General features: G+C 45.2%; 3 protein-coding genes and 1 long non-coding RNA gene across 7 annotated transcripts in view; 3 read left to right on the forward strand and 1 right to left on the reverse strand.

The window, feature by feature from the left end:
- aqp12 (aquaporin 12) overlaps window positions 1-209 on the forward strand; it is a 31111-nt gene extending 30902 nt beyond the window's left edge. For all 3 annotated transcript variants that reach the window (XM_073038164.1, XM_073038169.1, XM_073038174.1), the window contains one exon: window positions 1-209. This exon is cut by the window's left edge and continues 18 nt beyond it. The gene's annotated coding sequence lies outside the window, so the exon portion shown is untranslated.
- A 48696-nt stretch (window positions 210-48905) lies between these two features.
- Window positions 48906-66259, reverse strand: LOC140725318 (uncharacterized). 2 transcript variants are annotated; one of them, XR_012098316.1, is made up of 3 exons: window positions 66104-66259; window positions 60478-60668; window positions 48906-50107 (listed from the first exon to the last, which is right to left on the reverse strand). It is a non-coding gene; the product is annotated as an uncharacterized lncRNA (long non-coding RNA). The 2 variants fall into 2 exon arrangements; XR_012098315.1 differs by lacking the exon at window positions 66104-66259 and having other exon boundaries at window positions 60478-60999.
- LOC140725317 (single-pass membrane and coiled-coil domain-containing protein 1-like) lies at window positions 50331-110339 on the forward strand. The gene is made up of 3 exons (XM_073040632.1): window positions 50331-50757; window positions 100529-100678; window positions 109200-110339. Exons 1-3 carry the CDS (start codon window positions 50624-50626, stop codon window positions 109603-109605), a joined length of 690 nt encoding a protein of 229 aa, XP_072896733.1. The 5' UTR covers window positions 50331-50623; the 3' UTR covers window positions 109606-110339.
- A 10414-nt stretch (window positions 110340-120753) lies between these two features.
- The window catches only part of rnf168 (ring finger protein 168), a 24793-nt gene continuing 24470 nt past the window's right edge, over window positions 120754-121076 (forward strand). Inside the window, exon 1 of the mRNA XM_073040634.1 lies at window positions 120754-121076. Coding sequence (XP_072896735.1) covers window positions 121015-121076 — 62 coding nt within the window. The 5' untranslated portion in view covers window positions 120754-121014.

Below are 121076 nucleotides of genomic sequence, written 5' to 3' on the forward strand. Positions count from 1 at the left end.
GGTGCTGTGCTGAGGGGATGTCGATGACAGTATACAATGGTGAAACTTCAGCTTCCTCCAAGTCTCTGGGAGCTGACAGAGGATTGACAAAAGATCACAACGGGCGCCACCTCTATAAACAGCGATGGAAAAATAGGCATTAAAAATAAAACAATTACAAGTTGTATCATTGCTTAATGAGCTGTTAAATTAAATATACTTGTGCATAAGACTGAGTGCTTGCTATTTCTGAAAGACTAAGTGCCTGCAGTGATCAGGGGTGGACTGGGTAATCCTACAGGCTTCATAAGCAAGGGACCCAAGGGACCCTGAAGAGCAGATCATCTCCAGCCCAGGGTTTATTAGTGGCTTCCTATTGACCCCCGTCATGGTACTACATTGGAATTCGGCCAGCTGGGGTGTACACTAGCCCTGAATTTAACATGCCATTGCAGTGATGGAGACATCATTAATACTAAATGGAACTCTGCACAAAATTAAGGCAACACACAGGATTATGGATTGAAATCTGCATTGGCAGATACGAAAAACATCAACGCTAAGTTATAACAAAATGGTTGCCAAAATTATTCTTCCACACAAAATTTCAAGTTCCACACTGGCCAAAGGAACAAATGCTTATTGACAAGGTGCTGATTGTTTGGGAAGAGCGGGTTGGTGAAGGTTGCTGCTCCCTGTAGCTTCACCTGCCTGATAATGGGCTGGAACCCATACTAAGGTTGGGCCTTGATTTGTCTTGTTCGATTTAACAATGGAGAGATTTCTTTCCTCCCTCCCTTCTCCAGACCATCTCACCCCTACCCCACTCTGGGGCAGATGGTGATATTTAAAGATGTGTTTACGTCCATGAGTGGAATTTGACTTTACATAAAAGACTTGGGAAAAAATGTTTTTGCCTTTAAGACAATGCCAGTTAGTCCTATAACTTGCATGCCAGTGGAACATTGGGGCAAATGTTGCACATTGGTACTTATGAACATACGATATAGGAACAGACGTAGGCCATTCGGCCCATTGACTCTGCTTCGCCATATAGTCATGGGCTGATCCAATTCTTCCAGTCATCTCCACTCCCCTGCTTTCATCCATACCCTTGATGCCCTGGCTAATCAAGAACCTATCTATCTCTGCCTTAAACACACCCAATGACTTGGCTTCTACAGCCACTCGTGGCAACAAATTCCACAGATTTACCACCCTCTGACTAAAGTAATTTCTCCGCATCTCAGTTCTAAATGGACGTCCTTCAATCCTGAAGTCGTATCCTCTTGTCCTAGAATCCCCTACCATGGGAAATAACATATCTAACCTCTTCAGGGCTTTTAACATTCTGAATGTTTCTGTGAGATCCCCCGTCATTCTCCTGAACTCCAGGGAATACAGCCCAAGAGCTGCCAGACGTTCCTCATACGGTAACCCTTTCATTCCTGGAGTCATTTTTGTGAATCTTCTCTGAACCCTCTCCAATGTCAATATATCCTTTCTAAAATAAGGAGCACAAAACTGCACACAAACTCCAAGAGTGAGCTCACAAGTGCCTTATAGAGCCTCAACATCACATCCCTACTCTAATATTCTATACCTCTAGAAATGAGTACCAACATTACATTCTCCTTTTCCACAACCGACTCAACCTGCCGGTTAACCTTTAGGGTATCTTGCACAAGGACTCCCAAGTCTCTTTGCATCTCTGCATTTTGAATTCACTCTCCATCTAAATAATAGTCTGCCCGTTTATTTCTTCCACCAAAGTGCATGACCATACACTTTCCGACATTGTATTTCATTTGCCACTTCTTTGCACGTTCCTCTAAACTATCCAAGTCTCTCTGCAGGCTCTCTGTTTCCTCAACACTACCCACTCCTCCACCTATCTTTGTATCATCGGGAAATTTAGCCACAAATCCATTAATCTCATAGTCCAAATCATTGACATACATCATAAAAAGCAGTGGTCCCAACACCGACCCCTGTGGAACTCCACTGGGAACCAGCAGCCAGCCAGAATAAGATCCCTTTATTCCCACTCTCTGTTTTCTGCCGATCAGCCAATACTCTACCCATGCTAGTAACTTCTCTGTAATTCCATATAACCATATAACAATTACAGCACGGAAACGGGCCATCTTGGCCTTTCTAGTCCGTGCCGAATGCTTACTCTCACCTAATCCCACTGACCCGCACTCAGCCCATAACCCTCCATTCCTTTCCTGTCCATATACCTATCCAATTTTGCTTTAAATGACAATATCTTACCTGCCTCTACCACTTCTACTGGAAGCAAGTTCCACACAGCTACCGCTCTTTGAGTAAAGAAATTCCCCCTCATGTTACCCTTAAACTTTTGCCCCCAAACTCTCAACTCATGTCCTCTTGTTTGAATCTCCCCTACTCTCAATGGAAAAAGCCTATCCACGTCAACTCTATCTATCCCACTCATAATTTTAAATACCTCTATCAAGTCTCCCCTCAACCTTCTATGCTCCAAAGAATAAAGACCTAACTTGTTCAATCTTTCCCTGTAACTTAAGTGCTGAAACCCAGGTAACAATATTTTGTTGACATCTTTCCTATAATTCGGTGACCAGAACTGTACACAATACTCCAAATTCAGCCTTACCAATGCCTTGTACAATTTTAACATTACATCCCAATTCCTATACTCAATGCTCTGATTTATAAAGGCCAGCATACCAAAAGCTTTCTTCACCACTCTATCCACATGGGATTCCACCTTCAGGGAACTATGCACCATTATTCCTAGATCACTCTGTTCTACTGCATTCTTCAATGCCCTACCATTTACCATGTGTGTCCTATTTGGATTATTCCTACAAAATGTAGCGCCTCACACTTATCAGCATTAAATTCCATCCGCCATAGCTCAGCCCACTCTTCAAACTGGCCTAAATCTCTCTGCAAACTTTGAAAACCTAATTCATTATCCACAACACCACCTACCTTAGTATCATCTGCATACTTACTAATCCAATTTACCATCCCATCATCCAGATCATTAATGTATATGACAAACAACATTGGACCCAGTACAGATCCCTGAGGTACACCACTAGTCACCGGCCTCCATCCTGACAAACAGTTATCCACCACTACTCTCTGGCATCTCCCATCCAGCCACTGTTGAATCCATTTTACGACTTCAATAATAATACCTAACGATTGAACCTTCCTAACTAACCTTCCATGTGGAACCTTGTCAAAGCCCTTACTGAAATCCATATAGACAACATCCACTGCCTTACCCTTGTCAAATTTCCTCGTAACCTCTTCAAAAAATTCAATAAGATTTGTCAAACATGACCTTCCACGCACAAATCCATGTTGACTGTTCCTAATCAGTCCCTGTCTATGCAGATAATTATATATACCATCTCTAAGAATACTTTCCATTAATTTACCCACCACTGACATCAAACTGACAGGCCTATAATTGCTAGGTTTACTCTTAGAAGCCTTTTTAAACAATGGAACCATATGAGCAATACACCAATCCTCCGGCACCATCCTCGTTTCTAATGACATTTGAAATATTTCTGTCAGAGCCCCTGCTATTTCTACACTAGCCTCCCTCAAGGTCCTAGGGAATATCCTGTCAGGACCCTGAGATTTATCTACTTTTATATTCCTTAAAAGCGCCAGTACTTCCTCCTCTTTAATCGTCATAGTTTCCATAACTTCCCTACTTGTTTCCCTTGCCTTACACAATTCAATATCCTTCTCCTTAGTGAATACTGAAGAAAATAAATTGCTCAAAATCTCCCCCATCTCTTTCGGCTCCACACATAGCTGTCCACTCTGATTCTCTAAGGGACCAATTTTATCCCTTACTATCCTTTTGCTATTAATATAACTGTAGAAACCCTTTGGATTTATTTTCACCTTACTTGCCGAAGCAACCTCGTATCTTCTTTTAGCTTTTCTAATTTCTTTCTTAAGATTCTTCTTACATTCTTTATATTCCTCGAGCACCTCATTTACTCCATGTTGCCTATATTTATTGTAGATATCTCTCTTTTTCCGAACCAAGTTTCGTATAAGATCCATGGGCTCTTATCTTGTTAAGCAGCCTCGTGTGCGGCACCTTCTCAAAGACCTTCTGACAATTGAAGTACACCACATCTACTGCATCTCCTTTGTCTACCCTGCTTGTAATTTCCTCAAAGAATTGCAGTAGGTTTGTCAGGCAGGATTTTCCTTTCAGGAAACCATGCTGGCTTTGGCCTATCTTGTCATGTGACTCAAGGTACTCGGTAATCTCATCCCTAACAGTTGATTCCAACGATTTCCCAACCACTGATGACAGGCTCCTTTCTGCTGCCTCCCACCCTTCTTAAATAGCGGAGTAACATTTGTAAATTTCCAGTCATCTGGTACAATGCCAGAATCTATTGATTCCTGAAATGTCATTGTTATTGCCTCTGCAATCTCTCCAGCTACTTCCTTCAGAACCCGAGGGTGCATTCCATCAGGTACAGGAGATTTATCCACCCTCAGACCATTAAGCTTCCTGAGCACCTACTCAGTCGTAATTTTCACTGCACAAACCTCACTTCCCTGACACTCTTGAATGTCTGGTATACTGCAGACATCTTCCACTGTGATGCAAAATACGCATTCAGTTCCTCTGCCATCCCTGCATCTCTCATTACAATATCTCCAGCGTCATTTTGTGTTGGTCCCATATCTATCCTCTACTCTATTTTACCCTTTATATACTTAAAAAAGCTTTAAGTATCTTCTTTGATATTAGTCACCTGCTTCTTCTCATAATTCATCTTTTCCTTCCAAATGACCTTCTTAGTTTCCTTCTGCAAGCTTTTAAAAACTCCCCAATCCTTTATCTTCCCACTAGCTTTGGTCTCCTTGTCTCTCTTTTACTTTTACTTTGGCTCTGACTTCACTTGTCAGCCATGGTAGTGTCATTTTGAAAATTTCTTCTTATTTGGAATATATCTGTCTGTACTTCCCTTACTTTTCACAGAAACTCCAGCCATTGCTGGTCAGCTGTCTTTTCTGCAAATGTCCCTTTCCAGTCAACTACAGCCAGTTCCCCTCTCATGCCATTGTAATTTCCTTTATTCCATTGAAATACCAACACATTGGATTTTATTTTTTCCCTCTCAAATTTCAATGTGAACTTGATCATATTGTGATCACTGTTCCCTAAGGGTTCTTTACCCTTAACCTCTCTTATCATCTCTGCATCATTGAACAACACCCAGTCCAGCACAGCCGATCCCCTAGTGGTCTCAACAACAGGCTGTTCTAAAAAGCCATCCCTTAGACATTCTACAAATTCTCTCTCGAGGTCCAGTACAGTCCTGGTTTTCCCAATCCCCAGCGATTACCATGACATTGCCTTTCTGACAGGCCTTTTCTATCTCCTGCGGTAATTTGTAATCCACATCCCGGCTGCTGTTTGGAGGCCTGTATACAACTGTCATTAAGGTCCTTTTACCCTTGTCATTTCTTAACTCAACCCATAGAATACTTGAGGTGTGTTTTTAGGACCATTGCTGAAAGGGTCTTTATAGCATTGCACAGAGAGACGAGATATGAGAACACTGCTATGTGGCATCCTGGTGAAGTACACAGCCCTCTGCTGGTACTCTTGCAGCAAGTGATCCCACTGCAGCTGAGGCAATCTGTCTGTGAGGCCTGGCATCAGGTGAGTGCCGCTCAGGGCTATATCCTGGCTGGTATGCCGAGAGGGGGCACTGCTACCCGCTCCGTCCAGACCCTACAGTCTTCCTCATCACCTCCTGACTGATCGGTGTGACCTGCTGCCTGCCTCATTCTTCACTTGGTACTAGTATGGCTGACAGGCAGGAGGCAAAGAGTTGGAATAAAGGGGGCATTTCTATAGATGTGTGGTGGAGACTGGTTACCTCATAGCCTGGTATGGAAACATCAGTTCCCTTGCACAGAAAAGCAGTGGAGATGGTACAATCCATACTGAGTAAAGCCCTCCTCACCACTCAGCACACTCACATGGAGTGCAGGCAGGAAAGCAGCATCCACCATCCAGGCCATGCTCTCTTCTCACTGCTGCCGTCAGGAAGAAGGTGCAGGTGTCTCAGGACCTGAACCACAAGGTAAAGGAACAGTTATTACCCTCAGCTATTGGGTTTTTGAACCAGAGGGTGTATAGATTCACTGAATTTCACTCACCCCATCACTGAACTGGACTAATTTTCAAGGACTCTTCATCTCATGTTCTCAACATTTATTATTTACTTATTCCCTCTTCTTATTATTACTTCCCCCCCCCCCCATTTCTTTTTGTATTTGCACAGGTTGGTTTTTTTTTTGCACGTTAACTGTTGTCCACCCTGTTGGTGAATGGTCTTTCATTGATTCCATTGTGTTTCCTGCATTTACCGCGATTGCCCACGAGAAAAGGAATGTCAAGGTTGTATACGGTGACGTGTACTTCGATGATCATTTTAATTTGAACTTTGGGAAGCCCAGATTTTCAGAAGGCAAGCATGCAAACTCCATATAGATAGCACCCAGGATTCTCTAGTGCTGAAAGGTAGCAGCTTTCCAACTGCACCATGGCAAAAATATTTTAGACAGACAGACTACTCGCCTATCACGGAAAGCAGACCGACACACGCATAGTTCTCACATGGTCAGAATGTATCACACAGGTTATGATCTGTAGCCATAAATTGGGGGGGGGGAGGTGGAAAGAATGAAGGAAGAGGAATCTTGAACTGCAAATGTTGACTTAGATTTGAAATGAAGGCTGTGAACTGGTCTGAGAATGAATGAATTCGCCAGTGGAGCCAACTGTTCAGGTTAGCATATCTTTATAGAAGTAATGGGTACGAAAAAGTTGGCAAGGGGCATGATCAGATATAACTGAGGTAAAAGCATCTACTCAATTCATCCTAGCCAATATGGTAGTGTGAGTTAGTGGGGGAGATTTGTAGGTGAATTGGAGCGTTTAGAGCTTGTGATCTGGAGGCGAAGTGAAGCTGGTGAGGAATGCTGTGAATTGATCGGTGTTGGCTGGAACAGATTTGCAGAACACAAATTCGCACACTGCCAACTCAGTATCATATACTCTTAGTTCTGTAAACTATCACTTTAATTCTATCGACTGTGCGGTGTGCACGTAAAAAGCTATGCTGTGAGTTAAACACCTTCTCAAATATCATCTGAGACGGAAGCTTCTTTCAGAATTTTTAATGAGCCCTTAATTGTGAAACTGCAGAAAGTCAAATAAAATGCATATTAAATTCAATGCAGAACTGTCACATGCCAATTATCCTCGCTTCTCCAGATCTCCTTGCTACCCTCCCCAGATTCTCCACCACCCACAGGATGACTGTCTCGTCCACATTCAGACTGACTCTGCCTGTCTCAGCAGCTCAAACTATTGTCCAATGGTGATTCATCACCATGGTCCAGTGCGGCGAGTGGGGAACGGTCTAGTGCGGCGAGTGAGGAACGGACTAGTGCGGCGAGTGAGGAACGGTCCAGTGCGGCGAGTGGGGAACGGTCTAGTGCGGCGAGTGAGGAACGGTCTAGTGGGGCGTGTGAGGAACGGTCTAGTGGGGCGAGTGAGGAACAGTCTAGTGCGGCGAGTGAGGAACGGTCTAGTGGGGCGTGTGAGGAACGGTCTAGTGCGGCGAGTGAGGAACGGACTAGTGCGGCGAGTGAGGAACGGTCCAGTGCGGCGAGTGGGGAACGGTCTAGTGCGGCGAGTGAGGAACGGACTAGTGCGGCGTGAGGAACGGTCTAGTGGGGCGAGTCAGGAACGGTCTAGTGCGGCGAGTGGGGAACGGTCTAGTGCGGCGAGTGAGGAACGGACTAGTGCGGCGAGTGATGAACGGTCTAGTGGGGCGAGTGAGGAACGGTCTAGTGCGGCGAGTGAGGAACGGACTAGTGGGGCGAGTGAGGAACGGACTAGTGCGGCGAGTGGGGAACGGTCTAGTGCGGCGAGTGAGGAACGGACTAGTGCGGCGAGTGAGGAACGGTCTAGTGGGGCGAGTGAGGAACGGACTAGTGCGGCGAGTGAGGAACGGACTAGTGCGGCGAGTGAGGAACGGACTAGTGGGGCGAGTGAGGAACGGACTAGTGCGGCGAGTGGGGAACGGTCTAGTGCGGCGAGTGAGGAACGGACTAGTGCGGCGAGTGAGGAACGGTCTAGTGGGGCGAGTGAGGAACGGACTAGTGCGGCGAGTGAGGAACGGACTAGTGCGGCGTGTGAGGAACGGACTAGTGGGGCGAGTGAGGAACGGACTAGTGTGGCGTGTGAGGAACGGACTAGTGCGGCGTGTGAGGAACGGTCTAGTGGGGCGAGTGAGGAACAGGCGAGTGAGGAACGGTCTAGTGGGGCGAGTGAGGAACGGTCTAGTGGGGCGAGTGAGGAACGGACTAGTGGGGCGAGTGAGGAACGGACTAGTGCGGCGAGTGAGGAACGGACTAGTGCGGCGAGTCAGGAACGGACTAGTGCGGCGAGTCAGGAACGGACTAGTGCGGCGAGTGAGGAACGGTCTAGTGGGGCGAGTGAGGAACGGACTAGTGGGGCGAGTGAGGAACGGTCTAGTGGGGCGAGTGAGGAACGGACTAGTGGGGCGAGTGAGGAACGGTCTAGTGGGGCGAGTGAGGAACGGACTAGTGGGGCGAGTGAGGAACGGTCTAGTGCTGCGAGTGAGGAACGGACTAGTGCGGCGAGTGAGGAACGGTCTAGTGCGGCGAGTGAGGAACGGTCTAGTGCGGCGTGTGAGGAACGGACTAGTGCGGCGAGTGAGGAACGGACTAGTGCGGCGTGTGAGGAACGGACTAGTGCGGCGTGTGAGGAACGGACGAGTGGGGCGAGTGGGGAACGGACTAGTGCGGCGAGTGAGAAACGGTCTAGTGCGGCGTGTGAGGAACGGACTAGTGCGGCGAGTGAGGAACGGTCTAGTGCGGCGTGTGAGGAACGGTCTAGTGGGGCGAGTGAGGAACGGACTAGTGCGGCGAGTGAGAAACGGTCTAGTGCGGCGTGTGAGGAACGGACTAGTGCGGCGAGTGAGGAACGGTCTAGTGCGGCGTGTGAGGAACGGACTAGTGCGGCGAGTGAGGAACGGACTAGTGCGGCGTGTGAGGAACGGTCTAGTGCGGCGTGTGAGGAACGGACTAGTGCGGCGTGTGAGGAACGGACTAGTGCGGCGTGTGAGGAACGGTCTAGTGCGGCGTGTGAGGAACGGTCTAGTGCGGCGTGTGAGGAACGGACTAGTGCGGCGAGTGAGGAACGGACTAGTGCGGCGAGTGAGAAACGGTCTAGTGCGGCGTGTGAGGAACGGACTAGTGCGGCGAGTGAGGAACGGTCTAGTGCGGCGTGTGAGGAACGGTCTAGTGGGGCGAGTGAGGAACGGTCTAGTGCGGCGTGTGAGGAACGGACTAGTGCGGCGAGTGAGGAACGGACTAGTGGGGCGAGTGAGGAACGGACTAGTGCGGCGAGTGAGGAACGGACTAGTGGGGCGAGTGAGGAACGGACTAGTGCGGCGAGTGAGGAACGGACTAGTGCGGCGAGTCAGGAACGGACTAGTGCGGCGAGTGAGGAACGGTCTAGTGGGGCGAGTGAGGAACGGTCTAGTGGGGCGAGTGAGGAACGGACTAGTGCGGCGAGTGAGGAACGGACTAGTGCGGCGAGTGAGGAACGGACTAGTGCTGCGAGTGAGGAATGGACTAGTGCGGCGAGTGAGGAACGGTCTAGTGGGGCGAGTGAGGAACGGGCGAGTGAGGAACGGTCTAGTGGGGCGAGTGAGGAACGGTCTAGTGGGGCGAGTGAGGAACGGACTAGTGGGGCGAGTGAGGAACGGACTAGTGCGGCGAGTGAGGAACGGACTAGTGCGGCGAGTCAGGAACGGACTAGTGCGGCGAGTCAGGAACGGACTAGTGCGGCGAGTGAGGAACGGTCTAGTGGGGCGAGTGAGGAACGGTCTAGTGCGGCGAGTGAGGAACGGTCTAGTTCGGCGTGTGAGGAACGGACTAGTGCGGCGAGTGAGGAACGGACTAGTGCGGCGAGTCAGGAACGGACTAGTGCGGCGAGTGAGGAACGGTCTAGTGGGGCGAGTGAGGAACGGTCTAGTGGGGCGAGTGAGGAACGGACTAGTGCGGCGAGTGAGGAACGGACTAGTGCGGCGAGTGAGGAACGGACTAGTGCTGCGAGTGAGGAATGGACTAGTGCGGCGAGTGAGGAACGGTCTAGTGGGGCGAGTGAGGAACGGGCGAGTGAGGAACGGTCTAGTGGGGCGAGTGAGGAACGGTCTAGTGGGGCGAGTGAGGAACGGACTAGTGGGGCGAGTGAGGAACGGTCTAGTGGGGCGAGTGAGGAACGGTCTAGTGCGGCGAGTGAGGAACGGTCTAGTTCGGCGTGTGAGGAACGGACTAGTGCGGCGAGTGAGGAACGGACTAGTGCGGCGTGTGAGGAACGGACTAGTGCGGCGTGTGAGGAACGGACTAGTGCGGCGAGTGAGGAACGGACTAGTGCGGCGAGTGAGGAACGGTCTAGTGGGGCGAGTGAGGAACGGACTAGTGCGGCGAGTGAGGAACGGACTAGTGCGGCGAGTGAGGAACGGTCTAGTGCGGCGAGTGAGGAACGGACTAGTGCGGCGAGTGAGGAACGGACTAGTGCGGCGAGTGAGGAACGGACTAGTGCGGCGAGTGAGGAACGGTCTAGTGGGGCGAGTGAGGAACGGTCTAGTGGGGCGAGTGAGGAACGGACTAGTGGGGCGAGTGAGGAACGGACTAGTGCGGCGAGTGAGGAACGGACTAGTGGTGCGAGTGAGGAACGGACTAGTGGGGCGAGTGGGGAACGGACTAGTGCGGCGAGTGAGAAACGGTCTAGTGCGGCGTGTGAGGAACCAACTAGTGCGGCGAGTGAGGAACGGACTAGTGGGGCGAGTGAGGTACGGACTAGTGCGGCGAGTGAGGAACGGACTAGTGGGGCGAGTGAGGAACGGACTAGTGCGGCGAGTGAGGAACGGACTAGTGCGGCGAGTCAGGAACGGACTAGTGCGGCGAGTGAGGAACGGTCTAGTGGGGCGAGTGAGGAACGGTCTAGTGGGGCGAGTGAGGAACGGACTAGTGCGGCGAGTGAGGAACGGACTAGTGGGGCGAGTGAGGAACGGACTAGTGCTGCGAGTGAGGAATGGACTAGTGCGGCGAGTGAGGAACGGTCTAGTGGGGCGAGTGAGGAACGGGCGAGTGAGGAACGGTCTAGTGGGGCGAGTGAGGAACGGTCTAGTGGGGCGAGTGAGGAACGGACTAGTGGGGCGAGTGAGGAACGGACTAGTGCGGCGAGTGAGGAACGGACTAGTGCGGCGAGTCAGGAACGGACTAGTGCGGCGTGTGAGGAACGGACTAGTGCGGCGAGTGAGGAACGGTCTAGTGCGGCGAGTGAGGAACGGACTAGTGCGGCGAGTGAGGAACGGACTAGTGGGGCGAGTGAGGAACGGACTAGTGCGGCGAGTGAGGAACGGACTAGTGGGGCGAGTGAGGAACGGACTAGTGGGGCGAGTGAGGAACGGACTAGTGGGGCGAGTGAGGAACGGTCTAGTGGGGCGAGTGAGGAACGGACTAGTGCGGCGAGTCAGGAACGGACTAGTGCGGCGAGTGAGGAACGGTCTAGTGGGGCGAGTGAGGAACGGTCTAGTGGGGCGAGTGAGGAACGGACTAGTGCGGCGAGTGAGGAACGGACTAGTGCGGCGAGTGAGGAACGGACTAGTGCTGCGAGTGAGGAATGGACTAGTGCGGCGAGTGAGGAACGGTCTAGTGGGGCGAGTGAGGAACGGGCGAGTGAGGAACGGTCTAGTGGGGCGAGTGAGGAACGGACTAGTGGGGCGAGTGAGGAACGGACTAGTGCGGCGAGTGAGGAACGGACTAGTGCGGTGAGTCAGGAACGGACTAGTGCGGCGAGTGAGGAACGGTCTAGTGGGGCGAGTGAGGAACGGTCTAGTGGGGCGAGTGAGGAACGGACTAGTGCGGCGAGTGAGGAACGGTCTAGTGGGGCGAGTGAGGAACGGACTAGTGGGGCGAGTGAGGAACGGTCTAGTGCTGCGAGTGAGGAACGGACTAGTGCGGCGAGTGAGGAACGGTCTAGTGCGGCGAGTGAGGAACGGACTAGTGCGGCGTGTGAGGAACGGACTAGTGCGGCGTGTGAGGAATGGTCTAGTGCGGCGTGTGAGGAACGGACTAGTGCGGCGAGTGAGGAACGGACTAGTGCGGCGAGTGAGGAACGGTCTAGTGCGGCGAGTGAGGAACGGACTAGTGCGGCGTGTGAGGAACGGACTAGTGCGGCGAGTGAGGAACGGTCTAGTGCGGCGTGTGAGGAACGGACTAGTGCGGCGAGTGAGGAACGGACTAGTGCGGCGTGTGAGGAACGGACTAGTGCGGCGAGTGAGGAACGGTCTAGTGCGGCGAGTGAGGAACGGACTAGTGCGGCGAGTGAGGAACGGACTAGTGCTGCGAGTGAGGAACGGACTAGTGCGGCGAGTGAGGAACGGTCTAGTGGGGCGAGTGAGGAACGGTCTAGTGCGGCGAGTGAGGAACGGACTAGTGGGGCGAGTGAGGAACGGACTAGTGCGGCGAGTGAGGAACGGACTAGTGGGGCGAGTGAGGAACGGACTAGTGGGGCGAGTGGGGAACGGACTAGTGCGGCGAGTGAGGAACGGTCTAGTGCGGCGTGTGAGGAACGGACTAGTGCGGCGAGTGAGGAACGGACTAGTGCGGCGAGTGAGGAACGGTCTAGTGCGGCGTGTGAGGAACGGTCTAGTGCGGCGAGTGATGAAAGGTCTAGTGCGGCGAGTGAGGAACGGACTAGTGCGGCGAGTGAGGAACGGTCTAGTGCGGCGTGTGAGGAACGGTCTAGTGCGGCGAGTGATGAACGGTCTAGTGGGGCGAGTGAGGAACGGACTAGTGCGGCGAGTGAGGAACGGTCTAGTGCGGGCGTGTGAGGAACGGACTAGTGCGGCGAGTGAGGAACGGACTAGTGCTGCGAGTGAGGAACGGACTAGTGCGGCGAGTGAGGAACGGTCTAGTGGGGCGAGTGAGGAACGGTCTAGTGCGGCGAGTGAGGAACGGACTAGTGGGGCGAGTGAGGAACGGACTAGTGCGGCGAGTGAGGAACGGACTAGTGGGGCGAGTGAGGAACGGACTAGTGGGGCGAGTGGGGAACGGACTAGTGCGGCGAGTGAGGAACGGTCTAGTGCGGCGTGTGAGGAACGGACTAGTGCGGCGAGTGAGGAACGGACTAGTGCGGCGAGTGAGGAACGGTCTAGTGCGGCGTGTGAGGAACGGTCTAGTGCGGCGAGTGATGAACGGTCTAGTGCGGCGAGTGAGGAACGGACTAGTGCGGCGAGTGAGGAACGGTCTAGTGCGGCGTGTGAGGAACGGTCTAGTGCGGCGAGTGATGAACGGTCTAGTGGGGCGAGTGAGGAACGGACTAGTGCGGCGAGTGAGGAACGGTCTAGTGCGGGCGTGTGAGGAACGGACTAGTGCGGCGAGTGAGGAACGGACTAGTGGGGCGAGTGAGGAACGGACAAGTGCGGCGAGTGAGGAACGGACTAGTGCGGCGTGTGAGGAACGGACTAGTGCGGCGAGTGAGGAACGGACTAGTGCGGCGAGTGAGGAACGGACTAGTGGGGCGAGTGAGGAACGGACTAGTGCGGCGAGTGAGGAACGGACTAGTGGGGCAAGTGAGGAACGGACTAGTGGGGCGAGTGGGGAACGGACTAGTGGGGCGAGTGGGGAACGGTCTAGTGCGGCGTGTGAGGAACGGACTAGTGCGGCGAGTGAGGAACGATCTAGTGCGGCGTGTGAGGAACGGACTAGTGCGGCGAGTGATGAACGGTCTAGTGGGGCGAGTGAGGAACGGACTAGTGCGGCGAGTGAGGAACGGTCTAGTGCGGCGTGTGAGGAACGGACTAGTGCGGCGAGTGAGGAACGGACTAGTGGGGCGAGTGAGGAACAGACTAGTGCGGCGAGTGAGGAACGGACTAGTGCGGCGTGTGAGGAACGGACTAGTGCGGCGTGTGAGGAACGGACTAGTGCGGCGAGTGAGGAACGGTCTAGTGGGGCGAGTGAGGAACGGACTAGTGCGGCGAGTGAGGAACGGACTAGTGCGGCGAGTGAGGAACGGACTAGTGCGGCGAGTGAGGAACGGTCTAGTGCGGCGAGTGAGGAACGGACTAGTGGGGCGAGTGAGGAACGGACTAGTGCGGCGAGTGAGGAACGGACTAGTGGGGCGAGTGAGGAACGGACTAGTGCGGCGAGTGAGGAACGGACTAGTGGGGCGAGTGAGGAACGGACTAGTGCGGCGAGTGAGGAACGGTCTAGTGGGGCGAGTGAGGAACGGACTAGTGGGGCGAGTGAGGAACGGACTAGTGCTGCGAGTGAGGAACGGACAAGTGCGGCGAGTGAGGAACGGACTAGTGCGGCGTGTGAGGAACGGACTAGTGCGGCGTATGAGGAACGGACTAGTGCGGCGAGTGAGGAACGGACTAGTGCGGCGAGTGAGGAACGGACTAGTGGGGCGAGTGAGGAACGGACTAGTGCGGCGAGTGAGGAACGGACTAGTGGGGCAAGTGAGGAACGGACTAGTGGGGCGAGTGGGGAACGGACTAGTGGGGCGAGTGGGGAACGGTCTAGTGCGGCGTGTGAGGAACGGACTAGTGCGGCGAGTGAGGAACGATCTAGTGCGGCGTGTGAGGAACGGTCTAGTGCGGCGAGTGATGAACGGTCTAGTGGGGCGAGTGAGGAACGGACTAGTGCGGCGAGTGAGGAACGGTCTAGTGCGGCGTGTGAGGAACGGACTAGTGCGGCGAGTGAGGAACGGACTAGTGGGGCGAGTGAGGAACAGACTAGTGCGGCGAGTGAGGAACGGACTAGTGCGGCGTGTGAGGAACGGACTAGTGCGGCGAGTGAGGAACGGTCTAGTGGGGCGAGTGAGGAACGGACTAGTGCGGCGAGTGAGGAACGGACTAGTGCGGCGAGTGAGGAACGGACTAGTGCGGCGAGTGAGGAACGGTCTAGTGCGGCGAGTGAGGAACGGACTAGTGGGGCGAGTGAGGAACGGACTAGTGCGGCGAGTGAGGAACGGACTAGTGGGGCGAGTGAGGAACGGACTAGTGCGGCGAGTGAGGAACGGACTAGTGGGGCGAGTGAGGAACGGACTAGTGCGGCGAGTGAGGAACGGTCTAGTGGGGCGAGTGAGGAACGGACTAGTGGGGCGAGTGAGGAACGGTCTAGTGCTGCGAGTGAGGAACGGACTAGTGCGGCGAGTGAGGAACGGTCTAGTGCGGCGAGTGAGGAACGGTCTAGTGCTGCGAGTGAGGAACGGACTAGTGCTGCGAGTGAGGAACGGTCTAGTGCGGCGACTGTGGAACGGACTAGTGCTGCGAGTGATGAACGGTCTAGTGCGGCGACTGAGGAACGGGCGAGTGAGGAACGGACTAGTGCTGCGAGTGAGGAACAGACTAGTGGGGCGAGTGATGAACGGTCTAGTGCGGCGAGTGAGGAACGGTCTAGTGCGGCGAGTGAGGAACGGACTAGTGCGGCGAGTGAGGAACGGTCTAGTGGGGCGAGTGAGGAACAGACTAGTGCGGCGAGTGAGGAACGGACTAGTGCGGCGAGTGAGGAACGGTCTAGTGGGGCGAGTGAGGAACGGTCTAGTGCGGCGAGTGAGGAACGGACTAGTGCGGCGAGTGAGGAACGGACTAGTGCGGCGAGTGAGGAACGGACTAGTGGGGCGAGTGAGGAACGGACTAGTGCGGCGAGAGAGGAACGGACTAGTGCGGCGTGTGAGGAACGGACTAGTGCGGCGTGTGAGTAACGGACTAGTGCGGCGAATGAGGAACGGTCTAGTGCGGCGAGTGAGGAACGGACTAGTGCGGCGAGTGAGGAACGGACTAGTGCGGCGAGTGAGGAACGGACTAGTGCTGCGAGTGAGGAACGGTCTAGTGCGGCGACTGAGGAACGGACTAGTGCTGCGAGTGATGAACGGTCTAGTGCGGCGACTGAGGAACGGGCGAGTGAGGAACGGACTAGTGCTGCGAGTGAGGAACAGACTAGTGGGGCGAGTGATGAACGGTCTAGTGCGGCGAGTGAGGAACGGTCTAGTGCGGCGAGTGAGGAACGGACTAGTGCGGCGAGTGAGGAACGGTCTAGTGGGGCGAGTGAGGAACGGACTAGTGCGGCGAGTGAGGAACGGACTAGTGCGGCGAGTGAGGAACGGTCTAGTGGGGCGAGTGAGGAACGGTCTAGTGCGGCGAGTGAGGAACGGACTAGTGGGGCGAGTGAGGAACGGACTAGTGCGGCGAGAGAGGAACGGACTAGTGCGGCGTGTGAGGAACGGACTAGTGCGGCGTGTGAGTAACGGACTAGTGCGGCGAATGAGGAACGGTCTAGTGCGGCGAGTGAGGAACGGACTAGTGCGGCGAGTGAGGAACGGACTAGTGCGGCGAGTGAGGAACGGACTAGTGCTGCGAGTGAGGAACGGACTAGTGCGGCGAGTGAGGAACGGTCTAGTGGGGCGAGTGAGGAACGGTCTAGTGGGGCGAGTGAGGAACGGACTAGTGCGGCGAGTGAGGAACGGACTAGTGGGGCGAGTGAGGAACGGACTAGTGCGGCGAGTGAGGAACGGTCTAGTGGGGCGAGTGAGGAACGGACTAGTGCTGCGAGTGATGAACGGTCTAGTGCGGCGACTGAGGAACGGGCGAGTGAGGAACGGACTAGTGCTGCGAGTGAGGAACAGACTAGTGGGGCGAGTGATGAACGGTCTAGTGCGGCGAGTGAGGAACGGTCTAGTGCGGCGAGTGAGGAACGGACTAGTGCGGCGAGTGAGGAACGGTCTAGTGGGGCGAGTGAGGAACGGACTAGTGCGGCGAGTGAGGAACGGACTAGTGCGGCGAGTGAGGAACGGACTAGTGGGGCGAGTGAGGAACGGTCTAGTGCGGCGAGTGAGGAACGGACTAGTGGGGCGAGTGAGGAACGGACTAGTGCGGCGAGTGAGGAACGGACTAGTGCGGCGAGTGATGAACGGTCTAGTGCTGCGAGTGAGGAACGGACTAGTGGGGCGAGTGAGGAACGGACTAGTGCGGCGAGAGAGGAACGGACTAGTGCGGCGTGTGAGGAACGGACTAGTACGGCGTGTGAGTAACGGACTAGTGCGGCGAATGAGGAACGGTCTAGTGCGGCGAGTGAGGAACGGACTAGTGCGGCGAGTGAGGAACGGACTAGCGCGGCGAGTGAGGAACAGACTAGTGCTGCGAGTGAGGAACGGTCTAGTGCGGCGACTGAGGAACGGACTAGTGCTGCGAGTGATGAACGGTCTAGTGCGGCGACTGAGGAACGGGCGAGTGAGGAACGGACTAGTGCTGCGAGTGAGGAACAGACTAGTGGGGCGAGTGATGAACGGTCTAGTGCGGCGAGTGAGGAACGGTCTAGTGCGGCGAGTGAGGAACGGACTAGTGCGGCGAGTGAGGAACGGTCTAGTGGGGCGAGTGAGGAACGGACTAGTGCGGCGAGTGAGGAACGGACTAGTGCGGCGAGTGAGGAACGGTCTAGTGGGGCGAGTGAGGAACGGTCTAGTGCGGCGAGTGAGGAACGGACTAGTGGGGCGAGTGAGGAACGGACTAGTGCGGCGAGAGAGGAACGGACTAGTGTGGCGTGTGAGGAACGGACTAGTGCGGCGTGTGAGTAACGGACTAGTGCGGCGAATGAGAAACGGTCTAGTGCGGCGAGTGAGGAACGGACTAGTGCGGCGAGTGAGGAACGGACTAGTGCTGCGAGTGAGGAACGGACTAGTGCAGCGAGTGAGGAACGGTCTAGTGGGGCGAGTGAGGAACGGTCTAGTGGGGCGAGTGAGGAACGGACTAGTGCGGCGAGTGAGGAACGGACTAGTGGGGCGAGTGAGGAACGGACTAGTGCGGCGAGTGAGGAACGGTCTAGTGGGGCGAGTGAGGAACGGACTAGTGGGGCGAGTGAGGAACGGTCTAGTGCTGCGAGTGAGGAACGGACTAGTGCTGCGAGTGAGGAACGGTCTAGTGCGGCGAGTGAGGAACGGTCTAGTGCTGCGAGTGAGGAACGGACTAGTGCGGCGAGTGAGGAACGGACTAGTGGGGCGAGTGAGGAACGGACTAGTGCTGCGAGTGAGGAACGGTCTAGTGCGGCGACTGAGGAACGGACTAGTGCTGCGAGTGATGAACGGTCTAGTGCGGCGACTGAGGAACGGGCGAGTGAGGAACGGACTAGTGCTGCGAGTGAGGAACAGACTAGTGGGGCGAGTGATGAACGGTCTAGTGCGGCGAGTGAGGAACGGTCTAGTGGGGCGAGTGAGGAACGGACTAGTGCGGCGAGTGAGGAACGGTCTAGTGCGGCGAGTGAGGAACAGTCTAGTGGGGCGAGTGAGGAACGGACTAGTGCGGCGAGTGAGGAACGGTCTAGTGCGGCGAGTGAGGAACGGTCTAGTGCGGCGAGTGAGGAACGGACTAGTGGGGCGAGTGAGGAACGGACTAGTGCGGCGAGTGAGGAACGGTCTAGTGCTGCGAGTGAGGAACGGTCTAGTGGGGCGAGTGAGGAACGGTCTAGTGCTGCGAGTGAGGAACGGACTAGTGCTGCGAGTGAGGAACGGACTAGTGCGGCGACTGAGGAACGGGCGAGTGAGGAACGGACTAGTGCTGCGAGTGAGGAACGGACTAGTGGGGCGAGTGATGAACGGTCTAGTGCCGCGAGTGAGGAACGGTCTAGTGCTGCGAGTGAGGAACGGACTAGTGCTGCGAGTGATGAACGGTCTAGTGCGGCGACTGAGGAACGGACTAGTGCGGCGTGTGAGGAACGGACTAGTGCGGCGAGTGAGGAACGGACTAGTGGGGCGAGTGAGTAACGGACTAGTGGGGCGAGTGAGGAACGGTCTAGTGGGGCGAGTGAGGAACGGACTAGTGCGGCGAGTGAGGAACGGTCTAGTGGGGCGAGTGAGGAACGGACTAGTGCGGCGTGTGAGGAACGGACTAGTGCTGCAAGTGATGAACGGTCTAGTGCGGCGACTGAGGAACGGGCGAGTTAGGAACGGACTAGTGCTGCGAGTGAGGAACGGACTAGTGGGGCGAGTGATGAACGGTCTAGTGCGGCGAGTGAGGAACGGTCTAGTGCGGCGAGTGATGAACGGACTAGTGGGGCGACTGAGGAACGGACTAGTGCGGCGAGTGATGAACGGTCTAGTGGGGCGAGTGAGGAACGGTCTAGTGCGGCGAGTGATGAACGGACTAGTGGGGCGAGTGAGGAACGGACTAGTGCGGCGAGTGAGGAACGGTCTAGTGCGGCGAGTGAGGAACGGTCTAGTGCTGCGAGTGAGGAACGGACTAGTGCGGCGTGTGAGGAACGGTCTAGTGCGGCGAGTGAGTAACGGACTAGTGCGGCGTGTGAGGAACGGTCTAGTGCGGCGTGTGAGGAACGGACTAGTGCTGCGAGTGAGGAACCGTCTAGTGCGGCGAGTGAGGAACGGACTAGTGCGGCGAGTGAGGAACGGACTAGTGCGGCGAGTGAGGAACGGACTAGTGCGGCGAGTGAGAAACGGTCTTGTGCGGCGAGTGAGGAACGGACTAGTGCGGCGAGTGAGGAACGGACTAGTGCGGCGAGTGAGGAACGGTCTAGTGCGGCGAGTGAGGAACGGACTAGTGCGGCGAGTGAGGAACGGTCTAGTGCGGCGAGTGAGGAACGGACTAGTGCGGCGAGTGAGGAACGGACTAGTGCGGCGAGTGAGGAACGGACTAGTGCGGCGAGTGAGGAACGGACTAGTGCGGCGAGTGAGGAACGGTCTAGTGCGGCGAGTGAGGAACGGACTAGTGCGGCGAGTGAGGAACGGTCTAGTGCTGCGAGTGAGGAACGGACTAGTGCGGCGAGTGAGGAACGGACTAGTGCGGCGAGTGAGGAACGGACTAGTGCGGCGAGTGAGGAACGGTCTAGTGCGGCGAGTGAGGAACGGACTAGTGCGGCGAGTGGGGAACGGTCTAGTGCGGCGAGTGGGGAACGGTCTAGTGCGGCGAGTGAGGAACGGTCTAGTGCGGCGAGTGAGGAACGGACTAGTGCGGCGAGTGAGGAACGGTCTAGTGCGGCGAGTTAGGAACCGTCTAGTGCGGCGAGTGAGGAACGGTCTAGTGCGGCGAGTGAGGAACGGACTAGTGCGGCGAGTGAGGAACGGTCTAGTGCGGCGAGTTAGGAACCGTCTAGTGCGGCGAGTGAGGAACGGTCTAGTGCGGCGAGTGAGGAACGGACTAGTGCGGCGAGTGAGGAACGGTCTAGTGCGGCGAGTGAGGAACGGTCTAGTGCTGCGAGTGAGGACTATGCAGTTGGTTCTGTAGTAGCTTCGGTTGAAAGGTGAGACACTGATGCACTTGGTGCACGATTCAGCCCTTGTGCATCCTTGTTAAGTGCTGAGTGGCCATATCCTTCCCAGTTGGGTGACCTCGGGCATTTCTCGCTTTCTACCTTAAATGAGAGCTCATCTTTCTTTGGGTTTGAACCTGAGGCACAGGATGCAAGTTCAGGAGCAGGACGGGGGATAAGTTTGGTGTGATGTATGACAGGAAGCTGTTTCCTATCTTTGTCTTCTGCTTTTGACTTGACCCTCTGTTGAGCAACCATGTCATATTATCGAAGACGCACCAATGGCCGGGGCCTCACACATCTTTCCAGAGAGATGACCACTAAGTCAGCTTTGCGTTTGGTAAACACTGCTGCCGTTCGTGCTGCTTCTGCTCTGCAGCGGGCTCACGTAGCAGCTAAGCTGATGATTGGCGTGCCAAATTCTGACCCGACTCCCAGGGTTTGGCGATCGACACTGCTTGGGTCAGAAACTGACGTTGTCGCGTACGGCGTTCAGACACATCTCCAGTCCGTGGGCATCGCCTTTGAAGGCGAATTAGCTTCTCACTGTACTGCCCTCAGAGTGTTGATATACAAAGCTGTGCAGTGAGTTAAACACCCCCTCAGGAAAATCACCCAAGACAGAAGCTTCCTTCAGGGCTTTTAAATAACTTGCACGTGAAACTGCAGAAAGTTAAGTACAGAATCAGCTGGATATACTGATACTGACAATTACTTTCATAAGTGGCATTAACCAGGGTAATACACACACTCAACACTCCCTCCGTAACTCTGCAGTGTAAACTAGAGTAAACTTGCAGCACAGCAATATCTTAATAATAAACACTTCCTTCAAAATATATCTACTAAATGTTTACTGATATTAACAAAACACAAAACTGTTTACTCTTTTCCATCGATGCTGCCTGACCTGCTGAGTTCCTCCAGCATTTTGTGTGTGTTGCTCTGGATCCCCAGCATCTGCAGATTTTATAACTGAAGATAGAAATTTACAGCATATTACAGGCCCTTCAGCCCACAATGTTGTGCTGACCATGTAACCTACTCTAGAAACTGCCTAGAATTTCCCTACCGCATAGCCCTCTATTCTTCTAAGCTCCATGTACCTAAGAGGCTCATAAAAGACCCTATTGTATCCACCTCTACCACCGTCGCCAGCAGTGCATTCCACACACCCACCAATCTCTGCGTGAAAAACTTAGCTCTGACATCCCCTTGTACCTATTTCCAAGCACCTTAAAACTATGCCCCCTCGTGTTAGCATTTTCAGAGTCTTACCATTAATATTATATTATGTCTTCAAATTTGACCTACCAAAATGAACCATTTCACACTTACATGGGTTGAACTCCATCTGCAAATTCTCAGCCCAGTTCTGCATCCCATCAATGTCTCACGTCACCTCTGACAACTGTCCAGTCAATCTACAACACACCCAACTTTTTGTGTCATCAGCAAACTTACTAACCCACCCTTCTACTTCCTCAGAACTCCATGCAAATGTTCCCTGAACAGTTCCACATTTCTGCCGTGCATTTCCCTGAGAAAATCTGCTCCCAAGTTTCTGCCTAATAGCATCATACTTTCCCCTACCCCAGTTAAATTTCCCCAAACTGTCAGCTTCGGTGCTATGGGAAATGAGATAGAGTTGTGATCACTTCCTCCAAAATGCTCTCCCACTGAGAGATCTGACACGTGACCAGGTTCATTTCCCAACACCAGATCACGAACAGCCTCTCCTCTAGTTGGCTTATTGTGTCAGGAAACCTTCCTGAACACATCTAACAAATTCTGCCCCATCTCTAAGGAGATGCCAGTCAATATTAGCGAAGTTGAAATCACCCATCATAACAACCATGTTATTATTGTACCACTCCAGAATCTGCCTCCGTATCTGCTCCTTGACGCCTGTTACAATTAGGGGGTTTATCAAAATTACTCAGTAGAGTTATTGCCCCTTCCTGTTTCTGACTTCCATCCACACTTTCAGTAGTCATTCCTTCCATTACTTCCTCCTTTTCTGCAGCTGTGTTACTATCCCTGATGAGCAGTGCCTCGCCCCCACCTATTTTGCCTCCCTCCCCTGTCCTTTTTGAAACATCTAAAGCCCAGCACACTCAGCAGCCATTCCTGCCCCTGAGACGTCCAAGTGTCTGTAAAGGCCACAACATCATAGTTCCACGTATTGATCCACGCTCCGAGTTCATCTGCCTTGCTTATGATAGTCCTTCCGTTAGAATAGACACATCTCAAACCATCTGGATGAATGCTTCTTTGCTCTATCATCTGCCTGTCCTCCCTCAAACTCTCTACAAACTGTGTCTCCTTGTACGCCAACCGCCCCATCCTCTGCCTCTCCACTTTGGTTCCCACACCCTGCAAATCTAGTTTAAACCCTCCCCAACAGCATTAGCAAACCTCCCTCCCAGGATATTGGTTCCCCTCCAGTTCAGGTGCAAACCGTCCCACTTGTACAGGTCAGCCCTTCCCCAGAAATGGTTTCAATGATCCAAGAACTTGAAACCCTGCTCCTTGCACCATCTCCTCAGCCACTCATTCATTGTGCTACCTTCCTGTTCCGACCTTCACTAGCTCGTGGCACTGGGGTAATCTGGAGATTACCACCTTGGAGGTCCTGCTCTTCGGCCTCCTTCCTAACTCCCTAAACTTACTGCGCAGGACCTCTACCCCTCTCCTGCTTTTGTCATCGGTGCCAACGTGTACCACAGCCTCTGGCTGCTCACTCTCCCCTTCAAAAATATTCTGCAACTGCTCAGAGATATCCTGGACCCCAGCACCCGTGAGGCAACACACTATCCTGATGTCTCTTTTGCTGCTGCAGATCCTCCTATCTGCCCCCCAGCTACTGAGTCCCCTAAGACCATTGTTCCACCTGACTTCTCCCTACCTACCCTGCTGAGGCTCAGGGCCGATCACAGGCTGCTGCTGCCTTTGCCCAGATGGGTCACCCCCCTCAGCAGTATTCAAAGGGTTCTACCTGTTGTTGAGGGGAATGACCACAGGGGGGCCCTGCACTGACTTCTTTCTCCCTTTACCTCTCTCGGTGTTCACCCATCCACTCCCTGAATTCCGCACTCTGGGTGTAACCACCTACTCAAAAGTCGTATCTTTCAATTGTTCTGCCTCCCAGCTGATCCTTAGTTCATCCAACTCCAGCTGCTCAATGCAGTCTTTCAGGAGTTGGAGTTGGCTGAACTTCCTGTAGGTGTTGTCATCAGGCTTCACGAGTTCCCACATCCTACAGGAACAGCGTTCCACTGCCATATCTGCCATCCTGTCTGCACTGTACAATGGGCAACCAAGACCAAATCAGCAAAGGAAAAAACCTAACCTTCTTACCCGTTTCTTTGGCCCCGGCCTCTTCTCACTGAAGCCTTGAGTCAAAGCCTCTAAGCTCTCTCTCTGACTCTAGCCCCCTGACGATGGCCACTCCGCTAGACCCTCTCTCTTTTATGGTTTAAAAAAAATAAGAAAAGCCCCCACGTTAGGAGAAAGAACTCATGCTCCGCTGCCACCAATACCTCTGACACTTCCCGTGTGTGACTCAGATAGAAACAGAGAAAACCTACAGCACAATACAGACCCTTCGGCCCACAAAGCTGTGCTGAACATGTCCCTACCTTAGAAGTTACCCATAGCCCTCTATTTTTCTAAGCTCCACGTACCTGTCCAGGAGTCTCTTAAAAGACCATTGTCGCTGGCAGCCCATTTCACACACTGACCACTCTCTGCGTAAAAAAACTTACCCCTGACAATTCTGTACCTACTTCCACGCACCTTAACACTGCCTTCTCATGCTAACCACTTCAGCCCTGGGAAAAAGCCTCTGACTCTGATCAATGCCTCTCATCATCTTATACACCTCTATCAGGTCACCTCTCATCCTCCATCACTCCAAGGAGAAAAGGCTGAATTCACTCAACATATTTTCATAAGGCATGTTCCCCAGTCCAGGCACTAACCTTGTAAATCTTGTCTGCACTCTTAAACTCAGTCCCACGATTGATGAAGGCCAATACACCATATGCCTTCTTAACCCCCAATATTAGAGTTTCAAGGGCGAATAAAGAGGGGATGGAGTTAGATTTCCTTCAACTCCGTGTACTTCATGACAAAATCTGAATAAATACACGTAGAAATAACAGAAGTAGCTTATGTACAGGAAGTGATGTTCATATAAAACAAACTGCACCCCCAAGGGCCAGAACATTAATACGTGTTACATGTTACATGTAAAAATAAAGCTGTTCTTAATCAATAACTTTGAATCACTGCAAGCTAATTGACTCCTTGGCTCCATGTTCCTGGTTAAGGGAAGAGGTGTTTATACTTTAAAGACCAGAATTACTTCCCCCAGTTATTATTTATTTTTTGTAATTTTTTTTATTGAAGTTCATCATCAAACAAACATTTCCATAAGATGTATTTCAGACATTGTACATATATGTCATATAATCACATATATCACAAATCTCCACAAAGTATTTATCTGAGGTATACACTTATAGAAAAGAGCGGAAAGAAAAAACAAGCAAAAGGAAAGAACTATGTACAAGTAGGGAGTGATTTTTTTTTTACAACCTTTTCATTGATTTGTGAGAATAAAATCTGGCCTATGAGGCATTATGTAGTTAAACCATTTTTCCCAGTATGAATCAAATTGTTCCAGCTAATGATTAACAGATGCTGTTATCTTCTCCATTTTGTAAATGTCCATTGTAATTTCCATTAATGTATTTAAAGTTGGGCTCTCCTGTGATAACCATTTCCTAGTAAGAGTCTTTTTACCAGCCACCAACAGTATATTCATTAAATATTTATCTCTTTTCAACCATTCTTGAGGTATATATCCAAAATATATGGTCTTACTCTCTAAGGGTATTTCACATTAAAGATGTCTTGTAGGGCATTGTGTATCCCCCTCCAATAGTTTTTGATAACAGGGCAGTCCCAAAAAATATGATAATGATTTGCATTTTGGTTTCCACAATTTCTCCAGCAAACAGGGAGATTACTATCATAATGGGATTTCTGAGAGGGTGTAATAAAATATCTTATCAAGTTTTTCCATCCAAACTCCCTCTATTTCTGTGAACTGGTACACTTCCATTGATACCTCCATATTGTTGTCCATTCTTCCTCAGATATAATTATCCCTCCCTCCTTCTCCCATTTTGTTTTAATGAATAAAGTTGAATGTGCTTTAAGATTTGACAACCCCTTATCCATGCTTGAAATTATTCTACTACCATTATCTGAATTATATGCTTTTCTAAATAGCTCTATCAAGCATGTATTTGCCTTGGTTACATTTTTAAGCGTCTTATTAACATATTGTCACATCTGTAAATACCGATAAAAATCTTGTTTCTCTAATAAGTGTTTCTCTTTAAGCATTTCTTTCATTATGTTGCAAAGAACTGTTATTCCTTTAGCTGTCCAGTCCTTAAATCTAGCATCCAATTTATTTGGTGTAAAATCCGAGTCATATGCACACCATTTAAGAATTGCAATATCTCCCTCTAGATTATATTTTTTTATAGTAGTTTTCCATATTTTGAGTCAATTTCACCCATAGGTTATCAGTAGTATTTACGTACCTTTGCAGGTTGTTATCAGCCAAAATTGCTTGTATGGGGATGGGAAGTACCCACTCCTCAATGTTTTTCCATTGAGCTTCATATGATGGGTTACACCAACATATCACAGCTCTCAACTGTGCTGCAAAATAATAATCCCAGTTATTATTTCACCAATGAAGTCTACTGATGTGATTATCTGTGTATAAATAGAAGGGTGGAGGGTCTCAGTCTTTTCCTCAGAATAGGAGAGTTCAAAGCTACAGGGCATACATACTCTGCCATAGTTGGATGCATCAGCAAGGGAGATGAGGCTGAGTACAGGGTGACGGTGGGAAACTTCGTCACATGGTGCGAGCAGAATCATCTACAGCTTAATGTGAAAAAGACAAAGGAGCTGGTGGTGGACCTGAGGAGGGTTAAGGCACCGGTGACCCCTGTTTCCATCCAAGCGGTCAGTGTGGACATGGTGGAGGATTACAAATACCTGGGGATACGAATGGACAATAAACTAGACTGGTCAAAGAACACTGAGGCTGTCTACAAGAAGGGTCAGAGCCGTCTCTACTTCCTGAGGAGACTGAGGTCCTTTAACATCTGCCGGACGATGCTGAGGATGTTCTACGAGTCTGTGGTGGCCAGTGCTATCATGTTTGCTGTTGTGTGCTGGGGCAGCAGGCTGAGGGTAGCAGACACCAACAGAATCAACAAACTCATTCGTAAGGCCAGTGATGTTGTGGGGGTGGAACTGGACTCTCTGACGGTGGTGTCTGAAAAGAGGATGCTGTCCAAGTCGCATGCCATCTTGGACAATGACTCCCATCCACTCCATAATGTACTGGTTAGGCACAGGAGTACATTCAACCAGAGACTCATTCCACCGAGATGTAACACTGAGCGTCATAGGAAGTCATTCCTACCTGTGGCCATCAAACTTTACAACTCCTCCCTCGGAGTGTCAGACACCCTGAGCCAATAGGCTGGTCCTGGACTTATTTCCACTTGACATGATTAACTTGTTATTATTTAATTATTTATGGTTTTATATGGCTATATTTCTACACTATTCTTGGTTGGTGCGGTTGTAACGAAACCCAATTTCTCTTGGGATCAATAAAGTATGTCTGTCTGTCTGTCTGTCTGTCTGTCTGTCTGTCTGTCTGTCTGTCTGCCTGTCTGTCTGTCTGTTACAAGAGATTTAAAAGGGGATCTGAGGGGCATGTTTTCCACAAAGGATGGTGGATATATGGAGCAAGCTATCAGAGGAGGTGTTAGAGGTGGGTGCATGCAGATTAAGAGACAGATACATGGATAGGTGAACTCCAGAGCACCTGCAGCCTGTGGACCCCTCCGTTAATGGTAGGGGTCCATTGCATAAAAAGGCTGAGAGCCCTTGCTTCAGAGGGATATAGGTAAAATACAGCATAGAAACAGGCCCTTCAACCCATTTAGTCCATGATGATCCATTTAAACTGCCTACTCCCATCGACCTGCACCAGGACCATTGCCCTACATACCCCTACCTATCCAAACTTCTCCTAAACTTTGAAATCTATTTTGCATGCACCACTTGTGCATTTCGCTCTCTCACGGTCCACTGAGTCCCCCCAGGCTCCCCTTCAGATTTTCAGCTTTCATGCATACCCTTTGGTTGTGGTCCCACCCAACCTCAGTGGAAAGAGCCTGCTTGCATTTACCCTATCTATACTCCTCATAATTTTGTATACCTCTATCAAATCTCCTCACTATCTTCTACGTTCCAAGGAATAAAGTCCTAACCTATTCAATCTTTCCACATAACTCTGGCCCACCAGGTGCGGCAATATCCTTGTTTGTAAATTTTCTCTGTACTCGTTCAACCTTGTTTACATCTTTCCTGTAGATGGGTGACCAAAACTGCACAGAGTGCTCCAGTTTGGGCCTCACCAATGTCTTACACAGCTTCAGCAAAATACCCCATCTCCTGTACTCAATGCATTTATTTATGAAGGCCAATGTGCTAAAACTTATATATCCAAACACTTAAATATCTGGTCCTTTAGAATACCTGCCAATAACTTTCCCACAACTGATGTCAGAGTCACTGGCCTATAACATCCTGGTTTCCATTTAGAGCCTTTTTAAAACAGTGGAATGACCTAGGCTATCCTCCAGTCCCCTGGTACCTCTCCTGTCTCCTGACCAGTCACTATCTGTTAGGGCCCCTGCAGTTTCTGCACTTACCTCCCATAGGGTCCGAGGAAACACATTCAAAATGTTGGAGGAACTCAGTGGCCAGGCAGCATCTATGGAAAAGTGTATAGTTGATGTTCCAGGATGAGACATTTCATCTGAGATCCTTCGTGAGTCCAGATGAAGGGTCTCGGCCTGAAACATCGACTGTACTCTTTTCCATAGATAATGCCTGACCTGCTGAGTTCCTCCAGCATTTTGTGTGCGTTACTCAGATTTCCAGCATCTGCGGATTTTTATTTGCAAGGGAACAGCTTGTCAGGATCTGGGGATCTATCCACCCTGATTTGCCTCAGGGTGGCTAACACCTCCCCCTCTAATTTGTACAGGATCCATGAAGTTGATGCTGATTTGCCTCAGGGTGGCAAACACCTCCCCCTCTAATTTGTACAGGATCCATGAAGTTGATGCTGATTTGCCTCAGGGTGGCTAACACCTCCCCCTCTAATCTGTACAGGATCCATGAAGTTGATGCTGATTTGCCTCAGGGTGGCAAACACCTCCCCCTCTAATCTGTACAGGATCCATGGTTGATGCTGATTTGCCTCAGGGTGGCAAACACCTCCCCCTCTAATCTGTACAGGATCCACGAAGTTGATGCTGATTTGACTCAGGGTGGCAAACACCTCCCCCTCTAATCTGTACAGGATCCACCAAGTTGATGCTGATTTGCCTCAGGGTGGCTAACACCTCCCCCTCTAATCTGTACAGGATCCATGAAGTTGATGCTGATTTGCCTCAGGGTGGCAAACACCTCCCCCTCTAATCTGTACAGGATCCATGGTTGATGCTGATTTGCCTCAGGGTGGCAAACACCTCCCCCTCTAATCTGTACAGGATCCACGAAGTTGATGCTGATTTGCCTCAGGGTGGCAAACACCTCCCCCTCTAATCTGTACAGGATCCACGAAGTTGATGCTGATTTGACTCAGGGTGGCAAACACCTCCCCCTCTAATTTGTACAGGATCCACGAAGTTGATGCTGATTTGCCTCAGGGTGGCAAACACCTCCCCCTCTAATCTGTACAGGATCCATGAAGTTGATGCTGATTTGCCTCAGGGTGGCAAACACCTCTCCCTCTAATTTGTACAGGATCCATGAAGTTGATGCTGATTTGCCTCAGGGTGGCAAACACCTCCCCCTCTAATCTGTACAGGATCCATGAAGCTGATGCTGATTTGCCTCAGGGTGGCAAACACCTCCCCCTCTAATTTGTACAGGATCCATGAAGTTGATGCTGATTTGCCTCAGGGTGGCAAACACCTCCCCCTCTAATCTGTACAGGATCCATGAAGTTGATGCTGATTTGCCTCAGGGTGGCAAACACCTCTCCCTCTAATTTGTACAGGATCCATGAAGTTGATGCTGATTTGCCTCAGGGTGGCAAACACCTCCCCCTCTAATCTGTACAGGATCCATGAAGCTGATGCTGATTTGCCTCAGGGTGGCAAACACCTCCCCCTCTAATTTGTACAGGATCCATGAAGTTGATGCTGATTTGCCTCAGGGTGGCAAACACCTCCCCCTCTAATCTGTACAGGATCCATGAAGTTGATGCTGATTTGCCTCACTACTAGAGAGTCTGAATCCATCTCGAGTAAATAGAGATGCAAAGGATTAATTTAAGATCACCCCCATCTGTTTTGGCTCTGCACATCGAACTGAATTGACTTTATTTCTCACATCCTTCACATACATGAGGAGTCAAAATCTTTATGTTACATCTCTGTCTAACTGTGCAATCATAGTAATTTATAATAAATAGAGCAGTCAATGTAACATAGAAATGCACTCAAATCAGCGTGAGTTAATCAGTCGATGGCCTGGTGGAAGAAGCTGTCCCGAATCCTGTTGGTCCTGGCTTTTATGCTGCGGTACCGTTCCCGGATGGTGGCAGCTGGAACAGTTTGTGGTTGGGGTGACGTGGGTCCCCAGTGATCCTTCAGGCCCATTTTCTCACACCAGTCTTTGTAAACGTCCGGAATCATAGGAAGTTCACATTTACAGATGTGCTGGGCTGTCCATACCACTCCCTGCAGAATCCTGCGATTACGGGAGGTACAGTTCCCATACCAGGCAGTGATACAGCCAGTCAGGATGCTCTCAATTGTGCCCCTGTAGTAAGTTCCTGGGATTTGGGCACCCCTACCAAACTTCCTCAACTTTCTGAGGTGAAATAGGCACTGTTGTGCCTTTTACACCACACAGCTGGTGTGTACAGACCACGAGAGGTCCTCAGTGATGTGGATGCCGAGGAACTTAAACCTGTTCACCCTCTCAACCCCAGATCCATTGATGTCAATCAGTGTTAGCCTGTCCCATTCCTCCTGTAATCCACGAACAGTTCCTTTGGTTTTGCAACTATAAGGGAGAGGTTGTTTTCTTGACACCACTGTGTCAGAGAGATGACTTCTTCCCTGTAGGCCACCTCGTTATTGGTTGAGATAAATGCAGTGTCAACAGCAAATTTATTAGCAGATTGGAGCTGTGGGTGGTGACAGAGTCATGGGTATACAGAGAGTAAAGGAGCGGGTTCAGGACACAGCCCTGAGGGGCTCCTGTGTTGAGAGTCAGAGGGTTGGAGGTGAGGGAGCACACTCTTACCACCTGCCGGTGATCTGACAGGAGGTCCAGGATCCAGCTGCATAAGGCAGGGTCGACCATGGATTACCATTCTGGTCTTCCCGAGGATCAATTTTATCCCTCACAATCCTTCTGCTTTTACCATACTCTGTAGAATCCCCTAGGAATCTCCTTCACCTTGTCTGCTAGAGCAAATTCATGCCTTTTACCCCTCCTGATTTCTTGTGTTCTCTTGCATTTCTTATACTCCATAAGCACCTCATTTATTTCTACCTGCCTGTACCTGCTATGCACCTCCTTTTTTACCTCTTAACCAGGGCATCAATATCTCTTGAAAACCAATGTTTTCTACACGTTATCTTTCTGACAGGCACCTAAACTCTTTCTATTGTCAAAAATTTTGTTTTTGAAAGCATCCCCCTTTCCAGGTAGGGCTTTGCCAGAAAAAAAGCCTGTCCCAAACCACATTGCCAGATCATTTCTGAACCCATCAAAGTTGGCCTTGCTCCAGGTTAGAATCTCAACCCACGGACCAGACCTAACTTTTTCCATATTACCTTTGAAACAAATGACGTTGTGGCACTGGATGCAAAATGTTCCCCTACAGAAACTTCTGTCACCTGCCCTCTCTCATTCCCTAATGGCAGATCCAGCATCACACACTGTCTCAATGGGACTTCTACGTACTGATTACGTTTGACAAACATTTCTGAACACGTTTGACAAACTCCATCCCATCTAGTCCGTTTACAGTATGGGAGTCCCAGTCAATACGTGGAAAGTTAAAATCACCTGCTATAATAACCTTATGTTTCTTGCAACAGTGTGCAATTTCTTAACAAATTTGCTCCCCAAAATCCATAAGGTGGTCTGTAATATTGCCCCATTAATGTGGTCATACCTTTCTTATTTCTCAGTTCCACCCATAATGCCTCACTCCAGTTCTCCAGTCTGTGACTTTCTCTGACTAGTAACGTCACCCTTCCTCATTTAATCCCTCCCACTGTCACATCTAAAACCAATGGAACCCTGGAATACTGAGCTGCCAGTCCTGCCCCTCCTGCAACCAAGTCTCACTAATGGCTACAGCATCATAATGCCAGGTCATGTGTTCATCTGCCTTTCCAACGATACTTCTCGCATTGAAATATACACAGCTCAGGACACTAGTCACAGCATGTCCACCAGCAGGATTCCTGACTTTATCCAAGGTCACACCAACATCTGCCTCCACAACATCTCCACTATCTGTTCTGGCACTCCGGTTCCCATCCCCCTGCAACTCCAGTTTAAATCACTCCTTGCAGCATTAACAAACCTTCCTGCTAGGATATTAGTCTCTCTCCAGTTCAGGTACAAACTATCCGATCTGTACTATTCCCAACTTCCCTTGACGACAGCCCAATGATTTTAAAAATAAATCTTACACTCTCCATCCTGACACCAACTCCTTAACCATGTGTTAAACTGTATAATCTTCCTTGTTCTGGCCTCACTAGTTCATGGCATGGTTAGCAATCCTGAAAACACAACCCTAGAGGTCCTTCCCTTTAACACAGCTCCTAACTCCCTATGCAGAACCTCACCACTCGACCTACGTGGACCAATACCTTTGGCTGTTCACCCTTCACCCTCCCACTTAAAAATGCTGAGGACTCAATCAGAGATGTCCCAGACCCTGGCACCTGGGAGGCAACACGCCATCTGAGAATCTCATTCTCAGCCACAGATTCTCTTTTCTGTTCCTCTAACGAGCAAATCCCCTTTCACCTCTTCTTCCCACCCCGCACCCTTTCTGAAACAAAGGCAGACCCGATGCCCAACCGCTGTGACTTTCCTCTGTCAGGTGGAGCAGAAACCATTGTGAATTAGGTGTGACAAACTACATTGCAGTAGCTCCTTATGAATTTGTGTTGAGTCACTGTTCTTATTAATTTAATGCTCCATTTTATTTTTCTTACATGGAATTTGAACAGTTGGAAGTGTGCGCTCGGGAACCCCGGAGGTGGGGACGATGTGAAGGGCATGCGTAGGAACCCACGGTGGGGGTGGGGGTGGGGGGGGGGGGCTTGGAGGGCGTGCACAGAACCAGAGTCCCAATAAGTTAATAATTACTGCTCAGCGACAAGGTCCCACGTGAATCCTTTCTAACTGCACAATGCTGGTTCTCTTGTAGCCCAGCCATTTTTGGCTTCTCTATGCATTCATGCTTCACATTACTATTGTTAGTTTGGTTTAACAAGATTGTATAATAACAATCCCTGCAATCATAACTTCTCATTTCTTTGCATCACCATTGTTGTTTTTAAGTGTCGTAAGTCCTGCCAACCTTTTCTGCCATTATACTTTTTTCCAGTTCCACCAATACCTGTATGTCCTTGATCTTCACATGAAGATTCTGTCTATGCCTTTAATTTTCAGACCATCCCTGCCCTTTCCATCAGATCTTCAGAACCCAGCTTATGAGCGCCATCTTATACAACATAAAATTTGTTACTTTGCGGCACATCAGAGCAAAGGCATAAGATGACTCTGAATTACAACGTGAAGTGCAAAAAAGGGAATAATGAGGTAATGCTCATGAGTTCACAGACCATTCAGAAATCTGATGATGTGTGAGAAAACACTGTTCGGGAATAAATGAATGTGCTCCTTCAGGCTTCTATAGCTCCTCTCTGATGGTGGTAATGAGAAGAGACCGTGTCCCAGAATGATGGATGCTGCATTTTGAAGATGTTTTTGATGGTGGGGAAGATTGTGCCCGTGATGGGGCTGGTTGACCCTACAACCCTTTGCTGCCTCTTATGGTCCATTGTATTTGTACTAGATGGTGAAACAGCCAATCAGAATGCTCTATAGAAGTCTGCTGGAGTCTTTGGTGACATACCAAAAGTTCGCAAACTCCTAAGAACTGCTGATATGCCTTCTTTGTGCATGCATCACTGTTTCCCCAGGACAGATGTTGACACTCAGGGATTTAAATCTGCTCATCCTTTCGACTGCAGATCCCTCAATGAGGACTGGTTTTTGCTCTCCCAACTTCCCCTTCCTGAAGCCCACAATCAATTCCTTGGTTTTGCTGACATTGAATGAGAGGTTGTTGGAACATCACTCAACCAGCTGATCTATCTCACTCCTGTACACCTCCTCTTCATCATCCCGCATTTTACTAACAAATGTGAATTAATGCCTCTCACTCTGAATCTTGGCTCCAGAGTGGAGATGACCTTGTAATGATCTTGCAATTTCTCATTTATCTGCACTGCACTTTATTGATTTTACACTTTTTTCTACATTGTTACTGTCTTGCTTTATTCTAGCTCAATGTACTGTGTAATTATTTGGTCTGTATAAACAGTATGCAAGACAAACTTTGTGGTTCTTGTGACAAAAATGAACCAATACCAAAGTTTGTCCTGCTAAAGAGTCTCAGCCTGAAACACCAACTGTACTCTTTTCCATAAATGCTGCCTGGCCTGCTGATTTCCTCCAGCACTGTGTGTGTTGCCCAAAGTTTTCCCATTTCTGATGTGGATCGACTCTCCGATGGCATACCTGTGGAAGGCAACACTTGCAGTGAAGAAGACTGAAGAGGATGTGTGCAATAACGAGGCACTGTTGGGTGGACCCATTGGTTAGGATTGTGGCTTGCAGATCATTATTTACCGATACAGCAGAGAGTAGGCCCTTTGAGCAATGTTGACCCTGCAACCCCATCACACCAATTAATCCTAATCTAATCATGGGACAATTTACAATAACCAATTAACCTTGAGGGGAAACCCGTGCATGCCAGGGAGAGAAAGTATAGAGACCTTTTACAAAATGGCACCAGAATTGAACTCCAAACCGCCCCAAACTGTTTTAGCATCGTTCTAACCGTTACGCTATCATGGCCGATGTGGAATGGCACTGACCTGTTCAGGATAGCCAAGTCTGTGTGCGCGTGCATGCTAGCAGATCTTAGTCAACAAGCATACAATGTCTTTGTACCCAGAGTCTGTGTGATGGGCGTCCAGCAGCTGACTCAACCTCAGAATCCCTGCTCTCAGTCCAAACTCAGTAGGGAGCTGAAGTGACTGTTACAAGACAAATATTTTGACCGGTTCAACAGAACTGATGGCAGGTGGAGCTTGGAAATATCTACACTGAGTAGATATCAACACTGTCTGAGTGTCTGGCACAAGAGGATATCACTGAAACCTAGAACAGGATCACAATCAGTTAGGGAATACTTCTACTTGCAAGTAGTGATAGAAATTTGGAACTCCCCTCTGCAAATGGGAACTGATGCCCGGCATTGTGTTAAACTGTGCTACTTCTGATACATTCCTGTCAGTCAAGAGTAGTAGCAGTGGTAGTGTGATCACTCAAGTTGAGTATGACGTTCTCCCTAATGCAGAATGCTTGTGCATGGCTTTGTTTCAAGTGGGGAGCCTGGTGCATGGGTTGCCTCCACATGGTCCTTGACAGAACAGGGCCAGCGTCCAGGGGCATGGTATGCAAGGTGGCTGGTGCCCCTTCACTGTCAGTTCCACCACAGGTCTTGGTTGGATTGCTCTTAGACTGAATCTTCCCCCTTGACCTTACCATTATGGGTGACCCTATCAGGAGCTAAGCTCCAGGCAACATCACTCTTGGGTCCTTAGGAACTCGAGCCTCTCCACAACAAGGTGGCAATCCCCAGAGGCATGAGCAGGAAAGGGCTTGCAACAAAAACCAATACATGGGGAGATAGCTCCCAAATCAATCACAGTGTCCTGAATGCTGCAACAGCTCGGAGGGCAAATGGGCTCTCCAGTCCACTACTCTCCACCACCCCTCTCCATTTGGAAACCAGCTCTGGGATCATGAATCCAGACAGAGGGAACACAAGGACAACTGTACAGGAAGAAAGAGGCATACAGGAGAGAGTGTCATACAAATATATTTACAGGTCAGTCAGAGGGAAGTAGAATTAGGTGATTGATATGACATAAAGGTTGGTGGAGATGTGAGTAGTGTAAAAGATAGTCGTGGTACAGACAGAGTGCAGAGCTGGGCTGAGAAATGGCAGATGGAGCTCAATCCAGAAAAATATGAACTGATTCAGTTTGGAAGGTTGAACTTGAAAGTAGGGTACAAGGTTAGTGGTGGGATTCTTAGCAGTGTGGAAGAACAGAGGAACCTTATAATGTAAGACCATAGATCCCTCAAAGTTGTTGTGCAAATTGGGAAGATGATTAAGTAGGCATGTCTACAAATCAGTGAATTCAAATGAATCAATGACAGTGGAAGCAGACAGACCAATTGCTTTTGTTCTTGCCATGAGGTCGAAGAAATGGAGGCTGCCATTTTGTGAAGCTGCTCTGCATCCTCCATTTTGTGAACTAGATTTGCTTGGCTGAATTAGTGTTTTAAAGTAGACACTGATGTTCCAGGTAATCTGCTAGACTAGAGATAATTTCCAAATAAGTTATTAGGGAGGTGTTATTTGACACAATATAAAATGCAGTTTTGTGAATGGCGTGGTCTGTGTCTGCCCCGAGTCATTTGAGCTGGTTACTGATTGAAACAAAGAGCCTCAAGTTACCAGTTATCACTTGCAGAGAAAGGACAATTAATGGGCACTGGTCAATAAATGACCAGAGCCAATAGATCAGATGATCATAGCCAATAACACCGAAATGCAGCATTTGACCTGGTAAGGGATGAATATAAAAATAGATGCTTGGATTGCAAAAGTCGCAATACTTCTCTTTAGAGACTACCAGCACCGATATAGAATTCCCCATGGATATACGGAGATCAGAGCAGGAACACACGGCCAGCATAGACTTCTTTGACCGTTATTACCGTTACTATTCTTTAATTATTCATGGAGGGTCAGGGAAACTTAGGTGTGCTTACAGGTTGTGTAATTTCAAGTGCTCTTCTGTTGAGACAATAAAGGTACTTGTCAGTAATTAGAGACTCTGCGCCTCTCTGGTCATTATTACTAACGAGTGATCCTTATAACAAGAACATGTTTTATGTGGAAAGGATGAATGAGCTAGGGATTTTCTCTTTGGAGTGAAGGCAGATGAGAGGCAACTTGATGAAGGTTTATGGTGCCTATACAAAGTATCACCTCCTCCCCCAAGAAATCTTTAATGTTTTATTGTTTTACAACACTGAATCAGTGGATTTAATTTGGCTTTTTTGACACTGATCAACAGAAAAAGACTTTCATGTCAAAGTGAAAACAGATCTCTACAAAGTGGTCTAAATTAATTACAAATAAATAACAATAATTGATTACACAAGTATTCACTCCCTTTAATTTGCCACACCAAATCATCACTGGTGTAGCCAATTGGTTTCTAGAAGTCACATAATTAGTTACATGGAGTGAAGGTGTTTCAGTTGATTTTAGTAAAAGTACACCTGTATCCAGAAGATCCAACTGCTGGTGAGTCAGTATCCTGGCAAAAACTACACCATAAAGACAAAAGAACACTCCAAGCAACTCCACACAAGGTTATTGAAAAGCACAAGTCAGGAGATAGATACAAGAAAATTTGCAAGTCACTGAATATCCCTTGAAGTCCGTCATCAAGAAATGGAAAGAATATGGCTCAGCTTTAAATCTGCCGAGAGCAGGTTATCCTCAAAAACTGAATGACTGTGCAAGAAGGGGACTAGCGAGGAAGGCCAAGAGACCCATGACAATTCTGGAGGAGTTACAAGCTTCAGTGGCTGAGACTGCACACACAACAACTGTTGCCCGGGTGCTTCACCAGTGTGGTGAACTACATATACCTGTCTGGACTGCTCCTGTGGCTCCTCCCACAGACCCCTGTATAAAGGCGATTGAGGCCTGAGCCCGGCCTCATTCTCCAGGATGTAGTGTTGTTCATTCTTCCAGTCAATAAAAGCTGATATCTCGCTTCTTACGTCTCAGAGTGAGTTATTGATGGTGCATCAATTTTATTGACTGGAAGTTAAAACATGGAAACCATTTTACGTCCGTCATAAAAGCCCTGCGTCAGCTCTTCACTCTGTTCGGATATCCCTGCTATATCCACAGTGATAGAGGGTCCTCCTTTATGAGTGACGAGTTGCGCCAGTTCCTGCTAGCTAGGGGCATTGCTACTAGTCGAACCACGAGTTACAATCCCCGGGGGAATGGACAGGTGGAGAGGGAGAATGCCACGGTGTGGAAGGCCACACTTTTAGCCCTTAAGTCAAAAGGGTTGCCGGTCTCTCGATGGCAGGAGGTCCTCCCTGAAGCACTCCACTCTATCCGCTCCCTGTTGTGTACATCCACCAATGCCACCCCTCACGAACGCCTATTTTCTTTTCCCAGGAAGTCTGTCACTGGGACCACCCTACCAGTTTGGCTGACATCCCCGGGGCCAGTGCTGCTACGAAAACATGTGAGGAGTAATAAATACTCCCCGCTGGTCGAGAGGGTTCACCTACTACATGCTAACCCCCAGTATGCCTACGTGGTCTTGCCTGATGGGTGGGAGGACACGGTCTCTGTCCGCGACCTGGCGCCCACAGGAGCAGCAGACCACTACCCCGTACACTCCACGGTAACTATGAACCCTGTACCCGAGGTGACACCGCGCACACCGTGCCCCACCCAGACTCCTCACGACACTCATGTACCAGGCATCTCGTACGCGTATATTCCGGGCGCCTCGCACACACGTGAGGGATCCCTGACACCTCCAGTTAGGCCAGAACCAGCACAAACTCCGTCTCCTGTGCAATCACCATCTCCGGCACCTGTGCAATCACAGCCGGAGCTACGTAGATCGCAGCGACAGATTCGACCACCTGATAGACTTAACCTGTAAATATACTTGTAAGAAACTTCGCCACCTGGGGACTCTTTTTAAAACAAAGGGGGGGTGAATGTGGTGAACTACATATACCTGTCTGGACTGCTCCTGTGGCTCCTCCCACAGACCCCTGCTGACTGCTCCTGTGGCTCCTCCCACAGACCCCTGCTGACTGCTCCTGTGGCTCCTCCCACAGACCCCTGTATAAAGGCGATTGAGGCCTGAGCCCGGCCTCATTCTCCAGGATGTAGTGTTGTTCTTTCTTCCAGTCAATAAAAGCCGATACCTTGCTTCTTACGTCTCAGCGTGAGTTATTGATGGTGCATCAACCAGTTGCAGCTTAATGGAAGTGTGGCAAAGAGAAAGCCACTGTTAAAAAAACTCACATGAAATCTTGTCTGGAGTTTGCCAGAAGCCAGGTGGAATTCCCTGAAGTCAATTGGAAGAAGTTCTATGATCTGATGAAACTAAAACTGAGCTTTTTGGCCATCAAACTAAATGCCATGTTTGGCATAAGCTGAACACCGCACATCATCAAAAGCCCATCGTGCCTACCGTGAAGCGTGGTGGTGGCTGCATCGCGCTGTGGGGATGCTTCACTGCAGCAGGCCCTGGAAGGCTTGTGAAGGTACAGGGTAAAATGAATGCAGCAAAATACAGGGAAATCCTGGAGAAAAACCTGATGCATTCTGTAAGACAACTTCAACTTGGGAGAGGATTTGTTTTCCAGCATGACAGTGATCCCAAGTATAAAGCCAAAACTACACAGGACTGGCTTAAGAACAAAGTTAGTGTTCTGGAGTGGCCAAGTCAGAGTCCAGACCTCAATCCAATTGAGAATTAGTGGCTGGACTTGAAAAGGCCTGTTCAGTCACAATCCCCATGCAATCTGACAGAGCTTGGGTAAGTTTGGGGAAAAATTGCAGTGTCCAGATGCACAAAGCTGATAGAGACCTGTCCACACAGACTCAAGGCTGTAATTGCTGCCAAAGGTGCATCAACTAAATACTGACTTGAAGGAGCTGAATACATGCAATCAATTATTTCATGTTTTATATTTGTAATTAATTTAGATAACTTTGTAAAGATTTTGTTTTCACTTTGACACAAAAGAGTTTCTGTTGAGTAGTGTCACAAAAAGCAAATTAAATCCACTGATTAAATGTTGTAAAACAATAAAACATGAAAACTTCCAATGGGAGTGAACACTTTTTATAGACACTGTATAAGACAAGAAACACTGGACAACCAGTGCCTTTTTCCAAGGTGGCAATGGATAATACCAGAGGACGACTTGTAGTTTTGAAAAAGTAAGTGGGGGAATATTTTGGAAAGATGTAAGAGGAAAGATTTATTTTTTAGAAAGTGCTAAGTGCCTGGAATGCTGGTTGAGGCTGGTACATCAGGGCATCTAATAGACTCTTGGATAGGTACATAGGTGAAGATACAATGGAGGCTTTTGGGCTGTGTTTGATGGATCACTGAGTAGCTTTACATAGGTTGGCACAACATTGTGGGCTGAAGGACCTGTACTGTGCTACATTCTATGTTGACTCACAAGCCTCAGGGAAAATAAATCATTTAATCTCTTTATTATAGTTTAAAGCAGCATCTTCCAGTTCTGCATTCTTTCCTAAGTTGAAATGTCTAATACTTGAGGGCATGCATTTAAAGTGAGGTGGGAAATTTTAAAAGACACATGCAATGCAAGGTTTTGTTTCATAGAGTGGTAGCTGCCTGAAATGCACTGCCAAAGGTGTGATGCAGGCAGATAGGAGTCATTTAAGAAGCTCTTCTGCACATGAGTATGTAGACAATGAAGGGATATGTGCCAGCAGAAGGATTAAAATGTCATTAGCATAATTAATTCAGCACAACAGCAAAGCTGTACTATTCCATGTTTTATGGTCTATCTTCTAGCTTAGAGTTGGAACAGAGTTAAGAGCTGGAAGTGCTTTCTTTCATTCTGTGAGTATTCTGTAATGGAAAAGAGCAAATGCCAAGATAAGGAAGAGGAAGAACAAACAAGGGAAATATATCAAATGACAATTAAGAAATCTAAAATAATTATCTTGAGACAAGCTCCAGAGAAGATAAAATTTCAGTCAGGGATTGAGAGAGGCACCAACAAACTCTACTATGTGAAAAGATTCTGCACAAAGCCTACTTGAAAAAAACTGCAAGATCTCCACCATGCCCTGGGAATCTTCCCATGACCACTCAAAATGGAGAACTTCAAGACCACGTATCAGGAGTGCACAGAAATCCTGTGTAATTGTTAGAAGGAGCACCCCACCTCAAACTATCCTTGTTCTTGTGGGAATGTTTTCCTCCACCTGCAAGTGTGGATTTAAGAACTGTCTCCTATTTTGATCTCACTAGTAACTTTAAAACCCACAATACGGGAGTGGTGATGAATCATCCTGAGTCGCTGAACTGGCAGGGAAAATGTTCAAAACCATTTCAATCTCATTGCTACAGCTGGATGTTCCCACTTGCTTCAATCATACCAGCCAAGAGCAGGGTGAACTGCCATAACGATGACCGTCCAGTAGCTCTCACACCTACGGTGATGAAATGCTTTGAGAGGTTGCTTATGGCTAGAATTAAATACCATCTCAGCAAGGACCTGAACCTACTTCAATTTGCCCATCGCCACAATGGGTCTACAGTGGATACGATCTCATGGGCTCTTTACACGACCTTGGACCACCTGGACAATACCAATACCCATGTCAGGATCCCGTTTATTGATTACAGCTCAGCATTTAACAACATCATTCCTACAGTCCTGATCAAAAAGCTCTGGAACCTGGGCCTCTGTACTTCCCTCTGCAACAGGATCCTCGACTTCCTAACAGGAAGCCCCCAGTCTGCACGGACTGGAAATAACATCTCCATCTCGCTGACAATTAACACAGGCACACCTCAGGACTGTGTGCTTAGCCCACTGCTCTACTCTCTCTACACCCATGACTGTGTGGCTAGGCACAGCTCAAATGCCATTTACAAATTTGCTGATGATACAACTAATGTTGGCAGGATTTCAGATGGTGTTGAGAGGGTGTACAGGAGCAAGGTTTATCAGCTAGTTGAGTGGTATACAACAACAACCTTGCACTTGTAAGTAAGACCAAAGAACTGATTGTGGACTTCAGAAAGGGTAAGACGAGGGAACACACCAGTCCTCAGAGCGATCAGAGGTGGAAAGAGTGAACATTTTTAAGTTTCAGTGTGTCAATATCTGAGGATCTATCTTGGGCCAACATACCAATGCAGCTACAAAGGCACGATAATGGCTGTATTTCATTAGGAGTCTGAGAAGGTTTGGATACGTTACCAAAGACACTCAAATTTCTACAGATGTACTGTGGAGAGCATTTTAACTGGCTTCATCACTGCCTGGTATAGGGGAGCTACTGCACAGGATCGAAATGAGCTGCATAGCATTGTAAACTGAGTCAGCTCCTCAGTGATATCCAGGACATCCTCATGGAGTGATGCTTCAAAAAGACGGTGTCCATCAACAAGGACCCCACCATTCAGAACATGCCTCTGCATACAATACCATGAAGCAACACTTAACGATTCCCCTCTGCCATCCGATTTCTGAACAGACATTGAACCCATAAACACTACCTCACTACTTTTTATTTCTATTTTTACACTACTTATTTAATTTAACTATTTCATATATTAATGTAATTCATGTTTTTTCTATTATGTATTGCATTGTGCTGCTGCCACTAAGACAACAAATTTCACAACAGATGCCGTTGATATTAAACCTGATTCTGATTCCAAAGGACTGCCTCAGAAGGAGCAACAAGATTAAATTCCCTTCTGTAAAATAATCAGAAATAATTAGCCAGGGGAGCTTAATTTACCCCTGTAATGCAAGGCTGCTCCCTGCTCTAATCATTGCAATCAATCCCCGGGTGCTCAGTGGGATTCTGAAGGAGAGAAGTGCATATCCATGAAGAGGATTCCACTGACAAAGTCAATTACCACACTAAGCCTTTAAAATCATGACACCCACCACCCCCCCCCCACATTTGGCTGTTCTAAGGAATCCAAGATAGTTCAATAATACAACAGACATCAGTCAATCCTCAAGGTTGTCATTGCTTTGGTGGGGGGGGGGGGGGTGGAAAGAGTAGTGGGGATGAGCTCCCTACCTGTTAAATGCTCCCAAAGGCATGCGTCTCAAACAACCAAGTCCAGCTCCTAGCCTTCACCTGTGCCCTAGCTACTAAGCCCAATGGAACCATCTCTACACAAAGAAGCGGGCAAAGGCAGGTTACTAGCACCTCAAAACCAGTTGCTCTGGACAGATGGTGCTTGAGCTCATCTTGGAGAAGAAAAACTAATCTCAAACCTCTGCTACCTTGTGGCTCTCATGGGGAAAGCTTTGGGAGTTAACCCTGAGGAAAATTCCAGTCACTATGGCAGTCCTATGTTGAGTTCAACACTGACTGACCACTCCTGAAACATCACTGGTGGCTAACTGTTCCTTTGGCCTCATCGGTTATGTGGGAGGGGGAGCCTGCTGTGTGGGCAATGGTTTGCTCTCTGTATCGTGCTGCCATGACTTGCATATACAGCTAGGATGCCACATCTATTGTCAACCTCACTGGAGTGCCTCCATCTGTCAAAGTTTTCCATTTGTAACTGTGCTGAATGTTCATTTAATCAAATGAACTTTAAATTTTAAAAAGTGAACTTATATTAGCAATGCAGCTTGGTAAATAAGCAGCTATTTCTTGGATGAGATTTTTGGAAAGAACTACTCCCTTATTGCCAAATTATAGCAAAAAAAAACAAACATACTTAAAATGAACAGATATCATACAGCCATAGCAGTGGTGTGGCGATTCTGCATATTTCCCTTTACTACTGGAACTTCAAAGCTTGAAAAACAACATCACTGAAGAAAAGATTGGATTGAGAGGCAGAACGATGGAGCACAGAAACCAAGTCTGTGTCAAACATCCACCACCCATCTGCACTAATCCTACACCATTCTCATCAACTCTCCCCAGATCTTCCACTCCCCTAACCCTTCATCCTCCTCCTTGATGAAAAGTATTAATTTAGGATCCACTCATATCCCCTGGCTTTCAAGAAAGCATGTTCCTTCATAAAAGCTCCCAGATGTTCCTACATGTGAAAAGTCTAGAACTAGGTGTCACAGTTTAAAAACACACAAAAAAAACCCCAGACTTCAGAGATGTAAACCTAGATCCATCTGCACAAAGCATTTTTAACCTTGATGTTACTTCTACTTTTAATCCAAACTCGTGATTCAAACAAAATACTTTATTATACACAAGAATAAGACAAAAACTCCAACATTAACATATGATATCCCAGTTTCTAGGCTTCCACTACATCACTTTGATCATTATACTTAACCCTTCAGTTAACAGATACAAAAAAAATCAGAGATCCTTCCTTGATGACTCACTAACACTTGTGCATAATCAGATTGCATAAAACACATGTATAAAATCTCTTGTAAGAGCAGATTTGAATACCCAGAAGTAAATCAAAGTTCTCCAGGGACACCAGACATTTAAAAGTAACTTTTGGAATGGTACTTCAAATGAATGTGTGTTGTGCATATATTTAAACACAAGATGCATTGTGTTCATTATTATGGGGAGAATGGTTTGCTTGGAATCCATTAATGCCGATTAATACATGTTTGTGAACATTTATATTAACAATGAAATAATTATCAGATTTTTTAAGATTACATGTGGGCATTTAATGCATTTTAACAGCCAATCTATTCTAATTTGCATTCACAGAGTACATGTTGACCGTCAACACATTTACAGCAATTCCATTTTATTCACCTCCCATTCGATCAGTTTCCACCACACACTGGAGGCAGTGTAAAGCAGACAATTACCTACCAACTTTGGGATGTGGGAGGTATCTGGATCACCCAAAGAGCATTGATGTTGGCCGTGGACAGTGTTCTCAGCAGTTCTTTCCGATTTCTGCTTCTTCTATACAGGTAAAAATTCATATTTGAAAGCAGAGCAGCAGGTTGGCCTTTCAACTGGATGCAGAAGAACCTGTGGCAACAATGCACAGCAGAGAATTCCTGCCCTACACCTTCAGTTCTACCCTGCAATGAATCTCAGCATGGGACTGAGAACCAACTTTGATGTGTGATCACCAATCTCTGCAGAACATGAAGACGTATTCTAATGTGATTGTTTTTGGAGGGGATTTTAAACAGATACCACTCTCCATATGTTTAATAGTGCAATCAAATTATAGCAAAATGTTAATACATTGGACACATTCAGAGGCTTACCAGACTAATACCTGGGGTGGGCCAATAATCTTTTGAGGAATATCAGATTGACTAGGCTTATAACTGTTGGACTTTAGAAGAGGGGATTTGATTTAAACATACAAAAATCACAAGGGGTCTGGACAGGACTGATACAGAGGACATGACCTCTTATGGGGGAGCCTAAAAGAAGGGTTCACAGTTTAAAAAGGGGTCACCAACAGACAAGATGAAAAATATTTTCTCTCACGGGGTTGTGAATCATTCAAGGGCAGTGAAACATCCTTTGAAAGGCTTTAAAGACAAAAGTAGACAGATTGCTAATGAGGATATGAAATGTTGCCACCAGTAGACAGGAACACTAAAATGAGGTCAGTCAGACTTTATTAAAGGGGAGAGCAGACTCCAGGGGCTGAAAGCACTCATTTCCATGTGTATGCTCACATGTGAAAATTGGCTCATAATTTGCTATTGATACCAGATACAGTGTGCCAATGAACATTTAGAATTGAAACCCCCTTCTGTATTCCTTACTGGACCAGGAGAACCATGTCCTACTGAAGTACATCAGAGTGAAGATGTCAGTTAGCTGATCTCAGAGAAAGGATAATCCCAGAAATTACATCAATTCAGTTCCATTTTCCTTTTCTCCCCCCAGCATATTGATACTGATAAAGAGTGTTCTGCAACACAGGAACAGGCCCTTCAGCCCAACTGATCCATGCTAACAAAAGTGCCAACCTGAACCAGTCTCATTTACTGCCTGCATTTGGCCAATATCCATCTAAACCTTTCTTATATTATCAAGGGAAGTGATAAAACTACACACAAATATCTCAAACAAGAGAAAATCTGCAGATGCTGGAAATCACACACAAAATGCTGGAGGAACTCAGCAGGCCAGGCAGCATCTATGGAAAAGAGTACAGTCAATGTTTCAGGCCAAAACATCAACTGTACTCTTTTTCCTAGACGCTGCCTGTCCTGCTGAGTTCCTCCAGCACTTTGTGCATGTCACACAAAAGAGCTCATGGCGTTACAGCTGACTAGGTAACCTCCTCAGTTTTAACTTCCTGCACTCAGAATAGCAGAGAAAAGCTACTCAGAATCAGAGGAAAGAATCCCACAGGGCTGTACCAGACTGGATTCCTTAGCAGGCAATGTACAGGCACAGGGTCCAGAAAAAAACCCAAGCAAAGTCAAACTCCAAAAAAAATTAACTAGAAATTCCTACAAAGGCAAAACCTCACTTACAAAAGATGATTCCAAGACTGAACAAAGAAACAAACAGCAAGGAAATTTTATAGGGCTCCAAACGAGGCACAGTTGATAACAGTGAACTAATAATTAGTCTAATAGGCAGGTGAGCAGGAAGGGCTTGGCCTTGTCATCTCTGCCTCCCTCTGGTGGCCAGATCAAGGTGTGACACACACACTCGTGCATTCTCACATGTGCATATATGCACCGCATACTCACCACACACAAGTGCGCAGACTCTACTCATAGACTCACAACACATACCACAAAATAAAAACAGAAAATGCTGGAAATTCTCAGAAGGTCACCCTATTTCTTGCTCCACTGATATTTCCCGACCTGCTTATTATTTCTTGAATTTTCTTTTTTTTTAAAGAATCATTACATCTGCAAATTTTCTTTTTCACAAACTCAACAGTATGTTGTTGCTGTTTAGTAATTGGTTTATTATTGTGAGAAGTTTAGTTTTGCATGCCATCCAAACAGGTCATTTCATACGTAAAGTACAAAGGAAAAGCAGATATGGTGTAACAGTTACCGAGAAAGTGCAGCACTGGGAGACAAATAAAGTGCAAAGATCATCACAAGGTAGACTGAGAGAGCAAGAGTTCAACTTTACTGAACAAGAATCGTATACCAGCAAGATAGAAACCGTTCTTAAGCCTGGTTGCATATACTCTTAAGCTTCTGTATCTTCTGCCTAATGGAAGGGTGAGGGAAGAGGGGAAGTGCAGATGCCTGAAGTTAATTAGTCTGGCTGCTTTCCAGAGGCAGCAGGAAATGTTGACAGAGTCAGTGGAGGGGAGGTTGATTTCCATGGGCTGTGTTCACATCTTGCAGTCTTGGTCAGAGCAGTTACCCTACCAAGCAGTGATGCATTTGGATAATGCTTTCTATGGTGTACTATATATAAAAGAAATAGGCGATGCCAAATTTCCATAGCCTCCAGAGAAAGCAGTGGCACTGGTGTGATTTCTTGCCCACAGCACCCATGTGTTGCACCAGGACAGGCTTTTGGTGATATTTACACCTACAAACTTGAAGTTCTTAACCACTCCCACATCAGCACCATTGATATGAAGACTCGGCCTGCTTCCTGAAGTCAGTGACCAGCTCCTAATATGGAGGAAATGGTGATTGTTTTGACACCATGCCACCAGGCTCTCAATCTTTTTCCTGTACTCTGGAAAGCAGCCCACAGTGGAGGTGTCATCTGAAACTTGTAGATGGAGTTAAAAGTAGAATCTGACCACGAGTTGTGAGTGTAGAAGTACGACAGGAAGGAGTTTGAGGATGCAGTCTCATGGGGCAGTGTGTTGAGAGTGATCACGGTGGAAGTGGTGCTGGCTGTCCTTACTGTTTACGGCCCACTGGTCAGGAAGTCAAGGGAGCTGTTGACTTCCCAGTCCAGGTGTTTGGAAATGGGCTTGTTTGGAATTATAGTATTGAAGGCGGGCCTACAGTCAATAAATAGGAATCTGATGTAGGTGTCTTTGTTATCCAGATTTTCCAGAAATGAGAGCAGGGCCAGGGAGATGGCATCTGCCAAAGACCTATTTCAGTGCTAGGCTAACGGCACTGAGTCAACGTTGTCTGGCAGGCTGGAGCTGATGCGTGCCATGAAGCACCTCATGATAATAGATGTGACAGAATCATACAAAGATACAGAAACAGGCCCTTAAGCCCATCTAGTCCATGCTAAAACCATTTAAACTGCCTACTCTCATCGACCTGCACTGGGACCGTAGCCCTCCATACCCCTACCACCTATGTACCTCTCCAAACTTCTCTTAAATATCAAAATCAAGCTCACACACCCCACTTGTGTGAGCTCAGTGTCAGAGACACCAGGTGGTAGTCATTAAGGGATAATATCTCAGTTTTCAGAAGCACTGCTATACTAGCAACCCACATCCAGTAAGAAAACAAGATGGCATCTTGTTCATCCAGGTCTATCTATAAGACCAAGGGCCACAGAAAACAGATGCATGGACAGGTTCCCAACCTGGTGTCCATAGCATAGACAAAGGTTGGGAACCCCTTGTTTAGAGAGATATGGGCCAAATGTAGGCAATAGCTCCAGCTTGGAAAGGCACCTTTGTCAGCTTGGATGAGTTGGGCTGACGGACCTGCTTCATGCTGCATAACTCTATAAATAGCAGCGCAAGATCTCCCCTGAATGAATTATGAGGGTAAAGTACTAGTCTGCATTGTGCCCCTCGGTTTCCCATGTCAGAGGCAAATGCGTCATCTCTTCTCCCAAACAAAAGTTCCAATGAAGCCCCTGCCAACTGTTACTCCCCAGGTAGCTCTTTGAGTTGTTTTTAGCCATGATTGAAGTACAGTGCAGGCATTGCCCATTCAGTACACTCTGCTTGTATCATGGTCTTTTCATAAGAAAGGAGTTACCTACAGGCTGTTTACAAACTGGACTTAAGAACCTCTAAAGTAGGCCATTTAACAACTAAAGTGGAACCAGGGCCAAAGTCTGTTATAAACTCCCCAATTCTCTTTAGTGTGAACCAGACTGAACTTTTAACTGATGCATTTTGTAAATAAAATACTGTATTTTGGAAACTGAGTCTCAGCTATTTGTTCAGATTCACGAATCTACCAAGGTTTATCACATTCCCTGCAGTTTCAGTATACACATTCTGCTTTGAACCTATGATCACACTGTCAAAAGCAAAATACTACAGATACTGAAAATCTGAAGTCTGATTTTCTAGTTTTATTTCACAATCACACTATTCCCAGTGTTATAAACAGGCCATACATTACAAATAATCTTGCATGTATCCTTAAGCAGTTTATAAACAGGACACATTTTATAATCAATCACACTGTTACCAGTCACTTGAACAGCATTAAATTCTGCCTCCCTGCCCCTCTTCCTTTCAGTTGGAACAACATTCTGAACAAATTGTACATTGCTGATAAAAACACTGCCCTGAGCTTTTGCAATTACCCTGTCAGTTGCCTTAGTGTTACTTAGGATTGCCTGACAGCCTGATATCTCAGATCTATTACAAACATAAAATATGTTCTTGAAAATCGTAACGACTCTAGTGATATAATCACGAGCTTCAATCATCACAGCAATGTTGTACACAGAATGAGGATTTGTCTCAGTCACTGCTTGATATTTCAAACAAAGGGAGGTGTATAGCTGATCTCTCTGTCTCCTGGTCACTGTATACAGTGTGCTGGTGTATAGATAAGCACACACTCTCCTGGTCACTGTATTCACGGATGATGTGTTGCTGTACAATCGATCTCACCTCCTGGTCACAGTATTAACAGCTGGTATATAGTTAATCTTGCCTTCTTAATGGATGGTGTGTTGGCTTACCGATTATCTCACTGTCTCCTGGTCTCTGTATTCACAGACAATACGTTGTTGTTCCGATTATCTCACTGTGTCCCGGTCTCTGTATTCACAGACAATATGTTAGTGTACAGATGATCTCACTGTCTCCCGGTCTCTGTATTCACAGACAATATGTTAGTGTACAGATGATCTCACTGTCTCCTGGTCTCTGTATTCACAGACAATATGTTAGTGTACAGATGATCTCACTGTCTCCTGGTCTCTGTATTCACAGACAATATGTTAGTGTACAGATGATCTCACTGTCTCCTGGTCTCTGTATTCACAGACAATATGTTAGTGTACAGATGATCTCACTGTCTCCTGGTCTCTGTATTCACAGACAATATGTTAGTGTACAGATGATCTCACTGTCTCCTGGTCTCTGTATTCACAGACAATATGTTAGTGTACAGATGATCTCACTGTCTCCTGGTCTCTGTGTTAACAGTTGTACAGTTGATCCAACCACCTTCTGATTGCTGTGTGAGCTGATAAACAGATTCTAGGATTGTATGGAGTCGATCTTCCTGCTTCCAGTCACTGTAATAAACAGACAGTACGTGATCACACTCCTCTCTTTGTAAGACTGCATAAGTTTAAAAACAGACTGCATTTGTATAAAAAAGCCAATACTGCTGCCAATGACTGCGACACATGCTGCAGCTCAGAAACAGGTGTAATCACTTTTATTTTTAGAATCATTTAAACTTCATAAACAACAGGCTCAGATTTCAAAGATGGCCATCTTAACTACAACTTTAAAGTAGTCTTCATTAATTAGTTATTTGATGTACACATGAAATTGTGTTCTCGAAAGGACTTTATCAACCCCCTCCAGCTCAAGGCTTTAATACAGAAGATGGTGCATTGCAAGTCACTGAACTGATCATCATGCCCACTCTAACCTTTCTATTTTTTGCAGAGTTTAAAATAGGTGCCACTGAGATGTTGTTGGGACATGGCCAGCTCGTCCCCTGCACAGCTGTTTCACCTAGTCTGCTCACTCAACTGCCCGTGTGCCGGAGGGCCACAGCTTGCTAGCAGATCTGTTGGAGGATGAAGAGGTGGGCCACAAAGACAGAGAGGAAGGGAATGAAGGTGGAGAAGCAGGATGGCCCAACCAAGAGCCAAGAGTCGAAGGCTTCTTCCGAGAGGGTGTCCATGGACCTTCTCCGCCACAGGATTGGCAGGTATGGTATAAATTGTAACCGTTGCTTTGCTAGGCAGCAACAGCTCTGTGAGGCAGATGGGGGGAGTGTCTTCTGGACACGGTTCACTTCTTCGGATCTCCTAGACCTTCTGTGCAATGACGAGCCTTGTGAATCAAAGCCCTCTGATCCAACCAGCAAGTCAATGCTACCTTAACTAGGGGGCTGATGTTGGGGGAGGGGGAACTGCACCAAATTAAAAGAATCAGAACTTCAGAGTCAGCAGTGTGAGATCTTTGAGAAGTCAGGACTCATGGATACTTAACTCTGGTATATCTGTATGGCTCTGTACCAGAGGGAGGTGATTGACAGCTGACTGCAGCGTTTGATTACTCATAGTACTTAAACCCAAAATCAGAAGAGAATGAATTTTAACATAAATGGAAACAGGAGTAAGGCATCCCGGCCAAGCTGCTGCAGAAAACAAGCACTGAGCAGCCTGCTCGTCACTCCTGGTTCCGTCATCTGCAGTTACCTGCGTCTGCAGCCCACACTGCTTCACCTGTCACACAGAGACACCAGGCTGAGAATTAATCTTAGCTGGGTGGCAAGAACATCCTTTTTGGTAGGAACAGGCACAGACCCTTCCAAACTACCACCCGTCCAATCCAGATGGGAATATCTGTATTGGTGATGGGATGAATACAACAGGTGAAGGCGTTTCCTTTGAAAGGATACCTATCCCCTTCTAACTTCTTCAGGAGATTAGTACGGAATTTGTTGCTTTCGAGAAAGGTCTAGAGCAAAGGAGGTAGTGTTGGGATGGTTCAATGTTTGCTTCACCACTAAAAACAGAGGATTTGAACATTTAAAACAAAAAACAGAAAATATTAGAAAAACTCAGCACGACAGGCCACAGCTGTGGGAAGAGGAACAGAAATAATGTTTCAGATCGAAGACTCTTCATCAGAACTAGGAAGGAGACAAAGGCAGGGTGAATAGGAGAGTGGGGAATGTCTCCGATAAGATAAAACCAGGTTGTGTGATCTGTCTTCTGCTGCAGAAGGTTTATAAGGCATGCAGTGGGAAGACGCACGTGAGAACGTTTTGCAGGTACAGTACGTATTCTCTATTACAGACAAAATCAAGTTGTGTTTATGCACAAGTACGTATATGCACAGGTGCAATTGCAATGCAGCATCACAGGCGCATATAATCATACAGGGAACATTCACAAAAAACAGTAAATCAAACACAACTTCCACAGAAATTAACACTAAAGATCATTTTAGTACAAAATGGTCAAATCATCATAGTGTTACTAGATTCTAAGGATTAGGGGTTTGCCGGTTGGTTCAAGAACTAAATGATTGAAGGGATGTGGCTGCTCCTGAACCTTATTAACACATTGCTAGCATTGATATGTCCATTCCTATCTGTCCATTGCTAGCATTGATATGTCCATTGCTAGCATTGATATGTCCATTCCTATCTGTCCATTGCTAGCATTGATATGTCCATTCCTATCTGTCCATTGCTAGCATTGATATGTCCATTGCTAGCATTGATATGTCCATTCCTATCTGTCCATTGCTAGCATTGATATGTCCATTCCTATCTGTCCATTGCTAGCATTGATATGTCCATTCCTATCTGTCCATTGCTAGCATTGATATGTCCATTGCTAGCATTTATTTGTCCATTCCTATCTGTCCATTGCTAGCATTGATATGTCCATTCCTATCTGTCCATTGCTAGCATTGATATGTCCATTCCTATCTGTCCATTGCTAGCATTGATATGTCCATTCCTATCTGTCCATTGCTAGCATTGATATGTCCATTGCTAGCATTTATTTGTCCATTCCTATCTGTCCATTGCTAGCATTGATATGTCCATTCCTATCTGTCCATTGCTAGCATTGATTTGTCCATTCCTATCTGTCACTGAACAGAAGTAGTTATGAGTCAACCAAATTGGGAGATTAAACATAATAGGTTACCCAGCAACACACACAAAATGCTGGAGGAACTCAGCAGGCTAGGCAGCATCCATGGAAAAAACAGTTAAGGCTTCAGGCCAAGACCCTTTATCAGGACTGGAGAGAAAAAGATGAGCAGATTTAAAAGGTGGGGGGAGGAGAGAGAGAAATGCAAAGTGAAAAGTGAAACCAGGACAGGAGGGATGAAGTAAAGAGCTGGGAAGTTGATTGGTGAAAGAGATACAGGGCTGGGAAAGGGGGAATCTGATAGGAGAGGACAGAAGGCCATGGAAGAAAGATAAGGGGGAGGAGCACCAGAGGGAGGTGATGGGTAGGCAAGGAGATAATGTAAAGGAAGGAAAGGGGGATGGGGAATGGTGAAGGAGAGGGTGGGGGCATTACCGGAAGTTTGAGAAATCGATGTTCATGAGGCCATGGATTGAAATATTGGAATGGGAATGGGAAGTGAAATTAAAATGGGTGACCACTGGGAGATCCCATTTCTTCTGTGAGCGTAGGTGCTCAGCAAAGTCTCCCAATCTATGTCAGGTCTCACTGCTGTACAGGAGGCCACACTGGGAGCACTGAACACAGGATATGAGCCCAACACACTAAAAGATGAAGTGTTGCCTCACCTGGAAGGACTGTTTGGGACCCTGACTGGTAGCGAGGGAGGTGGGGTAGGGGCAGGTGTAGCACTTGTTTGCCTGAGTCCCTCTGTCTCTCAGAGAATTAAGAGCTGGATGCAGAGGCTGGTGGTGTGGTAGGGGAGGACAAGAGGATCCCTATCTCCAGTAGGGTGGTGGGAGGATGGGGTGAGGACAGACGTGCTAAAAATGGAAGAGATGCAGTTGAGGGCAGTGTTGATGGTGGAGGAAGGGAAGCTCATTTCTTTCAAAAAGGAGGACATCGCCTTCACTCTGGAATGAAAAACCTCATCCTGAGAGCAGAGACAGAGGAACTGAGAGAAGGGGATGGTGTTTTTACAAGTAACAGAGTGGGAAGAGGTATAGTCCAGGTAGCTGTGTGAGTCCGTGGGTTTAAAATAGACATCAGTAGATAAGCTGTCTCCAGAGATAGAGGCAGTGAGATCGAGAAAGGGGAGGGAGGTGTCAGAAATGGAGCAGGTAAGTTTGAGGGCAGAGAGGGAGTTAGAGGCAAAGTTGATGAAGTCAACAAGCTTGGCTTGGGTGCAGGAAGCACCAATGCAGTTGTCGATGTAATGAGGGAAAAGTGGGGGACGGATACTAGTATAGGCTTAGAACATCACCTCTCTCTGGTGTTCCTCCCCCCTTATCTTTTTCCCATGGTCTTCTGTTCTCTCCTATCAGACTCCCCCTTCTCCAGCCCTGAACCAATCAACTTTCCAGATCTTTACTTCATCCAACCCCCTCCAGGTTTCACCTACCACCTGCGTTTCTCTCTCCTCTCCCCACTTTTTAAATCTACTCCTCACCTTTTTTTCTCCAGTCCTGCCAAAGGGTCTCAGCGCGAAACGTTGACTGTATGTTTTTTTCCATAGATGCTGTCTGGCCTGCTGAATTCCTCCAGCATTTTGCTTGTGTTGCTTGCATTTCCAGTATCTGCAGATTTTTTCTTGTTTATGATAGATTACTTCCTTGAAGGTCGATGAAAACCAGTTGGGATTTACAACAAACCAGTAGTGACTGTTATTGAGGTCTGCATTTTTATTTTCTTTTAATTCCAAGCCTTTATTTATTTGAAGTTTAATTCCCCAGCTGCCAATATGGGGTCCAAGCTCATGGCTTTGGGTCAATGGTCTGGACCTTGATATTACTTGAGCATGGTATTTTAGATAAGACCTAATCAAAACAAAACAGAGATACCTTTATGGAGCAATCTGTAGACACCAAGAGACTGCAGATACTGGAATCGTAAGCAACAAACTTGCTTCCTGATACAAGGTTTCAAACTGAAACATATATAGTTCCTTTCACCATCCCCATCCCCAAAGATGTCGCCTGACCCGCTGAGTTCCCCCAGCAGATTGTTTGTTGCTATTTAAGGAAGGAAGTAAACAGGGAACAGTTATTTACAAATGGTTCAAGTTCACAGTAAATTTATTATCAAAGTACATATATGTTACCATATACAACCCTGAGGTTCATTTGTTGACAGGCATACACAGTAAATCCAAGTAACAATAGAATCAATGAAAGACATTACCCAACAGGAGGGACAAACAACCAATGTGCAAAGGACAACAAACAGTGCAAATATAAAAGCAAAATAATAAGCAATAAATAACAAGAACATGCAATGAAGAGTCCTTGAAAGTGATCCTGATGTGGTGGGAACAGCTCAAGAGCCTAATGGTTGAGGCGGATATCCGTTGAACCTAGTTGTGTGAGTGCTGAGGCTCCTGTACCTTCTTCCTGATGATAGCAACAAGAAGAGAGCATGTCCTGGGTGGTGGGGGTCCCCGATGATGGATGCTGCTTTCCTGCATCAGTGCTCTGAGTAGATGTGCTTTATGCTGGGAAGGGCTTTACCTGCGATGGACTGGGCTGCGATGGACTGGGCTGCGATGGACTGGGCTGCGATGGACTGGGCTGCGATGGACTGGGCTGTGATGGACTGGGCTGCGATGGACTGGGCTGTGATGGACTGGGCTGCGATGGACTGGGCTGTGATGGACTGGGCTGCAACCACTACATTCTGTAGGATTTTTCATTCAAGGGCTTTGTTGTTTCCATACCAGGCCATGATACAACCAGTCAATATACTCTCCACCACAAAGCTATAGGACTTTGTCAAAGCATTAGATGTCGTGCCCAATCTTCGCAAATTCCTAAGGAAGTAGAGGTACTGCCGTGCTTTCTTTGTAATGGCTCTTACAAAGGACAGATACTCTGCAATGAAAACACTGAGGAATTTAAAGTTGCTGACCCTCTCCACCCCTGAAGCCCCAAAGAGGACTGGCTCATGGACCCCAGTTTCTCCTCCTGAGGTCAATAATTTGCTCCTCAGTCTTGCTGACGGTGAGTGAGAGGTTGATGTTGTGTCACCACTCAGCCAGATTTTCAATCTCGCTCCTATATGCCAATTCGTCACCACCTTTGATTCGGCCAATGACAGTTGGTCAGCAAACTTAAGTATGGCATTGGAGATGTGCTTAGTCTCACAGTCATAAGTATAATGTGAGTAGAGCAGGGGGCTAAGCACACAGCCTTGTGGGGCACCAGTACTCATGGTGAACATGGAGGTGATGTTGCCAATCCGAACTGACTGGGGTTTACAAGTGAGGAAATTGAGGATCCAATTGCACAGGGAGGAATTGAGGCTTAGGTCTTGAAGTTTGTTTTTTTTTTTTTTTTAAATTTTATTTAATTAATTTTTAAATGATTACAAGTGAAGAAAAAAGGATATGTGACCCTTCCCCCCTCCCCTTAATCCCTCCCCCCTAACTACCCTATATAAAAAAAAAATTAAGAAAGAAAGAAAAAAAAGAAAGAAAGAGTGCCTGGTTGTTGGAAGGTCTCCACATGCTCCATGGAGTTCTTAATAACTTTAGTATATATATTTATTTCTTTCCCCAAGTAGCCATTAATTTTCTCTTCAGAGCACCTATATATTTAATCCTGTCTTTTGTAAATAAGGGCCCCAGATTTTCAAAAATGTTTCATATTTATCTCTTAAGTTATAAGTAATTTTTTCTAATGGAATACAGCCATAGATTTCTTTTTTCCAACAATCTATACTTAAATATGTATCTGATTTCCAAGTAATTGCAATAGCCTTTTTGGCTACAGCCAGCGCAATTTTTATAAATTCTTTCTGATATTTATTAAGTTTGAGTTTTGGTTTTGTCCCTTCAATATCACCTAGTAAAAGTAATATTGGATTATGAGGAAGTTTTATTCCCGTAATTTGTTCCAATAAAAGTCTTAAATTTGTCCAAAAAGGTTGAATTTTAGAGCAAGACCATGTAGAATGTAAAAATGTACCAGTTTCTTGGTTACATCGGAAACACTGATCAGATAAACTTGGATTTAATTTATTTATTTTTTGTGGTGTAATATATAATTGATGTAAAAAATTATATTGCACTAATCTTAACCGAACATTTATTGTATTTGTCATACTGTCAAGACACAGTCTTGACCAATTTGTTTCTTCAATTTTAATATTCAAATCACTTTCCCATTTTTGTCTTGACTTATGGACTCCTTGTTTAGTTGCCTGGTTTTGAATCAAATTATACATACAAGATATAAATTTTTTAATATTTCCTTTTTGAATTAAAATTTCTATTTCTTTAGATTTCGGCAATAACATTGTTTGACCTAGTTTTTCTCTTATATAAGCCCTTAATTGAAAGTAACAAAATAAAGTGTTATTTGATATTTTATATTTATTCTTTAGTTGATCAAATGACATTAATATACCTCCTTCAAAACAATCTCCTATATATTTAATCCCTTGTTGAAACCAATTACATAAAAGTTGATTGTCCATTGTAAAAGGAATAAGTCTATTTTGAATTAAAGATCTCTTTGCTAATAAAGATTTTTTTGTCTCCTCATCAACATTTATCTTATTCCATAAATCAATCAAATGTTTTAATATAGGAGACTCTTTCTTTTCCCGTATCCATTTAGATTCCCATTTATATATAAAATCTTCTGGTACGTTGGTCTTGAAGTTTGTTGATTGGCTTTGAAGGAATGATAGAATTGAATGCCAAGCTGTAGCCAATAATGAGCATTCTGATGCATGCCCCTTCAATGTCCAGATGGTCTGGGGTTGAGTGAAGAGCCAATGTAATTGCATCTGCTGTGGACCTGTTGTGACGATAGGCAAATTGGAATGGAAGCAAGTCGCTTCTCAGGCAGGAGCTGATATGTTTCATCACCAGCCTCTCAAAGCTTTTCATCACAGTGGATGTCAGTGCTATTGGATGATAGTCATTGAGGCAGGTCACCACATTCTTCTTAGGCATTGGTATAACTGAAGCTTGCCTGAAGCTGATGGGTAACTCAGACTGCCAAAGAAAGAGGTTAAAGATATCAGTAATAGGGGTCTTGGAGAATAACAAGTCACAGAGAGTCGTACAACATGGTAACAAGTTACTTGGGGCATTTAATCTACACTGACCATCAACCACCTACGACATCTCCATCCCTCCATTGTATTTTCCCCACATTGCCAGCAACACTGCCCAGATTGTCCTTCCACTCATCCACACCAGATGGGTAGCCTACTGTGTCCAAATAATCCACCAACCCATATGTGCTTTGTATGTGGGAGAAAACAGGAGTACCTGGGACTGGAATAATGGAATGGTCAGATTAGTGAGTGTGATGTATTTGGATTTTCAAAAGGATTTCAGAAAGGTAAAGACTATTAAATGGAATTAGAGGACAGGGTATTTGTGGGGAAGATATTGCTGTGGATTGCAATTTGCTGAAGGACAGAAAACATCGTTGAAATAAATGAATAAATGTGATAGACTGTGACCCGTCATGTGCCACAGAGATGAGTGCTGGGGCCCAGTTGATCTGGATGCAGGGATCAAGTGTAATGTATCCAAACTCGCTGGTGGTATGAAATTAGGCAAGAGTGTGGACTGTGAGGAGGATCGATGCTTTGGGGGCAATGGACAGGGTAACTGAGTGAGGGAGGCCAGGGGAAATGGAATATAATGTGGAAACTTGTGAGGTTTATCCACTTTGGTAGAAAGAACATGGATAAATGATGAGAAATTGAAGGGTTTTAATCTTCAGAGGGACCAAGGAATTCTTGTAATCTTATCACTAATATAAGGTTCAGCAATCATTTGGAAAGTAGTTTAATAGGTGGGCCTTGTTGTAAGAGGATCTGAGTACAGGAGTAGAGATGTCATACGCAAGTTAAATGAAGCTCTGGTGAGACTGCTGGTAAGGCAGCTCACAAATGGAGCTCAGATCTAGTGTAGAATCAGGTTGCCTGTCAACCAAAGAATACAGACTCTCACCTCAGTATTCCAACTTGCCAAGGACCCCTCTCCTCCTTTTGCGACAATTACTTGTGCATGTCGCTGTTACTATATTGGCCATAACGGACAGATGAGGAGAAATTTCCTGACCATGAGAAACGGACAGATGAGGAGAAATTTCCTTACCATGAGAAACGGACAGATGAGGAGAAATTTCCTGACCATGAGAAACGGACAGATGAGGAGAAACTTCCTGACCATGAGAAACGGACAGATGAGGAGAAACTTCCTGACCATGAGAAACGGACAGATGAGGAGAAATTTCCTGACCATGAGAAACGGACAGATGAGGAGAAACTTCCTGACCATGAGAAACGGACAGATGAGGAGAAATTTCCTGACCATGAGAAACGGACAGATGAGGAGAAATTTCCTGACCATGAGAAACGGACAGATGAGGAGAAATTTCCTGACCATGAGAAACGGACAGATGAGGAGAAATTTCCTGACCATGAGAAACGGACAGATGAGGAGAAATTTCCTGACCATGAGAAACGGACAGATGAGGAGAAATTTCCTGACCATGAGAAACGGACAGATGAGGAGAAATTTCCTGACCATGAGAAACGGACAGATGAGGAGAAATTTCCTTGTGGCAACCACAAGGATTGTTGTCGTGGAAAAACAGGTTCACAGTTTAGGTGAGTGGGGTCAGAAGACACTCACTACTAGTAAGTAGGTTAACTATTTATTTACCAGACAAAGCAGACACTAAACATTCAGTGTTCAGTAACATTCAAGCTAAACTCGGTTACAGATACTTGTCTAAACTGAGTGCCCAAAGAGCAGGACAAATGGACATCAAACATACACACAGTGACACGTAATTATCAAAAGTGTGCACCCAGGCACTCCTTACCGCAGCACCCTCACCTACCTGGACCACAGTGACACCAGAGCTAGATTTAAACCCTACCAATGCCTTGACACCATCAGCTAAATGGCAGCTAGTGGGAGGGGCCGCAATGCTCCCTCCATAGTGGGGGGGGGGGGGGGTTCGATGAGCAGGTAAGTTAAAGACACTTACTGCAACATTCCACCTCTGGAAAGTCACAACACAGTGACACTCAACCTTCAGGCAAGGAGAACCCCTAAGGACATCCCACTATACCACACACAATAATACCCAGAATTATCAGCACACCGGCGTATTGCAGTAATCCACCAGCCTCCCAAAATCAACTTCCCGAGGGAAGATGTAGTTATGGAGCTGCCCCCTACCTCTCTGATCTTATCTGACTGCTGAACAGGATCAGCCAGCTGAGTAAATGTTTCCAGCTGTAGGTGCTGCACTCCTGTCCGGTCACCGCACAGATTTCTCCATCGGCACATCGTCCGATTTTGCAAGGCCGTCACCTCAGCTGACACCCTGCTCAGTACAGCAATGGTGGCCGTTTCGGTGGCATCACAGAGGCCATGCGCATCAGTTACCAGGAATAGCCTGGCCACACCAAACAGGGGAAAGGGCATCACACAGAATCTTTCTGCCTCTTACTGCACCGAACCTCACGGCCAGGGCGCTCGTCCGGGCTATTGAGTTACGATAAAGGCGCCACAGGTAGACGCATATCCATTACGTACTGTTTAAACACCCGGGGAGCGCCCATCCTGCCGCCATTCGGTGCTGATACAGTCATCCCGGGGCTGTGCCCCACCGACTGGTCGGACCCGTGCTCATCCACACTCCTTCCACTTCCCTGCTGGCAGAAGGATTACTCTCAGCCTCGGGAGGGACCTTGGGATTAGACAAACCGCAAGGAGTATAAACCCTGAAAGTACTTACTCCGCCGGGGGGTTACTGAGATTCAACTTTGATGATGAAGTGTGGTTCGGAAGGGGCAGACGCGAGCCGGAGTTGCATCAACCTCGTCCACAGCCGTTCCATCACGGGTGGCCTGAGTTGGCACCGCCTGCGAGAGTCCTTGAAGCGCACAAGCCTCCACACGACGTCAACGATGAAATTACACACCAGACCTGTGTTTTGTAACAACAGTTAACTTGAACCCCTACCAGCTGCTCGAGAAGTCTGGTGATTTTCCTCACTGTCAGCACAGACCCGGTTGGATCCCAAACACCCACTCTTCTCTTACCCCGAACCCCAGATGGATCTTCAGAAAAGCAAACTCGAAAAAAAAATCACCTGGCAAGTCTACAATACGTGCAGAATACCACCTCTCCACCGATTTCATAGACTTCGCGAAAGAGGCAATGCCGAGGGGTCCTCGACAAGAATGCATTCCTTGTTGGTCTAAAGAAAGCAAGGAACTATTTCAAGAGTTTAAAACAACAGGTGAGACAAGTACAGCTAATGGTCTCACGTCGCTCCACCAGCACAACCGAAGCAGCCGAAAACGTGGCCTTCTCTCACCGCAGCAAACCTGCATGGCCCATCCTCAGAAACTTCACAACACGCAAGCAACAAAGCAATTGTCCAGTCAGTGCAGACACCGTAGCGAAACACACCAGGCAAAGAGGAATGTACATCCCAACCGTCAATTCGAAACAAGTCAAACACGAATACCAAAACGTTACAACAGCGCTAGAAGATGGTGCATCTGCAATAACAGCCGCCGAAGTAAAATCGGCCTTGCAAAGCACTAAATCGGCAAAAGCCGCCGGCGTCGACGGCATCTCTCCAGAAGCGCCGAAACATCTCGGAGAGGGGAGTATCAAGTGGCTAGCTGTTGTCAGAACAAAAGGGAAATACCCCGAAACGTGCCGAAGTCATTGCGATGCCGAAACCCGGAAAGCTTGCAGACGACCCAGCAAGTTACCGGCCAATTTCTCTCTTCTGCTGCATTACAAACTTGTTGAGCGTATTATTTTATCTAGAATATTACCGCGGTAGATCCTTACATTCCGATCGAACAAGCTGTCTTCAGACAACACCAGTGAGCAAGGTGTCACACTCACATCGAATCAGGCTTTGAACTCCAAAAGAAAACCGCAGCAACTTTCAATCGATTTATCCGCTGCATGCGACATCGTTTGAAACCAAGGCTTAATGTTAAAACTAGCCCGAATGATCCCATATAAAAAGATCCTACGTTCCGCCACAGAATGACAGGCACCCGTCCTTTCTTCACCTGCCGAGGGAGTGACACCCGTCGCATTATAAAATTCCGCAAGGGTCAGTTTTGGCTCCAACCATATAACAATTACAGCACGGAAACAGGCCATCTCGGCCCTTCTAGTCCGTGCTGAACGCTTACTCTCACCTAGTCCAACTGACCCGCACTCAGCCCATAACCCTCCATTCCTTTCCTGTCCATATACCTATCCAATTTTTTTTAAATGACAAAATCGAACCTGCCTCTACCACTTCTACTGGAAGCTCCACACAGCTACCACTCTCTGAGTAAAGAAATTACCCCTCGTGTTACCCCTAAACTTTTCCCCCTAACTCTCAATTCATGTCCTCTTGTTTGAATCTCCCCTACTCTCAATGGAAAAAGCCTATCCACGTCAACTCGATCTATCCCCCTCATAATTTTAAATACCTCTATCAAGTCCTCCCTCAACCTTCTACGCTCCAAAGAATAAAAACCTAACTTGTTCAATCTTTCCCTGTAACTTAGGTGCTGAAACCCAGGTAACATTTTAGTAAATCTTCTCTGTACTCTCTCTATTTTGTTGACATCTTTCCTATAATTCAGTGACCAGAATTGTACACAATACTCCAAATTCGGCCTTATCAATGCCTTGTACAATTTTAACATTACATCCCAACTCTATACTCAATGCTCTGATTTATAAAGGCCAGCATAGCAAAAGCTTTCTTCACCACCCTACCCACATGAGATTCCACCTTCAGGGAACTATGCACCATTATTCCTAGATCACCCTGTTCTACTGCATTCCTCAATGCCCTATCATTTACCATGTATGTCCTATTTTGATTAGTCCTACCAAAATGTAGCACCTCACACTTATCAGCATTAAACTCCATCTGCCATCTTTCAGCCCACTCTTCTAACTGACCTAAATCTCTCTGCAAGCTTTGAAAACCTACTTCATTATCCACAACGCCGCCTACCTTAGTATCATCTGCATACTTACTAATCTAATTTACCACCCCATTGTGCACCTTGTTCAATCTGTCCCTCAGTCACCTCCCTGAAACCAAATCTGTTAAATTCGGATTGGCCCATAGCCTTCCAAACGAACGATGTCAAATCAATTGAAAAAAGCCTTCCCCAGGATATCAACTCCCTATCCAACTACTTCACAAAGTGGTACCCAAAAATGAATGCCAACAAAACAGTAACTTCCATATTTCATCTGGCCAACTGACCAACCAAACTAAAACAACATCAAGCCAAATGACAAACAGCTACCCAATAATCCATACCCAAAGTACTTAGGAGTCACACTGGATCGAACTCTCTCACCCACCTTCGAAATTTGGCAACGAAACTAAAATTCAAGCCGGCCAGGACCAGGAAGATAGTAAGAACCAAATGGGGTGCTAACGGGTCAGACCTACGAACATCCAGCCTAGCACTATGTTTCTCAGTCGTTGCATATTGCGCGCACACCTTGCTCACACAAACACCATCAACACACAGCTCCATATTTCCATCAGAATAATCTCAGGAGCCCTAAGACCCGCACCTGTCCGTGGCTATTAACAACAAGCGGAATAGCACCCCGGTGATCCGGAGATATACAGCTTCAGCAAAATTCTACAAGCATATCCAAAATATGCCAACAACTGTCCAGTTCGTAAACTTATCGAAAATGCTGCTCCAACTTCCCGAGTCAAGTCCCCAACACCTTTTACAACTTGAAAAACCTCGACTCCTATGACGAACACACTGAAGGTGCCAGTACTGCCACACCAACACCCCCCCCCCCACCCCACCCTCCCCGCGGAGGTCTGATCGAAGACCCACCTCGCTCCACCGGTCTTTACTACAGCTACCAGAAAAACCTGGACAGCCACAAACACTCAGAAGTCGACATGCCAAAACAGCTCAAATGGGGCGCCCGAGGAACCCCAGTTTGCCCCTGTGGTGTCCCAACCCAGGACGTTCTCCACCTGGTCCAAACACACCTTTTTACTGTTATAAATGTACCACAGCTCTGAGGGGCCGAAGGGTGCGGGACCAGCCCCCTCCTTCCGGAGAATCGCAAGATCGCTACTAATTCAGGTCTTGGACCCAGGAAATAAGAGACAATGCAACAGATCTGACCATTGTTCTTAGAGACACCTGCGTGAATTGCAACTCTATAGTACGTGCCAGCTATCAGGGACATGGACACCCTCGGGCAATGTGGGGTGGGGATTGTATCACCCTACCTTGATTGACATTTACAAATCTGACAGTCATGATAAAAAGGAGACTGCAGGAGGCAGTTCGCCAGCGACGCACCAGAAGGAGAGACCATTGCTCATCGCTCCCGTGAGGACGGGAAGCTGTTCGGGAGCCACGTGTGATTCGGTTCCCCTAGCTTGGGGAACGAGTGGCTGATAACCCCGAAAAAGACTTCGAAATGACAACGGGGAACCCACGTTCCCGATTCAACGAGTTGAGTCCAAAAGGTTGGCAAGTTTATTTTCTCTTTCCAACACGTGAGACCCCAGCGGTCCCTGAAAGGCTAAAAGCCTGCATGAACTCGAGAGACTTTGATATTTCCATCGGACAATAGTTTTACCCCTAGACAAACGACAGAGCTACTTCTTATTGTTGATTATTACTATACCCGCGCTTTAGATTGAGTATTGACGACGTATATTATCTGAATGTTTGTATTAACCTTACTTTTGTGCCCCTTTATAAATAAAAACATTTAAAAATAGTACCATCAGATTTCAGCAGACCTCTCTCTCTTTGCTGGTAAGTGTTACGGGGTTCGTAACATTACTAAGATCCGAGACGGCTTTGCCATGGTCCAATGATGCGGCCACAAGCTGGAGGAGTGGCTTGTGAAGAGAAAAACGCCTGACGTACGAAACAACACCCGAGATTCAAGTTGTTTAAGACCATACCTATACCATGGAATTGACTCCCTTACAGTTTCCTAGTCAGAATGCCAGTCGGAGAAGCTAGACTGATAGCTCTAACAGTTGTGCTCTTCATTAATGCGTATCAGTATCAGCGGCGCCCTCGCGCAGATCCAACAGTCTGAAGTGTTCATATGGTTCGCCAACAATGACAACAAAAAAAGCACAACAGCATCTCTTCCACCTCGGGCAACTGAAGAAGTTCAGCATGGGCCCCCAAATCCTCAAAACCTTCTACAGGGGCACTATTCAGAGCATCCTGACTGGCTGCATCACCGCCTGGTATGGGAGCTGCGCCAGCCTTGATCGCTGGGCACTGCAGAGAGTGGTACGGACAGCCCAACGCATGATCTTCCCTCCATTGAGGACATTTATAGCAGCAGGTACAAAAAGGCAGCCTGCAAGATCATCGGGGACGCCAGTCACCCCAACCACAAACTGTTTCTGTCTGGCAAGTGGCACCGCAGCACAAAAGCCAGGACCACCGGGATACAGGACAGCTTCTTTCTACAATGTTACGTACCCCGTAACTGGGTCACTTACCAGCAAAGATAGAGAGGTCCGTTGAAGTCTGATGGTACTATTTTTAACAGTATTTATTGATAAAAATACACAAAAATAATATCAATGCAACCATATAGATAATATACGTCGTCAATACTAAATCTAAAAGCGCGGGTATAATAATAATCAATAAGAAATAGCTCTATCGTTGTCTAGGGGATAATGTATTGTCCGATGGAAATATAAAAGTCACTCAGTTCATTCAAGCTGCAGCTTTGGGTTGGAGAGAAAGACGGATTTAAAACTTGCCCATTCCTTTTATGATGTCAATCCTTCGAGAGTCGTTGGGGCTGATTTCTCCTTTGTTGTTAGCTAAAGCCGTTCTTCTGTGGCAAGGCCCACCAATTCCGAGGCAAATGGAAAAGGACGCACGTGGCTTTCCACCGGCTTTCGCTATTACGCTGTTACAGGATTTCTAGCGTTTCTTCTGGTGCGTCTGAGGGGCTGTTCCCACAGACCCTCTTTTATCCTGACTCACAGGGTCTCAGATGTCAATCAGGGTGGAGGGATGCCTCCCCTCAACCAGCCCACTTTTGGTCATTCCCTGAGGGCTTCAAATAAATAGCTCCGTACTCAATACACAATTCCGTCTCCAAGAGACAATGGCCGTTTCCCGTAGCTTTGTATCGCCGAGGGGCCAAGACATTGCAAACGTCTCTCTCTCATTTCCTGGGTCTCCTGACCTGAATTAATAGCGATCTTGCGATTCTCACAAAGGAGGGGAATCTTCGACCCCTCAGAGTTGGGGTGCAGGCGTAACAACAAGTCATAAGACTTTTAAATTCACATGTCTGTACATTGCGACAGAGTCATAACGCGAATATTTTTACTCCCTCACATCGTGGGACGGAAGAAAAGTTTAAATAAATTCGGTTGAAATTCAAACATCACAACTGCCGTCAGCAACCACCGCTTCACCATTCTGTAACGTACGGTGATACACACTCACTCCCTCCAGCTCAGTCGCTGGGTGTTTATTCCCTTTCCCACCGGTAACGCCACCCATCGCGCATTCCCTATGCCCTGGTGGCCCGTGTGGTTGCTGCACCCAAACCTTCTCCGATTCCCCCTCCAATTCCACTTTTGGAGGATCTCACATTACCAGGTTCCGGGACACCGAGGAGCAACGCAGGCCCTCTTCCCAGGAGCTTAGGTGATCCACCGCCTGCAGCAGCACACTCAACCCCCTCTGAAAGTGTGCGTGGGGAGTCAATAACTTAATCTGTTTGTTGTTCAAGCGCTCGATCAGCCCTGCCGCCTGTGGGTAGCATGAGACGCGAAAAACACTCAGTACGCCGGAATCAGCTCCCTCCAAAAACAAATTTGATCCACGCTTGAACTTGTTTTCAGGACCTACGCAAGTAACTGCAAAGTTTACAGCAAACAGTTAATTTCCACAGTGGAAAACGAAACACATTTTCCAAGGAATAGAGAGAGAAAAAAGAACACATTCACGCAGCCACTTAAAGGCACAGCCCTCTTAAAAGATAAAAGAACTGCAAATTCATTTCACTGAGTAGCGAAGTAATTCAGTCACTTTTTCTGTTTAATTAGGGTTAATTCAAACACCCTTCCAATACAGATTTAACAAACACATGAGAGACTTTGCACACACCAACTCAAGTATGGCCACATCTCACGGAACATTTCTCGAACTCAAACCATTCACACTTTATTATAAGGGGGTGCAGGGCAAATTATCCCACTTTATGGGAGTGGGGTGGAGAAGCGCCACCTACCGTCCAACCTGTGCTACCGCTGAAAGACCACCGGTGCCTCCAGCAAGGGATATAGGGCAGATTGCGAGGGAACAGACGGAAGGAGCCTTAACTGGGGACGGGTTTGGAGAATGACCCTTCTCCTTCACTGCCTCTTTGCTGGTTCTACACTGTCACTGTTCCCTTCACATGGCAGAGGGTAGGAGTGGGGCTCCGTCTGTCTGCTCCCTCAGGAACCCGCTTCTGAGCAACACCAGAAACATTACGGTTCACGCAAGGCTCTCCATCTCAAGGCCGCTTGTCTAATTTGCGCACCCGACAGCAGGGACCTTCCCCCACATACTCTAATCCCTCCAATAATCTGATGGTGGCGTCTACAGTGCCCCCTATCGATGGCTCCAATAAGGGCAGCACCACCCTCTTTAGAGTAGATCATGAGCTACTAAATGCCCATCCGTTGGGATGTCGGTCTGGTTCCTTCCTCCATTGTGCTCCACTCTACCTGGGACTGCAAATCCCACTGGAAGAGTGACGGATACCTGACTTTAACCACCACTATCACTCTTCCCCTCACGATTCATCACCTCAGTGGAAGCAGGTGGGACTCTCAGGGCGTTGTTAATCAGTCCCCTCCCCCACCCCAGGACACCCAAATTCTGCATCCTAGATCCTCGGCAACCACGTGGGCATTGGGCCCCCTAGTTTCTGCCTGTAGCTGTCTCCCAACTCTGCCAGTTCCTTAGTGGAGAACTTCTTAGTGGCAATTGTCTCGATGAGAGCTGCTGTGTTATCCTTCTTAGGTCCCCCTGCTTCAGCCCTGCTCTTCCTCACCCTGTTCCATGGAGGCTGGGAGGGGCTTTGGGCCAGCAGACCCTAGACGGGTATAGGACTACATGGCTACCAGTCTGGCCTGTAGTGGTGCAACTGCATAGAGGAACGTGTGCACAGTTAGAGGGGGAACCACAAGGCTCTCTTCCCCATCCCCACCATTTAACCAGATGTCCCCATCTCCCACCCATGTGTCGGGGTCACATCAGGGCTGGGACCTTAATGGGGTCTGGTTGCCAATTAGCCCCGCTGGCAGCCTCTGACTGCTGCACCTTCACTAGTCAACAGGCCATCTCTGTGTCCTTTCTGGCTCAGATCTGTGCAAACCGGGCAACCTGGTTTGTGATTCTGTTTCATTCCTCAAACCATCTACCTCCTTCTCCTTTTGTGAGATTATCTCATGCTGCTGCCTTACTGCCAGGCAGCCAGAAGGCACTCCACTGGCTCCCCTTGCCCTGTCTTACTAAGTACAAACCCATTCTGGCATTCCAGTTTCACCTCCTTGGAGTCCAACTTGTCTGACCAGACTATGGGCATCCGATAGTCTGCCAAGAGGTTGGCGAGACTCCCAAATCCTGCACTGATGTCCATCCACCCTGGAGCGGACTGGATTAAACAGATAAAACAGACAATCAACATACACACAGTGGCAAATACTAGATGTTCTAATTGTGCGACGGGGCCCTCTTCACTGCAGCACTGTCTACCTGGTCGACACAACACGAGAACTAAATGACTGTATAGCTACTGCGTGCTAGATTTAAAGGCCACTAGGGGTGTGATGCCATCAGGTAGTGGGAGCTACTGGGAGGGGCTGCAATGCTCCTTATATGGGCCAGTCCCTGCCTCCCACAGGGTAGTGGTTTTCAATGAACAGGTAAGCTAAGACTCTTACTGCAACAATTGTGGAAGCACACTTGCAGAGTATATTCAAAAGGGAGACTGATAGATGTTTATACACCAGGGAATTGTGGTATTAGTGTCAGTCTACCCCATCAGTGAGTTGCTCGTTAGCAAAGGAGCTGGACTTGGTGCAGACTGTGCAGAGAGGCATTGCAGTCAGTTCATGAAAACAGTGTGTAGTCTAACAGCAAGTGATTGTTTAGGGCACCTGTCTTTTAATTGTAAGACCCTGTTGGACACTGGTAATGTAGAATACTGCTAGTCTGGTTCACTGATTTATTGCTGAGACTGATGGCAAGGGAGATGAGTGGCCCAATTTGTAGCACAGATTAGGCCTTTTACCATGGTGTCACCAGTTGCAGCCGCCCAGGGGAGTTAACACTGGAGGCGGTGTGCTGCAACGCCCATGCTGGATTTGGGGAACGTACTTCCCATCGGTGCTGCCCTCCAGTACTTGCTCGGTGGATGATGAGCTGGATTGCATTCGTCTATGGACTGCTGTAGGCTTGTTCTTGCCAAAAACATCCATGGACTAAGGATTTGGTCTGTATTATGTTTTATTGTGTGACTATATTTCACTGCTATTTTATATGTGCTATATGTATCTTGTGCTGTGTATGACTGTCGGTACTGTGTTTTGCAGCTTGGCCCTGGAGGAACACTGTTTCATTTAGCTGTATTCATGGGTATTCATACATGGTGAATCTCAATTAAAGTTGAACTTGAACTTGAAAGTGTTGCTGAGTAGCAGATAAGCTGTGATCTCATTGAATGACAGATCAGGCACAAGTGGCCAAATGGCCTCTTCTTGCTTCTGTTTATTACGAGGTAACTAAGAAAGAACTCATGAGAAGAACCAGAAGTTCACATCAGGGGCAAAGTTGGGAACAAAGAACTACAAGTAGAAAGGTAAAGTGGACAAGCAGAAGATAAAGTGGATAGAGGGAGTCAGTATCAAGTTGCTTAGCATGGCCTTATATTAAATGGTGAGTAAGGATGCACAGCAGTGATCATGGCTAAAGCTAAAACTGGTTATCTGTCCTCTTGTTATTACGAGAAAAGTAGTCAATCTCCTTTTTCAATGGTTCAGGTTTTGGGGTGATGACCAAGATATTGATTTCTTCTGTCATCTCCAAGTAGGTTGTCCATGGGAAAATTGGTTGCCTTGTGTTCACATCAAACAACTCCAAAACCTGAAGACATTTTCACTGATGAGAAGAACTGGTGAAGAATAATGAACCACGATGAATGTAACATTTCTTTAAGCATGCCTGAAATGTCCAGCTTTGAGACTGACTAAAGTTGGGTGGACTATCCGTGCAGTACTGACATTATTGGGTGGGGTGACAAGTCTATCAGTCAAATTGTAGTGTGACACAGCCATTAAAATTCCTTTGATACCTTCCCTCAGCAATGACCCCACTCTTGAGTTAGCAACATGTCTCTCACCACATGGGGAGAACTTAACCTCAATCAAATGGAAATCAGCAATCAGATCATCCTCATAATTTACTTTGCAGAACAGTCCATGTGACAAAAAATCAGTAGTTAACTGGACTGACTCAGGAGATAAAATTATAGAGTTGTTCTGGCGAACAATGTTCCATTACAGTCTTAAATTAGAGAGAGTCTCTGATGTCAGGAGATCAGGAGATTAACATCATAGAATTACTCCATCTCTTCTCCATGTTATTTTGTGGTTAGTCTGGTGGCTTCTGATCAGTGGTGACTCTCAGGGAGATGATCATCAAGGCAAGGTGGTTTATGATCTTTATCATGCACTCTGTCATGGTAAGCGCCTGTCATTTGGATGACTTGACCATTATTTATTTCTTATCAACCCAAGCCTGCGTATTGCCCAGGTTTGTGTGAAATAAGTCAAACCACTTTCAGATACAGACCAGGATGAAACATTAAGTGCAGGGCAGTTGAGATTACACAAAAACCTTACACAAAAAAACAAACCTTTTTATTGGAGACACAAGAGATTCTGCAGATGCTGAAAATCCTGAGAAACACACACAAAACGCTGGAGGAACTCAGTTCAGGCAGCAACTATGGAGGGAAATAAGCAGTTGATACTGTGTGTGTTGAACTTGTTTTACTGTCTTCAGACCAGATAGAAAAACATTAATCTAACTATGCTAATCATTAGCTGACAATTATCCATTAGGAAGTGCAACACGCATTAATGTCCTTACCAACTTTATTTCTGAAACTAGGTGAGAACAATTGCAAGTTACTTTTACTGTTCAAACTATTAATCATGGCAATTGTACACAAACTGAGGAGTGTGTTGTTAAACCAAGTAAGTGATGTATTTCTCTTGATTTGTTTAACAAGTGAATTACCCACTATCTACACCCTAAGGAGAGGTAGCCACATTTTCTGTTTATGACACTCTGATAAGATTAACCTTGGGCTTAAGCACAATTTGCACTGTTTGCAACCTTCATATGTTAATGAATGGTTAGAACAAGCCAACTTTTCACAACTTCACTAATTTTTCGCATGCAAAGCTAATAATACAAAAGACCTCATCTAGTTCACTCATTGTCCAAGTTTCAAAAACAACTCATTGCCTCTACACCTCTCAGCAGGCTAATCATATTGGAGGAGAGAAAAGATGAATTTGAATTTATTTAATCTTACATCCCATCACCAAGTACAGACCTGCGAGTTTGTAAGTCTAATGGTTTCTAGAAAGAAGCTGTCCTGTAGCCTGCTGGTCCTGGCTTTTGTGCTACGGTGCCATTTGCCAGACGGAAGCAGCTGAAACAGTTTGTGGTTGGGGTGACTGGTGTCCCCGATGATCTTCCAGATCTGCACCTGCTGCTGTAAATGTCCTCAATGGAGGGAAGTTCACATCCACAGATGTGCTGTGCTGTCCATACCACTCTCTGCAGAGCCCAGTGATCAAGGATGAAATATGAAGGTAAGTTAGCCAATAATAAAAAAGGAGTTACCAAAAGTATTTTCAGATATATAAAGAGTGAAAGAGAGGTGAGAGTGAATACTGGACAGCTGGAAAATGACACTGGAGAAGAATTAATGGAGGACAAAGAAATGGCAGACAAACTCAATAAAAAATTTGTGTCAGTCTTCACTGTGGAAGAGAACAGCAGTATGCCAGAAATTCGAGTGTCAGAGGTCAGAAACATAGGAACTATTACTAAGGTGAAGGTCCTTGGGAAGCTGAAAGGACTGAAAATAGATAAGTCAGCTGGACCAGATGGACTACACCCCAGGGTTTTCTGAAAAAGGCAACTGAAGAGATTATGGATGCATTAGTAGTGATATTTCAAGAATCACTGAATTCTGGAATGGTTATGAAGGACTGGAAAATTGTGAATGTCACTCCATTCTTCAAGATAGGAGGGGGGGGGGGGGTACAAGAAAGGAAATTATCGGCCAGTTAGCCCAACTTCCATTGTTGGTAAGATGGAAGGGAGGCAGAAGAAATTAAATTATAGGCCAGTTAGCCTGACTTCAGTTGTTGGTAAGATGTTGGATCTCCATTAGTAAGGATGAGGTTTTGGTGTAATGGAGGCACATTTGAAGAGATTTGGTATGTCAACAAATACACTCAAAAGCTTCAGGGAGTGCATTCTGACAGGCTGCATCACTGTCTGGTACAGAGGGGCTACTGCACAGGATCAAAAGAAGCTGTAGAGGGTTGTAAATTTAGTCAGCTCCATCATGGGTACTAACCTACAAAGTACCCATCACATCTTCAAGGAGTGGTGTCTCAGAAAGGCAGCGTCCATTATTAAGGACCTCCAGCACACAGGGCATGTTCTTTTCTCACTGTTACCATCAGGAAGGAGATACAGAAGCCTGAAGGCACACACTCAGCGATTCAGGAACAGCTTCTTCCCCTCTGCCGTCTGATTCCTAAATGGACATTGAACCCATGAACACTACCACACTTTTTAAATATAATTTCTGTTTTTGCACAATGTTTAATCTATTCAATATATGTATGCTGTAATTGATTTACTTATTTATTATTATTGTTTTCTTCTTCTATATTATGTATTGCATTGAACTGCTGCTGCTAAGTTAACAAGTTTCATGACACATGCAGGTGATAAACCTGGTTCTGATTCTGATAAAAATCAACAAAAGCCAGCATGGGCAAATCTTGCCTGACAAATCCGTTGGAATTCATTGATGAAATAACACAGGATAGACAAAGGAGAGTCAGTGGATGCTGTGTACAGTTCTTGGATTTTCAGAACGCCTTTGATATGGTGCCACACATGAGGCTACTAAACAAGATGACAGTCCATGGTATTACAGGAAAGATACTAGCATGGATGAAGATTGGCTAACTGGCAGGAGTGAGAATAAAGGGGGCCTGCTCTGTTTGGCTGCCGGTAACTAGTGGTGTTCCGCAGGTGTTGGAGTTGGGATCACTTATTTATTTATTTGGAAATAAAGTGCAGAATAGGCCCTTCGAGCTACACTGCCAGCAACCCACTGATTTAACCCTAGCCTAATCATGAGACATTTACAATGACCAATTAACTTATTAACTGGTACATCTTTGGGCTGTGGGAGGAAACCAGAGCACCTAACCACTACACTACCGTGGCACCTTTTCACTTTTCACATTATATATGTAATGCCCTGGTTAAAAACATGTTTTATTTTATTTCTACTATTATGCTGTTAGGTATTTTCTTTTCAGCACTGTGCTCTGTTAATTAAGTTTTACAGTCCAGTATTTTGGCTTCTGCTAAGATAAGGAGTCATTTACTCAGCTTTAAGAATGTCGTGTCAGCCATTCTGGTTTTGTCTTAATAACATTGTCCAGTGGGATGCCCTGGAACATTCCAGAGAATTTGGTGGCATCAGATTTCACAGAGCCAGTGGGCTGGTTTTGGGTCTTTTGTTGGCAGGTGTTGGAAGAAGAAGGAGGTGTGGAGAAGAACAGAAGGGAAGAGGCTCATAGAACCCCGGCCGAAGGAGAGACACTGTTGTAAGGACTACTTTGTGCAAACTAATGGTTCCAAAAAACGAGTGTCCATACTCCTGAGTTAGCCAGTTTGTTCGAAATGGTCTTCGAGGGAAGTTCGAACTGTGGCTGGTGTCTTTCACACAGAACATGGGTCCAGCACCATGTAACTTAAGTGAAACACCCGACAATCTGGAAACGAGCTCCAACGTCTAGGTGCACATGTAGACTGGTTAATTGTAGTGGTTCCTCTTTTTCTGTTACTGTTTCTTAAAGTTGAAGTATCTGTAAATATACTTCCACTTTAAGTTTATGCTGGTGTAAGTTCTGTTATTTCCTAACGAATTACATGGGGCAGTATTTACACAGCATTTACCATAGTTCCCGTTCCCTCAACGGAACATTCCAACTTTTCTGTCTGGTTGAACCAGAATCATACCGACACTAGACCTGTGTTGCTTATTGAATATGGCCGTCTCACTATTAACCATGCAATTCTGAGTCACATGGTTGTTAACCAGAGCTAGCTAATGAACCTGGTTTATTATGAGCCATGCTGAGAGGGTTACATATGTCAAAGATTTGGATGATGGAATGCAGACAAGTTTGTGATCAATACAAAGATAGTTAGACGTGCAGTTAGTATTGCAGTGGTGGGACCTGCGTCCAGGGGCTTATGACCATCTGCTTTTCGAATTCCCAAGGATGTGGTCAAGAAGACAAGCGTGCCTTCGGGGTTCTGAGGTTTTGCAGCCCTGTGGAATCTACGCAGTGCTGCTGACAGAAGTGTCGCAGGAGAAAAGTGGGACATCAGGAGCAGCGGAGCAGCTGTCGGAGGCTTTGTACTTGGCGAATTGCAGTTTCTTTTTCTCTCTCCGTGGTGGGAGGAGTCTGTTGCCGATTCTCGGGTCAAGGAACTCCGACAAGAAAGTGCCGCGACAGACATTTAACATGGTAAATCAGCGAGTTGTTTTGTTATGTCTCCCCTCTCGCTGTGAAAAGGGACACCTCTTTTTCCATTTATTAGGGAGAGAGAAAGAGAATGCTGTGGTATGTTGAATTGTCAGGTGAATAATTAGTTTCTGTTGTACAGCAGATCATGGTCTTTCTTGGGGGCTTTGTTATTGCCCACTTGGTGGGTGGAGGGTCGCTGCTTCATGGGTGCTTGTGTGTGGGAGGGGGAATAGAATTTTTTTACTGACACTCATTCTTTGGGACACTCTTCTGTTTTTGTGGATGTCTGTGAAGAACAAGAATTTTGGGATGTGTAATGTATACTTTTCTCTGATATTAAATGGAACTACTAAGGAAGCAGGGGGTCTGCAGAAGGGCTTAGACAGATTAGGAGAAAGGGGAAAGAAATGGCAGAGAAACCAGAGATGCAAAGGGACTTGGGAGTCCTCTTGCAGGATTCCCAAAAGGTTAACTTGCAGGAGAAGTCGGCAGTAAGGAAGGCAAACGCAATGCCAGCATTTATTTCAGGAGGACTAGAATATAAAAGCAAGATTATCATTCTGAGGCATTGATCAGACTGCACTTGGGAGTATTATGAGCAGTTTTGGGCCCTTTATCTAAGAAAAGATGTGCTGGCAGTGTAGACAGTCCAGTGGAAGTTCACAAGAATGATTCTGGGAGTGAAAGGGTTAACATGTGAGAAGCGTTTGATGGCTCACACTGTACTCATTGAAACATATTGAATATTAAAAGGCTCAATAGAGTGGAAGTGGAGGGGATGGTTTCCGACAGTGGGGGTGTCTCGGACCAGAGGGCACAGACTCAGAATACAAGGACATCCCTTTTGCCAGAGAGTGGTGAATCTGTGGAATTCATTGTCACAGATGGCTGTGGAGGTCAAGTCATTTGGTATATTTAGAGCGGAGGCTGATAGACTCTTGATTAGTCAGGGCATCAAGGGGTATGGGGAGAAGGCAGGAGGAATGGGGTTGAGAGGGGTAATAGATCAGTTAAGACGGATTGGGGGATCAGATGCATTGGGTCGAATGGCCTAATTCTGCTCTTATATCTCATGGTCCATTGCTGAGACATATGATTAAAGATTGTGGTGGAATACAACTCTATCTGATGTTCCATGGTACCTTCAATTTTGCGTTTCAACATCTTTTCTTAATCAATTTCATAAAGTGTGACAGGAGTGTTTTACAGCAGGATGGGAGATTCTCCCATACGAATGTAGGACTCTGTCCCCACAAAAACTATGTCACCATTCATAGAATCACAGAGAGAAACAGGACAGAAACAGGCCCTCTGGCCCACTTTATGCTAAACATCAACCCTGTACCTAACCCATTTACACCAATCCTAAATTAACCCTGTCTCTAACCCGTTCACACACATCCTACGTTTACCCAATCCCTGACCTATTTACAGTTATAAAACCGCAAGACAATAAGACAAAGCAGCAGAATGAGGCCATTTAGTTCATCAAGTCTCCACAACCATTTCATCATAACTGATCAATTTTTTCCTCAGCCCCAATCTCCTGACTTCTCACTGTATCCCTTCATGCCCTGTCTAATCAAGAATCTATCAAACTCTGCTTAAAAATGCATAAAGACGTGGCCTCCACAATTACCTGTGCCACTGAATACCACAAATTCTTCATTCTCCAGCTACATTTACCCCATCCCTGCCCTGTTTACAATTATCCTACATTTACCCCATCCCTGATCTGTTTACAATTATCCTACATTTACCCCATCCCTGACCTGTTTACAATTATCCTACAATTACCCCATCCCTGCCCTGTTTGTAATTATCCTACATTTACCCCATCCCTGCCCTGTTTGTAATTATCCTACATTTCCCCATCCCTGCCCTGTTTGTAATTATCCTACATTTCCCCATCCCTGCCCTGTTTGTAATTATCCTACATTTCCCCATCCCTGCCCTGTTTGTAATTATCCTACATTTCCCCATCCCTGCCCTGTTTGTAATTATCCTACATTTCCCCATCCCTGCCCTGTTTGTAATTATCCTACAATTACCCCATCCCTGACACATTTACATCAATCCTACATTTACCCCATCCCTGCCGTTTATAATTATCCTACATTTACCCCATCCCTGCCATTTGTAATTATCCTACATTTCCCCATCCCTGACCTGTTTACAATTATCCTACAATTACCCCATCCCTGCCCTGTTTGTAATTATCCTACATTTCCCCATCCCTGCCCTGTTTGTAATTATCCTACATTTCCCCATCCCTGCCCTGTTTGTAATTATCCTACATTTCCCCATCCCTGCCCTGTTTGTAATTATCCTACATTTCCCCATCCCTGCCCTGTTTGTAATTATCCTACATTTCCCCATCCCTGCCCTGTTTGTAATTATCCTACATTTCCCCATCCCTGCCCTGTTTGTAATTATCCTACATTTCCCCATCCCTGCCCTGTTTGTAATTATCCTACATTTCCCCATCCCTGCCCTGTTTGTAATTATCCTACATTTCCCCATCCCTGCCCTGTTTGTAATTATCCTACATTTCCCCATCCCTGCCCTGTTTGTAATTATCCTACATTTCCCCATCCCTGCCCTGTTTGTAATTATCCTACATTTCCCCATCCCTGCCCTGTTTACAATTATCCTACAATTACTCTATCCCTGACACATTTACACCAATCCTACATTTACCCCATCCCTGCCCTGTTTATAATTATCCTACAATTACTCTATCCCTGACACATTTACACCAATCCTACATTTACCCCATCCATAAGATCATAAAACGTGTCTTTCTGTCTAGGTACCATATCCAATGCGGATGTTGGTGACCATGGTTTTCCATACAGATCTATCCTTCGTTCTTTAGATGGCTTCCATTTCCTCGATGTGTAGCCACCTGGCTAAGCTTTTGATGTACATAAACCGAGGTCTTCCTCTTGGTTTGCTCCCCTCGATCTTTCCAGAGAGTCTGTGTTTTTCCAGTTCATCTTTCCGCATGATGTGTCCTAGGAATCTGAGTTGTCTTTCTCTTATTGTTGATATGAGTGATCTAACTGCTTGGGCTCTTCTGAGAACTTCTTCATCTGATGTGCGTGTAGTCCATGATATTTTTAACATTCTCCTGAGAACCATAGTTCAGCTGCTTCTCGTCTCTTTTCCATTGCTGTGGAAATGGTCCAGCATTTACTTCCATAAGTCAGGATAGAATAAATGTAGCACAGCAGTACAGTCGGCCCTCCTTATCCGCAAATTCCGCATCTGCAAATTCAACCAGCCGGGAATGGCAAAAACCCGGAAGTGCTCTTCCAGCACTTGTTGTTCGAGCATGTACAGACTTTTTTTCTTGTCATTATTCCCTAAACAATACAGTATAACAACTATTTACATAGCATTTACATTGTATTAGGTATTATAAGTAATCTAGAGATGATTTAAAGTATACGGGAGGATGTGCGTGGGTTATCGTGGATCGGAATTGAAAAAAATCGGAAGTTCTCTTACTAAGTCAGAACAGGTACATCCGGTATTATTAAGCATCAGTTAGTCAAACGTTTGTCTTAGTATATAGTATATATTTTATCTTTCTATGTTAAGTGTTTCTATGAAACACTTAAGAACGTATGTTTCAACGCCCGGCTCGGGAACCGTTCCCGAGTGCGAGCCAGTGACAGACTGCTTTCGAGTGCGCTCTCCATCCATGCCAGGTTGATGTGGAGGATCAAAAACTCAAAACCCCCAAAACCCAATAATTAAACCACTGCATTGCTTAGTAATAATTGTAGCTTTCATCGGGGCAGGGCCTTTTTCACTTTATCCTTTAAAATTGTTCCAATCGTTGACTGACTGTAGCCTAACGCTTTTCCAATGACCGATGGTGTTTCACCTCTTTCTGATTGCTTTATTATTTCCACTTTATTTTCAATCATGATCGTGATTATTTTCGTGAACAGAAACACTGCGGATTCAGAGCTCGGCTGCCGGGTCCTACTGTCCACCGCACTGAGACAGGTTAAGTAAGGTCTGGGGTTCCACTGGGTCCTAAGGTCCACCACATTGAGACAGGTTAAATACGGGACTTGAGCATTCATGAATTTTGGTACCTGCGAGGGGTCCTGGAACCAATCCCTCACGGATAAGGAGGGCCAACTGTATTCTGTTTTTAGAGTACATGCTCGTCTTTCTCTCTGTTAATATGGTCTTCATTTTCTGGAAAGCTTCTTTCACCATTACTATTCTGTATTTGATATCTGTGTCACACCTGCCATCACTTGTTATTTGGCTGCCAAGATATCTGAATTTGTTGACTTGTTTGATGTTTGTATTTCCAATCTTGATCACACATTGTGGGATGTTTGTCTTTCTGGAGATGACCATGCTTTCATAGGAGCAGAAATTAGGCCATTTGACCCATGGAGTCTGCTCCACCATTCAATCATGGCTGATCTTTTTTCTCCCCTCTTCAACCCCATTTCCCGGCCTTCTCCCCGTAACCATTGATGCCACATCCCATCAAGAACCTATCAATCTCAGCCTTCAATACACCCAATGACCTGGCCTCCACAGCTACATGTGGCAACAAATTCCACATGTTCACCTCCCTTTGGCTAAAGAAATTGCTCTGCACCTCTGTTTTGAAAGAGTGCCCCTCTATCCTGAGCCTGTACCCTCTTGTCCTAGAATCTCCCACCATGGAAAACATCCTGTCCACATCTATGTGTCTAGGCCTTTCAACATACAAAATGTTTCAATGAGAGCCCCCCCTCATCCTTCTAAATTCCAGCGAATATAAACCCAGAGCCAAACACTCCTCATAACCATTTCATTCCAGCAATCATCCTTGTGAACATTCTCTGGACCCTCTCCAATGCCAGCACATCTTTTCTAAGATGAGGAGCCCAAAACTGTTCACAATACTCAAGGAGATGCCTCGCCAGGGCCTTATAAAGCTTCAGCATCACATCACTGCTCTTGTATTCTAGACCACTTGAAATGAATGCTATCATGGCTGTGTTGCCTTTATGGCATTTGTTTAGTTTATAATATTTCGCTTTAGTAATTTGTTTGTTAGCATTTTTTAGTTAAAGTTAGGATTGTTTAAAATAAATTCGTTGTCTGTGATATATCGCGGCATGCGATGACGTCACATCCAGTTTCGCCGCGTCTTGTGGGAAAATACCGATTTGGAGAAACGGGAAGGAGGGGGCTCACATGTGCAGGATCAGCGCAAGAAAAGTTTTTTCTACGCACTAGAAACATAGTGAAGCAACGCCGTAAGTTAATGAGATAATCGATATGTTGAATTAAAATGTTAACGCTGATTCTGTTAAAAGTAATGACGGTTGATAAGGTTTATGTTTTCGTTAGTTAAAGAGTTGTGGATAGTTTGTGTTAAAGTGTATTTAAAGCAGTCAATGGCGTAAGTAGATTCTGACTGTATGCTGCATTTTAATGTAATGTAGTTGTTGTAGTTTACTTTTGCAAGTATTTACAATGTAAATGTGATATCAAGAAGGAAACAAATACTGTACAAATCTTGTATTGTTTTATCAACAGTTTTCACCATATGTTAATGTGGAAGAGTGAACAGTAAACGGTTAATCTTACTGCGATCCTGTTTTCATTGACAACGGTTTACCTCGGTGTTTAGTTCAGCGTTCCCTTACACCTGAGTGAGAACACTAAAATGGCATTTGCCTTCCTCACCACCGACTCAACCTGCAAGTTAACTTTTAGGGTGTTCTGCACAAAGACACCCAAGTCTCTCTGCATCTCAGAGTTTTGGATTTTCTGCCCATTTAGTAAATAGTCTGCTTATTTATTCCTACTACCAAAGTGCATGACCATGTATTTTCCAACACTGTACCCCATCCCTGCCCTGTTTATAATTATCCTACAATTACTCTATCCCTGACACATTTACATCAATCCTACATTTACCCCATCCCTGCCCTGTTTATAATTATCCTACAATTACACTATCCCTGACACATTTCTATCAATCCTACATTTACCCCATCCCTGATCTGTTTACAATTATCCTACATTTACCCCATCCCTGATCTGTTTACAATTATCCTACATTTACCCCATCCCTGATCTGTTTACAATTATCCTACATTTACCCCATCCCTGATCTGTTTACAATTATCCTACATTTACCCCATCCCTGCCCTGTTTATAATTATCCTACATTTACCCCATCCCTGATCTGTTTACAATTATCCTACATTTACCCCATCCCTGATCTGTTTACAATTATCCTACATTTACCCCATCCCTGACCTGTTTATAATTATCCTACATTTACCCCATCCCTGATCTGTTTACAATTATCCTACATTTACCCCATCCCTGACCTGTTTATAATTATCCTACATTTACCCCATCCCTGATCTGTTTACAATTATCCTACATTTACCCCATCCCTGACCTGTTTATAATTATCCTACATTTACCCCATCCCTGATCTGTTTACAATTATCCTACATTTACCCCATCCCTGATCTGTTTACAATTATCCTACATTTACCCCATCCCTGACCTGTTTATAATTATCCTACATTTACCCCATCCCTGACCTGTTTGTAATTATCCTACATTTACCCCATCCCTGATCTGTTTACAATTATCCTACATTTACCCCATCCCTGACCTGTTTGTAATTATCCTACATTTACCCCATCCCTGACCTGTTTGTAATTATCCTACATTTACCCCATCCCTGACCTGTTTGTAATTATCCTACATTTACCCCATCCCTGATCTGTTTACAATTATCCTACATTTACCCCATCCCTGACCTGTTTGTAATTATCCTACATTTACCCCATCCCTGACCTGTTTGTAATTATCCTACATTTACCCCATCCCTGATCTGTTTACAATTATCCTACATTTACCCCATCCCTGACCTGTTTGTAATTATCCTACATTTACCCCATCCCTGACCTGTTTATAATTATCCTACATTTACCCCATCCCTGATCTGTTTACAATTATCCTACATTTACCCCATCCCTGACCTGTTTGTAATTATCCTACATTTCCCCATCCCTGACCTGTTTACAATTATCCTACATTTACCCCATCCCTGACCTGTTTACAATTATCCTACATTTACCCCATCCCTGACCTGTTTGTAATTATCCTACATTTACCCCATCCCTGACCTGTTTGTAATTATCCTACATTTACCCCATCCCTGACCTGTTTACAATTATCCTACATTTACCCCATCCCTGATCTGTTTACAATTATCCTACATTTACCCCATCCCTGATCTGTTTACAATTATCCTACATTTACCCCATCCCTGACCTGTTTATAATTATCCTACATTTACCCCATCCCTGATCTGTTTACAATTATCCTACATTTACCCCATCCCTGACCTGTTTATAATTATCCTACATTTACCCCATCCCTGATCTGTTTACAATTATCCTACATTTACCCCATCCCTGACCTGTTTGTAATTATCCTACATTTACCCCATCCCTGACCTGTTTGTAATTATCCTACATTTACCCCATCCCTGACCTGTTTATAATTATCCTACATTTCCCCATCCCTGACCTGTTTATAATTATCCTACATTTACCCCATCCCTGACCTGTTTGTAATTATCCTACATTTACCCCATCCCTGCCCTGTTTATAATTATACTACATTTACCCCATCCCTGACCTGTTTACAATTATCCTACATTTACCCCATCCCTGACCTGTTTGTAATTATCCTACATTTACCCCATCCCTGATCTGTTTACAATTATCCTACATTTACCCCATCCCTGACCTGTTTGTAATTATCCTACATTTACCCCATCCCTGATCTGTTTACAATTATCCTACATTTACCCCATCCCTGACCTGTTTGTAATTATCCTACATTTACCCCATCAATGATCTGTTTACAATTATCCTACATTTACCCCATCCCTGACCTGTTTATAATTATCCTACATTTACCCCATCCCTGATCTGTTTACAATTATCCTACATTTACCCCATCCCTGCCCTGTTTGTAATTATCCTACATTTACCCCATCCCTGCCCTGTTTATAATTATCCTACATTTACCCCATCCCTGACCTGTTTGTAATTATCCTACATTTACCCCATCCCTGACCTGTTTGTAATTATCCTACATTTACCCCATCCCTGATCTGTTTACAATTATCCTACATTTACCCCATCCCTGCCCTGTTTATAATTATCCTACATTTACCCCATCCCTGATCTGTTTACAATTATCCTACATTTACCCCATCCCTGACCTGTTTATAATTATCCTACATTTACCCCATCCCTGATCTGTTTACAATTATCCTACATTTACCCCATCCCTGACCTGTTTGTAATTATCCTACATTTACCCCATCCCTGCCCTGTTTATAATTATCCTACATTTACCCCATCCCTGACCTGTTTGTAATTATCCTACATTTACCCCATCCCTGACCTGTTTGTAATTATCCTACATTTACCCCATCCCTGATCTGTTTACAATTATCCTACATTTACCCCATCCCTGACCTGTTTGTAATTATCCTACATTTACCCCATCCCTGCCCTGTTTATAATTATCCTACATTTACCCCATCCCTGCCCTGTTTATAATTATCCTACATTTACCCCATCCCTGCCCTGTTTATAATTATCCTACAATTACCCCATCCCTGACACATTTACATCAATCCTACATTTACCCCATCCCTGACCTGTTTGTAATTATCCTACATTTACCCCATCCCTGTCCTGTTTATAATTATCCTACATTTACCCCATCCCTGCCCTGTTTATAATTATCCTACAATTACCCCATCCCTGACACATTTACATCAATCCTACATTTACCCCATCCCTGACCTGTTTGTAATTATCCTACATTTACCCCATCCCTGACCTGTTTACAATTATCCTACATTTACCCCATCCCTGCCCTGTTTATAATTATCCTACATTTACCCCATCCCTGCCCTGTTTATAATTATCCTACATTTACCCCATCCCTGCCCTGTTTATAATTATCCTACATTTACCCCATCCCTGACCTGTTTATAATTATCCTACATTTACCCCATCCCTGACCTGTTTATAATTATCCTACATTTACCCCATCCCTGCCCTGTTTATAATTATCCTACATTTACCCCATCCCTGCCCTGTTTATAATTATCCTACATTTACCCCATCCCTGCCCTGTTTATAATTATCCTACATTTACCCCATCCCTGCCCTGTTTATAATTATCCTACATTTACCCCATCCCTGCCCTGTTTATAATTATCCTACATTTACCCCATCCCTGCCCTGTTTATAATTATCCTACATTTACCCCATCCCTGCCCTGTTTATAATTATCCTACATTTACCCCATCCCTGCCCTGTTTATAATTATCCTACATTTACCCCATCCCTGCCCTGTTTATAATTATCCTACAATTACCCCATCCCTGACACATTTACATCAATCCTACATTTACCCCATCCCTGCCCTGTTTATAATTATCCTACAATTACCCCATCCCTGCCCTGTTTATAATTATCCTACAATTACCCCATCCCTGACACATTTACATCAATCCTACATTTACCCCATCCCTGACCTGTTTGTAATTATCCTACATTTACCCCATCCCTGACCTGTTTATAATTATCCTACATTTACCCCATCCCTGACCTGTTTACAATTATCCTACATTTACCCCATCCCTGCCCTGTTTATAATTATCCTACAATTACCCCATCCCTGCCCTGTTTATAATTATCCTACAATTACCCCATCCCTGACACATTTACATCAATCCTACATTTACCCCATCCCTGCCCTGTTTATAATTATCCTACAATTACCCCATCCCTGCCCTGTTTATAATTATCCTACAATTACCCCATCCCTGACACATTTACATCAATCCTACATTTACCCCATCCCTGACCTGTTTGTAATTATCCTACATTTACCCCATCCCTGCCCTGTTTATAATTATCCTACATTTACCCCATCCCTGCCCTGTTTATAATTATCCTACATTTACCCCATCCCTGCCCTGTTTATAATTATCCTACATTTACCCCATCCCTGACCTGTTTATAATTATCCTACATTTACCCCATCCCTGATCTGTTTACAATTATCCTACATTTACCCCATCCCTGACCTGTTTATAATTATCCTACATTTACCCCATCCCTGATCTGTTTACAATTATCCTACATTTACCCCATCCCTGACCTGTTTGTAATTATCCTACATTTACCCCATCCCTGACCTGTTTGTAATTATCCTACATTTACCCCATCCCTGACCTGTTTACAATTATCCTACATTTACCCCATCCCTGATCTGTTTACAATTATCCTACATTTACCCCATCCCTGATCTGTTTACAATTATCCTACATTTACCCCATCCCTGACCTGTTTATAATTATCCTACATTTACCCCATCCCTGATCTGTTTACAATTATCCTACATTTACCCCATCCCTGACCTGTTTATAATTATCCTACATTTACCCCATCCCTGATCTGTTTACAATTATCCTACATTTACCCCATCCCTGACCTGTTTGTAATTATCCTACATTTACCCCATCCCTGACCTGTTTGTAATTATCCTACATTTACCCCATCCCTGACCTGTTTATAATTATCCTACATTTCCCCATCCCTGACCTGTTTATAATTATCCTACATTTACCCCATCCCTGACCTGTTTGTAATTATCCTACATTTACCCCATCCCTGCCCTGTTTATAATTATACTACATTTACCCCATCCCTGACCTGTTTACAATTATCCTACATTTACCCCATCCCTGACCTGTTTGTAATTATCCTACATTTACCCCATCCCTGATCTGTTTACAATTATCCTACATTTACCCCATCCCTGACCTGTTTGTAATTATCCTACATTTACCCCATCCCTGATCTGTTTACAATTATCCTACATTTACCCCATCCCTGACCTGTTTGTAATTATCCTACATTTACCCCATCAATGATCTGTTTACAATTATCCTACATTTACCCCATCCCTGACCTGTTTATAATTATCCTACATTTACCCCATCCCTGATCTGTTTACAATTATCCTACATTTACCCCATCCCTGCCCTGTTTGTAATTATCCTACATTTACCCCATCCCTGCCCTGTTTATAATTATCCTACATTTACCCCATCCCTGACCTGTTTGTAATTATCCTACATTTACCCCATCCCTGACCTGTTTGTAATTATCCTACATTTACCCCATCCCTGATCTGTTTACAATTATCCTACATTTACCCCATCCCTGCCCTGTTTATAATTATCCTACATTTACCCCATCCCTGATCTGTTTACAATTATCCTACATTTACCCCATCCCTGACCTGTTTATAATTATCCTACATTTACCCCATCCCTGATCTGTTTACAATTATCCTACATTTACCCCATCCCTGACCTGTTTGTAATTATCCTACATTTACCCCATCCCTGCCCTGTTTATAATTATCCTACATTTACCCCATCCCTGACCTGTTTGTAATTATCCTACATTTACCCCATCCCTGACCTGTTTGTAATTATCCTACATTTACCCCATCCCTGATCTGTTTACAATTATCCTACATTTACCCCATCCCTGACCTGTTTGTAATTATCCTACATTTACCCCATCCCTGCCCTGTTTATAATTATCCTACATTTACCCCATCCCTGCCCTGTTTATAATTATCCTACATTTACCCCATCCCTGCCCTGTTTATAATTATCCTACAATTACCCCATCCCTGACACATTTACATCAATCCTACATTTACCCCATCCCTGACCTGTTTGTAATTATCCTACATTTACCCCATCCCTGTCCTGTTTATAATTATCCTACATTTACCCCATCCCTGCCCTGTTTATAATTATCCTACAATTACCCCATCCCTGACACATTTACATCAATCCTACATTTACCCCATCCCTGACCTGTTTGTAATTATCCTACATTTACCCCATCCCTGACCTGTTTACAATTATCCTACATTTACCCCATCCCTGCCCTGTTTATAATTATCCTACATTTACCCCATCCCTGCCCTGTTTATAATTATCCTACATTTACCCCATCCCTGCCCTGTTTATAATTATCCTACATTTACCCCATCCCTGACCTGTTTATAATTATCCTACATTTACCCCATCCCTGACCTGTTTATAATTATCCTACATTTACCCCATCCCTGCCCTGTTTATAATTATCCTACATTTACCCCATCCCTGCCCTGTTTATAATTATCCTACATTTACCCCATCCCTGCCCTGTTTATAATTATCCTACATTTACCCCATCCCTGCCCTGTTTATAATTATCCTACATTTACCCCATCCCTGCCCTGTTTATAATTATCCTACATTTACCCCATCCCTGCCCTGTTTATAATTATCCTACATTTACCCCATCCCTGCCCTGTTTATAATTATCCTACATTTACCCCATCCCTGCCCTGTTTATAATTATCCTACATTTACCCCATCCCTGCCCTGTTTATAATTATCCTACAATTACCCCATCCCTGACACATTTACATCAATCCTACATTTACCCCATCCCTGCCCTGTTTATAATTATCCTACAATTACCCCATCCCTGCCCTGTTTATAATTATCCTACAATTACCCCATCCCTGACACATTTACATCAATCCTACATTTACCCCATCCCTGACCTGTTTGTAATTATCCTACATTTACCCCATCCCTGACCTGTTTATAATTATCCTACATTTACCCCATCCCTGACCTGTTTACAATTATCCTACATTTACCCCATCCCTGCCCTGTTTATAATTATCCTACAATTACCCCATCCCTGCCCTGTTTATAATTATCCTACAATTACCCCATCCCTGACACATTTACATCAATCCTACATTTACCCCATCCCTGCCCTGTTTATAATTATCCTACAATTACCCCATCCCTGCCCTGTTTATAATTATCCTACAATTACCCCATCCCTGACACATTTACATCAATCCTACATTTACCCCATCCCTGACCTGTTTGTAATTATCCTACATTTACCCCATCCCTGCCCTGTTTATAATTATCCTACATTTACCCCATCCCTGCCCTGTTTATAATTATCCTACATTTACCCCATCCCTGCCCTGTTTATAATTATCCTACATTTACCCCATCCCTGCCCTGTTTATAATTATCCTACATTTACCCCATCCCTGCCCTGTTTATAATTATCCTACATTTACCCCATCCCTGCCCTGTTTATAATTATCCTACATTTACCCCATCCCTGCCCTGTTTATAATTATCCTACAATTACCCCATCCCTGACACATTTACATCAATCCTACATTTACCCCATCCCAGACCTGTTTATAATTATCCTACATTTACCCCATCCCTGCCCTGTTTATAATTATCCTACAATTACCCCATCCCTGCCCTGTTTATAATTATCCTACAATTACCCCATCCCTGCCCTGTTTATAATTATCCTACAATTACCCCATCCCTGCCCTGTTTATAATTATCCTACAATTACCCCATCCCTGACACATTTACATCAATCCTACATTTACCCCATCCCTGCCCTGTTTATAATTATCCTACATTTACCCCATCCCTGCCCTGTTTATAAATATCCTACATTTACCCCATCCCTGCCCTGTTTATAATTATCCTACATTTACCCCATCCCTGCCCTGTTTATAATTATCCTACATTTACCCCATCCCTGACACATTTACATCAATCCTACATTTCCCCATCCCTGCCCTGTTTATAATTATCCTACATTTACCCCATCCCTGCCCTGTTTATAATTATCCTACATTTACCCCATCCCTGCCCTGTTTATAATTATCCTACATTTACCCCATCCCTGCCCTGTTTATAATTATCCTACATTTACCCCATCCCTGCCCTGTTTATAATTATCCTACAATTACCCCATCCCTGACACATTTACATCAATCCTACATTTACCCCATCCCTGCCCTGTTTATAATTATCCTACAATTACCCCATCCCTGCCCTGTTTATAATTATCCTACATTTACCCCATCCCTGCCCTGTTTATAATTATCCTACATTTACCCCATCCCTGCCCTGTTTATAATTATCCTACAATTACCCCATCCCTGACACATTTACATCAATCCTACATTTACCCCATCCCTGCCCTGTTTATAATTATCCTACAATTACCCCATCCCTGCCCTGTTTATAATTATCCTACAATTACCCCATCCCTGACACATTTACATCAATCCTACATTTACCCCATCCCTGACCTGTTTGTAATTATCCTACATTTACCCCATCCCTGCCCTGTTTGTAATTATCCTACATTTACCCCATCCCTGACCTGTTTACAATTATCCTACATTTACCCCATCCCTGCCCTGTTTACAATTATCCTACATTTACCCCATCCCTGACCTGTTTGTAATTATCCTACATTTACCCCATCCCTGACCTGTTTATAATTATCCTACATTTACCCCATCCCTGACCTGTTTACAATTATCCTACATTTACCCCATCCCTGCCCTGTTTATAATTATCCTACAATTACCCCATCCCTGCCCTGTTTATAATTATCCTACAATTACCCCATCCCTGACACATTTACATCAATCCTACATTTACCCCATCCCTGCCCTGTTTATAATTATCCTACAATTACCCCATCCCTGCCCTGTTTATAATTATCCTACAATTACCCCATCCCTGACACATTTACATCAATCCTACATTTACCCCATCCCTGACCTGTTTGTAATTATCCTACATTTACCCCATCCCTGCCCTGTTTATAATTATCCTACATTTACCCCATCCCTGCCCTGTTTATAATTATCCTACATTTACCCCATCCCTGCCCTGTTTATAATTATCCTACAATTACCCCATCCCTGACACATTTACATCAATCCTACATTTACCCCATCCCTGACCTGGTTACCATTATCCTACATTTACCCCATCCCTGCCCTGTTTATAATTATCCTACAATTACACTATCCCTGACACATTTCTATCAATCCTACATTTACCCCATCCCTGCCCTGTTTATAATTATCCTACATTTACCCCATCCCTGACCTGTTTACAATTATCCTACATTTACCCCATCCCTGACCTGTTTACAATTATCCTACATTTACCCCATCCCTGCCCTGTTTATAATTATCCTACAATTACTCTATCCCTGACACATTTACATCAATCCTACATTTACCCCATCCCTGCCGTTTATAATTATCCTACATTTACCCCATCCCTGCCATTTGTAATTATCCTACATTTACCCCATCCCTGACCTGTTTACAATTATCCTACATTTACCCCATCCCTGACCCTGCTACGTGCCTCTGGTGAAGAGTAAACCTGCAACCTCGAGGTCAGTGAGGAAATGGTCGGGGAAGGCTTATGAGGCACTCCACGGTTGTTTTGAGGTGACAGACTGGCAGGCACTCTGTGAGCCACATGGAGAGGACATTGATGGACTCACAGAGTGCATCACTGGTTACATCAACTTCTGTGTGGACTGCAATGTTCCGGCAAGAACTGTCCTTTGTTATTCAAATATCAAGCCATGGGTAACAAAGGATATTAAGGACATCCTGAACACTAAAAAGAGGGTGTTTAGAGATGGAAATAGGGAGGAGCTGAGGACAATACAGAGGGACCTGAAAGCCAAGATCAGGGAGGCTAAAGACAGGTATAGGAGGAAGCTTGAGTGGAAACTCCAGCAGAACAACATGAGAAAGGTCTGGAGTGGGATGAGGACCATCACTGGGTTCCGACAAACCAACAACTGTGGAGCTGAAGGCAGTGTGGACAGGGCCAACGAACTTAACCTGTTCTTCAACAGATTTGACTGCGGCCCCTGCCCATCCCCCACATGATTCATCTGTTGTCGGCCCCCAATCAACACATACTCCACTCTCCCCTCCTCACAGCCCCCCACCCTGGTCTCGTGACTACACCCCTCCCACACCTGAAACCACCACGGTGGGCTTCACAGTTGAACAGGTGAGAAGACAGCTGAAACGTCTCCACCCAAGCAAGGCTGCAGGCCCGGATGGTGTCAGCCCCAGGGTGCTCAAAGCCTGTCCCCCCAGCTATGTGGAGTACTTCACCATGTCTTCAACCTGAGCCTGAGTCTCCAGAGGGTTCCTGTGCTGTGGAAGACGTCCTGCCTCGTCCCTGTACCGAAGACGCCGCGCCCCAGTGGCTCCAATGACTACAGACCGGTGGCATTGACCTCCCACATCATGAAGACCCTGGAGAGACTTGTTCTAGAGCAGCTCCGGCCTATGGTTAGGCCACACTTAGACTCCTCCAGTTCGCCTATCAGCCTGGACTAGGAGTTGAGGATGCCATCGTCTACCTGCTGAACCGTGTCTACGCCCACCTGGACAAGCCAGCGAGCACTGTGAGGGTCATGTTTTTTGACTTCTCCAGTGCGTTCAACACCATCCGCCCTGCTCTGCTGGGTGAGAAGCTGACAGTGATGCAGATGGATGCTTCCCTGGTGTCATGGATTATTGATTACCTGACTGGCAGACGTGTGCTTGCAACACTGTGTGTCAGACAGAGTGGTCAGCAGCACTGGGGCTCCACATGGGACTGTCCTGTCTCCCTTTCTCTTCACCATCTACACCTCAGACTTCAACTACAACACAGAGTCTTGCCATCTTCAGAAATTTTCTGATGACTCTGCCATAGTTGGATGCATCAGCAAGGGAGATGAGGCTGAGTACAGGGCGACGTGGGAAACTTCGTCACATGGTGTGAGCAGAATCATCTGCAGCTTAATGTGAAAAAGACTAAGGAGCTGGTGGTGGACCTGAGGAGGGCTAAGGCACCGGTGACCCCTGTTTCCATCCAAGGGGTCAGTGTGGACATGGTGGAGGATTACAAATACCTGGGGATACGAATGGACAATAAACTGGACTGGTCAAAGCACACTGAGGCTGTCTACAAGAAGGGTCAGAGCCGTCTCTATTTCCTGAGGAGACTGAGGTCCTTTAACAACTGCTGGACGATGCTGAGGATGTTCTGCGAGGCTGTGGTGGCCAGTGCTATCGGGCAGTAGGCTGAAGGTAGCAGACACCAACAGAATCAACAAACTTATTCATAAGACCAGTGATCTTGTAGGGGTGGAACTGGACTCTCTGACGGTGGTGTCTTAAAAGAGGATGCTGTCCAAGTTGCATGCCATCTTGGACAATGACTCCCATCCACTCCATAATGTATTGGTTAGGCACAGGAGTACATTCAGCCAGAGACTCATTCCACCGAGATGCAACACTGAGCGTCATAGGAAGTCATTCCTACCTGTGGCCATCAAACTTTACAACTCCTCCCTTGGAGTGTCAGACTCCCTGTGCCAATAGGCTGGCCCTGGACTTATTTCCACTTGGCATGATTAACTTATTATTTAATTATTTATAGCTTTATATGGCTATATTTCTTCACTATTCTTGGTTGGTGCGGCTGTAACGAAACCCAATTTCCCTCAGGATCAATAAAGTATGTCTGTCTGTCTGTTTACAATGATCCTACATTTACCCCATCCTTGACCTATTTACAATTACCCTACATTTACCCCATCCCTGACCTATTTACAATTACCCTACGTTTACCCATTCCCTGACAGATTTACACCAATTCCTGTGTTGAACCTAATTTGTATTTTCTTCACATTCTCATCAACTACCCCCAGATTCAACCGTTCACCTATGGGCACCAATCGATCCACAACCGCCCATGTCTTTGGGAGTGGAGGGGGCGAAATCAAGGGACCTATAGGAAACCCCTGTGGTCACAGGAGGACTATACAACCTCAGTATAGACAGGGCCGAAGGTCAGGATTGAACTGGCATCTCTAGAATAAGAGACATAGGCTCTTGTACCTGCACTAAAATTTAACTGTTATGATATTTGCATTTATAACAGGCACTAGATCAAGAAGCATTTATCCATATGTGGGTGCTTACACCGCGGGTCCAGTCTGGCCACTGCTGAGATCAGAACCACAAGTGTCAGGCAGTAGCAATACTGAGACACTCCCTGTGGTGGTTCCCCCATTCAGAATTCACTCTGCACTTCCGTTAGCACCAGCAATGAAATTCATTTCCTGATTGAGTTTCGGCCCGGTTTGCCCCATATGTATTCTTACTAACTGAAGTTACATGCCAACTTCTTGAGAAATTAGATCTATTTTTTCCCCAACCTGATGGGATTGCATCTACTTACTGTCACAGCTGAGTCTGTTTGATAAATAATGTCAGGTTGCTCAGATTTCACAATCGTGGGATGATTTAACAACTAAATGAAATGTATACATTTCTAGATATAAGCTACTTTGTTGTGGCCAAACAAAGCATGTGGGACATTTGACAGCTCTAACCAATGTTTTGAGGCTGTTTAAACTAGCCAAAGTCACACCCAGATACGATTCAGAGCACTGAACACGGATGAAAATTGCATAAACATAAAGCTGTTATAAACACGAGATTCTGTGGATACTGGAAATCCAGAGCAACACACAAAATACTGGAGAAACTCAGCAGGTTAGGCAGCATCTATGGAAATGAATAAACAGTTGTTGTTTCGGACTGAGACCCTTCTTCAGGACTTCAGCTAGAAGCCGATAGGAGGCAGGAAAGGTGAAGGGCTGAGAAGAAGGAATCTGATTGGAGAGGAGAGTGGACCATGGGAGACAGGGAAGGAGGAGGGGACCTGGGGAGGTGAGGAGAAGAAGTAAAAGGCAAGAGTGGAGAATAGAAAAAGGGAAAAAACATTTTACTAGGAGGAGAAATTGATGTTCATGCTATAAGTTTGGAGGATACATATCTAGTCAGAATTTGAGGTGTGGCCTCATTGTGGCAGAAGAGGAGGCCTTGAGCTGATATGTCAGAATGGGAATGGGGATAAGGATTAAAATGGTTGACTACTAGGAAATTTCACTTTCAGCAGATGGAGCGGAGATGCTTGACAAAGTGGTCCCCCAATTTATATCAGATTTTACCAATTTAGAAGTTGCATTGGGAGCACCAGATGCAATAGATGACCCCCAACAGATCACAGATGGTGTTGCCTCGCCTGGAAGGACTGTTTGTGATCCTGAATGGAGGTGAGGAAAGAGCTGTTGGCTTCCTTTCAGCAGTGGCAAACAATCCCTGGATAGCAGCTGTTGTACTGAATTACTGCAGTGATCTGAAGACAATTGGTTGGATCAACACAATAATGAGCTAGATCTATTGAACCACAGAACATTACAGCATAGTACAGGCCCTTCAGTCCTCCATGTTGTGCCAACCCATATAATCCTTAAAAAAAATACTAAACCCACACTACCCCATAACCCTCTATTTTTCTTTCATCCATGTGCCTGTCCAAGAGGCTCTTAAATACCCCTAATGTTTTAGCCTCCACCACCATCCCTGGCAAGTCTTTCCAGGCACTCACAACCCTCTGTGTAAAAAACTTACCCCTGATGTCTTCCCTAAACTTCCCTCCCTTAATTTTGTACATATGCCCTCTGGTGTTTGCTATTGGTGCCCTGGGAAACAGGTACTGGCTATCCACCCTATCTATGCCTCTCATAATCTTGTAGACCTCTATCAAGTCCCCTCTCATTCTTCTACGCTCCAAAGAGAAAAGTCCCAGCTCTGCTAACCTTGCGTCATATGACTTGTTCTCCAAACCAGGCAACATCCTGGTAAATCTCCTCTGCACCCTCTCCATAGCTTCCACATCCTTCCTATAATGAGGTGACCAGCATTGAACACAATACTCTAAATGTGGTCTCACCAGAGATTTGTAGAGTTGCAACATGACCTCTCTACTCTTGAACTCAATCCCCCTGTTAATGAAGCCTAGCATCCCATAGGCCTTCTTAACTACCCTATCAACATGTGCAGCAACCTTGAGGGATGTATGGATTTGAACCCCAAGGTCCCTTTGTTCATCCACACCCTTAAGTAACTGACCATTAATCCTGTACTCAAGTCTTCTGGTTTGTCCTTCCAAAATGCATCACCTCACACTTATCTGGTTTGAACTTCATCTGCCATTTTTCTGCCCAACTCTGCAGCCTATTGATATACTCTTGTAACCTTCGATAACCTGCAGCTCCACCCACAATTCCTCCAATCTTTGTGTGATCCGCAAACTTACTCACCCATCCTTCTGCCTCTACATCCAGGTCATTTATAAAAATCACAAATAGCAGGGGTCCCAGGACAGATCCCTGTGGCACTCCACTAGTCACCGACCTCCAGGCAGAATACTTTCCTTCCACAACTACCCTCTGCTTTCTTCCTTTAAGCCAATTTTTTAATCCAAACAGCCAAGGCTCCACTTATCCCATGCCTCATGACTTTCTGAATGTGTCTCTCATGAGGGACCTTGTCAGATGCCTTGCTAAAGTCCATGTAGACCACATCCACTGCCCTACCCTCATCAATTTCTTTTGTTACCTCTTCAAAAAACTCAATCAGGTTCATGAGGCACAATCTTCCCTACACAAAGCAATGTTGACTATCCATGAGTAGACCGTACTTCTCCAAATGCTCGTAGATCCTATCCTTAAGAATCCTTTCCGGTAGATTGAAGACCACCAATGTTGATTGAGTTGATTAGTTGGCTAAATCACCTCGATCTACAGAGTTGTTTTACAATAACTGGGGCACGTAGTGTAGTGGTTATGGTGCTACAGAGAACAACGTGCACAAATTCTCCCTCAGTCCTTTGGGTTTATGGCACTGTGCATTGTCTCTTGCTGAAGTTTGATTGAATTTTTGAAAGTGGGGGTAGAATACATGGAACCACCAATGAATTTTGTATTTAACATGTCACCAGTGACGCACTCCCGGACATGAGATAATAATCCTTCCATGGCAGTTGGATTATTAGGTATCTATTGCTCAGTTATTGTAGGTCTGTAATATTGTTGCGCAAACCCATCTGATTCACTAATGCCCTTCAGGAGGGAAATTCTTCTGCCCACATTTGCTCTGGCTGAAATGTTACTATAGTTCCTCCCCACCTAGACAGAGAGGTACAAGTGGTCTAGTATGCCTTGCATCTCTACCAAACCACTCCTCGTAGCTCAGGAGCTAAAGGCAACACCATTTCATTCAAGAGATCAAAATAGACAGGGTATTTCAAAACATTTTATGAAGATATTGTCACAGAGCTGGGGATCAGTTGAGTTTGTGAGTGAAATCATTGAAGGCGAATGCCTGGGAATGAAATTCTGAACAAGGCAAAGTGTACAGTTATGGCAATCAGGTGTAGTCATGGCCAGTGCTGTCTTTGGGAGTGATGGACTGTGACTACCAGGTGTTTGATGATTGGCAGGTCATGAGGTTGATGCCGAGGATCGAGGCATGGTGGACCAGAAGTTGGAAGACCAGAAGTCATGGTCCATTGGTCAGAGCTCTGGGTCTGTGAATCTTTGCATGTCCACTGCTGCAGTTGAAGGCCCGATGCCTGCTTGTCAGATTCTGAATCCAAATCTGAGTCCGAGTTTAGGTCCAAGCTTGTTTTGCTGTTGTTGCTTTGTCACATGTTGTGTACTGTTCGTTGTGATCTGTGTTGTTCTGCTGAACGTTGTCAGCATGCTATGTTGGCATTGACGACACATGAGCTTCCCCCAGCACACCCTTGGGCATGTGTTTGTTGCTCAGATGATGCATTTTACTGTATGTTTCAGTGTACACGTGATAAATAAACTTGAATCTTGAACATCGAACTACAGCCCACTTTGTCTGTGCAGACCAAATTAAATTAATCTCATCTGCCTATACGTGATACATATCCTTCCATTACTGTGTTGGTCAAAATGTCTCTTAAATGTCATTATCATGTCACTGTCTACCACCATGCCTGGCAACACTCTCCAGGCATTTACCACTCCCAGAGTAAAAAGAAGGCTTGCCCCAAATATCTCCCTTAAACTTTGCCCCTCAAACCTTAAAGACAAGGCTTCTTGTATTTGACATTTCTACCTTGGGAATCAGACAACACTATTTGTGCCTCTCATGATTTTATGAAGTTCTATCAGGTCGTCCCTCACCCTCCAAAACCCTCCTGCAATGGGTGATTAGAACTACACACAATACTCCAAAAGTGGCCTAACCAATGGTTTATACAACTGTAAAGTAACTTCCTGACTTCTATATTCAATGCCCCAAGCAATTAAGCCGAGCATACCATACACCCTCTTTACCACTCTGTCATTTTTGTTGCCACTTTAGGAGCTGTGGGCTTGGTCCCAAAGATGTTCCACCCAAAGTGGACCTTGACAGATTTTTCAGGCCCTGTCACCTTGTAAGCAGCAGGTGTTGATGGGGCAAATTATGAACTGGGGACCTTGTAAGCAGCTGAGTCAACAAGAACTTTGCCCATTTTCCACCTTCAGTTGTTTCTTATGGAACCACAGATTTGCTGGAACAGTTGTTTCTTCAATACAATATTTTAACAATATAGTACTGGCCTAATGACATTTTGTTTCAAGTTGCAGGGACAATCTTAATAATTGTCCCCTGCAATTTAAATCACACTATCATCCAAAATGCACCCACTGTTGCTCAGCACTTAAGGGGTACAGTGAGGGGACTTTTCAATAAATCTCATACTTTCTTGATCAAAATTGAAGTCAGTGGATGGATAGAGGTGTGTCTATTTTATGTGAGATGTACCAGGAAAAGGGTGATGAATGTAGAACATGGGTCAGTACATGTAACCGTGATGTTGTGGCCATTACAGAGACTTAGCTGTCACAAGGGCAAGAATGACTACTGAACGTTCCAGGGTTTAGATGTTTCAAATGAGACATGGGGGGTGGGGGTGGTAAAAGAGGTGAGAGTATGGATCTGCTAATTAGAGATAGTATTACAGCCGCAGAAGGGGAGGAAGGTGTGGAAGATTTGTCTACTGAATCAGTATGGGTGGAAGGCACACAATCATTCTATTGGGAGTAATCCATAGACATTGAAAGAGATAACATCAGATAATATGGAGAAGTATTTAACTGAGGGAGGGTGAATTATGATGTTATTTGGCATGAAGTTGGGAGCGTAAATTGGGAACAAATGTAATCAGGGAAATATATGACGGAAGTGTGGAGATTGTTTAGGGAGTACTTGCTGGTGGTTCTGGATAGGTTTGTCCCATTGAGGTAGGGAATGGATGGTTGGGTGAAGGAACTGTGGTTGGAAGGAGATGTGGAACATCTAACCCAGAGGAGAAAAGAAGCATATTTAAGTTTTAGGAAGCAATGATGAGGCAGGACTCTAGGGAGTTACAAGGTAGCCAAAAAGGAGCTTAAGAATGGACTTACAAGAGCTAGAAGGGGGCATGAGAATGTCTTGCTGAGTAGGATTAAGGAAAATCCTAAGGCGTTCTACATGTACGTGAAGAACAGGAGAGTGACTAGAGTAAGGGTAGGATTGTTCAGGGAGAAGAGGAAACATGTGCCTGGAGTTGAAGAATGGAGGAGAGGTCTTTAATGAATACTTTGCATCAGTATTCATTAGTGAGAGAGACCTTAACAATTTTGAAGACAGTGCTGAGTAGGCTGATATGCCAGAACATGTCGATGTTAAGGAGGAGAATGTGCTGGAACCTCTGAAAAACATTAGGATGGATAAGTCCCCAGTACCAGACAGGATATGCCCCAGTATTACTAGGGGAAGCGAGGGAAGAGATTGCTACTCTTTAGTGACGATCCTTACAACTTCAGTGGCGTTTGATAAGGTTCCCCATGGTAGGCTCATTCATAAATTCAGGATGCATGGGATTCAGGGAAACGCGGCTATGTAAATTCAGAATTGGCTTGGCTGTAGAACACAGAGGGTTGTTGTAGATGGAGCGTTTGCTGTCTGGAGGTTGGTGTTCCACAGGGATCTGTTCTGGGACCCCTGCTCTTTGTGATTTTTATAAATGTCCTGGATGAGGAAGTGGAAGGATGGGTTAGTAAATTTGCAGATGATACAAAGGCTGGTGGTGATGTGGATAGCATAGAATATTGTCAAGGGTTAGAATGGAACACTGATAGGATGCAAAGCTGGGCTGAAAGTGGCAGATGGAGTTCAACCTGGAAAAGTGTAATGTGAATAACTTTGGAGGGCCCAATTTGAAGATGGAACACAAGGTTAATGGCCAGTAGAGGAACAGAGTGATCTTGATGTCCAATTTGAAGTTGCTGTGCTAATTTACAGGATTGCTAAGAAGGTATACAGTGTATTAGCTTTCATTGAGTTCAAGAACTGTGACGTAATGTTGCAGCTGTATAAAACCCTGGTAAGAGCACACTTAGAATATTGTGTTCAGTTATGGTCACGTCAATATAGGAAGGAATCTGAGTACTAAATACACTGCGATTGCATCTGCTGTACACCTAGTGTGGTGATAGGAAAACTGCAGCAGGACCAGGTCCTTGCCTAGGCAGGAGTTGATTTCTGGCTATGACCAACCTCTCAAAGCACTTCATCACAGTAGATGAGAGTGCACTAGGAAATAGCAATTGAAGCAGCTTATTTTGCTCTTCTCTGGTACTGATATTATCATCGCTCTTTAGAAATAGGTGGAAACAACTGTACGTAGTGGTGAGAGATTGAAGATGTCCTTGAACATTCCCACCAGTTGGTTGGCACAGGTTTTCAATGCCCTACCAGGTACACCACTGGAGCCTGACGTTCACATGCAAGGTTTCACTGGTTATTCTGCTGAGTAGCTTTCAGATGCATTCCAAGCACATCTTACTAATTTTTGTATGAAATAAGGTGAAAAATCATTATTACCATTTTGAAAAGCCAAACCAACAAAGAGAGGTCAGTGGGATCTGTTTTCAGGGGTTCAAAGTTCATAAGAGGTTCAAAGTAAATTTTATTATCAAAATGTATATTTGTCACCATATAAAACCCTGAGATTCATTTTCTTGTGTGGGCATACTCAACCAATCTATTGAAGAGTAACTATAACAGGATCAATGAAAAATCAACCAGAGACAATGAACTGCGTAAATACAAATATAAATAAACAACAATAAATAGCAACAACATGAGGTGAAGAGTCCTTGAAAATTAGTTTGTTGGTTGTGGGAACATTTCAATGATGGGGCAAGTGAAGATAAGTGTAGTTATCCCCTTTTGTTCAAGAACCTAATGGTTGAGGGATAGTAACTGTTCTTGAACCTGGCAGTGCAAGTCCTGAGGCTCTTGTACCTTCTACCTGATGGCAGCAGCAAGAACAGAGCATGATCTGGGTGGTGGGGTTCCTTGACCCACGATTAGCAAAGGACGAGGAGGTAAACCTATTACTGCTGCTGTAAAGGCAACTATTGCCAATGAGCACCACAGAGCCATTCCTCTATCAGAACCGGACTGTTCGGTTTTCTCCCCCAATTTCCTTCATAGACTCTTCTATATTAATTAAGGTGGTATCTTGGAGTATCACCTCATAAGGATACACTGTTGCTCAGGGAGGGGTCAAATATGAGTTGACACCTGTTTTCCATTACTTGCCTTGCAGTTATCAGCCTATCCTCTCAGGTTTCTTTCTATTTTTCCTTGTCATTATCTTGACATTAGTGCCCTTGGCAAAAGCTGCCAGTATGTTGAAATTACTCGCCCTTCTCCAGAGGCTTTTAATTTAGATTTTTCACAATGTATGATTTCAACAATCATCCAGATCCACGATAGTTGGGCAAGTGATTGAATAATGCCAGATCATTACCACCATCCTCGTTGAACTGCCTCAGTTCATAATCATGGGTTTTCACTAGTATATAGTAAATGATCGAAAAGTTATCCATTTTTAAAACTGCTTTTCTCTTACTTCAATTTCTAGGCTAGAGAAGACAATAGAGGAACTGACACTTCAGTACCAGAAATTGGATCAGAATGCAAAGACTCTCATGCAGTCCTTTGACCCGCACTGTGCAAACATTGCAGAACAAACTGGACAGGATGAGATGTGGTCAATGCTCCTGGAGGAGAGGTGAGAATAAGTATTAGTGAAAGCTCGTAAGGACTTTGTGATCCTGGAGACTGGGAGATTTGGAGAGGAGTTTTGGATTTTGTTTGTTTTTAATTAAATTGGCCAGAGGGTATCAGAACATTAGGGGGGAAAGTCATTTTATTCCTATGTTACAAGAATTACCCCTTGGGATAATGATCAGGGAAGCACAGAGAGAATCTGTAATCCACAACAAGTGCCTTTATTGTCTCAACAGATGAACACGTGAACTTACACAACCAATTACCTGTGTGCACACCTTTTCAGTTTTCTTGACTTTGCATGAACTGTCAAAGAACATAAAACATAACACCAGTTAAAAAGGAGTTTCACCTACTGGCCACATGTTCCTCATAGTCCTGTTTCAAATCTCCACGTCTGTGGGGTCTGCGATGGTGAACCTCCTACCGAGTCATCACTGGCTTCTATGTGAAAATCTTTGCTCTTATGCTCATTTCTTACCATTCAAATATTGCATTCCAGTGTCATTGGCTGTAGGTCATGTGTTTGACCTTTAACACCTTTTCATTGGCTCAGTTCCAGGCTAGCACCCATTCCCAGCAAGTGACAATCAGTTGTTTATCGCTCTTCATTCTCAACTAGCAACCAGCTAGAAACACACAGAGCAAATACAGACCCTGACAGTCACAAACCTGAATGTTATATGTAACCAAAGAACACCTCACAAATAACTTCTTGTTTGGAAATTATCCCTAGTTCAGCAGATTATCTGAGACATCATTGTCTTTAAAACACTGATCAGGCCAAGTGACTTTAACTCACAAAATGGAGAACACAGTCTCTTCATAAAATGGCAGCCTCCATCTCCTCCCTCATGGCAAGAATAAAGGCAATTGGTCTGTCTGCTTCTACAATCGTTGATTCATTTGAATTCAGTGATTTGTACATTATAGTTCTTTATGGCCAAACAAAAACAAAAATAGAGACTTTTTAGCTCGGTTCAACTGATTCCAAATGGGATTTTCATTCTAGCCAGAATCTAGATGCAGTAAGTTTCAAGATTAATGAATTCATGCATAATTTAAAGTAAGACAACATATTAGAAACAGGAAGGGGTCAATAACTCTACTGGGTGTTTTTTATAGACCACCCAATAGTAACACAGACACCGAGGAGCAGATAGGGAGACAGATTCAGGAATGGCGCAATAACAACAGGGTTGTCGTGATGGGAGATTTTAATTTCCCCAATATTGATTGGCATATCCTTACAGCAAGGAGCTTAGATGGGGTGGAGTTTGTTAGGTGTGTTCAGGAAGGTTTCTTGACACAATATGTAGATAAGACGACAAGAGGAGAGGTTTTACTTGATCTGGTGTTGGGAAATGAACCTGGTCAGGTGTCAGGTCTCTCACTGGGAGAGCATCTTGGAGATAGTGATCACAATTCTATCTCCTTTACCATAAAATAGGAGAGGGATAGGAACAGACAAGTTAGGAAAGCGTTTAATTTGGAGTAAGGGGAAATATGAAGCTATCAGGCAGGAACTTGGAAGAATAAATTGGGAGCAGATGTTCTCGGGGAAATGTATGGCAGAAATATGGCAAATGTTCAGGGGATATTTGCATGGGGTTCTGCATAGGTACATTCCAATGAGACAGGGAAAGGATGGTAGGGTACAGGAACCATGGTGTACAAAGGTTGTTGAAAATCTAGTCAAGAAGAAAAGCTTACGAAAGATTTAAAAAACTAGGTAATGATAGAGATCTAGAAAATTATAAGGCTAGCAAGAAGGAGTTGAAGAATGAAATTAGGAGAGCCAGAAGGGGCCATGAGATGGCCTTTGGCGAGCAGGATTAAGGAAAACCCCAAGGCATTCTACAAGTATGTGAAAAGCAAGAGGATAAGACGTGAGAGAATAGGACCAATCAAGTGTGATAGTGGAAAAATGTGTATGGAACTGGAGGAGGTAGCAGGATACTTAATGAGTACTTTGCTTCGGTATTCACTATGGTAAAGGACCTTGGCGACTGTAGGGATGACTTACAGTGGACTGAAAAGCTTGGGCGTATAGACTTTAAGCATGAGGATGTGCTGGAGCTCTTGGAAAGCATCAAGTTGGATAAGTCAGCGGGATGTACCCAGGCTACTGTGGGAGGCGAGGGACGAGATTGCTGAGCCTCTGGCAATGATCTTTGCATCATCAATGGGAATGGGAGAGGTTCCAGAGGATTGGAAGGTTGCAGATGTTGTTCCCTTATTCAAGAAAGGGAGTAGAGATAGCCCGGGAAATTATAGACCAGTAAGCCTTACGTCAGTAGTTGGTAAGTTGATGGAGAAGATCCTGAGAGACAGGATTTATGAACATTTGGAGAGGTATAATATGATTAGGAATAGCCAGCATGGCTTAGTCAAAGGCGGGTTGTGCCTTACAAGCTTGACTGAATTTTTTGAGGATGTATCTAAACACATGAAGGTAGAGCAGTAGGTACAGTGTATATGGATTTGATCAATACATTTGATAAGGTACCCCATGCAAGGTTTATTGAGAAAGTAAAGAGGCATGGGATCCAAGGGAACATTGATTTGTGGATCCAGAACTGGCTTGCCCACTGAAGGCAAAGACTGGTTGTAGATGGGTCATATTCTGCATGCAGGTCAGTGACTGGTGGTGTGCCTCAGGGTTCTGTTCTGGGACCCCTTCGTGATTTTTATAAATGACCTGGATGAGGAAGTGGAGGGATGGGTTAGTAAATTTGCTGATGACACAAAGGTTGGGGGAGTTGTGGATAGTGTGGAGGGCTGTCAAGGGTTACAGCGGGATATCGATAGGATGCAAAACAGGGTTGAGAAGTGGCAGATGGAATTCAACCCAGATAAGCGTGGTCATTCATTTTGGTAGGTCAAATATGAAAGCAGGATATAATATTAATGGTAAGACTCTTAGCAGTGTGGAGAATCAGAGGGATCTTGGGGTCCGAGTCCATAGGACACTCAAAGCTGCTGCGCAGGTTGACTGTGTGGTTAAGAAGGCGTACAGTGTATTGGCCTTCATCAACCGTGGGATTGCGTTTAAGAGCCGAGAGGTAATGTTACGGCTATATCGGACCCTGGTCAGACCCCACTTAGAGTACTGTGCTCATCTCTGGTCACCTCAGATGTCAAAACTCTGGAAAAGCTGCCGAGGAGATTTACAAGGCTGTTGCCTGGACTGGGGAGTATGTCTTATGAGAATAGGTTGAGTGAACTGGGCCTTTTCTCCTTGGAGCAACAGAGAATGAGAGGTGACCTGATATAAGACGATGAGAGACATTAATCATGTGGATAGTCAGAAGCTTTTTCTCAGGGTTGAAATGGCTAACATAAGAGGGCACAGTTATAAAGAGCTTGGAAGTAGGTACAGAGGAGATTTCAGGGGTAGGTTTTTTTTTACGCAGAGAGTGGTGAGTGTGGGGAATGGGCTGTCAGCGATGGTGGCAGAGGTGGATACAATAGGGTCTTTTAAAATAGAGGGCTATGGGTAACCCTAGGTAATTTCTAAAGTACATGTTTGGTACAGCTTTGTGAGCTGAAGGGCCTGGTATTGTGCTGTAGGTTTTCTATGTTTCTCTATTACACTCTCAAGAAGATACCTGTCAACAATCAAGTGCTTTATCAATCTGGAATCAATTTTTGATCTCCACAGATACATTATGTTCTATTTTTATACTTCAGCTGTAATGTATCTAGTTTTGTTAAAGAATATGATGTTAGAGCTTTAACTAACCAACCATGTGATATCTCTTTTGTGTGTCGCTCTAGCTTAAACTCAGAGCAACTCACAAAATACTGAAAGAACGCAGCAGGTCAGGCAGCAAGTGGATAATCAATGTCTTGGGCCAAGACCCTTCATCTGGAAGAGCTTAATCCCATTCTGTCTTGTCATACAGTACATTATATGACTGATCTTTGGAGTGAAACTGTTAGTAATTATGTGAATCACTTTCTTTACCTCTCACAGATAACTCAGTTTCCAAGGTTGCTGCCCACTGCTTTCCATTTGAGTTCATTGCAGCCCTTTTGCATGATGCTTTGCTGGCCAGCACAGTACAATAATTAATCTATTGTTATCAAAATCAGGTGACATTTCAATCTAAAAAGTAATTCAGCCATGATTCTGATGAATGGATCATTTTCAGTTGTTATTACTCTCTCTCCTTATCCTCTGCAACTTCTTATACCAGGTAGATTTCCTGTGCTAAATATATACATTATTACATTGCACATTATCCAGCAATTGCTGGATACTACTCCAGAGGTTTCTTGCAACAGGTTCAACTTAGCTTATCGTCTCACTTTTTCACCAAAGTCCTGAAATAGACCCTGCAACTCACTGAGTCCATATCAGCCTTCAGACACCCATTTGCACTAATCTAAATTTATTCTCCCCTGAATTCACATTAACACCTCTAGCTTTTACCACTCACCTACACCACTAGGGGCAATTTATGGGCAAAAGGCAAAAACTGTAGCATATGTGATGCCCTGTTCTGCTCTGTCTCTCCAGTTGAACTTGCTGCTGAACCCTACCTTTTTGATACTGGTGAAGCCATTAAAAACATTTACTGTACTGAAGAATTAAGTATTCCTAGCGATTAAATTTGGAATTAATGATCAAATTAAATTTAACATCAGAATTAAATATGGTGGATTTCGATTGATTGGAACACATCGGATCCAGTACATTTTGGTCCAATTAAGCGGCTATCCTAATTAGCTGACGTTTCATAAAAATAGTTAAAAATGTATTAAACTTCCATTTAATTGAGTAACAAATTATGTATTGAAATGAAATACAGAACTACTATAGTATAATACAGCTGTATTAGTTCCTAATACTTATCATTGGAGGAATTCATCCAGAGTGCCCTGCCATGTTCTTTTGTTTGACTGTAAATAGATGGATAGATAGATAGATACTTTATTCATCCCCATGGGGAAATTCAACTTTTTTTTCCCCAATGTCCCATACACTTGTTGTAGCAAAACTAATTACATACAATACTTAACTCAGTAAAAAATATGATATACATCTAAATCACTATCTCAAAAAGCATTAATAATAGCTTTTTAAAAGTTCTTAAGTCCTGGCGGTAGAATTGTAAAGCCTAATGGCATTGGGGAGTATTGACCTCTTCATCCTGTCTGAGGAGCATTGCATCGATAGTAACCTGTCACTGAAACTGCTTCTCTGTCTCTGGATGGTGCTATGTAGAGGATGTTCAGAGTTATCCATAATTGACCGTAGCCTACTCAGCGCCCTTCGCTCAGCTACCGATGTTAAACTCTCCAGTACTTTGCCCACGACAGAGCCCGCCTTCCTTACCAGCTTATTAAGACGTGAGGCGTCCCTCTTCTTAATGCTTCCTCCCCAACACGCCACCACAAAGAAGAGGGCGCTCTCCACAACTGACCTATAGAACATCTTCAGCATCTCACTACAGACATTGAATGACGCCAACCTTCTAAGGAAGTACAGTCGACTCTGTACCTTCCTGCACAAGGCATCTGTGTTGGCAGTCCAGTCTAGCTTCTCGTCTAACTGTACTCCCAGATACTTGTAGGTCTTAACCTGCTCCACACATTCTCCATTAATGATCACTGGCTCCATATGAGGCCTAGATCTAAATGAACAAATTTAGTGCAGATAATGGACTGCCTTCAAACATTGCTTTTGATGATTGCATCCTCCAAATATTTATATTCATTGTTACACTCAAGAAGATTGTTGACACCTTCGAATTCTTCATAGGTCCTAACCTGGAGTAGTGAAATCATTTAATTTTCACTCCTGGTCGTTTCCGGCAACTACAAGCCTGAATCCCTAAAACCGCAGTGAGAAAAACAGCCCCACATTGTGTATTTCTCATCAGCTATCAGTGATAAAATTCACTGCTTTTTGAATGCCAGCACACACAACTAACACTTTTTAAAAACTGGTTGTTCTAAGCACAGAGTAGTGTTTAATAGCTACACAAGTGCATACGACTGACACTAGTTAGGCTTCTGCAAAGTCTCCTATCCCCCTTAAGCAGCATAGTGTCACAAATATATGGAGGGAATCCAGCTATTTTCTCAACTAGTTTCTGCTCTTTAGAAGTTGTCCCAAATAAGTGGCTGTCCCAATTAACCAATGGCTCAATTTACCAGAATCCACAGTATTTGATTTGGATTGAAAATAAGGAGTAAGGATTAGTTAAGAGTTAAGGTTCATTAGGATAACAGTTACCAGGCTTCCCTAGAGATCTTTGAACTTCATGGGAGATAAAAGTGTTCAATTGAAAATTTGAAAACATTCTCTTCACAACTATAAAAATACGCACTTTGGAGTAAAATATGAGCTTTAATACCATTCTATCACAAAACAAGACATTGATTAATGTTCCATATGCTTGGTGCACCCAAAGATTAGTATATCAGGCACATTGTAACAGAGGTGTGGAACAGGAATTTTAAAAGAGGAGGTTATTTGATCACATATTCAGGAATATGCTCAGTCTAAGATGGCAACACTAGTTAGAATTTAGGATCAGGATTAAATCAGATTTGGGAAATCAGCAGACACCAAACCTCTGAAGTCGAAGCCAAAGTCAAGTCTGTTGTCACACGCTCAAGTACATATATACACAGGTGCAATGAAAAACTTATTTGCAACAGCATCAAAGACACATAGCACTAGACAAGCAGTATTCACAAAAAAACATGTATTAAACATAAATGATACACTCTTTTTTACAAGAAAACACAATTAGAACAAAAATAACAAAATGATCAAAGTGCTGCTTTACTGGGGTAGTGATTAGAGTCTTGCAGGCTGGTTCAAGAACAGGATAATTGAAGGGAAGTCGCTGTTCTTCAACCTGGTGGTGAGGGATTTCGTGCTTCTGTACCTCCAGCCCAGAGGCAGCTGTGAGGTGATGGCATATCTCAGATGACGGAGATCTTTAATCATAGATGTTGCCTTCTTGAGGTAGTGTCTCCTGTAGATACTACTGATGGTGGGAAGGCATAAACTTGTGATGTATTGGGCAGAATCCACTGCTCTTTGTGGCTTCTTACAGCCCTGTGCATTCACATTGCTGTACAGGACCATGATGTAACCAGACAAAATACTTTCAACAAAACACCTGTAGAAGTTTGTTAGAGTGTTTGGTGATATGCCAAGCTTCCTTACCCTTCTAAGAAAGTAAAGACACTGGTGTCTCTTCCTTGTGACTGCATCTATGTGCTGGGCCCATGACAGATCATCCCATATGTTGATGCACAGGAATTTAAAGCAGCCAACACTCTCCACCGCCAATTCTCCAATGTAGATGAGCACATGTTCGCCCACCTGCCCCTTCCTGAGAGCAAGAATTAGCTCTTTAGTTTCATTGACATTGAGTGAGGGTTTATCGCATTGGTATCACTTAACAGGTGTCCAATCTCACTCCTGCTAGCTGAGTCATCACCACCAGCGGTTCGTCCAGCAACAGTGGGGTTGCTTACAAACTTGCATATGACATCGGAGCTATTCTTATCCACACAATTATGTGTGAATACGGAATGGAGTTGAGGGCTAAGTACATCCTTAAAGCGCACGTGTGGATGGTCAGCAAGAAAGAGGTGTTGTAACCAATTCTCACTGATCGAGGTTTACTGGTTAAGGAGCTGAGGATTCAGTGGAAGAGCAAAGCACAGAGGCCCAGGTCTTGAAGTTTGTTGATGAGTTTGAATGGGACAATTGTGTTGAATGCCAAGTTGCAGTTGACCAACAGCAGAATGACACGAGATGGTGTAGAGCAGAATGAAGAGCTGTGGAAATCGCATCTGCTGTTGAAATGTAGTGATGGGCAAAGTGAAGCAGATGCAGTTTAGCTCTGAGGGAAGAGTTGATTTGCTCCGTAACCAACCTCTTGAAGCACTTCGTTACAGCTGGTGCAAGTGCAACTCGACAATAGTCATTGAGGCAAATCTTCATGCTCCAACTGGACACCAGTACAGTAGATGCCTTTTTGAAGTAGGTATCTCAGATTGCGTAGGCTAGGGGTTGCTCATTTCCGTAAATACTCCAGCCAGTTGGTCCACCGAGATCTTATGTATTTGGCCAGCTACGTTATCTGGATCAGCTGCCTTTCTTGGGTTCACCCTCTTGAAGGATGCCTGGACGTCAGCCTCAGAGACTGAGATTACAGAATCATCTGGAGGTGCGAACGTTCATGTGGTGTGTCATGTCAGACCCTATGACAATGTGTATGAAAGATGCTGAGATCATCTGGGTCATTGCCACATGCTTCCTGATCTCACCTTGTAGGAAAATACATTGTGTGACCCCTGATTCCAGTTTAGTCTCAAATAAAAACAAATATCATGTAATTAAAATCCTTGGCTCATGAGTTAAATTTGATCCTGGAAAACTGAAGATGTGAACTGATACTTTCAAACCAGTTTTTTTGGCTTACTTAATAATGTTCATAAATAATATCCACCAATATACAGCTTAACCTGTTCTTTATATTTAATAGGTTCACACAGCTGGAAATCAACCTGTTCTTCAGTTATGTTGTGGACATGCTTCAGTCTTTGCATTCTCGTGTATTGGAGAAACAGCCAGAATCTGCCAGTGTTCTGCCCACTTTGTCTTCTATCTTGAAGAGGAAGGTTTGGGATAGGGAACTTGAAGCCACGTGGACAAGTGTACTCTCAGAACTTGGTCTCACTGACTCTGATGAAAAGGCTCTGTGCACATTCTTTGTAACCTATTACAATGAGGCCGAGTACTACCCACCTCCTGCAAGAAAGAAGTACAATCAGAACATCCAAGAGGTGTTAAATAAAGTTGTGTCCAGCCATATTCTACACCACTGTCTCCTCCATATTGTGCAGTTGTCAGATAAAGAAAATGACACGGTGGCAACTGGGAGTCATTAAGCCACCAAGACAACTGCACCACAGCTGCTTGCATCAGAGTGAGAAGCAAGGTCCATGTACAACTGGAAACTACCTGTCACGGAAATGGCATGATTGTTCACATTCTCATGCCTACACTTTACATTAATAAAGCCTGATCATTTGCAAAACTGACAAACACGGAGAATACAAAATAAGGGAAAGCAAAACTGCTGCTGGAATTTTAACAAGGATTGTAAAGCTAAATAAGTTGTTTTGTTTGATATGTACAGTAGATTCGCTGAAGGGTTATTGCAGTTTAATGAATCAAGGCTTCTTTTCAAATGAAACAGTAAGCCCTGGGAAATTAATCCCTCTTCATTGAAATCTCTGCAAGTGTCTTCTCTTGTTTCCTAACCTAGTTGTTCACTGTGACACAGTTGGTAGCATCCTTAAATTAGAAGGAAGTGGGATTTCCACTGGCCATATGCCACTTATTCCCTTTTGACCAACTCCCTTTTCCATGATACCTTAGTTTTATGCAAGGTTTTCTACTTCCAAACTATTATCATGTTTAATATATTGGGTATTAAATACGCATCAATTATGTAAACATTTTAGAACAACCTTTGGACTGCTCTTTGAAACAGATGTCATCTTGCATATTTGCTCTGTAAGTGACTGTATGGGAAACATTCACAAAGGTTTCCAGCCTTCCAAATGTGATGGGATGTATTATGTGGAATTGAAGCCCAGTAATAAACAAGCCTGGCCAAAATATCAGAGACTTCCTATAGTTGTGGTTATCTCAGGCAAATGTAGCATTCAGAATCTCTCACATTGGAGTAACACCAATGGAAGATGCCACTGACCCCATCCTGCACTAAAGCTCAGATAAACAACCATCAAATTAATGATTATAGTATCCACCTTTGGATGTTAGGTGAGACCATTGGATAAACCACTTGCTTTTCCTTAAAATAGCACCAAGGGACTTTTTAAGTCCACTGGGAGGGCTGATGGCATTTCTGTTAACAGTAGGTCCAACAGTTTACACTTCTGAAGGTGCTGCGATAATACTTTGGTACATCACAAACACAAGAAGGTCTGCAGCTGCTGGAAATCCAAAGCAATACACACAGAATTTTGGAGGAATCCAGCAGGTCAGGCAGCATCTACAGAAAAGAGTGAACTTTTGAGACCTGAAGAAGGGTCTCAGCCCAAAACATTGACTGTTTACTCTTTTCCATAGATACCTGATCTGCTGAGCTCCTTCAGTGTTCTGTGTGTATTGCAATACTTTGATGCAGTGTTGAGGAATTGGCTCAAGTCACTGGACTGTGATCTGAACCCATGCACTTGGATCAAATGCTGAATCATAGGTACGAATTTAAATTAGCTCACTTTTGGAAGGGCATGCAGGAGTGTCATGGATCTTATGTGTTGAATATTGTGACAGTATTGGGTTTGCTGATCACCAAGCTCTGATTCAAATGAAGACCTTAAGCCCTATTCAACGTAAATAGCCAGAGTACGCTCACTAAAGGGAGTTATGCTGTAACTACTCGATATCCAAAGACTAGTTTACTTTCCTGTTTATTTTCCTTGGCAATTTTAACTGCCAATTGCCACTATTTGAGCAAAAGGACCCTCCTTCCCTGCCCAGGAGAACATATTTCCAACTACCAAAGCAGTTTAAAAGACGGTTCAATTATTTTCAGTGATACATGGTTAAATCCAAACAACATTCTTAAAACACATTTAAAACTCAAAGGATTTATATCTTAGGACTTCCAAATTACAAACAATATCTAACACACAAAGGTATGTTTTGGAAACATGGGGTGAAACTAAAAAGACATACCCATGAATCACAGATAAACTAGTCATCCGTTGCAGAAATCAAAGCCAGAGGAATGGATTCTAGTTCACCCTGTGTTTCTTTCATGCTTCTGGATGTTCCTTGGTCTGTTCCTAATAAGCCTAAACTGCTCTCTTCACTTATAGTTTCCTTGCCACTTGGGTGACTTTACACACATTATTTACTTTCACATACCTTTTAACACAAATGGTCCAAAAGCTTCTTGGAGACACAGATCCCAGGTACCCACAATTAATAGTGTGTAGCTAACTTCCTTGGGTACATAAACCTTATTAACACATCAGTTATTGATATACCAAATGATTATGGTGTGCAAGCTTCCTCGAAATACACAACTTTGCCAGTGTTGACTGTTTTGAAACAAGCCCCATTAAAGAACCCATTGTTTTATATGTTACGAACCCCGTAACTGGGTGTCTTACCAGCAAAGATAGGAGTAGCCGTTGAAGTCTGATGATACTATTTTTAACAGTATTAGTAAAAATACACAAAAATAATATCAATGCAAATATACAGATAATATATGTCATCAATACTAAACCTAAAAGTGCGGGTATAATAATCATCAATAAGAAATAAGCTCTATCGTTGTCTAGGGGATAATGAATTGTCCGATGGAAATATAAAGTTCAGTTCAGTTCATACAGGCTGCAGTCGTTGCTGATCACCATGTGGCAATTGTTGGAGAGAGAGAGAGAGAGAGAGAGAGAAACTTGCCGACTTTCCTTGTTACGATCTTGATCCGTATTCGTCCTTTAGCTAGACCGTTCCGTGGAGGACTCGTCACCCAGGCAAGGATGGACACACACACAAGCCCCCCACCGGTCTCGTAACGTCTCTCCTGGTGCGTCTGAGGGGTGTTCCCCAGACCTGACTTTTTATCCCCACTCACGGGATCTCGGATGTCAATCAGGTTGGGATGATGCAATCCCTCAACCAGACCACTCTGGCTGCCCCCTGAGGGGTTTCAATGAATAGTACAGTACTCAATACACAATTCCTTCTCCAAGAGACAATAGCAGTAATCTCTCTCTTTGTCAATAGGAGACATTCCACCTTGTGTATTCTGGCGTGACATGATGTGTATCTCTCTCATTTCTTGGGTATCAGACCCGAAATAATAGCGATCTTGTGATTCTCAAAAGGGGGGGGCGGGCATTAGCTATTCTGTACCCTTCTGCCCATCAGAGTTGCGTAACATATACTACACCTCTTCAGCAATAAAACAGGTGCTATGGCCAATATCCTATGCTATAAATAGTGCTTGTTTGCAAAACTGTTTTTTTTCCAACTTTGAGCTGATTACTACTTTCTGTTTACATTAAGAAATGAAAACCAGGCTCCCATTTACAACTGGAAGCTAGCTGGAAATTTAACTTACAAATGTTTTGATCTTTAAAGTGGCAGTTGATGTGTTTAGAAAGCTAAGCTTGGCAAAAAAAAGCCCATTCCAGGAAGCAAATATATTGTATGTGAAATGATAACTTCCCATCTTTTCAGGTTCTTGTAAAAGGAGGGTTATAAAACTGCTTGACCCATTTGGTACATTTCCTTGAAATGTTACCGGTAAGAGCATAACGTTTCTGGCACTCAAAAAAAATTATGTAGAAAAATAATTTAAAATTACTGAAAGGCATGATATACTTTAAGCACTTCATTAAATCAAAGTCAAAGATATTTTAAGAATATTGAGCATTTTTAAAACTAAGAGCCCAATAAAAATCCATTCCAGAGTGGCGTCTAACTGAGCATACCTCAGCTGATCTCTCCCATGTAAAAAAAGGAGGTGAAAAAGCAACTGAGCTTCCACCAACTTGGCTGAGGACTCGTTCATCTGAAATCTAAGTATTGTGCACAAGACTCTCTTCCCAGGCTAAACTTCTTGAAGGGTACACCGCAAGAGGTGCAGGCTCATTGGGCCAGAGGGGCCCCATTACTCTGCTATATCTTTAAACCAGATATTAAAAAACACCATTCAGTGGCAAAATGTATGGGCAAACTTGAAAGCTATTGTCAGTTATGTGGGGCAAATCAGAGAATGCTGCCAGAATTATAGGCATTTGTGAGTAATTTCTGTCACATCTGAGTCAGTACTTATAAAGGGATTTCAAAATAATAAACTGCTATTGAAATGTGCTTCATATTTTAAATTGTAAAATTTAACCTGTGCATTTTGTATCACTGTTGAATACAGACAGACATACTTTATTGATCCCGAGGGAAATTAGGTTTCGTTACAACCGCACCAACCAAGAATAGTGAAGAAATATAGCAATATAAAACCATAAATAATTAAATAATAATAAGTTAATCATGTCAAGTGGAAATATGTCCAGGACCAGCCTATTGGCTCAGGGTGTCTGACACTCCAAGGAAGGAGTTGTAAAGTTTGATGGCCACAGGTAGGAATGACTTCCTATGACTCTCAGTGTTACATCTCGGTAGAATGAGTCTCTGGCTGAATGTACTCCTGTGTCTAACCAGTACATTATGGAGTGGATGGGAGTCATTGTCCAAGATGGCAGAGAGTCCAGTTCCACCCCCACAACATCACTGGCCTTACGAATGAGTTTGTTGATTCTACTGGTGTCTGCTACCCTCAGCCTACTGCCCCAGCACACAACAGCAAACATGATAGCACTGGCCACCACAGCCTCGTAGAACATCCTCAGCATCATCCGGCAGATGTTAAAGGACCTCAGTCTCCTCAGGAAATAGAGGTGGCTCTGACCCTTCTTATAGACAGCCTCAGTGTTCTTTGACCAGTCCAGTTTATTGTCAATTCGTATCCCCAGGTATTTGTAATCCTCCACCATGTCCACATTGACCCCTTGAATGGAAAAAGGGGTCACCGGTGCCTTAGCCCTCCTCAGGTCCACTACCAGCTCCCTATTCTTTTTCACATTAAGCTGCAGATGATTCTGCTCACACCATGTGACAAAGTTTCCCACCGTCACCCTGTACTCAGCCTCATCTCCCTTGCTGATGCATCCAACTATGGCAGAGTCATCAGAAAACTTTTGAAGATGGCAAGACTCTGTGTTGTAGCTGAAGTCCGAGGTGTAGATGGTGAAGAGAAAGGGAGACAGGACAGTCCCCTGTGGAGCCCCAGTGCTGCTGACCACTCTGTCTGACACACAGTGTTGCAAGCGCACGTACTGTGGTCTGCCAGTCAGGTAATCAATAATCCATGACACCAGGGAAGCATCTACCTGCATCACTGTCAGCTTCTCACCCAGCAGAGCAGGGCGGGTGGTGTTGAACAGACTGGAGAAGTCAAAAAAACGACCCTCACAGTGCTCGCCATACCATAAGACATAGGAGCAGAATTAGGCCATTTGGCCCATTGAGTCTGCTCTGCCAATGTATCACGGCTGATCCCTTTCTCCCCTCCCCAGCCCCACTCCCTGGTCTTCTCCCCGTAACTTTTGAGGCCATCCAATCAAGAATCTATCAAGCTCTGCCTTAAATACACCCAACGAACTGGCCTCCACACCTGCCTGTGGTAACAAATTCCACAAATTCACCACCATCTGGCAAAAGAAATTCCTCCACATCTGTTTTCAGTGGATGCCCCTCTATCCTGAGGCGGTGCCCTCTTGTTGTAGACTCTCCCACCATGGGAAACATCCTTTCCACATCTACTCTGTCCAGGCCTTTCAACATTCGAAAGTTTTCAATGTGATTCCCCCTCATCCTTCTGAATTCCAGTGAATAGAGAGCCAGAGTCATTAAATGTTCCTCGTATGATAACCCTTTCATTCCTGGAATCATCCTTGTGAACCTCCTCTGAACCCTAACACCAACACATCTTTTCTTAGATAAGGAACCCAAAACTGTTCACAATACTCAAATCACAAACAAGAGAAAATTTGCAGATGTCAGAAATCCAAGCAACACACACACACGTACAGTCGACTGTACTCTTTTCCATAGATGCTGCCTGGCCTGCTGAGTTCCTCCAGCATTTTGTGTGTTGCTCATTATACTCAAGGTGAGGCCTCACCAGGGCCTTATAAAGCCTCAGCATCACACCCCTGCTCTTGTATTCTAAACCTCTTGAAATGAATCCTAACATTGGACTTGCCTTCCTCACCACTGACTCAACCTGCAAGATAACTTTTAGGGTGTTCTGCACAAGGACTCCCAAGTCCTTTTGCATCTCAGATTTTTTGGTTTTCTCCCCATTTAGAAAATAGTCTGTATGTTTATTTCTGCTACCAAAGTGCATGACCATGCATATTCCAACATAGTATTTAATTTGCCACTTTCTTGCCCAATTTCCTAATCTGTCTTAAGTCCTTCTGCAGCCTACCTGTTTCCTCAACACTGTCTGCCCCTCCACCAATCTTCATATCATCTACCAACTTGGCAACAAAGCCATCTATTCCATCATCTAAATCATTGATATACAGCATAAAAAGTGGTCCCAACACCGACCCCTGCAGAACACCACTAGTCACTGGTAGCCAACCAGAAAAGGATCCTTTTATTCCCTCTTGCTGCCTCCTACCAATCAGCCAATGCTCTAACCATGCCAGTAACTTTCCTGTAATACCATGGGCTCTTAACCTGGTAAGCAGCCTCATGTGTTAAAGGCCACACTTCTGAAAGTCCAAATATACAACATCCACTACATCCCCTTTATCTATCCTACTTGTAATCTCCTCAAAGAATTCCAACAGGTTTGTCAGGCAAGATTTTCCCTTAAAAATCTGTCCTATCTTGTTCTGTGTTACCATGTACTCCATAGCCTCATCCTTACCAATTGACTCCAACATCTTCTCAACCATGGAGGTCAGGCTAACTGGTCTATAATTTCCTTTCTGCTGCCTTCCTCCTTTCTTAAAGAGTGGAATGAGATTTGCAATTTTCCAGTCCTCTGCTACCATGCCAGAGTCCAATAATTTTTGATAGATCATTACTAATGCCTCCACAATCTCCAGTGCTATCTCTTTCAGAACCCTACAGTTCATCTGGTCCAGGTGACTTTTGGATACCCTTACGTCTTTCAGCTTTTTGAGCACTTTCTCCCTTGTAATAGTAACTGCACTCACTTCTCTTCCTTCACACCCTTCAACATCTGGCACACTGCTAGGGTCTTCCACAGTGAAGACTGATGCAAAATTCTCATTTAGTTCATCTACCATCTCCTTGTCATTATTTCTCTGGCCTCATTTTCTAGCTGTCCTATATTGGTTCTCTTCTCTCTTTTATTTTTTATATACTTGAAAAAACTTTATCCACTTTGATATTGTTTGCTAGCTTGCTTTCGTATTCCAACTTTTCCCTCCTAATGATTCTTTTAGTTGTTCCCTGTAGGGTTTTAAAAGCTTCCCAATCCTCTATCTTCCCATTAATTTTTGTTTTGTTGTATGCCCTCTCTCTTGCTTTTACAATAGCTTTGACTTCCCTTGTCAGCCACGGTTGTACTATGTTATCATTTGAGTATTTCTTTGTTTTTGGAATATATCTATACTGCACCTTCATTTTCCCCAGAAACTCACGCCATTGTTGCTCTGCTGACGTCCCTGCCAGCATCTCCTTACTTTGGCCAACTCCTCTCTCATACCACTGTAATTTCCCTAACTCCACTGAAATACTGCTACATCAGACTTCACGTTCTCCCTATCAAATTTCAAGTTGAACTCAATCATGATGTGATCACAGTCTCTTAAGGGTACTTTTACCTTAAGCTCCCTAATCACCTCCAGTTCATTACACAACACCCAATCCAGTATAGCTGATCCCCTAGTAGGCTCAATGACAAAAAGCTTTAAAAATCCATCTTTTAGGCATTCAACAAACTCACTCTCTTGAGATCTATTACTAACCTGATTTTCCCAATTGACTTGCATGTTAAAATCTCCCATGACTATCATAACATTGCCCTTTTGACACACTTTTCTATTTCCCATTGTAATCTATGGTCCCCACATCCCAGTTACTGTTGGGAGACCTGTATATAACTGCCATCAATGTCCATTGACCCTTGCAGTTTCTTAACTCAACCCACAAGGATTCAACATCTTCTGATCCTATGTCACATTTTTCTACTGATGTGATGCCACTCTTTACCAGTAGAACAGTGGTTCCCAATGTGGGGCGTACGCCCCACAGGGGGGTAATTTGATTTTTAAGGGGGGCAATTCGAGAATGAGTTATTAACAGTGAATTTTTTCTAGTAAGTCTGTGTGAGTATGAGTGTGTGTGCGAGTTAATACATATGTGTATATACAGTATGCATACATAAAAATACTTGTGTATGTACGTGTAATTGCATACGTACTGTATATATAGTGTATCACCATCATTACAACCATCAAATGGCTTTCATAATTAAATTAATGAATTGACTGATGTAGGAAGGAATGAATGAACAAGTCCAAACGCGTAAGAAACTCGTACGAGGTCGCGCCAATGCTGCTTTTTGCAGTAGCTTTCGGTTCTTGGTGGTGTGAAGGTGTGTACATTGTGTCATCTCTTTTAAACGGTGTATCTGTCTTTGTACGCTGTAGAAATGAATCGGCATTGTTTTATTTATTTATTATTATTATTTTAATATCACTTAATGTTCTTTTTTTTACAATTTCTTAGTAATTTCTTCCTCAGAACTTTAACAGTCCTTTGGTTCTTTTATTTTTCTCTTTCATGAATGCCATGTTCTTTGGAAGCTTGTTTAAACCAAGTTAATGGTCTTTTAGGCTTCCTCCAGGTGAATAGGAGTTCACTTTTTGAATAATAAGAATTATACATCACCACAGGGGGCATCAGGATTTTAGAGGTGATTAGGTGGGGCATGGCCAAAAAAAGGTTGGGAACCACTGCAGTAGAACCACACCAAGTCCTATGCCTCCAATATAACATGTAATGTTGGACATTCAGCTCCCAACTACAACCATCCTTCAGCTATGATTCAGTGACGGCGACAACATCATACCTGACAATCTGTAATAGTGCAACAAGATCATTCACCATATTTCTTATACTGCATGCATTGAGATATAACACTTTGAGCACTGTATTTGCTATCCTTTTTAATTCTGCATCCCTAATGCACTGATACTCACCCTGCTGGCTGCAATTTTGTCCTATCACCTGCCTGCCCTTCCTGACAGTCTGTTTGCATGCTATCTTTGCTTTTTTACATTCAGTCCTATCCTGAATCCCTTCACTCCAGTTCCCAACCCCATGCCAAATTAATTTAAACCCTCCCCAACAACTCTTAACAAACCTGCCTGTGAGAATATTGGTCCCCCTCGAGTTCAAGTGCAACCCGTCACTTTTGAACAGATCATACCTCCCCCAGAAGAGACCCCAATGAACCTAGAACCTGAAGCCCTGTTCCCTGTACCAGCTTCTCAGACACACATTAATCTGCTGCATCATTCTATTTCTACTATCACTGGCGTGTGGCACAGCCAGCAATCCTGAAATTACTACCCTGGAATACCAGAGATTCCTTGGTGTTACAAGTGCAAGTCACATCAGGAAATGGGAAATGTACATCGCAAAAGGCATTCGTTCTTTCTGGAGTAGGTTTTTTCAAGATGTACGATTAATACAGTTATTTTGCCAATAAGTGGATAAGCTGGAACAATGTGCACTGTAAATTAAAGTGAAGCACCTGTTCACCTTTGGTAGCTGTGCTATTAATTTATGGACCTGCCTCAATTTCTGAAAGCAGCCTACTAAATAAGGACACCTTTTCACCATTGTTGAAGCATGCAAAGCTTTTAGTCATACCACCCCTAAATACACAGGAACACCTGTGCTTCCAAGGCACATACAATTTTCTGGATGTAAAAATGCAACCACTTAATCTTGGATGAAATATTATTTTTAGATGCTATCATACCAACAACAGTCATCTTCTTTTCTAAAGACAACTGAAAACTATGTTGGGGACATTCCTGCCCCCAGGTCATGTATCAACAGGTGCTAGCTAGCCTGTCCATTATTTCAAAGAATGTTAAGTTTACATCTCATACCTTTCATAGTGTTTTGCCCTGTTAAATTTCAGGAAAGCTTTGATTGGAAACTTTAAAAAATTGAAATACTTCTGGAGAACCTGATAGCTCAAAGATAAATCCATCACAGGAAAAGCTCAAACATGAGGAAATCTGGAAATTCTGATGCTGGAAATTCAAGCAACACACACAAAATGCTGGTGGAACGCAGCAGGCCAGGCAGCATCTATAGGAAGAAGTACAGTCGACGTTTTGGGCCGAGACCCTTCGTCAGGACTAACTGAAAGCTCTCCTGTGAAGAAACAACTCTACAAGACAGCAACATCCTTCATCGAGGACCCCCACTGTCCAGACCATGCTCTTTTCGCTGCTGCCATCAGGGAGGAGGTACAGGAGCCGTAGGTCCCACACCACCAGGTTCAGGGAATTATCACCATTCAACCATCAGGCTTCTGAACCAGTGCGGATATCTCCACTCACCTCAATACTGAACTGATTCCACTCTACAACGAGTGTTCTCTGTATTAAATATTAACTTATTTATATATTATTATTTTTGCAATTACTCAGTTTGTTTTCTTTTGCACATTGCCTATCAGTTTTTGTGTGTAGTTTGTAATTGATTCTATTTGTATTTCTTTGTTCTGCTGTGAATATCTGAAAAAAAGACAATGATCACAGGACAGTATATGGTGACGTAGAGATAAATAGATCGATGGTTTATTGACCGCAAAGGAAATCACTGTATCACAGAAGCATTACAAGTGCACAGATATTAGAAGTAAGAAAGAGTAAAAAATGTTACCTCAAACAGTCTAACAGGTGGGAGTTATTACTTCCCCGACTGTAGGTTAACTCATTATAGGGGGTAAGAATGACCTCATATAGAGTTGTCTTAGTCTATCACTAGAAGTGCTGCTCCGTTCAGCTAAGGTAGCATACAGAGGGTGAGCAACATTGTCCAGAATTGCCAGGATTTTCCGTACGGTCCTCTTTTATACGCATTTTCACAACAGACTTATTTTAAACTTTTGAAGTCAATGAAGTCAGCTGCGCCAGTGAGAGGGTTCGCACAGTCGCAGTTCGAAAAGCAGAACGGCCAGGACTCCTCGCCACCGGGCTACCGCGCAGCCGCGAGGCCGGGGCAGGACCCTGTGGTACCGCGCAGCCGCGAGGCCGGGGCAGGACCCTGTGGTACCGCGCAGCCGCGAGGCCGGGGCAGGACCCTGTGGTACCGCGCAGCCGCGAGGCCGGGGCAGGACCCTGCGGCACTGCGCAGCCGCGAGGCCGGGGCAGGACCCTGTGGTATCGCGCAGCCGCGACAGGACCCTGCGGCACTGCGCAGCCGCGAGGCCGGGGCAGGACCCTGCGGCACTGCGCAGCCGCACAGTCGCGCACAGTTTGAGCGGGCGAGTCGGTTAACTGAAAGTCCCGCGCAGCCGCATTGCGAAGCTACCCCCGCAGGCGGGGTATTTCAAAGCTGTGAGCCAGACCTTGCGGTGAGGGGAAGAATTCCCTTTGCTGTCTTAAATGGAGCTAGGCATAATAGCCGCGCGTTGAATCGCACTCTGGAGCTACGTGGAAGCCCGATCGGTCACAATGAGACACAACAAACAGGGCTGCGGTGCTGAAATGGAGGCGCCGGGTCCGCCTCCAGCCCT

Source organism: Hemitrygon akajei, chromosome 3 (assembly GCF_048418815.1).
Source record: "Hemitrygon akajei chromosome 3, sHemAka1.3, whole genome shotgun sequence".
Taxonomy (NCBI): domain Eukaryota; kingdom Metazoa; phylum Chordata; class Chondrichthyes; order Myliobatiformes; family Dasyatidae; genus Hemitrygon; species Hemitrygon akajei.

What these genes read in the sequence shown, in the direction of transcription:
- LOC140725317 (XM_073040632.1), top strand. Translation starts at nt 50,624, where the DNA reads ATGAAGAGGTGGGCCACAAAGACAGAGAGGAAGGGAATGAAGGTGGAG. An exon ending in CTCCGCCACAGGATTGGCAG is followed by an intron (nt 50,758 to 100,528) that starts GTATGGTATAAA and finishes TTCAATTTCTAG; the next exon opens with GCTAGAGAAGACAATAGAGG. An exon ending in TCAATGCTCCTGGAGGAGAG is followed by an intron (nt 100,679 to 109,199) that starts GTGAGAATAAGT and finishes TATATTTAATAG; the next exon opens with GTTCACACAGCTGGAAATCA.